Here is a 112,910-nt window from a genome sequence, read left to right as displayed (position 1 = left end):
AAACAAAATCTGATTTTTTTGTCAGTGTACACTATAAAATAATGAGTAATGCCTCTATTAAAAAAGCAAAAGCCCTGTTAAAAAAATCGCCGCAAATTTAGGCTTATAGGCCTGCAGTTATAGACAACTGTTTTTAAATTTACCCTGAACCTTTGGCACAGAATGGGGCCAACCTTTTTTTTCGAATCTGTCGATCAATGATGCAAGCAGGGCAGACTTGAAAAACAACAAGCTTGCAGTGAGGTTCGAACTCACGACCTCCGGCCAAGCCGGGACCTTCGCTCTACAAACTGAGCTATAAAGTCTTATAAAAAATTAGAAACGGATTTGGAAAACACTTCGGCTGTTTTAGCAGGCCGCCAACGTTTTTTTAACTTTTGCCTAAGACAAATGCGGCAATGAATGAAACACCAATATTCTACCGGTGTGTTTTAGCAGATGACACGAGTTGGTGGATCATTCCTATGCTAATCCTTGTTGCTGCGTTTTTGATCATCTGCGTATGCGTTTATTTGGTCTGGCGAGGGATATAAAGCTCACATAAAGACGAAAGAGACTTTGTCCCGATTGCAAAAATACAACATGCCGCAAGTATGATTTCCAAATCAGTTTCTTCCTGCAATTTGGTGACGAAAGTATTGTCTAATATGGTTTTGTGAAAAAATGTTGTGCGATTTCATTTTGTCAGACTGTATTAAAACAACACTGATATACCAAGTGTACGATTTCGCTCAAAGCCTGCACTGATTGTTAAATAACGTGTTGTTGTGGTTATTGGATATAGCATTTTACTTTTTTGTTAACCTGTTTTTTTTTGGAGAGGTCAGCCACAATGTTTGTTGTTATTTTGTTGATTTGGTACAATGTTAAGCATATTAAGCAAAGGTTACCGTTATTTATAAAGGGTATGCGCCTCTCTGCTTCGCAACTTAATGCTTGTTGCAACTTAATGCAGCTTTTTAAGACAAAACTGCCAATAATTATTATGACCTTTCATTTGCCGAAATGCATGTAAACGTTTTTATCTTAACCTGTAGTGGTAAATGATTTAACTTATTTCGTGTAGGCCTACAGTTTCGTGATGAACTAAGAATAACAAAACGTTACAAGTTTGACATATTTAAAAAATACCCAAAATCGTTGAATAGAGTGGACGAGCTGATACTATTAGCTGTATGGAATAGATATTTAGTGTCGAAATTAAGAATTAGTAATATATTAGCTTTCATTATACCTCCTAATTCATGCACAAGAAATCGAGAATGCTGGTCTGCTGAATAAAGTACCCAAATGTTTTCCAATTTAATACATTTCTTTAAAAGAATAAATGGTCTTATAATATTTTTGTACAATACTTAGGAACCGATAGTTGGTCATTATTCTTGTTATTATCTGCTTAATATGTCAGTTTTAAGCAATTCTTTTTACGATTTATATCTCGTTTCACATTTCGGTGGGGACCGTCAAAAGGTTACAGGGGAACAATGGAAGAATAATACAATTTTAAGTAAATATTCATTTACGAGAGTATTTAGCTGATGGATTACTAGCAATTTAAACCAGAACTAGGAAAACATGGCATTTCTGTTTAACACGGCATTCTGTTTGCAAAATGTGCCACAAAATGTGCATGTCTAAATTTGCGTGTTTTTAATCCAGAATATGTACTCGGCAAAATGAATATGCACGTGGCAAAATAAGCACTATAAAATATGGGTGCATTTTGTCAGAATGTGCAGCTGGCAAAATGAGCAAATTAAAATAGCAGTACATATCCCATTCCCGTTTCTGTTTCAGAGTTGAGGAACATGGCTACATAGTAGTAACAATTGTGTCGTTGTCCAGCACAGAAGCTAGCGATAATGTGTTTGTCATTTCTTCAATGCTGGAACCTGCCATGCCACGTGTTATACATAAACAACAGCAGGCGACCAGCAGGAGAACCAAAACGCTGAAAAGAGAAGCGACCACTGGTATTGTATCATCGCTTGACGATTTGACGTCATGGTCAACAAACAAGGGCGTCGTCGTTTTTTCTCGTTGGTAAAGTTCATCTGTAACGTTGGTAAAATATGAAGTGTTCGATTTAGCACCGCGCGTTTTTGGCACCGACTGGATTAGTTTTAGAACACACTGTAAACATTTCAAGAAAATAAATAGTGTTTAGAGTTCAAAATAGCACGTCCCGAAATGTACCACAAAACAATATCACACAAGACGCGAATATTTGAGCCAGGGGAATCTGAAGTTGTCAACGCATACTAAAAATAAATCGTGATGATATTGGAGCGTCATAAGTAATAATTAGTGGATAATTTGGAATTTATGGTATTGCATATTTTTACCCCGTTGGTTTTCACATAAAACCTGACTTTTATCGCTATGACGTAATGGAAATTTACCGTTATTTTGTCGCTCGTAAGAAACGTAACCAAAACATTCCCAGCAAAACGCGCCGTTATGTAATGAAACACATTTCCGCTGCCCTAAAAAATGTTTTTCGTGCTATGACACGCAACCTGTTTCCGTCATGCGAAGTGTAAATATATTTATGTGTTGGCGTTTCGATATACCAGTTGGTCGCCAGTTAAATACAGAAAGGTTGTGTTGCTTGCCGGCTTCTGGCTTGTTTGCTAAACACCAGCCAAAAAACACTGTGTGGATTTGTAATCAGACTCAGACAATACCCATTGTAGAAGTTGGTGATAAATTGAGGTAAAAGAACATTTAATTGAGACTCATTAATCAAAAACCACTTTCAACAATATCATGCAACAAACCTTAAAGCTTACAACTTGGTTACCATATTTAAAATCTTAGTCTCTGCTCAAAGTGTTTGTTGATATGAGTGGCTTACGATTATTCCCAGTGCTGTAATGACTTAAGTCAGTAAGTGCACCTTTTTTAGTCACTGTTTTCAAATGACTTGACTTGACTTAAGCATTTTGTGCAAATGACTGCTCATATTAGAACGAGTTTACCAGCTTTAATAGTTTAAAATAATGTTTTATTTTTATGCCAAGGACTTGACTTGAAATTGACTTGCTCTGATAATGACTTGACTGGGACTTGACTTGTTATTTATTTAAAAAGACTTGGATTTGAGGTATTTTACGAATGACTTGGACTTAAGTCATTTTAAACTGACTGCTTTACATCACTGTTGTTACTCCATGTGAATGTTGGCGGCTATAGAAATGCAAATTTCTTGCACTATTTGCTAAGCAATAGTGATAAATTTGACAAAGAAATCGTACTTACTTGGATTTGGTTTGACGCACTTATAGCTGATATTCAAGTACTTTTTCTGGTCACGACAGTGATGGATTACAAATAGGTGATCATCGGACGCCGTCAAGTTGCAAGTGTGGCGTCCTTGACAGATCTTTCTCACTTTGTCCAAAAGCCAGCCACCACTCTCGCACTTATCTCCCGACATTACGTTGCAGCGCCTTTGGAGGAGCAAGGTTCAATAAAGTATACATTCACGGGAAAACACGATAAGACCCGTAAAGCAATCACATCTAAGAAAGAATTATCTATAGCAGGGGTGTCCAACTCAAACATGCCGGCGTGCCAATTTTTATCCTATAACTTCTTTCCGTGCCAAAGTTTAGTAATATGATTCTTTCTAATAATAAAAGCGTGTTTTTACAAATAATAAAAACGTGTAGTGCGCATTACTGCATATCAATGTCGTCGGTGAGCTGACTGTTTGTTTCTTCACACCAAACTTTATAGCTATGTGAATGCTAGCCTCCACTACAATATAATGTTATAATAGTATTAGAAGTAATTGTTAGTTGTCGTGATTGCAGCGATTGTTTTATATTGTGAATAAACAATGGCAATTTACTGTATAAAAAAGTAGGTATTTTTTTTACAATTGGCTGAATAGCAAATTAAGTAATTTAGGGGGGCTTGCGTGCCATTTTTTATTTGGTCACGTGCCGCTTGTTGGACACCCCTGATCTATAGTAGCATTGTATTCAAAATAGGATTACCAATACTTAATATTATATTCCGATGCCGATACCGGTATTCGTTTTTTCTGTGTATCTCAATTCGATCCGATGCCAGATTACGGCAAAACTACGAACAAATAAGCAAAACTATGATATTGAAACGATAAAAAATATTTTTTTCAGGATATTATGCCAACATTTCTATTAGTGCTGAGAAGTTTAGCTGCTTTTAGTTAAAATTGTTGGTAGATTTACATTTTTTTCAAAAAAAATTAAAAAATCACCCGATTTGTAAAATTTTCGCAACCATTGTTGCAATTCCAATATCAATTTGGTATCGGATCGGCACCGATAACACCCTAGTATCGGACCAGTATCAATACTACCAGTTGGCATCGGTTATCGGCTTCGATCCGACACTATCGGACATCCCTAATTCAGACGAATAACATAAAACAAAATACGCGGTAATTTAACGTTTAGGTGTTATTCCAGCGATATAATCAGGGGCGGGCAATGTACGGCCCGTGTGTTTACGTAAAGCGAGTACATTTCTATTCTGTTTAATTGCGCCGTGATATTTTAATGTCACGAAATAGTCCACGGTTTGTTTTATGCTATAACCTTGTGCAAAAAGCTCTCATGCACAACATATCTTTGGCCTATTTATTGATGAAAAAAACTACTGTCCGTAAAGCGCCGCGTTTTCGAAACAAATCAAGCTTTCGTTAAATTCTTCGATTTTAAACGGTATTCAAACAATGGGGTATTAGTCTCATTTGGTCTTTTTTCAACCATCACGGTATTTTTTTTAGCAAATTGCTTTTGCTTGCCTCACAACTTCAGTCTTTCCGTATACGGCAGTCAATACGCGTATAACGTTAGATTGGCATCCTATAGTTGCACTTTCGTTCTCGCAGATCATTCTTGTTGCTGAAGTTGTGTTAACGCCTGAAAAGAACAACTGCTCTATAATTCGGAAACAAAATCGTGCCTTGTATGTGAAAGCGGTATAGAACTACAGCAACTTTGTTCGGCAAAAGGACCCGAATAACGTTCAGGTCTGTTTCTAGCAACTCTTGATATAGTGTATTTGGGATAATCTGCCCCGAAAAACACCAATTTCGTTTCTGGAATTCTTTTAGAAAGACGTAAAGCTAGAACGGTTGAACTGATTATCAACAAACCCCGTTTTAAGACAAAAGAAATTTTTTTAGCAGGTTATTTTAATTATTTCAGAGCAAACTTACCTGAAAAAATATTACACTCGATTCTTCCCAATAAAATTGCAAGTATTATGCACATCTGAGTTTTCTCCAACCGAGCTCTCATGTCTTTTGCCGCCGTTCGAAATTTTAGGAAACTACAAATGTTTCTTTGAGTACAAATTATATTACATTTATTTTAGTGCATCACTATTTCGTAAAATTATAACAACAAAAAACAATCCACTGAAACACATTCTTTCTGTCTTTAACAGCGGTATAGCTTTAGAAATACTCCACAATATTGATAAATTTTGTATAGACCTTTTGACCTGAAAACAATTGACTTTTATAGTTTTAACCTCAAGTTTTGTTGCGCCTGAACCTTAAACTGGCTGCGCCTTTTGCGTCCTAAAGGATTTTCGAAATACTAAATGACAGTGTTGTAAACAAGTCATTTTGAAATGACTTAAGTCCCAGTCAAGTCATTCGTAAAATAACTTACAAGTCAAGTCTTTTTGAATAAATAACAAGTCAGGTCCCAGTCCAAGTCATCGGTTGCCCAAGTCAAGTCCCAGTCAAGTCATATTTAGAGCAAGTCAACTTTAAGTCCAGCCCTTAAAATTTAAATTATTAAAACCGGCAAACTCCTCCGATTATTATGAGCAACTCAAGTCAAAAATAACATAAAAGCAGCATATAACAAGCAAATTCTTTCATGTGCAAAATTGGCCTAAATAACCCAAGTCCAAATGAATTAAGTCAAGTCAAGTCATTTGCCCAAAAGACTTAAGTCAAGTCAAGTTATTTAAAAACAGTGACTTAAGTGCAATTAAGTCAAGTCATTGACTTAAGTCATTACAACACTGCTAAATGATTTGGCAAACAAGACCAGTCGGTTGGTCCGACGATCAACTAATGAATGCAAATAGGTTGTTTAGAGATCTGCCTTAGTTTCAGTATTCACAGTTAAATCAGTCGGACAAAGGTCACAGAAGTTGGAATACGCCACTGCTGTTATTATCGCCATAGGTTCGAACTGGTTTATGTCGAACGAACGCAGTTTTGTTTGGGTAAAGCGAGTGCATTTATATTCTGTTTAAATGCGCCGTGATATTTTAAGGTCACGAAATAGTCCACGGTTTGTTTTATGCTAACCTTGTACAAAAAGCTCGCATGTACAAAATGTATTTGGCCTATTTATAGTTTGATGAAAAAATGATTGTCCATGAAGCGCCACGTTTTCGAAACAAATCAAACTTTCGTTAAATTATTCGATTTAAAACAATTTTTATCTTAAAAATACAATTGTACAAATAACGTTAAAGTGCCCCCTACCCTTATTTTAGCCTGATCTTTAACCCCAATGAAAAGTCCGAAATGTGTGGGGTACAGAATCAACATATGTTAAACACATCCACATTTTCGACAATTTTTTTTTTTTTAAGCGAAACGTTTTGCTTGTTGTTTTTTTTATTTAAATTGTAACACACAAGGCTTACGCTCTTTGTGCATTGAATCTGTCAATTTCAATTTTATAGCGGATTTCAATTTCATCTTAAAGGTAGCTTACGTTAGACACGCTGTTGAATGCAGTCATGAATATTCTGTAAGTTTTTTTCTTATTTCCGTACGGAATGTCACCCGTGAATTTTCGTTTCACGTGAAGGTATGAAGAAAGGCCCATCGACGGACTGTGGAACTGGTAAACGGAATAGCGTAACCAATTTAAAAATATATATATTAAAAAGTAACATGTATGCTAATAATATGGTCATCACTTTTACTTGCCATCCCAATGTAGCATTGCGGTGTACTCAAAACAAAAGATTCTCTGCATTCTGGTTGTGGTCTTGAAATTGCACTGCTCTTACCCTAATCTGGCTTGCCAAAAGTTCGCCACACGTTCTTGATTAATCATGTGTAATGGCACAAGGTAGAAGCAGGGCTGTGCAGACGGTTTGTTTTTCGGGAATCGGACTCGGGTTTATTTTTTTGGCCTGAGTTGGACCCGGGAGTCCTACTCTGGTTATTTTTAGCCGACTCTCTGCAGCCCTGATTTTAACCATCGAAAAATTGACCAAGACATCTGATCGGCACGTTAAAAACAGTTAAAGGTACATAAAAACGTGATTATGTTGTGCGCCGCAACGCGAGTCGCATTAAAAACTTGCAGGAGCTGTTTGTTGTGCAGGCTTGGTTTGAAAAAATGTCATTTTGACAAGAATTTCTTTTCTATAAACATTTCGTAAGCCCTGCGGGTAACGGATATCGTATTGTCACGTTTCCGCAATATGCCGCGACGAGGCATTTTAATACCGGATGGACCATGCTGGTGTTTTTAGGTCAGCTTAGGCAACGTAAATTCGTATTTTACGACATTTCTACTTTGCGAGTGTTGTCAGCAGGACATCTCGTTTATGCCTTGCTTGTGAAAAGCACACGTTAAGTTGGCCTTGAGAAGTCTTGTGGTTTTAGCAATGGTAGGATTACTCAGGGAGTGCAAGTTTTTAAAAACAATGTAACTTGCAAGTTTGGCTGCAAAGTGTCATGACTTGACCTCGATTTTTTAAATTACAAAATCTGTTCTTCAACATATTTAATAAATAAACAGCAGGATGGGTTTTATTATACCATAGATTTTCCTCTTTTGCATACATGTATATTGTTAAGTGATGACAATGCAAAGTTCTGTCGTTGACATTTAAAGTGTGATTTCTTCAGAAAACTTAACATGAAATATTTTATAATTGTAACTTGATTTTGCTGAAGGAGATTTATTCCAAGAAACAGTCCTTCTTAGTACTTTAAAACAACTCGGCAGCGACGCGAGTTATTTTTAAAAACTGGCTGGATCTGCACTTTTTACCGCCGTTTCAAATATTCCGAATTAGTTTGCAACTGTAAAGCAACAGCTCAAAACGTAACAAGTATGGGCTTGCTGTGACGATGAGTTATATGCGTCTGACAATTTCTTATTAGGTTACGTCAATATAATTGGTATGGTAATTTGGAGACATTAGAAAAAAATTGGGGCCGCACATTCTGCGTCAAGTATAAATTCCCATATTTACTTATATCGTAGGTTGCTGTTCCAAACGGAATCACTAGTATTTTGGCTTGCCCAAGTCATACCAATGATGCTAATATATAATATGATTTAAACCAGAGGTCCCTAACCGCCAGTCAGCTGACCGGTCCGCTTTAAATTTTCGCCAGCCCGCCGAAAAATGTATTTTGTTTGTGCAGTTATAGAAACTATAATTTTTATCAACCTAAACTGCGAAATTTTTGCGTTAATCGCCTTTGGAAAAGTCTTTTCAGCACAAAAACGAGCCGTAACTGACTAAAAGTTTTACTTCCTGCGTTGCACAAAAAGAAAGCGTTAACGTTAATATGTTATGTTAAATTTTGCCTTCTATCAAAAAGTTCTACAACACACTAATTCATTTTTTGGATCTGCAGCGTCAGTTTCAATTACCTTCAACATCGCTTTCTGGCAAAAATGCACTAACGAAGCAAAACTTGTACCCTCCTTTGTATATTAGGATCCAAACTCTAGTCAAGTTAGCTATTTTTGTGCAAATGTCTTACTGTTGTCACTACAGAGACTTGTTGCGTGCAGCGGAGAGCATCAGAGAACGCGTAGTTTTAACCAAGCTTGTCACAAGCAGCGTTGTCAGTCGGGCCTGCGGAAGACGTGTGTTCTTCAAGGATGAAACCTCCCAATGGACTGGGTCGTTCAAGGTGCGTGGGGTATGGAACGTAGTAGAGAACTTGCGAAAAGAACACCGCCTGGCCAGTTGTTTGATTGCAGCCAGCACGGGAAACCACGGCAAGGCACTGGCTTACGTAGCGCGCAATCTCGGCCTGTATTGTCGCGTCACCATGCCCGAATCCTGTTCAAAGCGTAAGAAATCACACATATCCGACGCCGGCGCCCTAGTGTCGACATTTGACGGAAGTTATGAACACATGCGGCGGCAAATAGCAAGAGCATGCGCTTCAACGCCCAACTCGCACTTCGTGTCTTCTTCTACGCCGTTACTGATTGCAGGCCAGGGAACAGTGGGCGTAGAAATCATGCAGCAGCTACCCACCGCAAATTGCGTCATAGTTCCGGTGGGAAGCGGGGGTCTTCTGGCCGGGGTGGCCCTGGCAGTGAAAGCGGTGAATCCCCACGTGTTGGTGTACGGAGTTGAGTCGGAGGTATCATGCTCGTGCTACAGATCGAAGAAAAGCGGTCGACTTTTTTCCTACGAGGAAATGCCGGACTCGGTGGCCGACGGGATCAGAACCAACCTCTCAGCGAACGCGTGGCCGATTGTTAGGGATCTGGTCGATGACGTTATCCTGGTGACCGAGGAGGAAATTCGCAGCGCTTGCAGTCTTTACCTGAAGTACGAGGGTCGGAGGATCGAACCCTCCGCGGGCGCGGTGGTAGCGGCTTTGCTAGGACAATCGCTCTGGAGCGCCATTGGCATGAATTCTGAAGTTAAGGATGTCGTGGCTGTGTTGACTGGAGGTAATGCTGACGATGGCTAACTGCTGCTGTTTTTAGCTGCACGTATTTCGGCGAAGAATCTAGTGTTTGACGTAGCGCTTATGACTTGAGTGTCAAGATTAGCTTTTCACGGTAAGGGTGCTATGGCTCTTATATCTTTATACGTGCAATTAAGATTAACTAAATATAGATTTAATTTTTTCGTGGGAATATTTGCAGTTGCTTTTTTCAATGATTATTTATAGCCATGTTAGATTTACCTTATTCCTTTATGATATTATTCAGCTGGTGTTTTTAAAATATGCTTTTATAGTGTTACAAGCACCTAGGCCCGCGTTTAAAGTAGCCTATACGTGTGTTTGACTTTTTAATTGCTTTATGTATGCATTTCATTGAAGGTAAAAATATACACGAAAAAGCTTTTTGTCGTCGAAAAGTTTTAAATGGCGAAACATACCACTATCGTTCTAGTTTCTTTTAAACTCTGCATAAGTTTGCTAATGTAAAAAATCATGTTTTAAATACATGGCTTAACTTAAACTTTAATAAACAAACGCTCAAAATGCGTCGATATTTAATTTTTTTTAAAGGCGGTCGCATGAGGCCAGCGTGAGATCCACGATGTAATATCATATCATTTCTCAATTAATTGCTTATGCTTTAAATCAGTGCGAACTTGCTTGTGAATTGCGTGAACATACATGATTGTTGAAATATCGAGAGAAAACATTCTTTAGCATAAAACCACCGGAACCTCTGAGTTAGTCCACTGCTGTTCGAACACACATATTCCTCTTTATTCATAAATCGGACCTCAAAAATATTGCACTCGGCTTTACAACAGTCGTCACATGACACATTTTCGGCAAGTACTGTGTATTGGCCTAACTGCAACAACATAAAGTTTTTAAGGTTCAAAATTAGACCTTTTTGGTTAAGCTTGAACAAAAGTATACTTTCTTTTTGTTGACACAGACTTGTTTAGCAAACTTTAGATGAGAAAAGTTTAAATATGATTAAACGCGAAAAAATAATATAGGAATAAAATGTAATAGATTTTAGTTAACTAATAAATCATGACTATACTATAAAGTTGCAGACCACAAAACGCGGTAATATTATATAATAATCAATACACTATATAAGCTATACGGTTTGCAAAATTATTTGAATGTTGTCTTTAACGTATTAAATCACGAAATTTTTCCTGTGAGAAGCACAGGAAAAAAATAAACAGGTTCGACCTCAATCTTATTTTAAATAGTTTCCAAATAAAACACATCAAATGTGTGATTTGAGGGGGAATTAGAGATAACGAGATTTTTTTTTATTTTATTAAAGTTGAACACAGTTTTGTTCAAATCCAAACAAAGCTATATTTTCGAATTTGTTCAAACCAAGAAAAAGTTACATTTTCGAAAGTTTATTCACTTTAACGAATATTTTTTCCGAGAATATACTTCCAGCGGTGTTCACAGTATCAACAATGTGGTGTATCACTAATATTTTGACCAAAATCTCTCTCAAATAAAAGAACGACTAATATGCTCTTCTAAACGAATGGACGTTTACTGAACGTTACAAAAGTTAAACGGCTTCTCCCTGGAGTTTTCAACTGTTTCTTATTGTGCTGCCGATGGTGTCCAAGTCCAAAATCGAAGTCAGGGTGGTTGTTCTGGTTCCTAGATTTCTGTCATCCTCATTCTCCAAACTCTGCACTCTCCGGACCAGAAACACGCAGCCCCCGATGAACACGAACCCACCCAAAATGCTGACGATCGGAACCATCCACTCGCGGGTACCGTCTGACAAAAAAACGCACAGGGTATGTTAAGACAGTGGTCAGCAACGGTCCATGGACCCCAGTTTAAGAACCCCTGGTATAGACCTATACTTGTGGCGGCCTGTAATTTGAACTTTTCGTAGTGCTATTATTTTAGGTCTTAATATATGACGTAACTTTGTTGTCTTATTAAATTCTTCAGAACTTCTTGCAGCAAAACAAGCTAAAGGTTCTCACTGAATGAAAGTTGAAATAAATAGTACTCATAATTTTACATTTCTTGTTTTATAAGGCCATGCCGTGATAAAATGTCATTTTTAAGCCGGTCCGCGGTGCAAATCAGATTCTGTGTTACGCGAACAAGGTTTGTTAAACGAGCTAACTAATTATGGAAAGGCTATGGCATACATGAGCGGATCTATAAGGTAGGGAGTACTACGAGGCCATGCTTACACCCAAACTGTAATTTTTGCCTATTTTTACTACGTAAATGCAAAAAAAATGTCGCGCTCACTGCTTATCTGAATTACGTTTTCAGTAGGGTTTAATCAATTTATTAAAAGCCAAAAATTTAGTATTAAAATGACACTTTGGGCAACTTAAGCAATATAAAGTTAATGTTTTGCTTTCTGTAAATCAATAAAATCTCGGTATTGTAGGTTTCGTATTGAAAGTAACAACTGTTCAACCTAAAACTTTAACAAAATAAACAAACTGCAATATACTTTAGACTTTCTTGTCCCAGTCAAAATCAGTCACTATATAGGTTCTAGTTTATAAAAGAGAAATATATTTCGCCAATCTCGGCGTCATCAGTCTCTTATTCAAATAGAAGGAATAAGAGACTGATGACGCCGTGATTGGCGAAATATATTTATCTTTGAAAAACAACTATAGCCTGCACTAAGGTGCGAACTCACGACCTCCGGTCATAGCCGAACCGCCGCTCTACCATCCAAGCTACACAGGCTTAGAGAGGAGTGAGTCGAGAAACACCTGTTTAGTAGTTTCACGATAACTTCTTTATGACGTCACGTTTAAACACAATTTTGTGTCGTCACGTTATGACGTAACTTTGAGACGTCATTTGTGATTTTTTGGTCTCCCCCACCCAAGCAAAACTCCCCGATACGCGCCTGGTATAATATACGATATGCACACTCCATTCTTTTGTAACCAACAGGGCCCGAAATACTAAATCTACCCTTTGTAAGTCACTTACTTGGCTTCACGCAGGTGTAGGTGACGTTCAGGTACTTGTTCATCAGCAATACACAGGGGTCGTAAAACTCATCATCGGACGCCTTAAGCCAGCAAAAGTGGTGCCCCTGGCAGGCTTTCTTCACTTTGTCGAAAACTCTTCGATCACTGACACAGGCAACATCCGACGACGATTTGCATTCCCTTATAAGTTCAAAGTTGAACGTTCAAGCTGGGAGCATTTACTAAGCCTCTTTAAACCTCAAACTTATAACTAGGGTTGTAAAAGTCAGCAAAGCCGTTTTTTGGTGATGTAGAAAGTTGCGAAACTTAAAACAATTGGTGAACTACTCTGTTATAAACTCTCTTTAGAAAGTTAAAGCTATTAAAAGTCATATTTCATGTTTTATGTCATAAAATGTGACATTTTTTTACGCCGACGTCATGGGCGCCCCCCAAAGCAGGGGTTCTTAAACTGGGGTCCATGGACCCCAGTTGAGGGTTACGTGAACTAGTTTTAGGAGGTCCTAATTAAACTATTGGTGTATATTTAAGCAATCAATGTTTTAGCGAAAAGAGTAGGCGATTTAAAAAAAAACACGTTTTTGTACTGAATATATTGACTTCGTTTTATTGTACATTTTTCGGACCGGAAGCAGCAAATTTTAGTCTATTTGTATTATGACGTAAATTTATGACGTCATCTATAAAAATTACTTGCCTATCGTGGTCTATGCGAAGCAAAAAAACGTTTAGGGATCCGCGGTAAAAAAAGTTTAAGAACCCCTGACCTAAAGCATATTTGTAAAACTTTGTGAATTGTAAAGACAATGAGAGCAACGGTATTTGTAAAAGATACAAACCGCTAGGCGATTTTCGGCTGCATATTAACGGGTTCTGTGTCGATAATTAATATTTACTTTGTTGTTTCTGATAGGAAATACCTTTCAGAGGACTTTCTCACCAAACCCCTGAAACAGCTACAATAAATCAACTAACAATTATCAAATACCTAACAAATATAGTAAGTTACTCGTTTTGAAAATTGAAATAAATAGCTCATTGTATAAGAAAATGATGAATGGAAAGACTTATTTTCAAGTCGTTTGACGAGTTAAGTAATTTGTTCGAAAGATTTAAGTCAAGTCAAGTTATTTTACCAAAGCGACTTAAGTCAAAGAATTGAAAAACAGTGATTTAAGTGCACTTGAGGCAAGTCATTGACTTAAATCAGGTGTAGCCAACTTATGTTTGATTGCAATCGACTGAAATATTTTTAGAGACTCGCGATCGACTAGTTCGGTAAAAAAAAGTCACAAGAATACCTATCAAAAACTTTTTTGCGTTAATGGCATTCCAAGCCAGCGATGGAGGTTATTTTTTGTTACGCCAAAAAACGTCTAGTATTAGGCTTGTTCAGCCAACAATTGGTAAATTTAATGTTCTGTTTGTGTGCGACATCTACTGTAATGACGTAAGACATGTTCGTACCCCTGGCATAAATTATTACAATACTGAGCGCTTTAATGAAACATGAACACACATATCTGTGTTTACAACTGAAATCGAATACTGAGCGCTGATGATAGACTTACTCTAGTGTTTCAGTCAATCCATAGTTGGCGTCCAGCACGTAGACCAAGTCGGGTTCGCACAACAATTGTTCAATGGCATCTTCGCATATGATTTTCGTCTCCGCCAACGCAACGAACCCTAAAGCAACAGGGGTTTTACGTAACAGTTATCTTTTACATTGTAGCCATATACGCACACTGGGAAAAAGAAAGTAAACATGCCAATGCGATGAGCAAGTATGACTTAGCGACAGACAGTGGCAGTGATAATTTGACAACAAATCTAGGCTAGCACTAGAGTTTTAAAAAAACAACTGGGAAAATCCCATCCGGGAATGCAACAATTTTGGCGTTACTGCTTACAAGGTGTTTCCCGACTGAATGCAGGCAAAAATTACCACCAAAATTGTTTTGTTTTTTTAATCGTGCTATGAAAATGTATAGAGGTTTTTTACCTTCAAATTTGACGAATAAAATTACAAACACCAGGACAGATTTTGGCGTTTCCATTTTGGTCACAACCGGTACGTAAAGTTTCTTTAAAACTGAAAACGCTAAAATAACAACTGTTAAAAGACCAAAGTGTTTAACAACAACCTATCTGGTTCAAAACAGAGTTGGATTGTGATTATGTATTAATGCTAGTTTAGGAATAAACACTGCTGTTTTTCGTTCATTCACTTTTCTGAAGTATGTTGCAGGTGAACTTAATCCTTCATAGTATACCTATACTCCCTATATAAATAGAATTTGCTTATACTGCTAAACGAGTATATATAGGACATTAGAGTTAACCCAGTGTTATATTTTGCTGGTTTGTCGACCTTTCGTCCCACCGAAAAATTTCACAAACCTAAAGATCGGGCGCTGTTTCGATAAAAATGCCTTATATAATCCAACAGGCAACGCTAACTGATTTTAGTCTTGCACTCACAAATGTGGACCCTCATTGTGTATTATAAACCTGACACATGGATGCAAATGTTTTGTTCATGCAGGATTGTACACAGGAATGTTGTTGTTTTGTCTGCAGGTTTCACTGTCATTGGCGCAGACCGAATGCCATTGTATACAGTTCGAAGTGGTTCGTTTTTTAATGTTTCCAATCCGGTCTAGACCATGACGTTAAAAAGAGTTTGTTTGCACTAGCCTACACGAGCCTGGATTGGAAAAAAACAGTTATTATTTTTTGCCAAAATCATCTTTAAATAGTTAAATTTAGTTCAAGTGTAAAATAGTTAAATTTAGTTCAAGTGTGAAGAAGACCTATGCAGAAGTTAGGCCCATTGTTTCAACGTTCCAATACAACAGTTGACATTATTGACGTCATAAGGGCATAAGGAATACAAAATTAAAAACATCACTGAGGCATGGAAAGCTGAGTAAACGTTTTCATTAACTATGATTTAAGCATCAGTGGCAGATTAAGGATCATTGTTTGGGGGCACACGAACAAGAGTTCGGGAATGAAATCACAAAGTTACGTCAAAACGTGACTTGACGTGTTACGTCATGCCGTAACGTATTAATGTTTTGCAGAAACGTGGCGCATTTTTTATATTAAAAATACGGAAAACCCACGCGTGCACCTTAGAAACAAAGCTTCATGTACGAACTTATACCAAATTGCATACTAAGGATTAATTGTTGAACAAACATTAACGAATGCAAACATTAAAAACTACAAAATGTTCTGTTTTTTTACCGTTTCGTAAAATTTGAAAAAAACTCAAGTTTTAATGTATTTATATTCTACTATTTTTCAAAGGATATTTGTGTTTTGGTTTACGCATATCCATTGTTTGCAGCACCCAAGGGTAAAGATCTTCATGCTGGTGAAACAGGGGTATTTTCAAATGTGTTTTGCTAACTAAGCTCACTCTGCCGTGGTGTGGGTTCCGGACAGTCTAATACGAAAGTTCTTTTTTTTTTTAACGCAGACCCCATAAATATGTTTGGCTTCAATGTACCAGGGTCAATGTGATTTTTTTAAAAGCTGACGTCTTAGCACACGACAAAGCCCTTAACACACGACAAACTACATGTTAATGTCTCCAAATTAATATAATTTGTAATGAATAGTGCGTATTTCAGTCTAAAATACTTGCGTGTATGTCTATTGGTAAAACAAATACTCTCTTTTCCGAAATTACAAAAAGTTTCGCGGCACACTTGACAATCTCTCGAGGCACACTAGTGTGCCGCGGCACACAGTTTGGGAATCACTGCCTTAAAAACTTTCTGGCGTTTTCGGTCCATGCAATGTGAAACAGAAATGGAGTTTTAAATACATAGTGCTAATTTTTTTCATTAAACTCTTTTATTTTGAAAAATTCATTACATTCCAAATAATGAACTAAATTTTAATTAGGTCTTCGTGGACCCCCTTAAAGTAGTCCACGGACCAAAGGGGTCCATGAGCCCCAGTTAAAGAAACTTTGGTCTTATATCAGGGTTCGGCAACCTATGGCTCTTTATGTGACGCCATATGGCTCATTTGATGAACGAATCTTGCTTGCAGAAAAATCTAAGCTATCATTTTCCAACATGATCTAAAATAAAACTTCACGCGGCCACGACCGCTTTCCTTACTTTATTTTTCCTTTTTTAACACACATAATGGCAAATTTTCGGTGTTTCGCTCGCATCTTTAAGTGCTGGGGTACAAGGCCGTTTACTCATTAATTCAACTAACATCTGACATACAAAAGATAATGTAATCGGAGAAACACAGCCATGCAAACGCACAATAGTTTCTGAAAACAAACAGATGCATTGATCCGGTGCAGTATAGCAGCTCCAGGCGCCTTCTTCACTCGGCTTTCGTTCTCTTTTCTCCCACAGAAGGTCTGAACGCTTTCCAGTGAACGACGATTGCAAAGTTGGTAAGAAGAGCGACCAGCAGAACCCAGCCAACCGTCTCGCGCAGCGTGAAGTGGTTCACAGTGGATTTCGGGATTTCGCTGTAGAGAAAAGGCACAGTTTGGATCTAGTTTTGCCAAATAGTCTTTTTTAAGTTTAGACAAGCTGTGTAGTTATTTATGCTTAGGGCGATTATTTTTTGCCAATTTTTTTGGCTCAAATGATTGTACAAAGTTGAGCGCAAAATACTTTTGTCGGGTCCTTGCTTAGTGGTTGTCGTTTCGTTGTTTGCTTATGAAACATTTTAAATGATATAAGAAGCTCGATATATTTGCAAGCTGCAAGAAAATCTGTAGGCGTTTTAAGTCTTAGTTTTTAAAAACATAACAAAAAGCATCAGAAACACTTGTATCAAGTAGATTTCAAGTAGAACTGTACCGAGTCCTAATGTACCCCAAATTGGTCCGAGTATATCCGTACCGAATCGGTAGAACCCAAACTCTACGTCTACCTGCCCCGAGCATAAGTAAACCCCTACCACGTCAAAGTGTTGTTATACAGAAAAAAATTGTGATGCATCGAAATCTACGTCGCATGATGATGCAGTAAATATTGCGCCCCCTGATGATACAGCAAAATCTACTTCGTCTGATGATTCTAGTGCCTCGGATTAAGTTTCTTGTTGATATTATAACAATTGTGTGTAAAACTGTAAATAAATTTCATTGATTTACTAGCATGTTTAGTGTGACTTGTCGTGTGTGTATTAAGAAAGATATGGGGTAAATATCAGGTACGATACAGGCATGATCTGATGTGATACAAGCATGATATCATATATGATTCATGCACGACAATCTAACTTGGGCCGATGTTACATTTCCTTACATACCCTAGGATAATTACAATGGGGAAGATAAGGCGTGATTATCTTATCATCATACATGGCACGGTGATAAGTCTAGTAAGATCGAACATAATATTTCTGATTGGGTTCCTACCGAGTTCAAGCGAACTCATATCAAGTTTGACGAGTCAAAGTAACACCGAAATGAATACGAGTACCGCCTATCAATTTCGCGTTAATCGTATTAAGACCTAAGTTCGAGTGAACTCGTAGTAAGTTCGAGTTTACCCACACCGAGTCAAAGTGTAAATGAATTCGAGTCAACTCACAACAAATTAAATGTAGCTCGTTTCTATTTCGGGTATGCATTGTTGTAAGTGCACTTAAGTAACTGTTTTAAAATTACTTTACTTAACTTAAGAGTTTTGGGCATAATGCCTTGACTAGACTTAAGTCTTTTGAACAAATGATTCGGTCTGAAATAAAGTGTTTTCAATAAGCAATTTCTGGTAACATTGGGTTATTTATCTTAATGTTCGCACAAAAAAACAATTTGCGTGCTATATGTTGTGTTTTCGTTGTTTTCTAGTTGAGTTATTGCTTATAATCGGACGAGTTTACCTACTTTAATAGTTTAACGTTAATTTCTTATGACAACAGCATAAATTGGAATTGACTTGTTCTAATAATAATGACTTGGCTGGGACTTGACTTGTTATTTATTCCATAAAACTTGACTTGGACTTAAGCTATATTAACAAATAACTTGACTTGGAGTTAAGTCATTTTAAAGTGACTTCTTCACAACACTGCGGGTACATACACGTGGATTTGTACCGTACTCAGTACGAGTATGTTTTTACCTATAACGTATAAGATGATTTCGTTCTATCACGAACCTACCCGATTGCAATTTTCATCCGAGTTACTTCGATGCTTTGTTGAAGAGCCCAGCTTTGGGCGTACAAGGATGATGCACCAAAAACGTGCATTAGCTGGTGAGAATTTCCGACGATATCGAACACACCTGATAACAATACATTGCTGTGTTTAGCTCTTACACTCACCCGGGTAAAGCAACGGTGTATATCTGCAAAATAAATTTTCCCATGTGACAATTTTAATATCGAAATTAAGATAAGGGGTTTCATTAAAACTTGTCGATGTTGGCTATGATGTTACCATCACTAACACTAAGATTTCCCTAATATAGTGGTTCCAACTTTTTTGTTGTCCCGATTTCCTTTCCAGTTATGAAAACTTTCCTAGCAATTTTAGTGTATTACACATAACAACAAACCATATTATAATCATCTGCTATTTGGCAAAATGTACACATTTCTTGAGAATCTATACAGATAAAATTTGACAGGAATCTCCTAATTAACGCCCAAAGCATTTACGAGTAACTAAACTTACGGCTTAAGGTTTATTAGCATTTCATTTTATTCCAAAATAAGAAACTCTATTATATACCTATGGGGTAACTATATATATATTTGACTTCCCGTAAACTCTCAAATGAACTCCACTACAAACAATAAGAAGTATTTCAGTTTAAAACTCACGTGACCTTCATATAGATTAAAAAAGTATTATTGCGTTGTATTTCATGAATATTTTCATATTATCTCATTTTTACTGAATTCTTCAAGAGACAAATCATTTGGTTACGTAGAATTTATTTATGTATAAGTGCTGTTGCGTTTATTTGATTTGTGCTGTTGCGTTTATATGATTTAGAATTAGATTATATCATAAGGAAACATATTGTTCAACTGTGGATTGCTCTTTCTGCTGCTCAATGTTGGGTTCTACCGTTTGTTTTTTCTTGTGATTTTTCTCTTAATAAATAGAGAACCCTATAAAGTTAGGCACCACTGCTCTACAGTAATGGTTTGAAATCGAAAACAGGAAACCTCGTTTTATCCTAGGGTTAAACAGAATACAGTTTAATAAAAGAGCTCTAGAAAACACAATAAAAGTTTGCTATTGACCTGGAAAAAGTCTTTCTGGTATGCGAAGTGAATAGAAGGCACAGGCTAACCCAAAGGCTGCAAATGCATACAAAATGTGACCAGTCAAATCATGACCGATGAAGTGACTTAGATGATCAGGCTGAGATTGAACATTGAAACTGTACCTGGAAAACAAAATAAAATTGTTAGCAGCATTCTAATTGAAAAGAAAATTGTATTTTTACCTATTGTGTTGTCTCTACACGGCAAAATTAAAGTTTATAAGTTATGTATATTCAGCAGGGCTGTGGAGTCGGTTTAGGGATTGTGGACTCGAGTAGTCTTAGGTAGTCTTACTTGTGTCGCAATCCCGAGTCCGACTCCACAACCAGTGGTGGGATTAAATTTTTTTGTCAGCCGGTTCTATTACAAAAGTCACATTTTTAGCCGGTTCTGTTAGAAAAAGTCATATTTTTCGGCAAATAATAAAAGTAGTTGCAAGAACGGGATGCAACTCCAGGTTCCAGCGTATTTAACCGGCTGAATCCCATCACTGCTAACAGTCGCACTAAAAAGAAGTAGTCGTCTTCGCATAACAAGTTGTAGGCTACTTATGACGCAATAATTCAATTTTCAGACAAAAATCACAAAAAGAAAACTATTACAATTATAAAAATATTACAATGATGACTGTTTCTCAAAATCGGTGTATCAGATAAGATGGAAAAATATTTTTGGCAGTAACCTGTAATGCTAACCGGTTCGCTGATCTTATAAAATTTCGTGAGACGGTTCTGTAGAACCGGTGCGAACCGGCTGTCCGAAACTGTTAAGGCCGCAAACTGTTAATTGCAAAGCTGGAGTAGTATATGGTTAAATAGTTTCGAACTTTCATATGTGATACTCCTATAAAAAATGCTGAATATCCACTTTATTTTAGTTGCATAAATGGGTGAAAATTAGGTTGTAGATACGGAGCCAGACTAGGAATTAGACAAAATGCACATTTGACCAGAAGTTGTAACCGACTCCCCAACCCTGGTATTCAGTATCGAAAATGTTTTCTTTAGCAACACCTATTTCTTTCTACCAAAGCGATGGAATAAAATTGTTTATTTGTGTATTAATTTGATAAAGTAATGTTCAAATTTGTCGCAGTTCACTTAACGCATATTAACATCAACGCCATTAAACTATATAGACTCTATATACTCTATAATCAGCAAAAAAGGCATATTGGATTTACTCACCTTAGAATGCACGGAGAGAATCCGACCACACATCCAATCACATGGCTTACAGTGTTGCAAATCCTCCCTAACGTGTAGTTTATGGTTGAGCTCACTAGGGACAACCAGTACGAAAGAACCCAGTAAACGCCAAACGTCTGGAGTGATATTTCGGACAGAGGCCCTGACAAGACACGAAAAACTTAATTTTTAATGCCGAGGCAGTCTCATTAGTCATTAAGACAATGCTTGTAAACAAGTCACATCGTTGTTAAAAAACGTAGCAATATATATATTTTCTAAGCAAGGATCGTTTATTTGTTACAGCTTTAAAACACGAAAAAACGAATCAATAGGATTTTATAATTATATAAGATATAAGCAGCAATGTTAACTCGCTTTCATTTAACATACACGCAGTGATGAAATTAAAATAGTTTTATAACCGGAACTATGAAAAGAATTTAACTGAAACGCATAAAATTCTTAAGGATGACGTCACAAAGTTGTGCCATAACGGCATGTCAAAAAACAAGTAAGTCATGTACAAATATGCAACTAAACGGCACAAACATAATTTGAGGACATGGCTTCGTAAAAAAGAACGTATGTGCGGATATGCCTAATTATGTTACAGAAACGTCTTTACCGCAGCAAATATTTTACCAGCACGCAGTTCCGGAGCGTTGCGGCTTGCTTTCACCACTGCATACAAAGCAACACTATAGAGCACATACACTCCGTACAACAGTGTTGAAAACAAGTCATTTTTAAATGACTTAAGTTCCAGTCAAGTCCTTTGCAAAAATACCAAGTCAAGTCCGAGTCCAAGTCAGGTCCCAGTCAAGTCAATTTAAAATCATGTCATTGACATCAAAGTAAACATGTAAACTATTAAAATTGGTAAACTCGTCTGATCATAATATTTGAGCAACGATTTAACCATCAAATAACACAAACGCAATGTACAGCAAGGAAGTGGTTTAATGTGCAAAACTTGAGATAAATGGTAATGAAAAACACTTAGTTTAATTCCAAGGTGTTTGACAAAAAGGCTTAAATTCATGGCCAGGTCATTATTCCTAAAGATTTAAGTCAAGACAAGTCAAGTCAGGTCATTGGAAAACAGTGATTTCTGTCGTATACTTACAGTCCCAGTAGTGCGCCATGGGGCAGAGGTAGCTTTCGAAGGCTCCCCTCAGCGCGAAGCTGAACACGTAGATGGTGGCGACGTCGAACGAGAAGCAAGCGTGGCAAGTTACTCCAGAGTGGGAACAGAACATGTGAGCTACAGAACTGGCCAACAACATGATGCAACAAGCTGATACACAAACACAACTTAACGCTCTGGAGAACAATCGGTTAAAAATAACACAAGTCAACTGCCCAGTCCAAATCAATAAAATAAACCCGAGGGCAAATAAAATAAACCCGAGTCCTAGTCCGGCTTAATGTGCGATTTCGTCATTTAGTCCGACTCCGACTCTACAGCAAGTATTTCACCAATTTACGTAACAAAATTAAGGTGGACTTTCAGCATACGCCTCACAAGAGTGTCAATATAATTCATTTGCTAACAATACACGGTTGGAAAATAACCTCCATTTGCCATCCACCTTTACAATTTAGAGTTTACAGGCGGCCATATCAGTTTAAAACGTTGGTGCTGCGCACGTCGGACTCGGGACTCGGGACTCAGGTAGTTTTACATGGTCTCACTCAAGTCCCGAGTGCCGAGTCCGGAGGCTGGCTATATGTGCGATTTTGTCGTTTACTCGGACTCCGACTCTATAGCAAGGATTTCACTCATTTACGTAAATAAATTAAGGTTTATAATCAGCAATCCCCTCATGGTTTGAAAATAACCTCCATTGGCCATCCACCTTTACAATTAACAGTTTACAGGACATCAGTTTTAAAATTTGGTACTGGGCATATGTCGGACTCGGGACTCGGGTATTACGTGGTCTCACTCCCGTCCCTAGTCCGGCTCGGACTCCGCAGCTCTTGGAGCAATACAGGCGAGCGTTGCTTACCAATGCCATGAGCAAAGAATGGATAAGTGAAGGTTTCCAACGTTCCGTCGTGTGTGAAGTATAAGTGGCAGTACTTGTAGACGAAGTGGACAAACGGAAGAAAGTGTGTCCAGAATTGTAGAGTTTCATTTGTAGAGTGAAACACGCTAAAAAACAAAATTTTGTTAATATTTTGTTAAAGAAAGGTTTTTAATCGAAAAGGTAACGCCATATTATTTTCAGAAACCTGACGAGTATAATAGTTTAAACTTTAAACTGATGACTTGACTTTCGTACCACGATGTTATTGTCTTTCTAAATCAGGGGTTCTTAAACCGGGGTCCATAAACCCCTTGGTGGTCCGCGAACCAGTTTTAGGGTGACCATGAAGGCCTACTTAAAATATTAGTGTATGTTTAAGAAGTAATCTTTTTTTAAAGAAAACCGTTAGATTAAAAATGAGACGGTTTTGCACTGAATCCTATTTAGACTCCATTTCACTTTCACATTTTGGACCAAAATCAGCAGATTTATAAAGTCTCTTTGTACTGTGACGTCAATTTTGGATTTTTTTTACCGACCGTGGTCCACGCTAGGTTAAAAAAAAGTTTAGGGGTCCGCGGTAAAAAAAGTTTAAGAACCCCTGTTTACAATTGAGCTATTGGTCTAAAATGTTGCAGGTAAAACTATTAGTTGTTTTGTTAGTTATTTCTTCGTTGAGTTGCTACCCATAACATTGGACGAGTTTATCAATATTAATAGTTTGTCATTTAATTTTTATTTCAATGATTTGACTTGGACTAAAGTTCAAAACAATTTGTTCCCCACACTGGGCTTATGCATTTGAATTAAATGCATTTTTTAAATGTATTTATACTTTTTACGCGTAAATAAGATTAGCTTGCTAATTGCTAAAGTTTATTTTGTGTGATCTTTTAAACACCTTTCACAGTTTTATTATATTAAAAAAGGTTTATAGCAGTAATAAGATGTGCTTATGTAAAAAAACGCTTCCATACGGACACAGGTTGTAGTTTGCAGGACTTTCTTCCGGATTGGCTACGTGTAACATTGCAAAACTAAGGGTTGTTCAGTATAAAGAAAACTAAACATGTTACAAAACACTTTAAAAACAAAGGTGTCCTGCTACCTTGCTATGTAGTAGGAGAACGGTTGGTTGGGCGGTCGGTAACCCTTAACAATAAAACGCCGGCGCAGGGGCTCGTCCACCGCTGAATGGCTGATCAAAGGCTTTTGCGAATACCAAGCAACATCTTTCTTTGGCTTATTTTGGCTACAAAAAGAAAGGTGATCAAAAAACATTATGATTATTAGTATTGCAATGACTTGATTTAAGCGCAATAACGTCAATGCTTGTACATTACTTGACTTAAGGGGAAAATGACTTGACTTGACTAGTCGTTTGGACGAATGACTTGAGTAAAATTTAAGTCTTTTGGACGAATGACTTGAGTAAAATGAAGTGTTTACATTATTATTTTTTTTTTATTAAAATTGAATTATTTATCCTAATTTTGCACATAAAACAATTTGCTTGGGGTATTTGGGTTTTTGTTGTTTTTTCATTGGACGGGAATGTGTGATTTTCATGACAAAGACCCGAATTAAAATTAAATTGAATTGCTCCTATTATGACTTGACTGGAACTTGACTTGTTATTTATTCATAAAAAGACTTGACTTGGACTTAATGACTTGAATGGGACTCAAGCCATTTAAAAGGACTTGTTTAAATATCAACTATAGTCTTAAAATTGACTCTAAGCTATAACAACGTTCGGGTAAGGCCCACAACTCTTTTCAATCGTGTGTGCATCAATTGTGAATGTTAGTCGGAACGGTTTCGGAACAGGGTTTCGATAAAAATTGCTGGTCAACATAATTTTTGCAGTTACGCCGTATTGGCAATACAGTGTTCTTTGTTCCTGGTCATGTCCATTTTTCAACAGGACATTACGACCTTTTCTTTAAGGTATTTAAACTAATATTTCAGTCGCATATTTGTGCACTAAGCCTTTAAAGAGACGCCGCTACCAAAACAAAAACAAAAAACTGGCAGGAAGGGTTAAAAAACGAGAAATGAATCGGTCGTTACATTGCTTCCTTGTCGTTCAATTAGACTCGAATTTCCTTGTCTTGTCAATAACCACAACGATCACAACAAAACATAAACAATATACCTGATAAGTTAATAACAAGTAAAAAAGTGCTAAATAATCTTCTTTTTATTTGTTAATTATTTTTAGATTTTGTGTTGACCCAATCCAATTCAATGCAGTTCCTAGGCCATTCAAAAGTATTGCACATTATGTAAACAAACTTATATTAAATAATAATGCGGTTTGCAAAAACATTTTCTCTTTAAATCAGAATTTTCTAAAACACCAACTTTAACTATTTTAATTTAAAGCATACTTCATAACAGGATATGCTTGCAAACAACTTTTTTGTTAGTTTTGTTTGTACTGTACATAACGTGCAACATGTTGACAGCCCTAATCAAACAAACTTTTAAACCTTTAGCATTAAGTTGTCATTGATTACCCCATTTGTATACAGGTTTTAATTTTACGTAGTTAGCATTACTCTATCTGTTTGTTTAACAAGACTCATGACTTTTTTAGCGATTGACAACTTACAATATTAATTCTACATCTAAAAATGTAAGGGGACTGTTTATCAAAAATTACGTTACAATTTTGACAAGCTCTCTTACAACTTAATCGGGTAACGGATTAAACTTAGGAATCTCAATTTTACATTAGGTAAGTTTGGAAAAAAACCAAAGTAACGTCACAATAAAATATTTACATCGCCCATACAAGGCTAAATATATGTACCTGTCGATCAGACCATTTACTGCTCTTGCGTTTTCTATTTTGTTATCTTGTAATGGCATTCCGTCATCAAACAAAAAACGACTGTTATTCTTTAAGTCTTAAAAATACAGAGATAATTCAATGTATCTTACAGCCGTTTCCTAGATATTGGACTAAAAAAAGATTTGCAAGATGGCTAAAAGAGTTCTATGGCAAACTTTTTTTGTAAGATATACAGATTGACTAACAGCACAGCTTAAAGGGTGACAAAATGTTAGTAGAGCACAGGAAGCAGACTTTATGACGTAAAAAACATATTGAGAGGAAGCCGCAGTTTTACGAAAATGTTTTTTACGAATATTCCCTAAAAAGCAACATATTTTAAATGAAAATCTTTCGAAAAATAGCATAAAAATGTTGTCCAGGATTTTTCTTACGTTAAGTGTAAGTCGTTGTCACAGGCATCACATTTTCATTGCTCTAATTCTGAAACCGAAAATACTTTAGCTATTGACGACAATGTGATTAGAAAAACTCAGTCATATAAATTTAGTTGCTGAGGATCAGATTTGACTTTCAAACTCAAGCAAAACGTTTATTAAACCCGATAGCCAGTGCACTGCAACGAATGACGCCTAAACTTTAGATTGCAAGTGGTGCTTGTCTCCATCCGACGAATGGCCTACAGAGCACATCGCGCGGTTCTACGCAAAGCAAAGTAAGGGTATTTTTAATATGACTCAAGCCGCACTAAATTTGCCCAGAAGACTTAAGTCAAAAATTCAACGTCAAGTAATCTAAAAACAGTCACTTAAGTGCAAATAAGTCGGGTCATTGACTATAGTCTTTACATTAACGTGACAAACCTAACAATCTCACACATGCGTCCTTGTTGTTTTTGCTCGAGATAATTTGGTAAAACAAAGCAGCGGTGTTGAAATCAACTTTGAACACCGAATAACACAAAAGTTAAATTGGCGCTTTTTACAGGGGTGAAAGTAGAATTTTCTTGCCGAAACGATGACAATTTGTCGTACCATAAGGCATGAAAAAATGTCCAAGATGACGTCACAAAATTACGGCTTACCAGAACGTGTTAAACAAGTTATTCTAATGATTTTGGAGTTCTCGTTCAATGTCGTGTACACATATACAACCCAAATCTTGGTGTAAATACATTCAAGGAATTGGCGCGATCGCCTGGTAAAAAAATATTTTTGTGATACGGTGTAGCTGCAAAAAAGATTTTACCGAAAGGCTGTTCCAGAATGTTCGGGCTTACTCTTACCACTTGCTACAAAATTTTCATTCCCAAGAATATATAGCCGCCATATAAAACACAGAGAGCAGACATCAGTACGTTAGGCTGAAAACTGAACAAAACGATAATTTCGATAGAAGGAATCGACAAGTGGTTTGATAAGAACTTTTGATAACTAACTTTAGGACACTCAGACAAGGGTGCTTACTTCTTACAAGTCATAATACTTTGCTTGTGAAGATTCCTTGGTAGAACGACGACAGCGAATTCCTGGGGTCGCGGGTTCGAATCTTACCGCAAATGAGGCCTTTCAAACGGTAATTTCTTATACTTACATAAGTATTTAAAAAACGGCTGTTTTCTGTTGGTCTTTCCGTGGAAGCGTCCTAGTGTATAATGTTAAAGTTTCTCAAAATTAATATACCTACCTTATTGGGTTTATGCGACGCACCGCAAGCTAAGGTTTAAGGCAAATGCAGACATTTTTTGTCGTTATTTTAAAGTTCTATAAACTTCTTAGCCTTTCCATTATTTTAGTAACTTTTGTAAAAACTGGAATAACATTTTTGTATCTACATTAGATTTAAAATGCACTAAATTATCCGCAGTTTTAAGTATAACTTTACGATCGGCTACCAAACTATAAATAAAACTAATCAAAGTCAAGATCGTCAAATTACCAAATTCCTTTAATACCATAGCGTTTAGGCCCAAATGTAAAACGATAACTAACTTTGTAAGCCTCAGAAATAGGTGCTTACTTCTTACACGTCATAATACTTTGCTTGTGAAGATTGCTTGGTAGAACTACGACAGCGAATTCCTGAGGTCGCGGGTTCGAATCTTAGCGCAAATGAGGCCTTTCGAGCGGTAAATTCTTATACTTACATAAGTGTTTAAAAACGGCTGGTTTTTGTTGGTCTTTCCGCGAAAGTATCCTAGTGTATAATGTTAAAGTTTCTCAAAATTAATATACCTACCTTATTTTAAAACATGAGTTTATACGTCGCAGCACAAGCTATGGTTTTAGGCCATTGCAGACATTTTTGTCGATAAATGTAGGTTCTACAACCTTTATAGCATTTCCACTATTTTAGTAACTTTTGTAAAAACTGGGATAACATTCTAGTATGCACATTTCATCAGGTTTAAGATGCACTAAATTACAGTAAGATGTAGGTTGGCCGCTTATTGTCATTTTCAAATGACTTAAGTCCCAGTCAAGTCATTTGTAAAATAAGATAAATCTCTAAGTCATGCATATGTAAAATAACCTAAGTCCAAATCAAGTATTTTCGAATAAATAGCAAGTCAAGTCCTAATTTAAAGCAAGTCAATTTCAAGGTAAGTCCTTGTCATAAAAATACATGTTAAGCTATTAAAATTCGGTAAACTCGTCCGATTACAAGCAATACCGTAAGTAAAAAAGTCAACTAGAGGGCGAGTAAATTGTTTTATTTAAAAAAAATAGCATAAATAATCCAATTTTTAAAAAACATGCTTAATGAAAACACTCAATTTTAACAAAAGTCGTTTGTCTAAAAGACTTAAGTCAATTTTGCCCAAATGACTTAAGCCAAGTCAAGTCCTTTGAAAACAGTGACTAAAGTGCACTTAAGTCAAGTCATTTAAGTCAACACTTTTAAATTATCCGCAGTTTTAACTGATCTTACAAACAAAGATTTATAAGTAATGCAAACCAAAGCAAAAATCGTCAAATTACCATATCTTCTATATTTTCACGTTTGGCCAGCCGCCCACGTTCCTTTACCGTTTAACGTCAACACGTCGGTTACGTAACAGAGCACGTTTCCTGCGTCTGACGCTTTTAAGTCATGTGTTTTGTGTCGCAAGCATGATGTTTTGCGCTATTAATCACTGCTCGTAACTAGATGATGTGAACCTCACTGGGTGCGGACATCGATTTCAAGTTATCAAGCAACTTCGCTGTGGTGCGAATTCTTAGCCGCACTCCTGTGAGATATATTGGCCTCCGGTTCTGAACAGGGATACTCTTTTAAAGATTGTAATGTTGCTAGAAGGAGATCAATCCCGGACTGCTTGTAGTTCAAGAGCGGAGAGGTACGTATTTGTTTTAAAGCTTGGTATTATTACTGTATTTTAAATGTTTACTTTAAGCTTTTTTAACGAACTTCCGTGCTGAAAACCTTAAGACAAAATAATCTATAGCGGTTGTGTAATGGCGAAAGTAATTAAAATAATATTTGCGCAAGGATGTTTAGTAGTTGTGTTTATATTCATTAAAATAAAACTAACCAATTTCGGTACTATATGATTAATATAACAAATAAAAACCTATAGAGTCGTGCATAGTAAAATGCTATAAAATTAAAAAAATTAAAACCAATGGTTTGACGCACTGATGGTCGCATGAGCACTTGCCGAAACATTTGCAAAAAGTTATTTGGGCCACTCTTTTTCTATTGAAGATAATGGGGAAAAAGTCTAGCAAATAGTATTTTCGCATACTTTTATTAGTATTTGTATTTGTATTCATAAAAATTACAACTAACCAATGTAGTATATGATTAATATGGGAAATAAAGACATATAGTGTCGAGCATAGTGAAATGTTTGCTAAAAGACAAGAACCATAGACAAACATTGGACCAGTTTCAATATACAAGTAGAAGTCGCATTTAAAACCAATGGTGAAAAAGTCTAGTTGTCCAATTAATTAGTAATAAAGTAAGGCGACCAATTTACTAATTAAACGTCATCATTGTAATATTCCATTTCAGCCACGATTGTAAAACACAAATGACGAAACAAGTCTTGTCACGTTTTGGCTATTTCCCGGAAACAATCGGAAATTTTGTCTTGTATTGCGCATGTAAACAGAGCTGAAGAACATAGAATCAACATGGCATAAATTGAAAATGGCATATTTGTTCGTTCCTACGTTAAAAAAAAAATTATCAATAAGAGTGCGATAATGACGTGTCGGAGTTACCAAAGTTTTTTGACACACCGAAAAGTGTCAAAGGGTTACGTTGTGCTTTAGGTAAAATCACAAAAATAGAAAAATTGCCAAAAAAAGTTACAAAAAGAAAAAATAATAAAGAAAATTGCCACAAAAATATAAATTCAATGTACCAGCATAACCCTTTTTTGTTTTTTTTAATTTATTTCAGGAAAAACATATAGGCTTCTTAGAGTTTGTAGTATAGATTTGGCTTTTTTGTCTTTTTTTAGTTAAGTCTGACTTTTTCATTTTGGCCATCTGGTAACCCTGATCAGGAACCAACGGTTCGCAGCAGTCTGTTGGTTGCCAACCAGTCCTTGTTTATGTTTAGCGGCGTATTTCGCTGAACACGAGTCACATCCGCTGCTGATTTTGCTGCGTCGTAATACAGTCGTCGTTGTTGTTGTGTTGATATTGCTGTTTTTGACGTAATGGTCACTCATCGAACGGTGACTATACAACCACGGTAGCTTTAGCCTAAAGCTACTGAGACGCGAACATTTCCTCACTCGTCCTTTGGTATTTATTCCTCCTAACGAAACAAAACGTTATTCGAAAAATTGCGCATTTTGGGGAGCGTACCAACCAAAGGCAACGAAAGTATGGCAATCGCACATTTATAATGCTTTCTAACTATTTGCCTCTTATGTTTTGTTTTTTCAATGGTTATCTGTTTTATGCTTTTCAAAGATTCCACAATAAAATACAACGAAAAAATAAAGCCAACGAAAAAAAGCTTTCGTTTTTTGCTGTTTTTAGCGCGAAAAATATTGTACACTAGCGTCTAATTAAATAAAAAAACATCTGCCAACGTACACAATTGAGAGGCCGAGGAAAGGAAATACCATTCAGCCATCCTTTAAAAACACTGTTTTAACGCTGTATTGGCTGTCACGAAATATAATTACAACGAAAAATACTGTATTTATTTAATGTTAGGTTTAACGTAAAAATTTTTGTTGAAATGTAAATAAATTTTAATTTATCACTTGCCCAGTAACCGAAACGGCAGTGTTGTACTGACTTAAGCCAATGACTTGAATTAAGCACACTAAAGTCACTGTTTTCAAATGACTTGATTTAACTTCGGAAAAAAGTCTTTCGGAAAAATTACTTGACTCGTCCTAATTCTTATGGACAAATGACTTGGGTTGAAATCAAGTGTTTTTCTTTTAGTATTTTATTGCTTTTCTTATTTTTTAGTTTAGTTATTGTTCAAAATCGTACGAGTTTAAAAATTTTAATAGTGTAAAGTTTTATTTTTATGGCAAGGACGGGACTTGAAGTTGACTTACTCTAATTATGACTTGACTGGGACTTAGTCACTTTAAAATGACTTGTTTACAACACTGCGAAACGGTCAGAAACTTTCGGTAGGCAAGAAAGGTTGCCATTCCTATGGACTTTTTACCTTATTTTTACCGATATTTTGTTTATTACAGCCGGAAAAAGCCAGAGAAAAAGACGTCTTGGTTCTCGCCAAAACCGATGGTTCGACCAACGGAGGTTAACATACGCTTGTACCAACCTTTCATCGTATATGGCTACCGACCTCCCAACCAACCGTTATCCTATTACGTTGCAAGGTGACAAATGTGCTTTTGATTATGTTTGTGGGTAATCGTTCGTGGAAAAATTGTTCGTTTAAGTCAATTTAATATGCGCAATGATAGTTCCATGTTGCAACGTTCTACATTACGGTAAAGAACGTAAGCGTTATAAATTGACCAATCATTTGTCAAATTTTGGATAAAAAGAGAAAGGGGATTCTGGACTTTTGCCCATAAAACTAAAACGTAAAATTTCTCGGTGTTTTGAAAGTCCAATTTAAAATTTCGATACTTCTGCATTCCGACAACTGGGTAAGTATTGTCAGAAAATAACGTACAAAACGGTAATTAACTGTGTTGAAATGACTAACGTCAAGGTTGACTTAAGTACACTTGAAGCAATGTTTTCGAAGGACTTGATTAATCGTTTTGGTAATATGACTATTATTTTTAAGTTAATTTACTGATCATACGTCCCAGTCAAGTCTTACAAAAAATACCAAGTCAAGTGCCAGTCCAAGTCATCAGTTGCCCAAGTCAAGTCCCAATCGAGTTGTTTTCAGATCAAATCACTAATATAGAATAATAAAGCAATAAACCATTAATATTGATATACTCTTTCGATTATGAACAATAATTCAACTAGAAAACACCAAATAATCCATTTAGCAATCTAATCGTTTTTCGTGCACAACTTGAGATAAATTTCTCAATTTTAGAATCAAATGTTGAATGAAAAAGAATAAAATGTTGAATTCAAACGACTTAAGTCAAGTCAAGTAATTTGTCCAAAAGACTTAAGCCAAGTCAAATCACTTTACCAAATCGACTTAAGTCAAGTCAAGTCATTAGAAAACAGTGACTTAAGTTCATTTAAGTCAAGACATTGACTTAAGTCATTACAACGCTGCTGGTAATTATCCGGTTATAAGTGTGATCGTACCCATTGTTCGGCATTAAAGGCTTCCTTTTACTGCAAACAAATTCGTGTGAAACGATTTGATTGACGCGGTTGATTTTTCAGCGTGTTTCATCCGACCAACGAAACACTGCATTTCTGGACGCACTTTTTGCCGCTGGTTCACTTCGTCTACAAGTATTTTCACTTGTACACATCGCACGTCGGGCCGCTAGAAACATTCACCTACCCATTTTTCGCCCATGGCATCGGTAAGCGCTATTTTTTTCTCTTCAACAAAACACAATTTTTTTTGTTTGTTTTTTTGGTTATATATGTTTTTTATTTCAAAATTTTTTTAATTGTTTTTAGCATTTTTTATATCGGTACATTTTGATGGCGTAATTTGATTGTCAAACCAAATCAAAATACAAAAAACTGTTTATACTATTCGGTGAAAGTCGCCGTTTATACTATTTCGAAACACCAAAATTCACCTGTATACGAATTACCTACACATTTCCAATGACAGTTGACAACGTCAGGCTGGCTGTGGATTTTTCCAAGTTGTGTTACGCCATTTGGTGATTACAATTATATGACCTCGAAGGCCTGTGGTGCACTTGCTGTCAGTTGATTTGATCAGGTGATAAATACACACATATCTCACTGACACACAGCAATGTATAAGAAAAGGATGAGTCACGCACTGCATTTATGACACACGACTAGACGTATCAGAAAGGCCACTAGACGCATTGGTGTGGCAATGCGTAATACAACAACAATAGGCAAAAGAGCAACCGTTGGGTTGCCCAGTGCGTCAACAGATTCACTTGTTTGTTGTTTCACGATTTTCTGATCGGAGCATTTCGCAGGACACTTGTTGGCCTTGAAAACTAAAACCAATTAAAATAACTGAACGTTGACACCTTATCAACACCGCTGTACCTGTTAAACACCTGAAGGTGTCAAATACTATAGAAACTCAGACTGATTACAATTGTGTCCCACCTTTTATAAGTGATGCTTCCATTGCTTCGCAGCCACATTAACTGAAGATGATACAAGAAGATGTCGATCTTCTTGATTTTTTGACTTTACAATTCATTATCAAGCGTATTACAGATCCGTGCATAGTGTACCCAATTAGGAAAACTAAGTAAAAAATGTTTCAAATTAGAAAGGGTTTTCTTAAACGCTCTTTAGACCCTTGATGTAACGGCAGTTTTCCAACAACTGCCCTTAATAGCTGTACTGTATTGTTCTAACGATATCAGTTTCGCCCACACTTTTTTATCATAGATGCACCAACAACTCTATAGCTTGCCTCAAAGAAGCATGATGAGTTTTAGCCCCAACGTCACGAATTTGTGTCAATGTTTTTGCCAAATTGCTTGTTAGTTTTGCATATTTCTAATGTTTTGCCGTACCTTAAATATTTTCCTTAAATATCAATGTTCTGGGCCAATGAATATTTTTTCTTTGTGAACGGTATACTTGCCAAAGCGGCTGTTTTATTAACGTTAAAGAAATTATTGTTACTGTCTGAACGCTAGTATTTCTGCAGGTTGTTTTTTTTGTACCAGCGTAAGTTTTTAAAATAATGTTTGTCTGGAATTTCATTTTTTCCTGTGCGATAGTATTTCTACCATAGCTAGTCAACTTGCCTCCGAATAAATATTTGTTGGATGTACTGCCAATACAGCCTCAGTGGCTTTACTGTTTCTCAGTACCTGTAACTATATTTTCAATCCAGCTTGCTGCATCGTGTTCTTCGCCAGTTCTGTGGCTCACATGTTCTGTTCCCACTCTGGAGTAACTTGCCATGCTTGCTTTGCTTTCGACGTCGCCACCATCTACGTGTTCAGCTTCGCACTGAGGGGAGCCTTCGAAAGCTACCTCTGCCCCATGGCGCACTACTGGGACTGTAAGTGTACGGAGTGTATGCGGCCTAGTGTTGCCTTGTGTTTATGTAGGAAGCTAATGCGCGGAGAGTCAAGGCGGTCACTACATTTATTTTTGGCTGTTTTCATAGGATGTTTGCTTTCTTGTATATTTTAAAAGTCTGATGGCTTCGGTAGTTAATTTTAAGTTTGAAACGGCATTTTTATGTATTTGTCATGTTTCGCAGATAATTTATTCTAAACATTTTTTGCAACGATGAATAGTCAATGATGACAACCGCTTTGTCGAAAAGCCTTAATTTAGCCATATATGCAAGAGTTTTTAGTAGATTACTTTCGGGACATTTCATTTAAGTAACATTACACTTTACAAAAATATGTTGACTTTAATTACCTTCACGCAGTTCAACAGAAAACACGTTGGCATTACCGCCCACTTGCAAATACTGCAAAAGACATTGTTGTAATGACTTAAGTCATTGACTTGACTTAAGTGCACTTAAGTAACTGTTTTCAAATAACTTAAAAGTCTCGTGACCAAAATGACTTGACTTGACTTGGACTTAAGTCATTTTGTCAAATAACTTGGGATTAAATTAAGCGTTTTTTAGTAAAATTTATCTCAAGTTTTGTACATAAAACACTTTTATTGCCGTATTTTGCGTATGTGTCCTTTTTTAGTTCAATTGTTGCTCATGAGTTTACCAATTTTAATAGTTTAACAGTTTACTTTTACGTCAATGACATATGACTTGAAATTGACTTCCTCTCACAAAGACTTGACTCGGGCAACCGATGACTTGGACTGGGACTTGACTTGATATTTATTCAAAAAAGACTTGACTTGGACTTAAGTTATTTTATAAATGACTTGACTGGGACTTAAATCATTTCAAAATGACTTGTTTACAACACTGGTAAAAGGTACGAAAATGCAAACTTATTTTTATCCTTTCTAGGGCCTCTATCCGAAATGACACTCACCAAGTTCGGCGTGTACTGGGTTCTTTCGTTCTGGTTTTCGCTGCTCAGCCACACAATTAACCACACGCTCGGTAGGGTTTTCACAATTGTGAGTCAACTTCTTGGCGGGCTCTTCGGCTTTTCTCCATGCGTTATAAGGTGAGTAGGGATGTCCAATAATATCTGACGGTACGCGTTACTAAGTGGTCGTATCGCTGCATACCCGATACTTATGTGGTATTGGTATGGTACCAGAGTTGGGTAAATTACATTAATTCAGTTCAATTGTAATTACAATTACAATCACTCTCTTAAATGTTCCAATTACATTGCAATTACAATTACATTAAGAACTGTAATTAATTACATCATTAAAAGGCATTGAAACTTCAATTTTCTCAATATCAATGTATTGAGCCAAAATTTTAGCAAATTACAATTACGTAGAACGAAAATGTCTTAATTACATTAAAATTACTATTACATTAAAACCTGTAATTAATTACATCAATTACAATTACAAATTACAATTGATCCAACTCTGATTGGTACTAACTCAATAACGAATTCTAGCCCTAAGCGCAGTTCATCTAACCCAGTGGTTCTCAATTTTTTTTTCATCGCGTACCACCTCGAGGTTCTATGATCTTGTTGCGTACCAACAAATTAACGAAAAACTCAGCTTTACTCAAAATGTATATAGGATTATTAACAGGGGCGGATTAGCTAATTAGTTAGCCCGGAAATTTCGAAACAAATGTGGCCCACTAGGCTCGAAAAAGTGTCTTTTTTTAACTTTGCATGATACCGGTAGTCAAGTTTTGTGATTCTTTGTTGTTTTGCTATGTCCTGGAAAGAAATAATTCCTATCATTACTGAAGCATAAAATATCTAACTATACAATCATCGATGAATGTATAGTTTATTACTGTAGAAAAAACGTTTAACCTTTTGGTAAAACTGTTATTTTAATTAAAACATACTGCGTACCACCCAAAATGACTTCGCGTACCACTAGTGGTACGCGTACCACAGGTTGAGAACCACTGATCTAACCAAATGCAGTTTTTATAGCTTTTGTTTTTATAGTTTAGTTCGAAAGGTAGTACATTTCTGGTGTTTCCCCGTGCAAGATAGAATAGTTAATATTAGGGGACTTGCGGGACTAAAATACAAAACAGGAAAAATGACGCGAAAGGTTCCCCTAATTTGTGATCCAACTTAGGGAGTCTATTTTTTAATCAGGGGTTCTTAAACTGTTTTTACCGCGGACCTCTACATTTTATTTTGCTTCCATGGACCACGTTAGACATTTTTTTAAAATTACGTAATAAATTGACGTCACAATACAAATAGACATTAAAAATCTGCAGTTTTCGGTCCAAGAAATGCGAAAGTAAAATGGAGTCTAAATACATTCAGTGCAAAAACGTTTTATTTTAAATTAAGCTCTTTCCTTTCAAAAATTGAATACTTCTTAAATATACACTAATATTTTAATTTTGCCTCCATTGTCCCTAAAACGAGTTTAAGAACCCCTGTTTAAAAGGTAAATGTGTTAAACCATATATTGGGCTACCAAAGGTAACTGAACGCTAAAGCCAATTTGGCCTATTAACCTAGAAAAAAATACATTTGAACATTTTTATCTGATCTATTTTGCCTATATTTGAACGTTGTTCGTCAGTTGTTATTGGTTTGGATCGTGGCACTTTTCTCAGAATATCGGTTATCGGTGTCAGAATAAAGTGCTAAATATTGGAAATCCATAACGGCGAGTAATGCTAAGACAAGGCATTGGAAGAACGATGAAGCTAAAGTAGTTTGTTATCTGATTAGTACGAGGTATAAAACATTTATACTTCAATGAAACGTGAACACATATGTGTGTTAATAACTGAGATCTATAGCCCTTCTGAAGCTGCTTTTTGACCAACGATTACGGGTCACGTATGATTAGTACACCGAAAGCCATTCCAGCTCACCGAATCTATTGATCTATAATGCAAGCAGGGCAGACTAGATAAAGAACTAGCCTGCAGTGAGGTTCGAACTCACGACCTCCGGTCAAGCCGGGACCGTCGCTCTGCCAACTGAGCTATGCAGGCTCAGAGAGGAGCGAGTCGAGAAACAACCATACGCCAATGCTTGCTCAATCTGTTAGTACAAGCAATTCAATTGAAGGGGATCCACAGTCCCATATCATTTATTCAATGAAACATGCACACCTATGAGTGTTACTGAGATCTAGCCCTTCAGAAGTTGCTTTTTTGACCAACGATTACGGCATTTATACTTATTATAGTTTCAATAAGTGTTTTATATCCCAAAATAAGTTTCAAGGTGCAAGGTGCTGCTAAGCGAGTTTTGGCTGTTTGTCCTTTGTTGCTATTTGTCAGCTTTTAGCAATGTCATGATTTCAAATTGCGACGTGTTGTGGAAAATTTATAAAAAAAATATAAAAAAATAAAAAATTATAAAACAAACTTTTATTTCAAAATTGGAATAGTCATTCAAAAAACAAATATAATCAGATTTTTCTTAAATTTAAAAGACTAAACTTGGTATTATTTTTTTTTCAGGTATCTTTTTGGTGCTCAATCTAAGCCGGATCATCTAAGTCACTTTATAGGCCATGATGTTTCAGGTTACGCTATATTTGCCATCATTGCCATTGGATTAGCATGCGCCATATACTCCCTACGCTTACCGGAGAGATTTTTCCCAGGTATTTACTCAAAATACAAGAAATACATACTTGAATAATAAGCGCAGTTCTTATCTGGCGTTGCGTGTCTATTAAATTCTCAGAAAACAGGCCTTTTTATTTGCCACTCTACATTTGTGTAAGGGCAGCTTTGGTCTACAGCAGTGGTGCTCAAACCTTTTAAAATACTTTTTAGTTTAACTGAATGCATTTTATAGGGCTTTCCGTGTATTCTAATTCTGATTATAACATCGAGAGTTTATTGATCTTATTTAAATTACACCAAAAACTAGATTAACGAATAAAAGCTATAACGCTTTGTATCCTTCTTAATACACACTTAGACTAATGCCAATTGCAAACAATTGCTAGGTGGTGTTTCATCACAACACAAAGGGATTCATCGCCACGTTCTTGTTAAAAATACTTACTATTATATTTTATTCAAATTTACATTTTTCCAAAATTAAAAAAAAAAACTTTTATAAAATTTTCATATAAAAGCAACATTTTTAGAAGAAAACAATTTCGTTTTTATACTAAAAAAAAATAAGTTCTTCTGGTATATATTTGTTTCTCCAACGTTTCGGCTAACCATTCAGAATGCGTTCATCAGAGAATGACAGCCTGCGTGGCCAACAAGACGCAAAAGGTTTTCTGAATAGTTAACAAAAACGTTGGACAACTTTGAATTCGAATAACAGCTTTCTCTTTGCGCAAAATAAACCCTTCAGTTTCACACTTAGACTAGTGCCAATTACAAACAATTCCTAGGTCCGCCCCTAAATTAACAGTTGCTAATATATTCTGGTTCAAAGGAACGTTTTAACAGCTAAAAAAACATCTGTTCTACTGCAAAACACAAATATCTTCGATTGGCAAATTAGTGTCGAAACAAAATACCAAACAGAGTTGCACTTTACTTCTATGAGTGACAAATCAGACAAGAAACTATGTTCGGTCTATCACAGCCATACGTCATTATCTAGACGAGTTTTATTAAAGTTACAAAGTATAACTAAAAAAAAATTAAAAATTAGGACTGAAAAAGATGGAAAGCTTTGCTTTAGACATAGACGTTCTCTGTTCGTAAACAGCCTAAATCCCCGATTTGTTGTTTTGAATACGCCATAAAATAATATTCAAACTTTTTTTGTTGCAAATTGGAACCAGGTGATTGCTTTCCAGGTGTGTTTGACATAGTGGGAAGCTCCCATCAACTGATGCACATTCTAACCGCCTCCTCGATGTACGCGCAAAGCTGGGCGCTTCAGCATAGCTTGGAATTAACTCGAGAAAAAATCGCAACCGGGTAAGTTTTAATGATGACGTGAGGTTATTCGAGGGAAGCTGAACGAGTTTTGATTTAAAAACTTTTGAACTCAAGATTTCCGATAATATCGGATCTGAACCGCTACCCAATGCCAACTGTAGGTATCGGTAATCGTCCGATACTAGGCTGGTATCGGTGCCGATCCGCTGACAAACTAAAATAGCAATGATATGCGATCCAACGAAGTATTTTTATTTATTTTTTGTAATTTTATTGCGTAATGGTATAAGTTTTGACTCCCTAGAACAGGTTTTCTTAACCAGGAAACTGTTCCAAGGGGGTGTAGGGGTGCTGAATTAGACACAGAAAATGGACTACTGTAATTAGTTTCTTTGCTCAGTTAAATGTTTAATCTAATTTAAAGTGACTAGGGGAAAAACAACGTGGACATATTATGTGGATTAAGTCGAGCCTGGGCATCGTTCTAAGTCGGCAGAAATTTCAGGTATTCTTTTTTTCGGAAACTTCTGGCTTAATAGCGTGTACGCATTAAAAAGAATTAATTGCTTGTACGCATAAGAAAGAGTTAATTAACAATCGTAAAAATAAAGAAGATGGGAAATGGCTTACCTAAGTACATATACGTCTTAGACGAGTGTATCTGTTTAATATTGGCTAAAAATTCCATGTATTGCCAAAAGCATAACTTTTCTGTGAAATAAATTACTAAATACATTTATAACTAATACTGATTGAGTAACTACGCTGCTGTCGAAATGAAAAATGACAGGTATTTGACAAAACCTCAATCCCAAACTGTAACTTTTCGCTACAGCGAAATCCCAGAATCCGCTGTGAACCACTTCACGCTGGGCGACACGGTTGGATGGGTTCTGCTGGTCGCTCTTCTCACCAACTTGGCAATCGTCGTTCACTGGAAAGCGGTCGGACCTTCTGTGGGAGAGAAGAGAAAGAAAGTCGAGTGAAGAAGGCGGTTCGATGGCAATGCAGCTGCCTCACTGCACCGGATCAAGGCATCTGTTATTATCAGAAACTATTGTGCAATAACACGGCTGAGATTGTAATATTGCATGATCGTGTGGGTAATAACTTGACAGAATGCCTTTGGATAGCAGTATAAGTTTGCGCAACTATGCACTTGAATATGTTATAACTGTTCCACACAAATGTCTCATAGTCATAACCTTTTCCATTTTAAGTTAATTTTACCTATTTTCAACTGTTTCGAAAGTTGCCGGTATAAGCGCATTACCATTTGGTTGTCCGGCTGGCTCTTCTACGTTAAGGACCCGTGTGAATTTATAAAACAAAGATAGTTCAACAGCATCACAAGTGTTTTTAAACCTTTCTGACTTTGTGATATCCAAAGTTTCTGGCGCTTTGTAAATTACATTTTAAAATCGATCCAGCACATCTAATGTTAATACTAGATTGAGAAAAAACTGAATACAGTAACGAAAAAGATGCTGTATTTTTCCACGACTAAATTGTATTAAGGCCTTTCTTAAAACACATCCACAACATAACATTTTTGCACCCATTAATATACATAGTACATCTAGATTATTCATTAAAATTTCTTTACGGTATTTTTTCTCCACTTAATGCAAATATTTTTTTAAGTCGCTGCCTCATAGTAACTGAATTCCTCGATTTAACCTCAAACGACCTGTTCCAGTCCAATGTTGTTGCTTTACCAAGCGTTTTATCACGCTGAATTATCATCGCCGATTTTGTGCCTCATATTTTTATCGAAGTGTACAATCCTGTGTGTTTATCGAAGTGTACAATCCTGTGTGTTTATAGTTCTATTTTTGCGTGTGTGGTTCACTATGGCCTCCGTCTTATGGATAACCACTGTATATTTTAGGTGAAATTACCTGTACTATAAGTAAAATTAACTGTACTAAGTGAAATATTGTTTGCTGTGTCAGGCAAAAACTAGGCAATTACATCAATAAAAATACTTCCCATGCATCAGTATGTTTTATTTAAGACATTTCAGGTGAACATGTTTGATGTTTATTCAACTTTTTATGTAATTATATTTTGCTTTAAAAAATGTTGTTTAAGAATTAACGCGACAGGCTGGGTTTTAAAGATGCTATGGGGACACCAAGCCGTTAAAAAATACAATATTGTATAAAAACACATTTAAAATGTAAGCGGCAAAATTATTAATAAGAAAAACGAAAACTGTGAGTTCAATCTATAAATATCGGCCCAAGAGCGTATACAATGTTATAAAAATAAACTGAAGACTTTATATGCCTGCAAAAGAAACATGTGGCCTGTCCCACACATCTCAGCCGTTTAAGCCACGTACTAATTCCCTATTACTTAGCATAAGTGTTGGCGGACTCCATTAGTAGGAACAGTGTTTCCGAAACGGTCCCCCAAATTTCTCCAGCGGTTTCCCAAATTTAGGACTTGCAACTTTTTGGTGTTTGGTATTTAAATGAAACACCTGCGGTCTCTTAAAACTACTTAGCGGTCACCCAAACCAAACCTTAAAAAAAAACCTGGGTAGGAATAATAATACGTTGTTACGAAACTATACCAATAAGTTAAAATCAAATGTAATTTATTTATAGACACACATGCAATTTTATTTTAGCGTTGAATGCATCAACGCCATACTTTGTTATATAGTTTTAAATTGTTTTTTTTTCTTTTTTCATATAGGCATCTATATAGTTGCTTCACAAGTCTTCACAACTCGTATTTGCCAGTATACCATAATGCCTATTTGGATAACTTAGCACAGCCTCCAAAAATAAGAGTGAGCCATAATTAAGGGTTGTATCTATAATGTAAAAAAACAAAATTCGTGGCCAACTGCTACATGCAAAAAAGTGTATGATTACTGAATCGCTAAACATGTTATTTTATCGCTGCTCAGCAACAAAACTTACATCACAAATTAGCTATCATTAAAGTAAACTTACTAAATCGAGTGATGTCCACGATTTCCAAAGATCGGTGTCTTTGGTGACCATCTTGGTGATGTTACTACTGATTAATTCACAAACTAAGCGTAAAGAGCACATATTGTTGGGCCTCCTGCATACATTTTCAGGTGGGACAAGTGCGGACTTCGACAGCTAGAAAATTCTAGTTTTTTTATTGAATTAATTAGAGTAAAATGTGGCTAATTCTTATTCTAATTAAGTTAACAATTGCTTGTATTATTTAATTCTAGTTAAACACTAATTCGGGATTTACCAAAAATGCTACTTTGTCCAACGACATTTTTAATTTCCTAGTCGAAACAATGAATTTGAACTTTCTTACTTTTCAGTCTTAATGACTTAATTGTAGTTGATTTTACAGCATGGAAAACATACGCTAATCAGCCTACGCTAAAACGATAAAATATGCACAGAAATCGTTGCCATTTACATTGTTATGAGAATAAATTGCGGCTTAAACATAAAATAGCTTTGTTTTACCGGTAGCCTACGGCGTACTTGCAAAGCTTATTTTACCAAAACGCTTTTCCTCCAGCAATTATTTTACGGAAACATCGTTCCGGATAACTTTCACAACTGGGTTTACAGTTTGTTGGCGGAAACGTAACTATTCCACCACTTCTGTCAATTTACACTTAACGCTGCTTATCTTCACTTACTTGTTGACATAGTAAACATCTAAACAACCCAACCAGCAATTTAAAGTTTAGTGTTAGGTTTAGGGTGCAAAGGTCACATTGATGGTTTTATGAGTTTTACTTGTATGAAGTTCGCTTTGATGCATACACACGTCTTGCCTCCTTCAAACTTAAAGAAACCAGTGAACTGGTGTTTCGTACAAGTAGGATCGTATATGAATTAACGAAAAGCACGAAAAGCAAGAGCAGCTTTATTTCCTCTTTACTTAATGTCGCTGTGTTTGTTAAGTATTACAAACGAAGCGCTTCTTATAGATAGAGCATCGTTGCTACATTTATTGCAATTCTCAAATCACTCACAATCTAAAGATAAGTGGACAATAAATCAGTAGTTATATAAAAACATGGGAACGATTACCATAGGTACTTAAATGAAAGTTAGGTTTTCGTGCATTTCTGCTATAACTTTTGAGTAACATTCCTAATGAGTTTAAATTTAGTGCCAGCTTTCAGGGCTTTTGTAACCAATGGGGAAAGGTTTGAGAACCCCTTAATAATATGTCACGATTCACATATTCTTTTATGTTTGTTAATTTCATAGTTTGAGCAGGGGTTGTTTAACCTGAGCCGCTCAACGTAATATAGCAAAAAGGTGTTTTTTCTAAATCAGGTTAAATTTAAAGTCTAGCAGTCATGAATTGAAGACACGCTTTGCACAACTTGCTGAAGTTTTTTTTAATATAATTAAAAACAAAACAGTCGTACTGTAATCGACGATTCAGCAATTAACATACGAATATACCGCCCTTGACACCTGGGCATCGTAAAGTGTTACAAAATACAAGATTAGTACTTTAGTCTGTTTCTCACTACTATGCAGAATCAGTTTATTAAGAATTTCGTCCCTTGAAGCTGTCCATGCTGCCAACCACCCCGAAAGCAATTCCCATGTAAAGGCCCGCTTTGGTCGGCATGAGTCTGTGGAAAATAACAAGTTTGAATTGTTTCCAAAACATAGTCTCAGTTCAAATGAAATTAAATATCTATAAATTAATCTAACTTCATATTTAGACTATTAAGTGAAAAAAGATGCAAAGCATAAAACAGTGTGGTAATGACTCAAGTCAATGACTTGACATAAGTGCACTTAAGGCGACGTAAGTCGTCTAGGTAAAATGACTTTGAAAGGCAAAGTAGGTATACACAAAAAACTTGTCAGGTAACAAAAATAAGTATTAAAAAAATGTCTCCTAATAATAATTTACCAGCTAATGCAGGGCATTTTTAAAGAATTGTCGTTTAAACAAAATCTAACCAAACCCTAAAGGCATATCTATCCCACACAACCACCATTCGCATTATTGTATATTTGAGTAGTATTACATGCTATACAAAGGAACGCATTTATATTCTATACTGGAGTCTCTTATACACAAAGACATAGAACCGCTACAATTAACGCCAAGAGTTTTCTGATATACGAACAGATAAGTCATGAACTTTGACTGTGGGTTAAACAATTACTATTGCTTTGTTAAAATGTGACACTCTGGTCCACCCTTTGCTAACAACTAAAAAACATAGTTTAACTTCCAACTTTAGACACACGATTGCCCTTTTCGGTAAATTTACAATAACAGCTTCAAACCGTTCTTACCCTTTCAGGTAGTACAGAATATACATGATTCTGGGCATAAGGTGTAACGCTTTTTCGCGGAGAACGGCATCCACTATTTGATTCACGGCGTCGTCGACGGGAATAATCGGCATGAACCTAAAAAAATCTGGAATAAAATCTTTATACAAGCTTTTCCTACCTGCCTATAAATTCACTATTCCAAGCTAGGTATATATGACCTAATTGATTTTGACTTGCAGTGCACAGCCCACCAAAATGCAAGTTTAAGAATGTCCGTATAGTTTTTCGTTTTAAAACTTTGCGATTGTATATGGTTAAAGTTGACTTGCGTAAGAGAAAAAAAGTAATCTTTTTAATAACGTTTTTTCTTGCAATATGTAAAATCAAGTGATTGAAAAAACTAAAATTCATACGTTAGGTCGCCTACTGCATCTGCACATCATTGTGGTGTTTTAACATAATTAAAAAACAAAAATTTCGTCACCATGCAACACCAACCGATTTAAATAACCCTTCTTGTGTAAATGAGGTTTTAAAACAGCATTTTAATGTCTGCTTCCTAAACGCCAGTTTTCAAAAATTGGTTACACCAGAGAAGCGAATTTTATAACTTTCTTTTGTCAACTGATCAGTTATAGGGCGATTATTTTTTGTCTTGTCAAAATTTTGTCCATTTTTATTATACTATTTCTAGTTTAATTATCCTATTTCCTATCTGGATAATATTACAAACATTTTAGCCAACAATTTACTAACATAAATTTTTCATATGTTAGATAAAACAAATCCGCCCTTACTGATCAGCGATGAAAAGGTACTTACGGCGTGCTGACCCCGTCAAACATCCCGGTGTCGATGTAATAGGGGCAAACAAGTGTCGTTTTGACTCCTGTAGCTTTCAGATGGTGCAGCTCCATGTAAAGTGCTTCTGTTAAGCCCACAGCTCCAAATTTACTGCAACGTATTGTAAAAATTTTAGATGGCTAACATATAACGTATTTCTTGGAAATCGTAACCCGACGATCCTATATGCTTGTGATGTAATTTTATAAGCTTGAAAACTGAGGAATTTGCCATTGTGCTTGGCGACCTTTCTTTCACTAAACGCAATAAGTTATGAACCTGAATACCAAAGCCAAAGTAAGATGATATCATATTTATTAAGCTAAACAACTGTGATGAAATGATGATGCAAGTACGTTTTAAAACGTTTTACTAATGCTGATGTCGATATACTCGATCTGTTCGGCTCTTCAGATCCTTGCATAATGTACCCAGCAATTATAGTTATCAGGATGCGGAAAAACGTTGAAATTGGTATATAAGCATTATTTTCTGAATTGTCTATACTTCATAGTAAGATAGTAATACTAAAATGTTGGAAAAAATGTACATAATTTGGCAAGAATAACCTAACACATAAGTTTGCATCCGTAACCTTTTACGGTGTCAACATGTCCAAGATATTCAAGTAGATTACCCTGAAATAAATTATTTAACAGGCCAACTTTCTTAGAGCAAAGGCTCGCGTGGTGAGAAATGCGGAACAGCACACAGCTAACGGTTCTTTAAGATTGCTTGCAATTCAATTTCATGCCAGTATAGTACTACAACAATATGGATGGCAAAATGGCGTGAGTTAGCTAGGTTCTTTGAAGGGAATAACTTGACGTTTTCAGGAGGGTCGCGGATAAGCAAAACTTGGTGGACTAGATAAAATGCTAAACAATATTTGCAACCTCTAACATATACAAAGCGAACAATTCTTAGTGGCAAACTCGACATAAGAAAAATTGTTATGAGGTGCGGATGAAATTGGTGCATATTATTATTTTTCATTATGTGTAAGACAGTAAGCCTAATCAAATAATATGCGTTACAGGTACAGTAATATAGTTGTTTAATGGTTCATTGCATCTTAAGCTATCTATTTTATATCGGTTAAGGTTCACGCTTTTAATACACAAAGCCTCTCATTGTTGTTTTACAAATAGGGAAAACTAAACGTTGCAAACTTACTAAGTTTGTTTCGTGCGGATGAAAAATTTCCCAAATGAAAAAGTGCGAACGGTTCATTTAAAGTTGAAAAGCACTGGGTTAGAGGGTGCGTTATATCCACAACCATGCATAGTAGGGCCTTCGTTTATAAATTTGCTTTTAGCAGCAAATATGTTTCCTAGCCCCACCTTGCGGCGTAGTCGCACTGCCCAGGAACGCCAAACAACCCGGCGCCGCTCGATATTGTGACCACGTGTCCGCTGTTGTGGTCGATCATGTGAGGCAGGAAGGCTTTCAACGTCTGTAAATGGAAAGATGGCATGCGCATGTTATAAAAATAAGAGGGTCGGCTTGAATTTAATACGACCGGGATAACCTGTAGGTTGATACAAGCATAGTGTTTACAGAGTTTTGGGTTTGAGAGCAGTTGTTTCCAATCGGGGTGAAGCCGCGCCTTGGGCTGCTATTTCTTATCCTGAGAGACATTTGGGAATCTTTAACAATCTGATATTTGCCAAAATATTTAACCTCTACACTAAAACTTCTTTTGTGTATACGATTATTAGAGTTAAAAAATCACGCTTCGCGGTGCAAAATGTGGTACAATGTCATAAAACGCATTAGTAAGACAACATAACAAAATGTTTGCTAATCGTCAGGATGGTTTTATCTAGATAGCGACCGATATCTTTTTTTGACCGATACCGACAAGCGATTTTTATGCTTTGATAATCGATAGCCGATATCGACAAGGGATTATTGGAAATATCTGAGATACAGTATAATTGGACAGTTACAACAAATACCTTTTAGTTTGTCTACCTATTCAGTTCTGCAACTCCTATTTCGCATAATAATGCCGAATACAGTAAACCAAACAACATACATAAAATCAGACAGCCAGCGAAATAAAAACAATTTTTTTTTAGTTTTTTTTAAAAACATTTTTTTCGGCGGGGTACATTAGAAAAATTGTTTTTAAGGGAAACACTATACAGTATTTTTAGAATAATATTAGCCAAAATTTACCAATACTGATATATCAGAAGGGGTGAAATGTCTATCTCTAGATCAAACGTTCAAGTTTTCCTTATAAGCCAAACTTAGAAGTTTGTAGCGAGTTAGGTTGTACGTCCTTCGCTTACCCAGAAATGCGCCAACGTGTTGACTTCCATAGTTTTGTTAATAAGCTCATCTCTGCTGTCCAACAGAGACTTTCCCGTCACGATTCCGGCGTTGTTAATCAGGATGTCCACACTTCCTACGTCATCTTGAACCTGTGACGTCACAAAAATAACACTAAATCCTTATATTATTATGAAAATTAAATTGTTGTCATTGCCAAAAAGCAGCTTCAGAAGGGCTAGTTCACAGTCCTTAACATGCATATGTGTGTGCATCTTTCATTTTTGCCATTGTATATTTAATCGATTGTGCACATTGTGTAAATGAATGTTTCAGTTGCTGAAAACGGACTTTCCATTCCTTCAATTGAGGTTGTATGTACGAACAGGATGCAGCAGGTAATTGTGCTATGGTGGTCCCCCGACCAGCTCCCACTAAACCTGCGTTTCACTCAGTCGGTTGAGCGACCGCCCCTGTTAGGTCGTATAGGTCGTGAGTTCGAACCTTACCGCAGGCCAGGTGTTATTAGCCTAGAACAGCGGTTCTCAACCAGTGGGTCATGGAAACTTTCAGACGAATTTAAAAAAAAGCTAGATTTATTAAAGAATTCATTTTCGTTTGTCACTATACTTAATTTTACAGTAAAAATGGCTTAGGGAGGAATCGAAAAGGAATGTAAACTTATTGTTTAGAAACAAGTACCTCACTAACGCACGGTTGAATAAATAATCTGTTTTGATATATGCTTCGCTATTTTTTGTTATAAACCTTTTTTATAGTTTGTTCTTTTATGAAAATTTATTGGACCACAGATTTTTTGTGCAACGAGAACGGGCCACGAAAAAAAAGGTTGAGAACCACTGGCCTAGAAAATCCTAATTTATTGTTTCTGAAGCACTTATATTCTCAAGTTTCGAATAAAAGGTAGTTTTTTTAATTGCGTCATGTTGTGACGTTGATTAACCTGATGACATCATTTTTAATTTTTGTGTTCTCTGATGTTAAATTTTAAATGTGTGGTGAATGGTGATAAACTATTATTAGCTTTCAGATAAAAGCCAGCGGGAAATGCGGATCATTTTACGACCGTTAAAAGAATGCGGATAATAAAAATACCGTTTTTATAAAATATAGTTTTATTTTCAGCTTAAACATGCTATACTGCTATCAAAAATATTATGGAAAATTTGTCTAAAAACTAATATTATTTTTAAACGAGATTTATTTCGAATCATATGCAATAAAACAACTGTTAAAAGTCTTTTGGGTGTCTTGTTTTTAACAAACACAAATATCTTGGAAGAATCTAAAAAAATTTGACAATTGGCATTCAACTTTGACCGAACCGCACTATGGAATTGAAACACAATGAGAAACCTTTTTGATTTAAACGGCTATATTTTGAAATACGAGCGCTGCAGAAAAAATCTGGCACAAAACAGCGGAGATGTTAAATAAAGCATGACTTGGCTAGGCAAGCTTTGCCAACAGCATTGACCATCGCCCCAGTAAAATTCCGCGAACTTGCTAAGACCTGGTGATAAAGTCGCAGTAAAATCGAACGGGCCATTGAGTGCTCAACAAACGATAAGCCTTGTCGCGCCGTCGACTTAGTGTTTGCATTGTACTTAAAGTTTAAAATGCGGCGGTATGAAGGTACGACTGTGCGACTGACACTGTAAAGGCAAACACGGACCTTCGACTTGCGTTATTGGCAATAAAGCGATTTTAAAGTGGCATTACAGAGTACAGCCGAATTTTCATTTGTCTGCACAAATGGCTAAATGTTCTTGGCCGATTTCATCGAAAAGTGTGGATGTAAGTGTCCGGTGGTTTAAGCCTGTACAATTAGGTTGAAGCAACAATTACAAACATAGGGTTTTGTTAAAAATTGAAACAATTAATGCCCCAAACTATATAATCTCAGAATCATAGAATGCGCCAACAATTTACATATGATGCTTTCATTTACTTCTCAGTCACATTAACTGAAGATGATACACGTCTTAAACAAAATGACGTCAATCTACTCGACCTTTTTGGCTTTGCAATTCATTATCAAGCTACGTTACGATCCGTACATAGTATGGCTGTTTGTTTTGACACCAAGTTGCAGATGTTGCGCTAATCAAGGCATAACAACACCTGGGGGAAAACAATATTGCAGGTGGCGAAATGCTTGCTTGTAGCTTAGCGTAGTACCGTACATGGAATTTGGGCAACTGCGCTGCTGATAGTCGAAAAATGATTCTATCAATTCAATCACAAATATTTTACGTTCTTAGTTTAGTTTTTCGCCTGAAATTAACGATTGCAAACTAAGCAATTTCGGGTGTGAACGACGCACGTGTTGGCTTTTGGCAGTGTTGTAAACAAGTCATTTTGAAATGACTTAAGTCCCAGTCAAGTCATTTGAAAAATAAATTAAGTCCAAGTCAAGTCTTTTGCAAAAATAACAAGTTCCAGTCCAAGTCATCAGTTGGGCAAGTCAAGTCCCAGTCCAAGTCATCGGTTGCCCAAGTCAAGTCACTATGAGAACAAGTCAATTTCAAGTCAAGTCATTATTAGAGCCAGTTAACCAACCAACATAAAAGTAAACTGATAAACTATTAAAATTGGTAAACTCGTCCGGATATGAGCAACAATTTAACTAAAAAAATAACACAAACGCAATATAAAGCAACAAAAGTGTTTATTGTGCAAAACTTAAGATCAATTTTAATAAACAAACACTTAATTTAATTCCAAGTTATTTGACTCAATGACTTAAGTCCAAGTCAAGTTTTTTGTCCAAAAGACTAAAGTCAAGTCAAGTCATTTTGGTCAAATGACTTAAGTCAAGTCAAGTCTTTTAAAAGCAGTTACTTAAGTGCACTTAAGTCAAGTCAATGACTTAAGTCATTACAGCACTGGCTTTTGGTCTTAAAGTTTCGCTTTGGCTGGACGTTATTTGGCTGTTTCTGGTTAGTTTTTTCCCTATTTATGACGTAATTACAAATACTATCATCACAAATCACTGGGGCAATTCTTTTTTGACTTGTCGTTCGCTAAAATTTGTTAAACCTTTTTCAAGTCAAATTAGATTAAAAATGCACATAAATCGTTTACTAATTTGAAACGCCAAAGACCCTAATGTGGTACTTTATACAACAATATGTAGTTTAAATCAAGCTATTTCTAATAGTGCCAAAAAAATAAATATTTAGGTCAAATGTTTTCAAAATTTTAATGTCTTAGGTCACGACTTCTTCATTTTAGGTCAAAAAAATAAACGTCCTGCAAATCACTTATTTTCTTTGCAGTCCCTAAAACAAGTCCCAGAAAAGCCGACTAAAGTTGTAGTATAATGCTTTCTTACCCTCTCAGCGACTTCGTAGACTTCCGTGCGCTCGCTGAGGTCGCATCTGTAGGGTTTCCACTGGGAGTCCATCTTCAGCTCCTGCATCAGTTCCCCGGTGCGCGTAAGTCCACTGGAAGAGATGTCCCAGCCCACCACGGTGCACCCGAGACGCGCGAACTCAACGCTTAACTTCTGGCCTGCAAAGAAGGGCGTTTAGACTTTTACTTTTACTTATGCCGATTTAGGTATCCAATTAGTTTTATAAACAAGTCATGTTAAAAGGACTTATTCCCAGTCAAGTCATTTCACAAAAATTAAGTCGAGTCAAAGTCAAAGTATTTATTAGAACAAGTCAACTCCAAGTCAAATCACTGGTATAAAAATAAAACAATAAACTTTTAAAATTGCTAAACTCGTCCGTTTATGAGAAATAACTCAGCCCAAACATTCCGGCCTGCAAGGAAGTTTATGCTTAATGCGTTATAAGCGAATCAGTGAGATTTTTCTGGCCTGCAAGGAAGGGCGTTTAGAGTTTTACTTTTACTTGCCAATTTGCGTATCGAACCAGTGTTCTAAACAGGTCATTTTGAATATACTTATGTCTCTGTTAAGTCAGTTGTGAAATGACAGAAGTCCAAGTCAAGTCTTATTAAAAAAAAACAAATCGAATCTCATTCAAAGTCGTTATTCTGAGCTACTTCAAGTCAAATCACTGATAAAAAGAAAACAGTAAACAATTTTGGAGCATAATGGTTGGAGGTTGTAGTAAGACGTAATAAGAATATCAAAGCCCATACAGAAGTAGGTAGCATTTTGTTGAAATGAATAAAGAGTTATTCGAAACGTTCATAATAATACCTACTTAAGTAAGCAATTAAAATTAGTAAACTCGTCCGACTATGAGTGATAACCAAAACATGGCAAAAATATAAAATTACAAAGCACAGTTTGCCACGTTTTAATAAAAAAACATTTATTTTAAGGTTACGTAAAAAAGGTACGTCGTTTTTGACAATTATAACTTGCATTCAAACCATTTATCGAATTTTAGGAAGGAATCGTATCACAAACAACAAGTGAAAGCGTACCACAGAGACCAAAACGTCACACAATTAAGTAAAAAAATGTTTTTTTACACAGTTCCTCGTGTGCACTTGATTAAAGTCACCGATTCAATAAAACTGAACTGACCCAGTCCACTTCCAGCTCCGGTGACCAAAACTACTTTCCCGCTGACATCTTTGCGACTGGGCGGCACGAAAAACCGAAAGATGGCCTCCAGCCAGTAATAGAAGGCCCACCACACACCGCTGAGAAATGTCATCAAGCTAAGTTGAGCCATTTTTTATTGTTTAAAGTTGTATACGTTGCACCTGAAATGAAACAAATTGTTGATAGCCGAGGAAATCAACAGAAAAGTCGAGCACTAGGCTCCAGTTAAGTTGGTCAGCATTCGGAGACCAATAACATTTCTTGCCGAAGCTGTGTTAACCGCAAAGAGCGACATCATGCACATCAAAACAAATACAAAACGACCATGTTTTCCTTGCACTCACACACATACCTTTGCCAGCTAAACTTATTCTGAATGTTACAGAGCAACTAAAGTACGTAAGAACAACATTTACTCACTAACGATTAACCATCAGTAGCCTACCTTGTAAAAAACAGCAGAGGCGCCAAAGTCTAACTTGACGCTAAAGAAAGTAAAAAGGGAACCCAGTTATGACCAGTGGCTGAACCCAGTTACGACCAGTGGCTGAACCAGGGGCGAAAGTATATTTTACCTAATTTTTACTATGTTTATACAAAAAAATATCGCGCTTTGTTTCAAATATGGACTTCTGTCCATATTTAACATGTTTTTGTCCGCTTTAAGAATATTTATGCATCCCAAAGACGCCAAGCACACTATTGCCTGTTGCACCGTGTTAATATATTAACTTTACAAAGTGCGAGTTTTGTTTAATTAAAGTATGAATGCTTTTATTTTGAGCAACTTGCGAATCTCGACGATTTACCTAATGCGTCATGTAGCCTTTTCAGTTGAACGTTTTGCCAATTTAAAACAAATAAACCATTTTTTCTTTCCGAAAGCACATCTACAAACCGCGAATGATCAAAAGTAAATCGACCCAAAAAATAAACAAAACAGAACAAAACAATACCATGTAAATAGTTGATTTACCAACTATTCGTGTTGGTCGCCCATGTAGGGTTATTTTGTTAAAACCTTATCAAAGCATAGAGCGATAATTTGATCGTGCGGCGTTCTTCACTGAAGCACGTCGGCCTGACACGTTTATTCGTGTCAGCGTATTTCGGAATGTTTATTAGGCGACATGACAAGCAAACCAGCACATATAAAGGAAATCTTAAAACCAACCATTTTCCAATGAATATGTGGGTTGGAATATCTCGGTAAGGAAAAAATTACCACGACTAAAATGTAGAAAAAAGTGTTTTCTATTAATTTCAGGCCCCTTCGTTAAAAGAACCGTTTCCCGTTGTCCATTTCTTTAGTTGGTCTTTATTTCTAAAATATATACTAAAATTTGGAGAGCTACAATTGACTTAATGCCAAGTACCTTGGAAATTAACGTTTTCAAAACAAGATTTCTGCGATTGACGATTGTCTGAAAACAAATTGGTTAGCGATAATTTAATGCCTTTCTTATTCACCAAATAAAACATAAACATCTCTAAAGAAAAAATTAGTTAATCTTCTCATCCACTGGTACAACGTACAAAGCACTGGTAAAATATACGTGTTTCTATTGCTTTGGCTTTCTGAAAAAATAGCATACGTTTTATTTCAACATATGTTATTTCTCATGTAAGGCATGCACGCTGGTTATCCGACAAACACGGTTCTTATTTTCCGAGTACAAGCACAACATACTACCACGCATTGCTGGTTATATGTCGTTATGTCGGTTCTATTAGCTGACTAGCAGAGGCGCCTGCAGAAAATTTTCCAGAGGGTAAATATTAATATTTTCACTTAATTTAACTTCAGTACCTATAATATTACGATTTTATATCAGTAGGAATGTATATACAAATCAATATTATTCCACAACGTACCTTTATAAGTAATACATATTAGACTTAATAATTATCCCATTTTTGAAATTCCAGAGGAGGCAAGCGCACTCCGGAAAACGTCTGCGTTCTGGGCTAGCTTACTAAATCGTTTATTATAATTAATATTTGACCCATAGTATTGAACCTAAGGCGTCTTTTCCCTTTGGTTTTTGCATGTGACAGTTTTTCATTAACTTCATAAGGCTATGCTAGTAAGTGTAACTGGTATTGACGACGCATTGTTTTAGATCTTCGTCACAAATGATTGTCGCATTTGAAGTTTTTACGCGAGTAATTTCACACAATGACATTTTCTTTCGGATTTTCTTTCGCGCGATCACGTCTATGCCCAGCCAAGCGTGGCATATGACCGAAAGTAACCCGGTGCGTTTCGCAATAATCGCTAAAGTTTGCGAATCGGAAAAGTGGGTGTGCGAAAAGCGAGGGTAAACAAACATACACGAATTTCATCATTCATAACAGGAGTATTACGCAATTATTGTTTCGCACTCTTTAACTAGTTTTAGTAAGTTTAAAACTCTAATCGAAATCATATAACCAGAAAAACTATTGTTTATCAACATAGTCGGCCAATTTCCCATAAACGTAGGTTTAAAAAATTGGCAAATAAGCTCAAACAGGGCACTGCGAGTAACAACATAATGTTTCCGCCAATAATTCTAACGCGTGTGTTGCCTAAATGTTCAGCAACAGTTTACCCGGGCAAGTTTCAACTGAGCGCAGTTTTCTCTTTGGCAGTGGAAACAAGCTGAAAGTGCCTTACAAAACAAATATCTTGAACATGCAGAAACTTCTTAAAGAGCTGCCTTCACCCAGCGCTAAATACCTTCAGCTGGTGCGATCGCCTCTGTTTTCATGCTTAGCGACGACGACTGTGCTTTTGTGTTCTACTGTACGCTTTATGATCGCGCAATTGTGTGTGCTGTGTGCACTGGTTTCACGTTACCGATTACTCGGTATGTGCTGCGCAAACAAATGTGCTAAGACGCACAAAATTATTCGCGATATTGGTCCACCTTTGTGTTTACTTTTTACTTGATTACAATAATTTCATGCGGGTGGTCGAACAGTTATTTTGACCATAAAAATGCCTTTGGGATATTATTTATTTGGGCGAAAGTCACGCTTTGAGAATCATCGTATATGTGTTAGTATTCTATGCTACATTGTAAGCGACAAAAGTGGACCTTCTGACCAAGTTAGAAACTATGAGCGTTAAGTCAGATAAAGCAGGTATATACGTATGCCAAACTTCTGAACAGGGCCGGGTAAAAAAATTGTTTAAGGGGCTCATGAAAATATTTTCAAGGATGACGTCACAAAGTTACGTGAAAACGTGAAGTCACAAGTTACGTTATAATATTCAGTGTGAAAAATGCCTTGGTATGGGCGCTTTTTGACGTAAAAACTCGAGCAGTGCGTTTGTATGGTTGAAGCTAAAGAGATAACTCAAGTTGGAGAGGTAATACTTAAAGATACAGCAATATTGCAAAGACGTAATAACTTTCGAAAAAAGAGCGGAGAAAAATGCTTTATCTGGATCAAGATTACAGTAATAAAATTATGGAAACATTGAAATGATCAAACCGCTTCGCCTTTAGTCACAAATAAAATTGTAACCAATATATTTTTTGGTAAACGCGATTAATTTTTTAGCCTATCTTTACGTCTGCAAAATTGTATTTGGATCGACGCCGCTCAATTGTTTGCCACCGAGTCCACCGTATACTATCGCGCGATGTTTAAACAGTGTATTTTAGATTTATTTTGCCTACTTCATACTTCAGATTTAGAAAGTTCCATGTAATTACGTACGGAGGCTTTTGTCTGAAATGCTTGCCTTTAAAGTTAAACGCGACTACGTAAATTATTACAACGCTTCAAGTAGGATATAAAATATCATACTTAATTAGTTTCGGTGGGACTCGAGTAAAGTCCACGTAAAACTACCCGAGTTCCGAGCATAGTTGCCATTTTTTTCGCAGGGTAAACATCTAGAATTACAATAAGTTTAAACTAGAAACATCTCAATTTTTTATAGGGAAATCAAAAAAATTAATCTAAAGAATTTTTGAAATTATTCAATCCATTTGGACAAAAACATTAACATTTAAAGCGTAATGCCGTATAAAATTGCATAAAGGTTCTTGCTTAAAGCTTTAGATCTAAGATTTTCTATTTTATAAAACATTTTACTGAACATGACCAGTTACTGAAATTTTGATTTTATACATACCTCGTCATTTATTTTTCAATTCGCAAAAAATTTAAACTTTTTAGATTACTGAAATATTTGTCCTGGATTGCGAATCTGTCACTAATTTAGATTAGATAATATTTTTTTACAATAATAAAAAAAAAAACATCTAACATCTAGATTGTATAATCCCACATCTACAATCAAATCAAAACATCTAAATCTAGATTAAAATAATCTAGAATGGCAACTATGGTTCATGCGCAGTAACAAATTTAAAAACTGATATGGCCGCCAACTGGAAATTGTAAAGACGAAATAGCATATGGTTGATATATTCCAACCAGAATTGTGCCCTGAGCAGTGTTTTTTTAAGGTGTTTTGGGGGACCGAAACGGTCCCCCAAATTTATCCAGCGGTTCCCCAAATTTTTGACTTGCAATTTTTTGGTATTTAAATGAAACACTTGCGGTCTCTTAAAACTACTTAGCGGTCACCCAAAGCAAACCTAAAAAAAACCCTGGCCCTGAGTATAGTGTTACAACTCGATCACTATGGTCAGAGTTGTAGCCTATATAATTTGAACAAAGCACGTATAGTGTGTACGTATCTCTTTAGAATAAAATAATTTATTTACAGTTTTGTCTATCTTAAACTATACGTTTTTGGTTTTATAATGACCAAATTTTAGACAGTGCCTTGGAAAAAATTACAAGTAAAAAAGTATTTTTACACCACGGCACACCTAGTGTCGCGGCACACCAAATACTTTAAAGGTATTCGCACGATTAACGTCTCTGTTATAGGCAATTAAACATCAGTGTCGTACATTTTAATAGACTAGGAATGTGAATATCAAATTGAGTATAAAACAGTTAAAGACTCCTAACTGTATAATAACTGAAATCTAGACAAGTTTCACAGAAATTTGCAAAGGGTCTTTTGTTCCGAAACCGCATTCTGAGACCGACATTTTTATTTTATGAATTTTAGTACCGGTAGATGAAATAGCAATTTATTACCATAGTAATAAAAACTATAATATAGCTCATTTCAGTTCATTTCATGTTCAACTTGGTACTGGGTATGCTTACAAAGTGACGTCACAATCTGTCTTAAACAATAAACGTTATTAGTTTTATTTTACACTTTTTGTTAAATTAACGGAGCAGTTATCTGACAAGCCTCGCGAATGGAAAATTTACAATTTTAACAAATTTATTTCGATGAAAAGGTAATTTGTAGAATTCATTTTATATTTTGTAGCCATTTTTGTAATAAATAATTAATTTTTATACCAAAAATGTGTCTATTTTTATTGTACAAAATATATTTGTAATGCATACTAGCATCAAATTTCGCTTAACATAGCACAAAGTTAAGGACCTGATTTTAAGCGCTATTAAAAAGGAAGGCTGTGTTCAGACTTGGACAACTAGATTTATTTTAGCTATTTAAATTTGGATTAAAATTAGAGCATTTTAGTTTTTCTAAATTAGATTAGAACTAGAATTAGAGCACATAAGCAATTCACAAATAAGATTATAATTAAAATTAGCTGCATTTTGCTCTAATTTGTTGACTAAGAAAACTAGAATTATCTAGTTGTCCAAGTCTGCATGCGTAATATTACGCTTTGCAATAATATTTTGATATATGTTATTCTGTAGATTGCAAGTAATCTGGATGACAAGTCCATGGTTACATGACTTCTTCGGAATGTTTAAACTTTAAAACCCACCTGAAATTAGATTGCTTTTGAACGTGGATATTTCTATACAGGTAAAATTCAAGTAATGTTTACATTGGATTACTTCTTTCAAAGTGTTTTACGCGAAACTACAAAGGCTTGCGAGTGAAGACAAGTTATAATTCATGAAACAAAAGCAGTAAAATTCATAATACAAAATTCCATTCGTTTTATTTTCTTAAAATCTTTTAAATAAAAAGTTTTTTTTTTATTGCCCTATAGAAAATTTATTGATGACTAGGCCTACCAGTTACCTTTTGGGCGATTTACGGCATCAAAGTTTAGACCACTGCAGCGATTAAAACCTTTACGATTTTTTTCCTTTTCCAAGGATTGACGAGAAAGAAGAAGCGGGCAAAGCCCGTTGCTGGGCTATCCTCCTTGCCTTCTTATGTCCATTCAGCAGATGTTTACGACGCAAGAATGCAACCGCAAGACAAGACCAAAAGCGATCCTCGCGCAAAGTAAAACGCCCTTCGAAATCAGCAAACGTATCAACGCAGACGGCAAATTGCAGCAGCGACATTTCAACTCAGACAAATGAGAACGCTACCGCGGTTTCGTCCACACAAACTTACGGCAGATTTGGGCAAAAGAAACGCGCCTCCGCTTACAATTTTCAAACGGCTGGCGACGCCGACGAATCAAGTAAACCGGAAAAAGTCGGGTGGGATTCATCCTTTCGTTCTTCTAAAACACTGAAACCGCCTCCTTCCATATTCAAAGTAGAAGAGGATTTCGCCTCGATATTACTGAAACAGGCTTCTCCGAGAGTCTCTATAAAAAAGCCTTACTTAAAAGCTGTGAAACCGCCTCCTTTGAGACATCATGAAGGAGAATTTTCATCTTCAAAACAACTTAGACCAACTACTCCACGAGTTCCAGCAAAACAGGCTCCACCGGTAGAACCAGTAAAAGAAGCTATTCCGGAAACACTGAAACAGATTTTCCCTAACGCTCCATTGAAAGAGTCTTCCTCAAAAACAATCCATCAAACTTTTCCGAAAGTCCCAGAGAATGAAGTTTTGACTAATATATCTAAACCGACTTCGCCAAGCATCTCAGTAAAAGATTCGTCCTGCAAAATAGTGAAAACAACAGCTCAAAGAGTCCCAAAAAAGGAGGTTTACTCAACATTACCGAAACCGACTTCTCAAATAGGCCATGCAAAACAAGCTTCTCCTAAAACAGTTAGGCAGACTTGTCCGAAAGTTTCAATGAATAAACTAGCTTCCTCCAAACCGATACCAAATGGACCAAAAGTCCCATTTAGAACGGATTCTCCATCAGAAATATTAAAAGCGAATCTTCGCAAAGTCCCAGTAAACGAGGCATCCTCTAAAACAGCCAAAACAACATCTCGAAGAGTTCCACCAAAATCAGTTTCTTCCCGTAAAAAATTGAAATCGAATCCTGTCGGCACAGTAAAAACTGCTCCCTTTGCTTCCAAACTACCTAAATCTCCTCCTTCGAGACTTGAAGTTAAAAATAGGCCTACATCTTCCTCCAAACTACTAAAATCGACCACTCCCAGGGTCCCAATGAAACAATTTTCTTCCTCTTCCAAACTTACAAAATCGACTCCTTCCAAATTTCTTGCCAGAAAGTCTTACGCCTCCAAAATTTTGAAACCCACCAAATCCAGGGTAGCAGTAAGAAAGGCTATTTCTTCCAACATAAACAAAAAGAACACTGAAACTAACTCTTTCCAATGTCGGACTGAGTTGGATATCCTGAGGCCTTCTCTTCGCAGTAGACTCAATATAATCCTTCCCGACAGCACTCTTCAATGGTCGCCATCACAAATGGCTGCAGATTTCATCCAGGGTCAGATATCTGTGTTATTAAGACTATATGCGAATACAAGAAAGTGAAATAGTGCGTGTATATCATGTATAGATTAACACAAAACCTCAACATTATTATTTTAGGGGGAATTTATACATTCAGCCGAGTTGCATTTTGCAGTAGCCAATATTTGCCAACCAAAAAAAAGCCGTGCGGCCTATCTAATTAATCCGCCGCTTATATTAACAAAAATGAGAAAATTATGCCTGTCTTGCAAACTTATCTGTTAAAATATATAACCCTTAAATTAATTTAAACTTGCGTTTGTGTTCATTTACAGAAAATTAAAAAACGTGATTGGTTCTGGCGCTGTTCTGTTTCCTTGACTTATGTAAAGTTATGTAAAACAGTCACTTTATAATGTCATACCCAAAGCATTGTGACACTGAACGCATTGAATTGTAAATCGTAATAGTTTTAGAAATCGGAGTTGCAGCTGCGCTAACTCTGGCTGTAAGATAAAAACTTGGTCATTAATTCTGCCATATTTAATATTTAAATTGGAAATCATAGTTGCTCTGATGCCAATGACTTTTGATTTGATTTACAATTGCAATATATAATGTTAGTTCGTTTTCTATAGGTTTTGCAGTGTTGATTAATTGCTAATTATGTTATATAATAACTGTAAGTTATTGGTACAAAGGCATTTTAATTAATGTACATTTTTGTTCGGTTTGTATAAAATTAGTCAGTTCAAACCCGACCAACTGTACAAAAAGGTGTTTTAAATTATGGCCGTGCCACCAAGGTGGCTAAACTGCCCTAGAAAAGGGGGGTTAGTCGCAGAGAAGTTCCTTCCTTTTAAAACGCCCTTGGATTCAACATACGATGCAAAAGTACCAGAAGAATGCAGGTATTTAAGTAATAGCAAATCTCATTGTTTGCAGAAAGTCAATTGCTGTTAAATCCAATAGTTATGAAGTGCGTTTAGTAAGTATTGTGCATTTCAAAATCATTTGACAGTTCAAGTTTAATATGAGCTAAGCCATAGTAATATAAATACAATCCAGGCTGCATTCTGTTGGAACCGGCATGTACACACCTGATATGTTTTCTAAAGAAATAAATAAATTTTGGTAGGATTTCCAACCTAAGGTATGCAAAAAACCTAACTGCACACCCAAAACTTTTGGTTCTGCACACCCATGATCTTGGCTTAAAGTGCTATGAAATCCAGACTGGAATACAGTTACATTTTGTTTATAATATCCTAAAATACACTTATGTTCTTTAAATTTTAGCTTTATGTTGACTGTTTTCACTCTACATTTATACAAAAAATAAATTATTGCTATAAATGTATGACAATAAGCAGTTTTCCACGGTTACATTTTTGTGCAGATTCAATCCAGAAATGTTGTTCATGTACCTTGCCGGTCTCAAGGTCAAACTCTCGCTTATAATTGACCTTACGTACACTACAAGGTTTGTTTTTGTAGAATTAAGGGTTTTTGACTAGCAATGTTTTATTTCATGGTGGCATGGTTTGCATTAAGAATAAAAATGCAAAAAAAATCACTTTTAAATTGACAAAGTATGATTTGTTGTAACCACAATGTTCTTTATTATTTTAAGCATTAGACCAATTATCACATCCATAACTATTTGTCCTAAGGGCTGTTTATAATTAATTTTTCTATTATAAAATTATTATCGAACAAACAATAAGCCTTTTAAAAGAGCCTCCTTCTACTCCGACGTTTTTTGTTCTTTCAAAACTTTGCAAATGGGTAGTTATATAAATGTTATCTTTGTAGATTTTACAATGTAAGAGAATTCACCAACAAAGGAATTTTGCACCAAAAGATCCAATGTCGTGGGTAAGGCCAATTTCAGCGACCACAAGATGTGTAATGCAAAAATGTAATTATTTTGTGTGATTCGCAGACATGGTGAGTGTCCTGACGAACACACGACAAAGCTGTTTGTCGACCTATGTGACCGAGTGATCAGAAAGGACCCACTTTCTGTTATCGGCATCCATTGCACCCACGGCTACAACAGAACTGGCTTTCTGATATGTGCATACCTTGTTGAAAAATTAGATTGGAGGTAAAAAGCTGTGATTTTTTTCCTAGTTAGTTCCGCCATGCATAGATCTTAATCCAGTGGTTCTCAATGGGGGTTCTGTTTTTAACACATAAGGGTGCCAAGAGATATATCAATTTTTTAGGATTCCAATTCTTGCTCTATTGGTAAGCTTCTTGATACAATTTTTTTTATGTACGATAAAGTGCCAAAAATTATAAAGGTTTTATCAACATTGTTGCGCAGTTAATGTGCTAGTTCAATCTTGTTTATTGTACCACTCAGCAAAAAATATAATAAAGGGTGCTGCGAACTATTTATAATTTATGTAGGGTGCCGCAAGCCAAAAAAGGTTACAACACACTCTCTTATCCAAAAAACTCACTGGTAAATTTGTTTCTAGTATTGAAGCAGCGTACTCCGCATTTTCGGCTGCGCGACCTCCAGGAATAATTAAGGGCCATTACATTGAAGAGCTGTTTGCTCGTTACGGCGCAAGAGAGGATGCTCCCCCTGCACCCCCGCTTCCTATGTGGCATTCCGAATCAGACGACTCACAAGGTAAATAACAACAAACCAATTGCTAGCAGCTGAACCACTTTTTTCTGTTGTATAACTTTGATGTGCCTTCTGGATTCATCTGACAATTTCAATCTGTATACATTTATACAGCATGTCAGCCCAAACACGTGAAAACTTAAAATTTTTGGCATATTTGCGCATAAGTTCACTCTCGAAGAACGGGTGTTTATAAGTTAGGTTGTTTTATGACGTCACGATATGACGCAACTTATGACGTCACCCCTTTAATTTGAGAGATTTTGTGGCCCATCAAAATTTTTAAAGTGGCAATGTGGACCAATCTGCTAAAAGGTTGGACATCCCTGATGTAGCCCTTCTGAAGTCACACTGTCTACTGAAACCTTCAAACTTAAGACTAGTATTACACCAGGTAAATAATTAAATACAAAAACAAGTCTACAAAATGTTTGTGTTGTATGTATGAAAATAAGACAAATGACATTTAGTCACTTAGAGTTGAGTTAACTAGCAAGTTAGGCAAGATTTATTTTACAATACAATTTTTTAATCCACAGGCGTAGACGATGATGGGGCCGCGATATCAGAACCAAACGAATTTCATGTAAACGTAAGTAAGCCAAAGAAAGCTCATGGTCCGAACCTTTATCTTACTACCTTTTATTTTGACGTGTTTAGGTAAAGAAAAAGCCTTTCATCGAAGATGCCGAGGCCCCTGGGGTTGAACAGGTTTCCACGCAGCCGACTCTCCGACAAGTGCAGCAGCTTACCCAGTCAATGTGCGGATGGAGAAAGTAGGTTGAAAAACAAACTATGTCATTTATCTGAGTGTTAAACCAATATAAAAGCTACTGGCTTTGGAACACAATACACCGTTTTTTAGTGATTTCAATAAAAATATTAAAGCCATTATATTCAATAAAATCGCAATTTCCCAGTCACTGTGAATATTGATTATTTCATTGAAACTACTGGCTTTGATTCTTGAAATTTCTAAAACTGCCAAAAAAATCCCTGAATTGTAAAAAAAAATTAAAACAATTTGTGTAAGTTTGCTGTTTTTGTCCACTTGAACATTTGTTTACAAAAATTGAAACCAAACTGTTTAAAAGTGTGTTTTTGCCTCCTTACCTTAAACACTCAGAACTGTTTGCGATCGATTTTTGACACCTTCACTATTTCCATCGGGAACCTTTTTAACTGCAAATGCTTCTGACTACAAATGTTTTTTCTACAGGAAAGGATTCCCTGGTGCCCAGCCTGTCTCCATGACCATTTCCAACCTGAAGTTTGTCAGGGACAAGTCCTACATGGTGAGTTGGAAGGCTGATGGGGCCAGGTACCTCATGTTGATCAATGGCAAAGACCAGGTCTACATGCTGGACAGAGATAACGCCGTTTTTAAGGTAAAGTCACAACTAATTATATGGTTAAGATGTCACCATGTATGCTTTAAATGCTATTAATGTAGCATAGAAACTATTGTGCCGTTTTTAAGTAATGTTTAAAAATAGCATTTTATGCAGTAACTTAATATATCGTAATATTCGTATAAAAACAACTACAACAAGAAGTAGGATATTGTATAAATACTAGGATACTTGCCAAGTATTTTTTTTCTAATTTATAGTAAAATCCGGTTATATCGTTTGGTATGTAACCGCTATTTCTATAAAGAAAACTTCTTATTTTAAAATCGTTTTCTTTGACAATCTGACAGTACAACAACAAGTCTATCATCATTACAGATTCCAAACCTTGACTTTCCGAGGCGAAAAAATCTCAACGACTCGCTCAAGGAGACGTTAGTAGACGGCGAAATGATCGTGGACGTTGTCAACGGTGAGAAAGTGCCGCGATATCTCATCTACGACATCGTAAAGTTTGCAGTAAGTCGAAACAACAACGACATATAGTTTATAGCAATGTTGTATATAAGGATATTTTCGAGCGGATCGAATCCACGTTAATTCATTTGTAAAGTAACAAGTCAATTTTATCGGTCCAAGTCACTAGTTACAAAACAACTTCAATCAAGTCATTGACATCAAAATAAAATGATTCGAACTGTTTTATGCGCTAAAATTAAGGTAAACAACTCAATTAGCCAAAATGATAGTTAATCAAAATACTTCTGTCTAAACAACTTAGGCCGAAGTCATTTAAAAACTGTAAGTTATGTGTTAACTTTTGTTATTAAAACGCTGTTGAATAGGGCCAGACCCGATTGTATTCCAGTGCATTATCGCAAAAATGTCTTTGGCGTAAAAATTGCCTTAAACCACGCCAGTGACTGAATTGGCATAAAATATCGTCGTTTTACAATAAAAATAGCATTTCTATCCTTTAATTTACTGAATTTCAGGGAAAAATAGGCGAAAATCTTTGGCGGCCACAAATTATGGAATGCAGTCGGACAGTCGGTGGTCCAGATATACTTTATCCTAACGATTTTCCGCAGGGCCAACCGGTCGGCGACTGCCACTTCGAGCGACGTCTCGAATGCATTGACAAGGAAATCATCGGTCCAAGGCATGAAAAGATGAGACAAGGAATGATCGACAAACGCAGGGAACCCTTCAGCATCAGGAAGAAGGCGTTCTGGGACATCTCACAGGCTCGAGAACTGTTGGATGGCAAGTAGGTATGTTTGTAATTGTTAATCTAACCGGCATTAAGGTTTAAATACGCTTCAAGACACTTTCAAAATAGAATGTGGTAATGCTAGAAACATCTTGTGCTTTAAAACAGCGGTGAAGAGTTAAGCCTAGTGAATATATTATTATTTCGTCCCGCGAAAGCTAAAAAACGTTCATCAATAGTTTAACAATCGATTTTGGTAAAATGCAAATAAAAGAAAAATTTTGATGAAATGTTGAGCTAAACAGCAATACATAAAAAGCTTTAATGTATGCTTTTTAATGTCCCATCAGTTTATTTCCGAGTTAATAAAATTCTGCCCAAAACACTATAACCGGTCTTTTCTAATGATTCTTTCTTTTCAAATAAGTGTCTCATTATGGCCCCAACAAATGGGTCCTTGTAAATAGTCTGACTACACACAATGAACGTGGTCTATGTTTGTCGTCCCTTAGATTCACGAGTATGGTCTCACACGAAGTTGATGGACTCATCTTTCAACCCGCATCCGCACATCCCATCGACGTAGGCTTATGCTAATTATCTTATCGATCGTTAAAAGTACATATGCACGCGGACAGGATTTTGTATGCTACGTTTTGTAAATGCCGCATTTTTTTGCTGGATCGCTTACAAAGTTATCCATCGGCACTTCAATTCAATGCAATTTTATCAGTTATGCCTTCCTAATAAATTCGATGGTTACAGTGTTTTACCAAAAAGTTTAGACAATTTAAAATCCGTTCTTAACTAACTAAATGCAATTTTTACCGGTTGATCTATAAACAATGTTCTGGTTTCCAATAAATGCTGTGTTTAACAAACGCAAGCAGTTTTAACCAACCAGATTTAGTTCAAAACCAACTTAATGCAGTTTTGACCGATTCAGTAAAATAAGCGAACAATGGTTTTCGATTAAATGGAAACTAAACCAATTTTTACCAAACGAAACTAGTTCGTGGCAATTTCAAACGACTTTTGCCAACCTTGGAAGATTTCTCAGAAGTACAGTCCAGTAAAACATGCACACACCTATGTGTGTTAACAACTGTGATCTAGCCCTTCTGAAGCTGCTTTTTGATAAACGATTACGGCTTAAGTATCATTAGCACACCGAAAGCATCATTGATCGACAGATTCGGTGAGTCTGCGATGGCTTTCAGTGCAAGTACAATCCAGCTTCGAAAACAAGAACTACAATCCAGTAAACGAAGCAAGTTATTGACAATTTTAAGCGATTTTTTGCCAACCTTGACCTATTTTTTACAAGCCCAGTACAGTTTCATAGCAATTTTAACGCAACAAACGCCAAGGCAGACGTACAATCAAGTAAACGTAGCAAATTATTGGCAACTCCAATCAATCTTCTGCCAACCTTAACCTATTTCTTAAAAGTTTAATCCAGTTACATAACAATCTAACGCAACAAATGCCATGCAGACGTACAAGCCAGGCCGCAACGACGAGATACTGAAGTGGAAGCCAGCAACCCACAACAGCGTCGACTTCCGAATGAAGTTGCAGTCAGAGAAGGGAGTCGGTCTCGTTCCAACGACAGTCGGATTCCTCTACGTTGGCCAACTCGACCAGCCCTTTGCCAAGATGAAGGTAAGTGTTGGAACCTTTTTTTTGTCGTCATATCCCTGCCTTTGTAATTAAAAATGTCGACTTTTTTTAAACGAGAATTATAGTTAATGTTTTCCGTCGCCTCTAATACATTTTTTAGATTTTTGAACAAATATTTTAATAAAGTAAAATTTCATGAGCTTGTTACTCTGTTTCTCGACCTTTTTAGTTTATTTGCATTTCAGTTTGCCTTATGAATAGTAAAAAATGATTTAAAAAAACGAGTACTTAAACTTGGCTAATTATATTCGAAATGAAAAGTGCTAATGGCAAATTGATATAGCAATAATATATATTTTGCTTGAAAGCCAATAAGGTGGAGTAAATCGACATGATTTAGATGAATACGTTTCGATAAATACTCGTTTCATCTTTAGTTAATGTCTTTTAAGCGGACATTAACTTTAGATGATATAGATTTGCTCGATTTTTTTACTTTGACATTCATTATCTATTCCAGATCCGTGCATAGTATACCTAAATATATATTTCCTTATAAAGTTTGAAGCTGTAAGGTACAATACTTGCTATTATGGTAAAAGTAACTTCAACTCTATCAACGACATGACCTCTAATCTATCCATATAAATAAAAAGCAATCCCTACCCTGTCAATGGTCAATTTTTGCAGGTGACGAAGGAACTGAAGGAGTACAACAACAAGATCATCGAGTGCACTTTCGACAACGGATCGTGGAAGTTCATGAGGGAAAGAACCGACAAAAGCTTTCCAAACTCCTACAACACTGCCATGTGTGAGTTTGCAGCGCATATCCAACTGCGTATAGTTTTTACCTATAGGCCAGTGGTTCTCATTCTTTTTCTTTTTTTGCGACCCTTTTGTTTGCCCGACTTACAACGCACCAAGCGATTAAAGTTTCACTCATTTTGACAAATTTTTTTCTTGGTTGGTCCATGTGTGACTGCCCATTCACGAGTTTTAATGCGTATATTTTTTAACTAGGCCAGGGGTCATCAAAACTGCGATCCAGATCCGACTCGCCTGGTTTATTAATACAGGCCGCAGTCATGGTTTCTTAATTGAGATAAATTGAAATGTGGTCGCATGCAATTCAAAAATAAGTTTCGATGACATTTCAAACTGTACAAGTTTTTGTTACGTATAGTTATTTACTTTTTCTTCGTTATAAGTTCGACAAAAAATTTATATCCGGCCTGCGATCGTAAATCCGAAAATTAATTTGAGCCTTCATGAAAAATAGTGTGTCTCCTGACCTAGACACTGTTTAAAAGTACCCATAAAGTTTAAAATGCACCGATTAAGAGTTAAAAAAAAAACAATGCTTATTAAGTTTAATAATGGTGAAAAAACATTAAGTTAAAAGATGTTAATACTTAATACATAACTCCGGTAGGGCATTTTTTGTAAACTAAAGCACCAGTTCAAATTTGATTTCTGATTGCATTTATTGTGCTTTTTTGCATCTATTGTCGAACATAAATGAAATACATAAAAAGGCGAATGCCATTTTGCAGCAATGAGCTTCGATATACGGGATGTCGATATGTTGATATATTTCTAAGTCGCACTAGCTAGAAGTTGTTATAAAGGATGATAGTTTTATTTTTATTTTACAGCTGTTTGTGGTAGCATCCAGCACCCGGTCACTAAGGAAATGCTTTTCCAAGCGATCGATCAAAGACTGAGGTCGCAGAATACAGGTGACTATAGCTTCAAAGAAAATGCAATAACTTTGGACGCAAATAAAAATATAGTTAGTTTTCAGTGGCTTAACCCTTACGTAGAAGTATATATTTTTGTTGTAAAATATTAAAGTATAATGCTAACGTCTAAGTAGGTCTTGTGGAAATACGCTCAAATATAAATTGTATGCTTGCAATCCAATCCTTGCGCTTTGTTACGTCATAGTCGGACAGCCCCCTCCCCCGCAACAACAATCGAACCTGCCCCCTCGAAAGCGAAAACGAAACGGGGAGTTTCTGATGCCGCCCCCGGTCGGGACGCCCCCTAAGAAGATATGAGAAGCGAAAGAAACAACACTTGGTCACAAGCTCTACATTTCGATGGCGACAACGAACTTCCAGGACTTTACCTTCTTCACAGCTGTGACTTGATGCGTTCTCTGTAGTCTTCTTGCCTCCATTTTGTTCCGTTCCGTTGTTTTTTAACTGCGCCGTGAGGACAGTTTGTTTTATTATGGATTGAATCCTAATGTTGGCCGCCGCTGTTTATTTCTGAAAATCGATATTTTACAAAACGACTTTTAGGGTTTTTTGTGGGCTATTTTGTCAAAAAAAAATCTTTACCAAATACCTTAAGAACAGCTCGTCTTGATTTTCAACATGCGTTTATTGTATTCGGTTCCGGTGGCACTTTCGTGATTGAACGGTTGTTCAACAAGCTGCCACCACTCTATAACTCGTGCTCTACGAACTTTCCTGTATTTTACGCGACGTATGCGCTATATTTTTTTCAATACAAGGTTACCTTAATTTTGTGTTACGTTTCTTTCGCAAATAAGTGAGCTATTTTTAATGCCTAGATTTTTAAGAAGGCTAGATCAAACCAGGTTACCAAAGATTATGGGGTAAGACAAACCTCATCCATGTGACAAAAAAGAAAACGTCGAATGTAAAGTTGTTGTTCTATCGCTGATTGCGGAAATAAAGGCCTGCTCAACGTTCTAAACCTAAACATTGCTAGGAAATCAACTATTCAGCACGGCGGTATTCTCAGCACTTCAACAATCAAACATGTATACACTGAAACAAATATGAATAAAAGTAGCCTATCTTTCGAATATTAAGATATAGCATTTAGCCAACAGAATAAATTGATTTTTGAAATATAAAATCAAATTTACTGTTGACATAAATAACCTTTGAAAACCTCCTTTAAAAAAACAGTTTGTTTGGTAAACTCCTAGTACTATTTCTTTGAAGGCTAGACTTCGTAGTTTATACGCATCATGCGAGGTGTTAAGTGTTAACAAACTTGTTAAAGGACTTAAGATTGAAAGACAAAAGTTTGGTGTCAAAACTGCGACAATAGACCAGGGAGTCGAACCGTTTGACTTTTCCGGTTCAAGTTCGGTTCGGGTTCAAGGATTTGTTTGGAATCCGGTTCAGTTCCGGTTTCGGTTCGGAGGAATTTAAAAGTTCCGGTTCAACCATCGTTATTTCAAAACCGGTTCATAAAGTTCCGGTTCAGATATATAATTTGCGTTAAATCTCAAAATGTGGGTCGATAAATGTTGAGAATAATCTTTGAAAAGTCATCTAATCCAAGTTACGTGACTTATTAAAAAAACAGTAACACATTATTGAAATATCCAAAAAATCAACGATTTTTTCACTCAATATTCATATTTTTTTCATAAAACTTTAACATGGCGTAACTTGACTCTGTAAAATAGAAGTTGTGACGTCATACAGGAGCGAACCGCTTTTATTTACAGGTTCGGGTTCGGTTAAGGTTCAGGTACTTTCAAATTATTCGGTTCAGTTCCGGTTCGGCTCCTTAAAATCTTATAAAATCCGGTTCAGGTTCGGTTACGGTTCGAAAAAAATTGACCCAAAACCGGTTCATAAAGTTCCGGTTCGGTTCCGATTCGACTCCCTGCAATAGACCATTGCGGATATGAAAAACTGGTACCAAAACAAGTAATCACTAAAAAGAAGAATTGTTTTACGATATTAGTTGGCAAACTTGAATATGTAAAAAACATATAAATTTAATATTTTTAGGATAGCTTTTTACTAAAAAATCTTTAATTTATTATTGTTATACCAATAACTAATATTATTACTATACATAACTAAAAAAATCGATGAAACAAGAGCTAGAAAAATCAAAATACAAGTAAGTTAAGAGTGTTTGCTATTTGGGGGAATTTCTATCGATCAGCGAACCGCTACAAACAAAACGTGTGTGGGTAGTCTACAAGCAGCCTCTCTCTTTTCTATACTCCAACTCCAAGATGAGGTACATTGCGAGAAATTATCAATCTTAATCGTATTTATTACGAGTTAAAACTAACGTAGAATCGCTTTACGTTAATTATAGTATATCACAGTACTTTATCTCCTATAATAGGACTTCGTTTAGACTCCTGACTTCACTTTAACTTCGTTTCAGGACCGAGTTGTGCCAATTCAGTGGCCTGAAGATTTATCCTGGCCATGGCAAGCGTATGGCCAGGATCGACGGCAAAACTTTTTACCTGCTCAATGGAAAGTGCCAGGCTTTGTTTCTCGCCAAGAAGAACCCAAGGAAAATCGCTTGGACCGTATTGTACAGGCGAAAGCATAAGAAGGGAGTCCAGGTATTTTATGAGCTTATTTTGTGTAGCTAATTTTGGCGCTGGTCTATAATCCTACCACAGCGACAATTATTAAATCAACGCACATTATTTAGGTTGGGGTGGGTAAGGTATTATTATATTGGCGCTGGTCTAGAATCCTACCACAATTATTAAATCTACGCACATTATTTGAGTTAGGGTTGGCGTTTGGGTGAGGGTGGGTGAAGTATTATTATATTCATTATTTAATAATAATACTTGACCCACCCTTACCCAAAACGCTAACCCGCACCCTAACTCAAATAATGTGCGTTGTGGTAGGATTCTAGACCAGTGCCCTAAATTAATAATAGTTAAAATCCTGTTTTTTATATTGCTAATTTCTAGATGCTTTAAAAATTGCACAACCAAAGGTCAAAAATTGCAACCTGGTTGCAAAAATAAGAACAAAATCTGGCGCTCTTGGCATATGGTACATAAAACCAATACAAGAAAAATAAATATTATTTTAGCATTGTGGATCTTGGATCAAAGTGCCATTGTAGACTTCGGGGAACACCAATCTGCATTCTGTGTCAGGTGCACACCTGATATTTTTTAAGCATTTTGTCGTAGCACTTAAATATCAGACAATGTTTTAGTTTTTGGAGGATTTTAAAACTCAGTGGTACAAATGAATCTATACACACCAAAGGTGTTTTAAAGTTAACGTAGGATCAAGATTGTGTTGTATAACTCAGTTTGTGTGCACATGCCATAGAATGCAGACCACAACCGGATTGGAAACTTTGGATATTGCACGAGAATACATTTATGCAGCTTAAATCTGCATTTCATGGCACTTCATGCCGAAATATTGAGGTTGCAGATGTTCAATTAAGGTTTGCACACAGTTCTGGAATCTAGCAAGACTCAACCTTTATAGTTATATAGTAGTAGGACGGACTTCCTATTTCCAAATTAGCTTGTCATTGTTCAGTTGTTTTTTCCTAAATTCAGGAAGAAGTAGCGAAGAAGCGTTCCCGCAAGAATGTCAAGCACCAGCGCGCCATTCAGGGCGCTTCCTGGGGTGAGATTCTTGCCAAGAGGAACCAAAAACCTGAAGTGCGTAAGGCCCAAAGGGAGCAGGCCATTCGGTGAGCAACTTGCTATATAACTGTAGATCTTATTTGTTGCTGGCCACCCTGTTGCTTTTAACAATTAAAACACTGGGACTGAAATGGGAAATGGTTGGGTAAAAAAGGTAACCGCCCTCCTGTTGCTTTTAACAAATAAACACTAGACCTGAAATGCGAAGTGCTTGGGTAAAGTAAAAGTGACTATTTAAGATAATGTTAATCTACTCAACCTTTTTGGCTTTTTAATTCATTATCAAGTTACAGTACAGATTTGTGTTTTTTCATGTTTCTAGAAATCGTTTACGGGTACAAAAAAATGTTTGCTTTTCTTATCTTAAAAACTGAAGAAAAAGTTTGCTTTGTAGTAAAAATATTTCTGGAACTTTTAGTTATCACGACAATTGCACAAATGTATTGAAAAAAATTATTTTATATACCTGGGTTTTACTTAAATGTTTGGATTATTGTTCGTATACAGCTACATGATTGACTTGCAAAAGCAATGCATTTAAATTCAATTTTTCCCCGCAGTGCCGCCAAAGAGAAAAAACGCGCTACGGAATCAACTAAGCGAGCATCGAAGGCTTCAGTGAAAACGGCTCCACAGAAGACCAAGTCGACCAAGCACGTTCGCGCCGCTGCGCCACGCGTCGGAGGAAAACGATAAATAAAATCGCCGTTCGACTACTTTCAGACCACTTTGTTTGTTTTGGTTATTTGTTTGAGCACGGTTAAGGTTTTTAGGTGAAAGGTTATTCAATCCAGTGAAAGTTTTGCCAAAATAGTTATTATAGTAGTTACAGCAGTAGTTCCCAACCTTTGATGGCTTAGACCAGTGGGCCATAAGAACATTTTAGGTTGGCCACAGACCAATTTAAAAAAGCTAGATTTATATATTTAATTTTACAGGAAAATTGGCTTGGGGAGGAATTGAGAAGGAATGTAAATGAACGGAAATTTATTGTTCAGAAGCAAGTTCCTCACTAATACACGGTTGAATAAATAATCCGTTTTGACATATGCCCCACTATTTTTTGTTATAAACATTTTTTATAGTTTGTTCTTTCATTAAAATTATTGGGCCATAGAACTTTTGTGCAACGAAAATGGGCCACGAGAGAAAAACGTTCGAGAACCACTGGCTTAGGCACATGCTTCCCTAAAAATATTAATAAAATTGTGAAAACCTTACTATGAACTGGAACAACACCATCAGCTGCTCCATACATATAATCGTGATTTCATTTATTATACTTTAATAGCGCAAAAATAATTAAAGAGACTTGCCAACAGAGCAAAAAAACAATACTTCAATACCTCTTGGCGCAATTGAGCATTAGAAATGGCACCCGGTTTATTACCACTGACTTAGACGAGAAAGAACAGCTGATCCAATACATAGACATCGGTAGAAATGATCATTAAGTCAGGGAGAAACCTTGCATGCATATACAGTGAGTAGACGTGAGATTTTTGGCATAGATGTTCATTTTGGCGTGTTTTTTTTTCAGGACTGAATTTTAATTTTTGTGTACTTTCACCTCCAAACTGAAATTTCAACCTTAAAAAAAAAAATAAGCTCTTGGTGGACTCAAAAAAACGAGAATTTTAATCTAAAAATATATATTGCCATTGATAGGAAGATGACATCATACTTAAAATATGTTAATTGTTATTTATTACTGTAGCCTTTATCCGTAACGACATCCCACAATCGCTAAACTACTTCCGAATTTAGCCTATTTTAATAATTTTTTATGTATTGATAAGCGGTTTCGATTTCCAGATTCTTTCTCCCTGACACATGTGCTTTAATAAGTCAATACTGTGTAGGTTAACATTAACGCCTAATTCGTCCATTTTTAATCATCACGCTGGAAAAGCTAATATCCAATGACCACGTTTTACACACGGTAATAGTATTTTAAAGCGGTTAGTGACTATAGCGAATTGGCGGGATATACAATTGAACCTCATTTTTATACAGGCTTCACCACGACTAACAGTTGTACCAGGTTACACAAACAGGTCCGCTGAGAGTCGTTTAGCTTTTAAACGCTAAATTTTAAAGTCAAAGATAGAAGAAAAATATTACCCCGACCTGGAAGTTAAAGTTACCAAGTGGTATTACAACCTCAAAGAGACAGTACTCATTAAGGGTCGTGGTGTTAAGTAACTGCTTGTCGATCAAAAACTAAATCGTAGATCGGTAAAATTTTTATTATTGCACCATTCAAACCACATCAAGAAAATCTTACAACGCAAAAACTGGAGTTCATTAATAAGGTCTGCGGACCAAAAAAGTATCTGATGTTCTTTAATGTATTATTTCAAGTTTTTACAGTTTGCTTTCTTTTTCTAACACCTTTTAGTGACAGTACCCCAGTTTCGCTATTACAAACGCTCCCACAAAAAAACAAATATGAATTACTGTTAAATTAGGGCAAAATAACCCCGGCTTTTTTTTTTCTAAAAACGACAAACACCAATAACACCATTGCTTAAGGTTGCGTGACTGCCCAAGTCGCATTTATGTGGCAATAAAGAAACTGCAGCAACACTTATTTTTCTATACGAACCAAGGATGTCGTTTTCGTGGCTTTCCGTTTATCGTAGCCAAGTCGAGCAAAAAAAAGACAACCGTCCGTCACAGCGCCATGTATATCCCGGTATGGACGCTTAATAAGGTAGTAATGGAAGGGTTAAAATGCCCAAAGTTTTGCATCGCATTTGCGATGGTAGAACATTAAACAAGAACCGATAAGCACAATAGCGTAAAAGTTAGAGCGCAAGTATATCAAACATGCCTGGTCCCAAGATAAAACCCGCCCTTCACTTTATACACAACGTTATTGTAGCGAGAAATAAAACGCTGAGCAATAGTCTAGTTTTCGCAAACACCACATTGCACTGCGGTGCGAACGTACACACACGCTCACAATACGTAGTATCGCTTTACGTTCGAGTTAAAATTTACCTTATGCGAAATTTAGATCAAGAAGTAGATATATAGATGATAGTAGATTTGATTCAGTCAGGTCATTCTACATGCGCTTCTAACAGCAATTATGCTCATCCGGTTACAGAAGTGAAACAGTTCAACACCCAGTTAAGATGTCTCTAAGCAAGTGACCTTTATGACGCCAATCTTATTAACTTATTTAAAGGAGATTGATATTTCTTTACTCTCTCCCCCCCCCCCCCCCCCCCCCCCAAAGCTAATATAAAATTCATAAAACATTAAACAGTTTGGGGGTTAGGGTTGGGGTTAGCGTTTGGTAGCGTAACAAGTTTATGAGATCCGGCCTGTGGAAAATCTATCCCTTGACTTAAAGACGATTTTAACCCGACGTAAAGCAATCCAAGTTAGCAGGATCGGCCGAAGTGCAACAGAAAAACCAGCAATTCTTGTGTTTTCAAATACTGGACACAAACACGCTGCCGACTGCGACGTAAAGATACAGTATATGAACGTGGGTGACATTGGCAAAGAAGCATAACTAAACAGCAGTTTTTCGTAGGCCCAGTCAGCAGTGTTGTAGTAAGTTAAGTCAATGACTTGAGTTGAGTGCACTTAAGTCACTGTTTTAGAATAACTTGGCTTTGCCTTGATTTGGGTTGAAATCAAATGTTTTCATTAAATATTTTACTATAAAATTGATCTATTTATCTCAAGTTTTTAAAACGTTTTTGTTATTTTAATGGAGTTATTGCTCATAATCGGACAAATTTACCACTTTTATTAGTTTAACGTTTTATTGTTATGTCAATGACTTGACTTGAAGTTGACTGGCTCTAATAACGACTTGACTTGGGCAACTGGTGACTTGAGTTGTTATTTTTGCAAAATACATGACTTGGACTTTAGTTATTTTGCAAATGACTTGACTGGGACTTAAGTCATTTCAAAATTACTTCACTGCCCGTCAGTTTAAGAAAAATGATTCCGTCGCCAACACAAAGCATCCCCGAAACGCACAACGCCGAACATTTTTCCATTCTCACAAGAAATGAGCATCGCGGGCCACAATTCCAAGTGACAAAAATACCCTAAAGGTCGTTTAGCCAGTCGATGCGACGCCTCAGAACCCGGGCTGCGTCTTTGGGCTTGAGCAGAAACACGCCCATGTCGCTGAGCACTTGTACCGGGTTCGTTTTCTGCCCGCTGGTTTCCTTGGCAACCGGCTCCTGCTCCCGTCCCTCCTGCTCCTCCGCTCCGAGAACTTCTTGGAGGAGGAGCGCGCTCCCCGGCTGGAGGTTGATGAGGACACACGACTCCTTCACTCTGTGAACGCATCGAGATTTTGCGATTTCGACTTGCACGGTTATCGGCAAATGCCAGTGTTGTAATGACTCAATTCAATAAATTTACTTATTAAGTCACTTGAGTTACTTTTTTTAATTGACTTGACTGAAGTCCTAGACTATACTTGACTATAGACTTAAGATTTTTGGACAAATTTCCATTTGTCCTTATGTGACTTGGACATAAGTCATTGTGGCGAATGACTTGGGTTATTTATCCTATTTTTTGCACTTTAACAGTTTGTTTGCTATACGTTTTGTTTTTGGTATTTTTTAGGTATTTTATTGCTCATTATTATAGAACGAATTTACCAGTTTAAACAGTTTACCGTTTTGACTGTTAGCTAAGTCATTACCAAGGGACTTGTTTACAACAGTGGTCTCCAACCTTTTTAATAAGCGATCCCAATCTTTTTTTTTGTAAGCTCTTTTTAAAGTACTCAGTCACGTTTACTATAAGGACGTCACTGAAAAGAAAACAAAATGAATAAATCGTACTGAAACAGCAGAAATATGTTCAGTTATGGCGACCCCACTTGGGAGTCGCGACCCACAGGTTGGAGACCACTGGTTCACAACACTGGTAAATGATAGTGTTGTAGTGACTCACGTCAACATACTGACTTAAGTGGACTTGAATCCCTGTTATTAAATTGCTTGGTATAAAATAACTTGACTTGAGGTTTTCGGTAAAATCCATGACTTGAACTTAAGTCATTGTGTCGAATGACTTGGGTTATTTATCTTTATTTTTGAACGTAAAACAATTTGCTTGCTATATGTTACAAGTAGCAATGTCTTGCCTGGTTGTTATAAATCAATACCTGTTGTTTTCAAGACACGACTAAACTCGCCTAACATATAATAGCAGGTTCGCACTTCAAAACTGAAAAAAAAAATCTTTATTCTTTTGTATTTTCTCTTTTATTTACTTATTAAAAACTTAAACGGAAGCGTAAAAACGGTTTAAACATATATTATATATATTTAAACTATTTACTACTAACTTCCGCAAATTGATTTCAAATGGAAAAAAATAATTTCTCTGTTTGGGTTTTCAATCTAGAAATCATTATTTAATCTACAAATCAACTGGGCGAACCAATGTACCTCTTGAAATAGTTTTCCGGTTTGTTGGTGTAGGCGCGAAACAGTGGAAAGAGGTTCCTCTGCATGTCGAAGTTGAACTGTGAAGCGCCCCCAGCGTTGAAGCGGTTTTTCATTACAACCTGCAAACGCACATCAGTTTAACGCGTTAAGTTAGAACAGGGGTGTCTAACTGGCCGCAACTTTTTTAAAGGAAATACTTTTTTTCGGCAAGTGCTACAATTGTTTTGTACGTTTAATGCGCAACTTAAGCAGTCTCAGTTTTAGATTAACACGCCGAAACGTCATGTACTACCACCAATTAACTGCCGAGAGATGAAGCCTAAATATTTATTATAAACTTGGCCAGTTTGCCTGTTTAAAGTCAAGAATATCCGTCTTAACCATGTGTGTCTAACTTGTGGATTTCGGAGCCCATGTCGCCCTTTACAGGCACAAATGCGGCCCTAAGCGATATTTTTCATACGTTTGCCCCTACGATCACGTTTGTGTATTAAATGGGTGGATTTGCTGCTTTTTGACACAATTTTCCTGTTAAGAAACCACACAATATCCAAAAAGTGTTGGCCTTCAGTAAGACTTGAGTTTGACACCCCTGAGTTAAAATCAACCGAGTTGATAAACGCGTAGTTTAGTGAGTGGTATGGTGCTGTAAACATGTTTCAAATTTTCAAAGGAAACTCCTCGCCAAAGCAGGAAAAATATATGCTCCTGGGCGAATTTTGGGGCTTATGAAAGATGGAACTGGGCGACATGGTTCTTTTTTGACAGAAAAGTTTATCACTGCCTGTTATTGAGTTTTGCAAGTAAAATTGCACATCGTCCTTTCCAAGCTACTTCGCTTAGGCCCGTACTAAAAAAAAGACTCAAGACGCGGCTAAAAGATTCATGTCAAAAATCTAAATAACAATACTCGATCTCGATCAAGTAATGAAATAAAATACTCCACTTTACCGAGGAACGAGTAAAAAGTATTTAATATTCACCCTAAAAAAGCGAGTAAAGCATTCTACAGTCAGACTTCGAACTCGCCACTTATAAAAGCGGTGTTTGATGGAACTAACATAATAAAATAATAACTATATGCCCATACTAACATAATAAAGTAATATCTATGCCAAAAATACGAAATAAACCAACCGACCGGGAGCCAAATAAAAACTACCCGCTCCAACCAGATAGCAAGTCTCTTATAAGCTCACCTCTTTGAAGAGGTGGTCGTCGATGTACTCCGCGATCCCGTGCCACACCCGGTTAAAAAGGGTTCGACAAAGACTCTCCTCGAACAGGAATAGTCGGTCCTGAACCACTTCTAGCATGGAACAAGCCGAACGCGACACCAACATCGAAACCTGGTCGCCGGGAGGTGGCATCGAAGGCCAGCTGGGTGGAGCAGTAAAGGTCGGGGGTTTAAAATCAACGCAAAGTGAGAGGCGGTATCGAAATCAGTGTTGTAAACATGTCATTTTCAAATAAGTTAGGCCGCAGTTTTTTTTCAAATAAGTTAGGCCGCAGTTTTTTTTCAAATAAGTTAGGCCGCAGTTTTTTTTCAAATAAGTTAGGCCGCAGTTTTTTTTCAAATAAGTTAGGCCGCAGTTTTTTTTCAAATAAGTTAGGCCGCAGTTTTTTTTCAAATAAGTTAGGCCGCAGTTTTTTTTCAAATAAGTTAGGCCGCAGTTTTTTTTCAAATAAGTTAGGCCGCAGTTTTTTTTCAAATAAGTTAGGCCGCAGTTTTTTTTCAAATAAGTTAGGCCGCTATTTGCCAAGCAACTTAAGTTCAAGTGAAGTTAGCTGGGTGGAGGCGGAAAAGGTCGGTGGTTTGGAAATAAGTGAGAGGCGGTATCGAATTCAGTGTTGTAAACATGTCATTTTGAACTGACTGAAGTCAGTCAGGTAATTTGAAAGTAACTCAAGTCTAGGTCATATTTAGTCAAATTCCACGTCATGTCATTCTCATAAAAATTACACGTTCCTGGCCAAATTATTAGCAACACCCCAACTAAAAATACCAAAAAAAACAGAAATATACAACACGCAAATTGTTTAACACTTAATTTCACCCAAGTCATTTGTCAAAAGACTAAGTCAAGTCAAGACATTTTGGCCAACAAACTGAAGTTAAGTAATTTGAAAACAGTGACTTAAGTCAAGTCATTGAATTAATTTATTACAACACAGTGTAAACAAGACACTTTTTAAGTGAAGTCAAGTCATTTTGACTAAATAACTCAAGTTAAGTAACTTGAAAACAGTGACTTAAGTCAAGTCATTGAATTAGTTTATTACAAGACAGTGTAAACAAGACATTTTTTAATTCTTGCAGTCAAGTGATTTGCCAAGCAATCAAGTCCAAGCTAATGAAGAACAGGTAAACTCCTAGTCTAGTGGTTCCCAAACTGTGGGCCATGGCCCAGGAGTGGGTCACAAGACTATTTTTAGTGGGCCATAAAGCTACTCGAAAATAATGCAACTAAACATGTTTTTTACTAATTGTAAGCATATCTAAAACCATTTCCATTTTGGGCATTTTTTTAACTATATATAATGTCACGTCATGTGTGGTTTTTACACGGCCCATATTAAAAGTAAAGATTTTCAAACGGAGAGTCCATTTCCGTTATAAATGCTTTGAACAATAACGGAAAAATCTCCCTAAGACATTTGCAAAACAAAGATTTTTTTCAGAACTACTACAATGTATTTTTCAGAACTACTAGAATGGTTTCAAGCAAAACTCTTTTTTCGAATCTAGACGCGTGTCAAAAAAGCGAAAACCATTCACATCGAAGCACCAGCCCAAAAAGAAACTCGCACTCACTCGTCGAACGCGTAGACGTGACTCTTGAGACCGAACTCGGTGGCAACAACTTGAACAAAGTCGTTGACTCCCTCGGAGCAAATTCGCTCGTAAAGTCGGATCGTCCCTTCGAAAACCGTGTCGTCCGTACTCGCCTCTGGTACTGGCTGATCCTGCTTGCAATATAAGTAGTTTGGAGTGCAACTTTCTGTATAGTTTGAATGCGAGTCTCTAAATGTCGACTGAGATATTAATTTTAGCCTAAAGATTGTTAAATTACATTTTACACATTTTTGTAATTGTGATGCAATGGTTTTCAACCGGGGTGCCGCGGCACCCTAGGGTGCCACTTCTAATGCCAAAGGGTGCCCAGAGATATTTAAGAATATTTAAGAACCTGTTTTTTTTTTGAACTTTTATAACTTTTTGTAATGGGATGCCTAAAAACGTTGGGGTTTAAAAATACCTTTGTCTATAGAAAGTGATACCTAAAAAATTCCACGGAGCAATTTTTTAGGCAGTTAGAAGTGCAACTTTCTGTATAGTTGAATGTGAGTCTCTAAATGCCGACTGAGATATTGATTTAAGTCTAAAAGACGATGAGGTTTAAAAATCCTTTCCTCATAGTCCCACTTGAGTTTGTTTAGGCTATGTATTAACGAACATTGATTTAAACTCACTGTAAACTAGCTTTATTCATTTAATGTAACTCCTAATATTATAGTATTGGTTAGGACAATCATCTTTAAACTTCCGTTTACTTTCACGTTTAAAGGTTTTCACTTACCGTTCCACTTTGTTGATCCTGCGAGGCAATAGAGATCTGCGTATCGAGCTGATCCTTGTAGTACTTCAGTTGCAGGAAAAACTGAAATCACAATAGTCGTTATATGAGATCTTGGTAAAAATGGCGACCCCTAATTTTAAGTTGTAGGTCATTGGGTACAGTACACTAAACGTTTCAAGGCTACATTTGCCACCACTTCAAATGCCCAATAACACTGAATCGTGTGCGAGGCAGCAGTGCTTCTTCTTAAAACGTTTTTTTTTTCGCAACACCCTTTAAAAAGTTTGTTTTATTTGCCACGCATCCAGCTATATGAATTTCATTAAGTTTTATTTTACTTATTTGCGAATAGAAAAAATGTAACTGCATAGTGCACATTATACAAAACTACAGCGAAATAAGTCTAAATAACAAAGATGTGACATATAGTCTTTCACAGGAGTATGACGTGTAGGCAAAAGTTAAACTTTCAAACAAAAAACATTGATTATTACAAAAGCAAAATGCATCATGCTGATAATGGCCAATACCTCGCCTTAAATAGCACACTATGAGGTTTTCTCGCGTGTTGCAAAATGAACGCAAACCCCGAGTTTTTGATGTATTATAAATAACTAATTAATCAAATGATACAATTTTCTAAAAATTATAACTGCTTTAAACCGACTTCGCAGCCCTGCTTTACAGTAAACCAGTTAGGAGATCCTGTTTTAGGTCCCTTACCACGTTATCTGCCCACTCTTGAAGCACAAGCGTGATGTAATAAGCTGCGTTGAGAATCGTAAACCTGACTTCATCGAACTGATTTCTTCCGATGCTGCGAATCATCTGAGAAAAATAGGTTGAAACTGTAAAACATTAGAGCTACCTTCCAACAAAGGTAATTTTAAAGACAAGGTTTCGAGGTCGTGAGTTCGAAGCCAACCACACGCTAGTTGTTTTTTCCTGGCCTTGGTTCCATAATAATTCTAGGTTAATCCACAAATGCAGTCAGCCACTCTCAAGGCTCCCGGTGTACTAAAATCTGCTTTCCGTTTTCGTCCGTCAAGACGACTTTAGAAGTGCTACATCGCAGTTGTACACATAATATGAATGATTTCATAGGCAGGCAAGATAATAATTTATACCAAACCGTAACCGACCTATACATTCCGCGGCACAAAAAACACGTTTTCTAACACTATAGTTGCAAAATAAGTAAGTAAACCAGGTAAATACGGGACTATAAAAAACAATACCGTGCTTCTAAATGAATTTTTTCTCAAGGGATGTTTAAAGTAGACTACCAGGGGATTCTAGAATATTTAATTTCGAATCTAGAATAACGAATCCAGAATATTGAATCCCTAATATATTTTTTAAAATTAGTAAATTGCTAGTTTATTGTGTTTTTTTTGTCTTTTCATATTATATATCCTATGGTGACAAAATTAATTGGAAAAACAGTTTTCTAACAAATTTATAAATATTGGTAATAAAAAATAATCTTCCAAAAGTCTAAAATAAATAATAATCTTCCAAAAAAACCATGCAGTCAGTACAATGCAACACAATGAACTCTTCAGCCATTCTGACTTGGATTCGAATCTAAGGATTCGATATTCTACTTTGAACAATTCACTTTCCTATAAATTTGGATAATACGCTGCAGCCAAATAGGGCCACTAAAAACTAGCCGCAGTTTGACCAGTTGTGAACAAATATAAGAAGTTAATATCACGCAAAGAGAGTCGAACCTGCGTGAGTCGGATCCTGAAGTCGTCAAGCAGCAAAAGTTGTAAGTCGAGAAAGCGCAACTGACCAGCGTTGTTCGGCAAGCTCTTGTACCTGAAAGGCAAAGTTAACGGCCATAAAAGCTACGGTTGACGAATGGTTTAAACGGCCCACATCAATGTTCCAGGTTCCGTTTTTAGTGCGCCTCTTTGCTAATGATAAAATATAAAAACTAAGTCGCCCACCAACCTGTTGGTAATGGTGAACAGACCAACCTGTCGGTAATGGTGAGCAACAGAGAGATGAAAGCCTCAGCGCATTGCGGAGTCTTCATCTCGTCTGAGTCGTCGTTCTCCTCAAACTTGGTTTTCCAAGCGTCGTCTTCCGAAAGCAGCGAGTCCAATCGTTCAAGGGCGCCTGAAAGCAAGTAGCACTTGAATGTTCACAGGCTTGTTGCGAACAGTCAACACAGATTTGAATACCTGAAGCAGCAAATACTGAATGCGTTGACATAACTTAAGTGCACTTAAGTCACTGTTTTCAAGTGACTTGACTTGACTTAAGTCTTTTGACCAAATTACTTGACTTGGACTTAAGTCATTGAGACAAATGACTTGGGTGGAAATTCAGTGTTTTCATTCAACAATTTATGATAATATTGAGCTATTTATCTCTAGTTTTGCACGGAAAACAAAACTTCACTGGAACTTAAGTTATTTCACAAATGACTTGACTGGAACTTAAGTCATTATAAAATGACTTGTATACAAACTGTCATGTACTAATAAGTCCAAGGTGCTTATGGCGTCGCGCTTTTAAAAGTTGCTTACGTTAAATGGGTCTTACTCTTAGATATTAAATATAAATTGAAAACAACGTCAGTTTTAGCGGACGACAAAAAACGCAGGATAGCGTTCAGAACACAAACCTCCTTCTGCGACGCATTCGACATATAGGATTTCCCAAACACTTATAAAAAAATCAAGTACATTACAATACTTAAGAAAATTTAAAGATTTTCAAATATCTAAAATTGAATCACTTGACATGTTTGGATACAACCCCACAACATAAACGTATAATTGCCATGGTTAGCAGTAGAACGATAAAAAATGTTCATAAAATTGTTTTACAACAGCACTTTCTAAGCAAATACCTTGAGCTTAAGCTACACATAAAATGAACTCAAAGACGGTTTAAAATCGTTTCAACACATAAATAAATGGCAAGACTTTGGATCATAATGGCTGGAGGTTGTAGTAAGATGAAGTGGAATACCAAAAGCCCATACACAAGTAGGATTCATTCTGAACGTTTCGAACAACTCTTTATTTATATTTAATATTTGTTGAAATTGCTACAACATCAACCATTATCTTAACATTTATTTAAAACCTTCAAAGGATACCTACTTCTGTATAGGCTTTAAATCTCTTACTACGTCTTACTTTTTTTATAGATTTAAAGATTTTGTGGCAACCATTAACGCATCTACTTACACCTAGTTCTTTACTTACACATCTTTTCGATGTTGAGCCACTTAATGAGGCACTGTGGTTGCGTGAGGATGTTCAGGGGACTGGTGACGTTCAACATCGACTCGGGGATCGAGTAAGCTGTCGCAAGCTCGCGGTGGAAAAGCAACACCTAGGTACAACGACACCGCATTAAGATGATAACATGCATCTGTGTAAAGCAGTGGCTTTCAAACTTTTTTAGCATGCGGCATGAAATTTGCTGTACTACGAAAAAAAAAGCAGCTTCGAAGGGCTAGATCTCAGCTATTAACACACATTTGTGTGAGTGTTTCATACTACGAAAAAATGACATTTATAAAACCAACAGCTCTGTATAGTAAGTGTATATAATTTATTAGTAATTAATAATTATATTAAAAAGAATAAACATACCATTGGCGAACAAAAAACTTTTTAACCAGAGATTGCATTAATGTGCTAGGTAGGCTAACCGTGCTAGAAAATATTAATGCTTTTTAGGCTGATATTTTGGTGATATTGTTACCAGCAAATCGTTTTGGTGATATTGTAATCAAGTTTGTCATAAGTGGAGAAACAAAATTTTATGGACGGCGCTACTGCATAAAGTATATCAATGTCGGACATTCTAAATCCGATTATGAAATTATAAGAAGATATTTTTAATGAAAGATATACACACATATGTGTTTTTATAGCTTGCCTTGCTTGCATCATTGATCGACAGGCAGTTAGGATATTTTAAATCTAGTAAATCTCGGTATTCGTATTTTTTCATTATATCAGATAAATTTCCAAACAATCTGTTTTAATGGAAAGTAAACACAACACAAAATGACAAACCTCATCCACAGTATGCATGAAAAGTTCGTCCATGTAAATCACTTCGTTCATATCGTTCGTCAGCTTCTCATTTACCAACTCCAGCAATCCTCTTGTAAACATCACCTTTTATAATAAAATACAAGTATCGCTGGTATAATAAATTTGATTTTCTTTGTTGCCAGTCAAATAAACAGACAAACACAAAACTTTTTATAAAAGGGTGGTGTATCTTTATGGAATCGAAATAATTGGCAGCAAGTTTCTGCTTGTTGCGTATATAAACATTAAACAAGTAAAACTCAAGTTTAAAATGAGACTTTTGTTAAAAGGAATATACATTTTGCCTAAAACAGCATCTTTAAGATAAAGATGAAGGTGAAATACATGTTTTATGAAAGAGTCTGATCCTGTACTTGTGTTTTGTTTGACATACATATACATTTTATCGTTTCACTAAACACTAATGATATTAAACTTAGACATCTTACCAAGGCATCAACATGTTGATATTGGTTGCTGTCCAATATTTCTTGCATCGTGTGTTCCAAAAAACCTGCATGGTTGCCTACCCAATTTAATACCTGCACAAAAAACGACAAAAAAATTAAAAAAATGAATACACAATGTTAGCTGCACCAAACAGGTTACAAAGCAGTCAGGCAAAATTAACAAGAAAATGAAGGAAAAGAATATGCCTAAAATCACCTGCGACAAATACCACTCCGGCTTTTGAATCGAGTTGGTTGGTTTGTCACCAACAAAATGATACTTGAAGCGCTTTCGGAGTGGTTTTAGCAAAAGCTTAAAAGGTAGCAGAATGTATTCAGAATCTTCGTCAACTGTCAAAGTTTCATTGCAATGTTCTAAAAATGTAAAAAATTGATTGTTGCAGGTTTTTGGTAAGTTTGTCTTGATTCGAAAATAAATGCAGTATTATATTTGACTACTCTTTGAATCAAGGAATGACAAGAATTTATTTAAAACTAAATATATATCAGTAAAAATTAATTTAGTTTAACTGCTTACTAGTATTAAAATAAGCATCAATTCTTTATGGCAAACAATCATCGCAATATTGCATCTATTTATATAAAATCTAATTTGCCCACCATTGTTTTACTAGTAACACCAGTTGAACTACAAAAGCACCACCATTTAATTGCAAAATACAAAATTACCACAACCAATATACATAAAAAAGTGTTTTTTACCATTTAATTTGTCCTCAGATACAGGCTCATGGTTATCTTCATTTGCTGAACTTAATTTGTTTTGGCCATCATTACTTCTTAGATGCAGTCTTTACATTTTGTGATAAGAAACAAATACAACCGATAATTGTATAAAAGTATATTTAAGCTTTACCAACACTGAGAAATGTTGTCTATAAACGTCCCATTTAGAATCCTTACCATAATTAAATTTAACATAGTAAGAAATGCTAACAATTATCATTAAAAATATATATTTACAGGATGTAAATGTGTTTAAACCTTGAAATCATTATCTGTTGCACGCCATAATCTGATTAAGTAATTTTCAGAAATATTTTCTATTGTACCATTAGACTTAGAGGGATTAAACCAGTTAGTATAAAACTATTGTGGTCTTTTTATCATGCAGCTTACTATATGTGGCCCGCTGGCCATTTGTTTAATATTGTGGCACCGGAGGCTTCCACTGCGCTACAAAATTTTGGTGTTTCCATATTTGTAATAAAACTTTACACATAAAAATTTAGTAAAAGGCGTTTTAAGTCTGGTGCAAAAAAGCCAAACAGTGTTTTTACATGTTATTGTCAAACAAAAAATACATCTTTGTCATTATGAAACAAAGGTAAAGAATACGGTAGTTCAATGCAAAGAAGGCAACTGATCACAACTTCAAGGCCAGAAGCAGGGTCAGGGGTCGCAAAAGGACTCGGCGCAGACTTTTCCAGGGTATTGCTGTCGGCCCTCAGGATCTTTTTTGGCCCAGGCCCAGAAACAAACGGCCAGGATATTTGCTTGAGGACAACATCAAGGTCACTGCACAAAAATGTTAAGTTAAAAGAACAGTAAGAAAATGGTAATAAAGAATCATGACCCTGTTTCATGTCTATATTTTATGTGTCTATAGTTCAATTGAAATCAAACTGTAAAATAAATTCTTGTATTTGGGGACACTATGCACGGATCTGTAATGTAGCTTGATAATAAATTGCAAAGCCAAAAAGGTTGAGTAAATCGACAGCATCTTGATTAAGACGACGTTTCGATACGAGTACCTGTTTAACACCTGAAGGTGCTAAATAATGGCCCAACTTTTGAAACTCAGACCGATAACAATTGCGTCCCATCTCTTATAGGTGATGGTTAATGTGCTGCTCAGTCACATCAACTGAAGATGATACAAGCTCGTATTGAAACGTCTTAATCAAGATGATGTTGATTTACTCGACCTTTATGGCTTTGCAATTTATTATCAAATTCTTGTATGTTTTCTCAAAAATATTCCAAATTTAAAAACATAATTAATTTATTGAATGATAATTCTTGACTTAAATATTTTGAGAAACGTTCACTAATTTGAAAAACTTTTATATATATTTATGTGATTACTCTATGTTTCGATGTTAATAAACTGAGCAAAAACGGAATGCTCTGTTGTGCATACAATTTAGTTTCTGCACAGTTCAATATATTATACAATTCAAGCAAAAAAAAATAAAATTAGGAAAATCAGCCCGATGTATTACCTGCTTAGCCTGTCTTGCAATATTGTGTGCCAAAACATGATCGTTTTGGTTACAAAGCTTGTCAAGTTGTCACACTTGGTTTCTTGCTTTAAAAGGTCAGAGCTAATGGTACAAAGTTGCCTGAACGTTTGGCAGGCTTCTTTTAAGCTGTCACTCAATATCAGTTGCTGAATGCTGGAGCTAAACACATAAAAAAAACAATGTGTAAATGTAATGTAACAATAGAAAATAAAGTTTCGGTGACGTTCCCAAGAGTAGAAGACAAGGGATGATTAAAATTAGATTGGTAAAGATGAAACTAACGTGAAAACTGACCTAACTATAGATGTGTTGTTTACATTCCATTTAACAAATAGCACACCAAATAACTCATTTTGATGCGACCCCCAGGTTCAAAACCACCGCATTAACACAAGTAAAACAAAACAATACCTTGTTTCCTCCACCTTGGCGATCCATCTCAGGTAAGAATTACACTTGTTGACCACAGTTAGCTCACGAATGGCCGTCTCATACTTGTCGGCACCATCTTGCGTTTCGTTGAGATATTGAGTCACCTCACCTTCGACCTGGTGCTTTGTTTGCTGCAATTCTTCGGCCACTTCCAGCTTACTCCGTGTGCTGTCAATGCTAACCTCTATCTTTGTGGGTTCATCATTGGCGACAAAGGACAACTGTTAAAATGAAGCAAAGTTTTTTTGAAATTTTTTGTAACACACATTCAAGCTTTATCCGCTAAAAAATTAAATTTAATAAAGCACACTTAAAAAGAGAAACTCAATCTGATAAAAATTTTAATTTGGTTATATAGCCAAGTCAATCTGGAATTCACACAAACCAAGACATCTTAGGCACTGACAATTTGTCACTATATACCTGCACTTCTATTTATTCAGAAATAATAACTTGTATATTTTTGTGTAAAAAGGACCTCTGATATGATACCTAATAACATCTAAACTATGGTCAAATTAGTAAAAAACTATGGATTTTTTAATTACAAAGAAATTACGAAACTTTTTCCCCTTGACTGTTAATTCAATTCAGAGAAATTTAATTTCCAAGGTAAAAAAAAATTAAAAAATTAAAAACTACAGTGAAATGTGGCTAAAAATGGCTATATACAAGTTTGTCTAGATCAGCACCAATTTCACCTGTACAAGTATTAAATATTTGATACTGCCATATTGCTGGTAGTGGCTTTGGTTCGATAAGACAACCCTATGGCACATCATGAGAAAAGTTTGGATAATTGGTTGTTACAAGGTATTACCTGTTTTTCTAGATCTTTCTTTCTCTTCAGCACATCGGAGTAAATGCTCTCAATTTTTGTAAGGGACTTCAAATCACTGCCGAACTTGTCGCTGACAAATTTCTTCACTGCCGCGTCATATGCAGTCATTTTGTTGGACAGAGACACTTACCACCTATTGTTACAATACTACATGACAAATCCTAAACATTAAAAAAAGTACAATATTTAAGCTTTGGCTTCTAACTTTAAAGCTTACAATATTTAAGAATGTTCTGTTGAATTTTCCGATAGTAACGTTATGCTGTAAGGTTTAATTCAGACTATTATGAAACAGGTTCAACAAAGCACTTTAACGACTTAAAAAATCATAATTTTAGAATATTTGTACTGTAGAAAGCAGCAATGGGTTATCTGACGATAATTAATTATCAAAGTCTTGTACCAGAAGTGCTTTGCTGCTCGGCGAAAACAAGAATAACAAAGTCTTTTATGGTTTCCCTTCACTAAACTGCCCTCGAACAGTGTGCTGACATTTTTTCTGGACATTTAAAAAGTTTCGGGTCTGGGTGGCCTTGTATCCAGTTTAAAATCTGGAACGTTTATTTTTTCAAAAGCCTCTGTTCCAATGGTGTATGTGACTGGAGGAGGTCCTTTCAGAATCTTTTTGCGCTCCTTTTCCCTTTTTTTCCTTGCAACTTTAATTTGACGGAGTTCAGCTTTACGCGTAGCCTTTTCTCTGTTCATGGCCATGAAATCTTTCCAAGACTCCGACATTGACTTTTGCTCCCCGTCTTCATTTACAACAAACTCCTAAAAACATGTTAATTCCAGTGTGTTTCTTCGGGTAAGTTTCACACGTCACTCTGAGTTAAAAAACGAATTTTTATTTTTATAATTTTTAATTTTTATTGCTTGCTATTTTGCATAAATTCAACTGATCGACAAAATAGTAAAACTTGTGGGAAAAAGCATACTAAAATAACCATAATCTATATCAGTGCTCCGCAACCTTTTTGTCATTTGCGGCATACCAACAGGGTTTAAATTTCGCGGCAGCACACCAACAAAAATATACCCTAAACGACGATAAACACATGGTCTAATATCCAAAGCAGTCAATGGATCATAGATTGTGTATGGAATTGTGATGTATTGTATTCCCTTATTATTTAATATCAGGCATTTACAGTCATAAAACAATCTGCACAAAGTCGCGGTTACCCCTCACAGTGGCTGATCAGACCCCTCATGATTAGAGCTAAATGCTTCTAAAGAGCATTAAGAAAATAAAACTTTGTATTCCGTACCTAAATGTTAGAATAGTCTTCTGGAACACTGACCAAGATAAAACTATACAGCATAAACCGAGGCAGATAATAAAAACAAAAAGGCCTATTATTTTACATGGAAGTTGCTTTGGTTTTGAATATAAAATTTGTGGAATTTCCGCTTCTGTACAAAGGTTGGAAACCATTGATGTATTGTTTAGACTCACAAACGACCAAATTATTTCAAAATTATTTGAAAATTAGAACCTTTTAAAATTGAAGGTAAGGTTTCAAAACAAGTTTTCACTAGAAGGAAAATAAGTGTACCAGAATTGCTGCATACAATTAAAATGTCTGTAATTTTAGACAATGCCTTACGCTGCAAAACGCGCAAGTAAAAAAGTTTTACACAATGGCACACCTAGCACGGGATAAAAATGTTTACATTTAGTCTGATTAATTCCGACTCAACTATTTTTTAGTAATTCAAACAAAACCACCCGGCTGTACTTAAGCATTAGCATAGACAATATCAAATTATTCGTGTAAATCAGTGGTTGGCAAACTGTGGGCCGCAGAGCCATTTTTATTGGGACGCAAGTTACTTTTAAATATTTTTTCATGTGGACGTGATAGCCGTACAATCATCGCACTTTATTTTAAAAGGTGGTGTTATAGAAATTTTGAAAATTGGCTCAGCTTGGAAAGGCTAACATGCCAAATGTGGTTCTGAGAGCCTGTCAAACTATATTTTTTGCTAACTTTAACTATATGTAATTCAAAAAAATTTCCGCTTCGCGCCTATATTCTTCATTTTGTACTATGTTTTACATTATACTATAGCAGTGTTTTTGACATTAAGGCGCCGTGTAATACTTAACCTTAAAATAAAATAAAGTATCCTGAATCAGCCACTGTTTTCGTAGCGGTTGTAAGTAGTGGGCTTTAATAGCTCTGAAAAGAGTACTTTGGGCGGCGACAAAAAAGTTTGCCGACCACTGGTGCAAAACTTTTGAATTATAGATCTCAGTGATTTTGTTTTTAAGGTGTTTTAATTTCTCCAAGCAGTTTCCCAAATTTTTGCAACTTTTTGGTATTTAAATGAAACACTTGCGGTCTCTTAAAACTACTTAGCGGTCAACCAAACCAAACCTTAAAAAAAAACCTGATAGGTCTTATTATATGTTCCTGATACATGTAGTCAGATTGCCAACGATTCAACTCATATTTGAAAATTCTAATAGCACCACTTGGCTATATTTAGGCGTTAGCTCAGCAAACATCCTAACACACACATACATGTCACTTACAGGAATGTTAAACCTTTTCTTTGATCCTTCAAGCGTAAGCATGTAAGTCGTTGCCAGTGTGAAAACACTATTGGTGAGCATATAAAAGCTAATCACTGCAGGCCAATGACCGATAAACAAGGGAAGTAGGACAATAGGAGCAAAAGGTGCATACTTCATCACGCTAAAAACAAAAAACATATAAATAAGCGTTTATCACATAAATGGACTTGTTCGCATCAAATAGATAGGGCGAGGATCATATGCGCCGAACTTTCAAAATGCCAGGGCGTTTAAAAGAAAGAAATCCAGGGTGTCAAAAAACGCTCTGCACACCCAGTGGCGTATCCAGGGGGGGGTTTTGGGGTTCGGACCCCCCCTTTTCGGAAGTGACATTAACGTTTATTGTTCGTTTTGTCAGGGTTTACCTCACCGTCCGAAGCTGCGTGTTTTTTTCAGTGTAATTGGGTCACACGTCTTGCTAATGCGAAACCAAAATCAAAGGCAAAACGCCTTTTTCGTTTCTTGTTTGGTCGACCGTAAACGCAGGATATTTTTTTGTCTTTTGCCTTTCGTTATTCGTTCGGGTTGGCTGATGAACAAGTGGATGTTCGACAATTAATAACAGTCAATCAAGCGGTTGCTGTAATTAATCGGGCCCGCTGCCTCTTTAACAAACTACACACGAGTCCATTTTAAATACTTTTTGAGTATTTTAACTACGTAAGTGCGAAAAATTTTAATGTTCTTTTTACATCCGGTTTTTACGTTTTGATGCTGTCTATTGAACTAGATTAGCGCTTCTCTACTGTTGCGCCGTGGAAGGCTGCCAAGTGCCTCGCGGCCAAACGGAAAACGTATTCAAAAATATTGGACATATTTTTTTCAACATTTCTTTTATTTTTATTTTCGGCAATGTAATAAAAACTTGCAAGAAATTTTAAACAATGCCATTTTCCCCCAAAAAAAAATCGCGCTTGCTTCGCTCGCCAGGTGTGTACTCAGTTATAAAGGTTAAAAACATTAAACTAGATTCACTGTTGAGGTGGCGTTTTTGCAGATGTTGCGCTAATGAAATAGCACCGGGGAAAAGCGATCTTCGTTTAGTATTGCAGGTGGCGAAAGACGTGCTTTTAATTTAGCGTAGTCCCGTAAATGGATTTACCAAAATCGATCACATATATTTCACGGACTTGTTTTCGTTTTTCTCCTGAAGTTAACGATTGTACACCAAGCGGTTTTGCAGCTGGCGCCTGGCAGGAGTGTCAACGATGTACGTGTGACGTTGTATTTTGCGTCTAAAAGTTTGCTTTTGCTGGACGTTAATTGGCTGTTTCTGATGATTTTTTATTATTTATGACGTCATTACAATCGCTGTTTTATGACGTCATATCTGTCAATATTTTATGACGTCATTTACGTCAGACGGAAAAACGGGGAATTCCCGAAGTTGAAAATTCGGGACCCCCCCCCTTTTTGAATTTCTGGATACGCCCATGTGCACACCCACTTTCGCCTATGGCGAGGATAATATTTAAATATAAATGAACACATGCAAATATAGCATTGTTAAAGAGATAATCAGTGCATCACCTTAAGGTTTTTTAACCATACACTGTAGGTCCGAATTGCACTTTCATATTTTAACGTTTTTATATACAATTTGGGTATTGACTATTATACTCATTTTCAACAAGGAATGATTGAATCGATGTATTGTAGTTTACCATAAAACCTAAAAAACACTTACGCTTGGAGTGCTGGAGAACCTGCAGATGCCATCCCAGCTTTACTCTGAATGTACATTGTAAAACCCATGATAGCCCCACTAGCGACTGGTAGAATGTACAGGGGGTCGCTGGCACACAGGGAATCGAGCCACAAACAATGAGCGGCCTGCAGTGAAGGTACAGGAACATTGGTCATATGGCGCATTGCCATCATCATTGATATGAAGAGAACCGGCATCGGCAGGTTTAGGAGAACGGCTGAAGACAAACAAAATGTTAGGCCATCGGTTTGCTAAACATCGCATATTTGATAAGATGTAATAAAAAATTTAGTTGTTTCTACGCACTTCTTGTAGGCCCAGTTCCAGTATCCTTTAAGTGTTTCTGAAATTTATTGTTTGCAACGGCCTTTCGAATCTTGTTTCCAGAAGATTCAGCTTCCTGTATTTGTGTCATTATCTCCTATAGTAAAAAGTAAATACATATTTTCGTCAACATATAAACTTTTGGTACTGACAAATCGATCACGGTTATTTCCCCATTTTTACGTGGGCTTTGCTGAGAAGGTTTTTAAAACCCAGAGAACTGCAAAGTTTAATAAGCCAACCATTTTTTTTTGTTTCAACATTTACCAGGTCACAACAAGGGTAAACAACAAGCTACTTGCGTGTTTTTGACAAAACTCTCAGACCCAGAAAGATATACTAAATGTTAATTTTCTATTTTTTTTAAATAATCTGAGTTTAAAAAAAATACACAATATTTATTGATGTTAAGCCAAAACTTTCAATTAAAAGGCTACATCACATATGTAGCACATAAAATAAATTTGAATAGTGCTCGAAATAACAGCAATGATGGTCTAATTTAATTAAAATTGGACAATGTAGAGTTTATGAATCACACTGTGCAAATTGCCATAGTATGCATAGCACATCTGGGCTGAAAAAAGAGTGGAAGGTAAAAACATAGTTAGGGACATGGCCTGGTGGTCAAAAAAAAAATGAACCCCTGAAAAATCTCTTAGCCACAACAAAAAAAATTTGATAAAACAGCCTCATTTGGGCAGTGGCCCACACTTTGCCAACCACTGCACTGGAAGTAATTCACCAAATAAAAGTCAACAATACCACAAACAGAATTCAAAAATAGATTACCTGTTGTCTGGGAGCATTATTCTTGGTTATAATGTTGTGTCTTCGGGAAGCAATAAACAAAGGCATCATTAAAAGACGAAGCGATAGGGTCATAGCAGCAACTGAGATCCACCATGGACAGCCGGTATTAACATTAATAAACTCATAGAGGCTTTCAATTATCTGCGGCGGTGTCCATCCAGTAGCAAGACCCATCTCTACAAACGGAGGGTCCGTTACCATAGAACTCAGTTCCATATTTGTGGTAACATGGACAGAGGTTTCAACCTCTGCTAGGCACCGGGATGCAGTGTGCATACTTGCAATGGCGGGCAGTCGACTTTGCCAGTTCAGCACATGCTTTGATGGGCTTTGTAAAGTGTGAAGACAACTACAATGTCGTGTACTTGATGAAAGCGACCTTGCTATTGTCAGACGCGCAGTGTTTATCAGCCGAAGGTGCAACATCTTTGCAATTAGGCGTGCAACTGTAATTTAATACTTCACAAGCTACATAACATAATTTTCTCTGGAATGGTAAAATCAAGAATCGAGTTACAGAGGTCAGTCAGACAAAGTCAACACTAAAGAATTTTCAGTTAATAATAAATAAAAGTCATTCAAACTGGACAAACATGAAAAGAAAGGTTTTCAACCGAAAATAAATGCCAATAGTAACCGACTGTGTTTAACATTGTATCACATTGAAAAAAATCAAAACTAATCAAAGCTAACCAAAACATTCAGTTGACAAGAATTTAAGTGCACACAGTGCTTTTTCTTTAAAAAAAGAGAAAAAGGGCAATTAGTAACAACTGTGAAAACCGGACAATACTAGGAGAAACACATGTTGATCAGCATTACCAGTATGTGGAAAACATAGCAAATTACACTGAATCATTATTTATGTATTAGCAAACCCAGTATCCCATTTCAACTTAAGACCACCAATTTTAAATTTATTAGGCCAGTGGTTTAAAGGGCCAATATTTTTGGCACACAAGAAGCAACACAATAGATTCATCACAAAATAAAACACAATCAAATCGAAGAACCAAAGCATGATAATCACTAATAAATGACTGTCTGTAATCATTGTGGTATTCAGTCCAATGTGAAAATGTTGACTGACAGACAAATATTGTACTGTGTTATTGGCAAAAAAAATTCATAGACATTAATAAACAATTATCTCTGTTTTTGAAAAGCCTGTGCACTTTGATGTATTTGTGACCAAACATCAATGGTTCAAACACTGTAAAATATTAAACTGGATTCTATAGCTCAATGTTTTCTGTGCATCACACAATAAAACTTTTGTATTGTGTCAGGCCTGCACAGGAGCCACTGTTTAATGCAGGGGTTCCTAAACTGTGGTCCATTGGCCACTTGGGGGCCCGTGAAATAATTTATGGAGGTCCATGAAGGCCAAATTGAAATATTAGTGTATATTTAAAAAGTTATTGTTTTTTGTATTTAGACTCCATTTTACTTATATCATCAAGCATATTTCTGAAAGTCTATTTGTATTGTGACGTCAATTTATGACGTCATTTTTTAAAATATCTTGCATACCAGGGTCCACGCAAAGCAAAAAAAATTAGGGGTTTGCGGTAAAAAAAGTTTAAGAGCCCCTGGTTAAATGCAACAGTCAACCGACTGAAAGTGACAAGTCTTGATTTCATATAACAGAGCAAGCTTAACAGAGCTAGGTTACATCCTTCTTATCTCCATCGCTTTAATTAGGGGTCAGCTGGTAAAAAAAAGTTGAAAAACCCCTGGTTTTAAATGCAACAGTCAACTGACTGAAAGTGACGAGTCTTGATTTCTAATCACAGGGCCAAGCTTTACAGAGCTAGGTTCCGTCCTTCTTATCTCCATCGCTTTCCTCTAATTCTTCTTCTGTGTCTTCGTCGCTTCCAACATCAGCGGTGTCGCTCTTGGCGTGAAGTAGGACATACTCCCGAGAGCTAAAGCCAAACTTGAGGACGTCCTGTTCGCGCAACTCCACATACCTTTAGTACAGAGCGACCATTTAGTTTTACTGGCGTCACTGTTAAAATAAGGCTTATCCACAAACCTTTGGGCTTCGATTCTTTCGTTGTTGAGGTAAGTGCCATTGGAAGCACCGAGGTCAATGATGTACGGCTTCACCCGTCTTCTTAGTACACCATTCACATCTTCATCAACAGATCTAAAATATAAGGCAAAAACATAAGCTGATAAACTTTAAGAAATAAGGAATCTTCTGCAGACAATAAAATGTAAAAAAACGATTCTTGCTTTCGTGTAAGATGATGTTAAGATCGTTTATAAAAACAGGTATGAAACTTATGATAATTTTTTTTTAATTTTACATAAATACATATTTCACCTTATAGGCAATATACACGTATACATGTTTGCTTTTGGTACAGCAACTGATGATGCCTATTCATAAGGTGAAATATATATTTCTGTAAAATTTTAAGAAATGTATGTTTTAATTAGTAGTAAATTGGCAGGGATGTTGTTTCTTAAGCTCAAGGGTGACAAGAGATATTTAGGATTATTTGCAATGTTAGATTGTGCTTGTTGTAAGCTTCTTGAACTATTGTTTGTGTACGATTTGAGTGTAATAAAGCACAAAATATTTTTATATTGTGCACAAAAGACACATAAACTTAAAAATATGATTAAGGTTAGCGGAGAAAGCTTGTAATGGTTCCACAATGTTTTCATATATTCTGTTGGGTGCAGTAAGCAAAAAATATTTGACAACAATTTTTAGCGGAAGTATGAGTATAAAAAAGCTTTATGTAAGGAAAATAGACTTGTGCCATACACTGTATCCAATTATTAATGAATTGTTTAAAACAGGTATAATTTTTTGTTTGTTAAAGGATTAATAAATTGAAATCATTGCATCACATTTAATATTCTTGTCTTCACCTGAATTGAAAGACTGCATGTTGTTTGGAGCAGGAAGGGTGATCAACGGGAATATCAACAATTCGACGCAAGCGACCTATTAAATAGGCACTCTGGCGATGTAAATGTAGAACCTTGAAAATAAAAAACAACATACCTTTTTTACCGAATTTTTAGCTTTTAATTAGTGTATAATCATGTGAGGCATAAGGAATATATATATAGTAAGACAACAAGCACTTTTGGCATGGCAGTAAGACTTCTAGTACAGTAGGTCATCACATTGATTTTACTTCTAAACAACTACAACAAACCAATCGTGACGTTGTAACAGGCTTGTTGTGACTAGAATACTATTATATTTTCAGCAGTTCTTCAAATAACAAGCAAGAATACATTAGATAACTACAAGCAAACCTACTTTTAAAGCTTCTGTTCCCTTAAATGGGTAAAGTCTCCACTTTTTCTTTGGAACTCTTGCCTCAGGGGGCTCGCGGTACTTGATAACCACTCCACGAAACGTGTTTTTGTCTTCGGTAAGAGCACCGGACAGGCCAAGATTGGGTTTCTCCTTCTCTACAGGCTCTTCTTCGTCTAAATTTCATAAAAAATTCAATATATAGTTTTATATAAGTTATTTATATGTATACACAACTCAGGAGTCAACTCTACAAGAGTGGTTATAAACCTTTTCAGGCAGCATAACGCCTAGCAGGGCTGCAGAGTCGGGTGGCACTCAGAATTTAGAACTAGACAGAGTCAGTTTGTTTTGCTGGAGTCAGACTTGGGACTCAAGTAAGACTATGTAAAACAACCCTAGTCCAGAGTGATCGTGCACATTAACAAATTTGACACTGATAAGGCAAAAAATTGTAAATTGTAAGGATGGAATAGCATGTGGTAGAATATATGCCAACCATGTATAAGTAGTATATGAAACCCCTATGAGTAAATAGCTAAATATTTACCTTCTTTTAGTTACAAAAATGCCTAGTGCCGTTACTGCTTACAAAAGAAACCATTTAGCTTTAATTTACTTGTGTTTATCATAGTAAAAAAATAAACTAACAAAACCCTACTTCTAGTGCCACCTGCAAATTTTATATTATAAGATGATTTTCATGTCAAAGAGAAAAAAAACAAATTCTAGTAGCAGCAATAATATTACATTTAAGTTTATTTTATAAAATCTTCATAAGGTCTGATAGCTGTCCCGTATCACTATACTATGTGAATTACAGGTTACAGCCATTGCTCTACAGTTATAGGCTTCTTCTTAAAAATTATTTAGTTTAATAACAGGGATACATAAAACCTTAAAATTATTGTAAATTAAATTTTAAGAATATAAGAAATTTAGAACTCTGGAATGCTAACAGCAAATATAAAAGTGTTGAAGAGCAAGTGACATGATTTTACTTTCAAAGGCCTCCTTCTCTTCTCCAGTTTCTTGTCTCCGGTTTCTTTCTTCTACTCTTCTTTCGTCGTTTTGTTGCCTCTCCTGATTAACGTCCATTCTGCGTCCACGTCCTGCAAATTTTATTTTAAAAACGTCAAAGAAAACATAAAAAACTCTCTTGGATCTATTTTATTAAAAAAAAAGTAAAAGAAAAATATTGATCACATTTGTTTCTAATAAAAAAGAAGAAATTGGAGCCAAAGTTATTCTGACATTAAAAGCAATTTACTCCATGAATGATAAAAAAAATAATACTTATATACAAACGTCTAAATGAAAACAAATAAAAAAAGTTTTAATATCATATTGTACATCACAAAATCACTGACCTTCTCTATCTCTTGACACTGGTTCTTGCTTTACTCGCACATGAGAATGATGGTGATTTCTTGATGGGTCTTCTAAAAATACAACCACAAATAAATATCAACACATAATTACAATTTTGGGGGATAATGGTTGGAGGTTGTAGTGAGACGTAGCAGGAAAACCACAGCCCATACGAAAGTAGGTATAATTTTGAATGTTTCAATATATCTATTCATTTTTAACAAAGTCTTTCGTTTTTTTTTTCATTTACAACATACTATAATTAAAATTTTTTGGAAAAAATTAATCTGAAGTGGGTGCAGTTCATAAACCATCGGCCACCTAAGAGGTAACATATGAAGTTTAATAGAATAAATTTACCTTCTCTACGCCTTCTTAGCTGATCTTGACGCCGATCGAAATCTTCTTCACGTTTTATCGCCACATCTTTTCTCCTGCGCTCATGACGTTCTTCAGGACTTGCGGTAGGCTTCTCTTTTTTACTTTTACCGCGATGCTCGTTTTCTTCAAGTCTTCTGTGCGAGTCATACTTCCTGTCGTAGTCTCTGCGGTTCTCGTGATTGTTTTCATGCCTATTGTCTCTTCTATCACCTTTGTCAGCAGAATGGTGATGCCTCCCATTGTCTTTGCGAGCATCTGACCTGTGGTCATTGTGGTCACTTTTTTTATCGTGGTGGTTATCACTTTTTGTGCTTTCAACTTTATCATTTCTGTGAGATTTTTTCGATTTGGTGTCAGAACCATTGTCAGAGCTCTCAGATCTTTGACGAGATCTTTTGTTTTCTTTATCTTTAGGCTGTTTCTTGTCTTTTTTGTATTGTTTGTTTTCACTTTTTTTATTAGGGGGGTCAGGACTTGAATCTGTCCTGTGCTTTTTATCTGGTTGTTCATTAATCTTGTCCTTTTTTCTCCTTCTTTTAGGACTTGAATCAGACAGCTCTTCACCTTTATCTTTTCGTCGCACTTTTTCTTTTTTTCTTCGAACTTCCTGACTTGATCCAGATTGGTTACTGCTAACCGAGTGTTTTCGAGATCGCCTTTCCTTTAGAGGACTTTTTTCTGCTACTTTTTCTTTAAATTGTTCTTTGTGTTTCGACTTCTTTAGTCGAATTTCAGGGCTTGGTGTGCTGTTTTCACTGCTGGAATAAGATCTTTTCTTGGATTTCTTTTTTTCCCTTGAAGGACTTTTTTCTTGCCTCTTCTCTTTTTTGTGTTTTTTCGATGAAACTTTAACTGGCGACTCTTCTCTCTTATGTTTGCCAGATTTAGGCATTTTAAACCACACAGAAATACTAAAACGTTTTATAGTTTAATTCAGTACCTACACTTAACTTAGCCTCTATAACAAAGGTTTGACATAAGCATATTTTGTAACACATATTACAGTATGGCAGAACATCATAAAGAAAAATAGCAAAAAACAACATGGTGAAAAACCAAACTATATTCATCAATTAATTGTATCAAAATTGTTTGCCACAAAAACATGTCATTTTTAAATGCGACACTTATTTCTTAACTATAAGTTGGCAGTACATAAAAGCAATTCAAGATATTGATATTAATAATTAAATGTAAACATATGTTCTTTACATTTAAGTTTGAAGTAATTTTCACAAGGTCAGTACAATATTGTTTTTAAACATGGGTAACAAAGAAAGGAAACTCAAGTCGACGCCTTGCTGCTGCCACTGACAAGCTGTTGGTTTATCAGAAAAACAAATCGAAGCAGTGCAATTTCAACCACAGAGTCATGGTGCAGTCTAGCCCGGCTCCCCTTTAGAATGACTTTGCCGTCAACATAAAGGGGTCGCTTGCCTTCGTTGGTGATGACAAAGTCACCATTGTTCTTCATCCTGATCGTGCCCTGCTGTCTGGATATTTTATGTGCTGGACCTTCCAGAGACATGTCAATGTCAACAGTGAGCCCATCAGTGGAACGTCCGAATGTGATCTCCCGAGATCTCATAAGGTAGCGGACGAGTCGCCCGCGAAGCACTGCGACTGTGTGCTGGTCCATTTCTTGTTTAGGAATTCCAGTAACGCTGCTGACAAGGACCTCCCATCTCGGGATTTCTTCCTCCAGCTTCTTGATCTCTCGCTTCTGGTTGCGGTCGACGATCTTCAGTTCCTGCTCCACCACAGCGTCCTTGGCCTGCGCGATCTCCCCGTCGTCCATCATTTCCTCCGCATCTGAAAAGTTGAGGATGTGGTCGCCCTGGGGAAGTGGCTGAACGGTCTGATCTTTAACGAGGTGGTACTTCTTCATTAGCTCCCAGTGCTTCTTGAGAGCAGCCGGAGTTCTGGCATGGTGAAACACGGCAGGGTTATCATCTAGTTCTGCCTGGAATGTATCAATTGTAGGCTGCGACGAGGTAGGAATCTTCGACAAGGCTGCCTCCTCTTCTTTGCTGAAGAGCGCCATAGAATGAGTGGACTGGGCCACTTCTCTTGGCAATGCTTTCATGGCCTGACGCGCAAGACCAGAAATGACAGGGTCATAGAGCAGAGCGTACCAGCGCTCCTGAATAGCTTCTAGAGTAAAGTAACAAGAAAACTTCACCGCTTGGTGAACCTGCGACAAATCGGGAACTTGCATTACGGCATCAATCAGCAAGAGATCGTCAGTTGGTTTCCATCGGCCCATATCCTTAACGGCAGCGAACGCCTGCCGCATCTTTTTCATCTTCTTTCTACGGGCGCTCTTCTTTTCGATTGAGCTTCCGCTGATGCCTGACGAAAGTTTGCGGATCAGCTCCTGGCTGTTTCTATGGCTACGACGCTCAAACGAGTCGTCACGAATGACGGGAACTTCAGCAGAAACATGAGCGACCTCTCCCTCTTCTGGGCCATCAAAACTTCTCCGCAATGTTGACTTTAGCGGCAGGCTGCTTTCAACAACCTCATCATCAAACTTTTTTCTCTTTATTGATCTTGAAGAATGCCGACGATGCATAACAATTTGCAAATTATATTTTGCCAAATTACAAAAATGGTTTTAATAACTAAATAAAAATATGGAGTTTAAAATTTGGGGACTGATCTAGAATCCTGCCAAAAATTGTGTTTTTGAGTTTTGAACTTACAAATGCAAGAACACTCACACTACAATTATACAATTCATAATTTTATGTTAATCTTTTTTTTTAATGTATGACACGATTTGTTTTATGTAATATGTTTTGTGAAATGTCACAAGATGTATTCTTCATTACCAATTTCTGGATTAAAATGCGGGACGGTCTAAGTCCCTAGCAAAAAAACCCAAACTCGCACGATAACCCAAATAATGTTAGCAATAGGAACCACCGGACGAAAATGTGGTAGGATTAAACTTGGGCTTATATAAACTGCCAATGTGACTATATCCCAATGCGACTCTAGTAAGTCATGATTCGTGATCACTATTTTACATATTTGTGCACAACAGATACCGACATTCTCAGGAAACAAATAAAAACCAAAAACAAAGGTTTTATTATACAATTTTGGTTGAGAGCATTGTACTATCATAGAAAACGAAATATTGTAAATTATTTTAGCATTCTATGTGAAATAATTCGCAGGTTGGCATTTTAATTTGCCGATTTTATCTTTGTATATTTTATTTGTTGCATTTGTATAAAACATCCAAATAAAGGACAGGAATCGAAGACAAACTTTATTTTAGCAAACGTGCGTTTTAGTCACAATGCTGAAAAATATATGTTTTTGTTATCTAAAGTGTAACCTCGTTAGCTTTTTGCAAATCATTATAATGCGTGACATACCCTTTTAAAGTATCGTTATCTCAACTTTTCTGTTTAGTGTCCTTTAAATTGCACGTTCTTTAGACAAACTAGAAAACAACGTAAATTATATGGTACATATGCTTGTAGTATCGGTTGTGGTAACGAAATAGATTATATGAAAAATCAAGCAACGAAATGCACATTAAGGAATTTGCGACGTGGACGTAGTTTACCTACTAAACTACAGGTATACTTGTAAACAGCTAAAACTGCTATGCTTTTATTGACTGTCGCAATTTTGGTTTTATAATTTTGTATAATACGGTCGTATCTCCTAACACATGCTAACGATGGGTAACGAAATAAGAAAATGTGTTGGATATGGTAAACAACATTTTTGGCAGAACACTCCACCATTACTACCTCTTAAATCAACTTGAATAATTTTGGTATTTTTTCTATTTTGGGACATTCCCGAAATTTGATTACGTCTGATTCGATTTGTTAGCTAGGGTGAAGCGAAGGGAATAATAGGTTAATTGTTGTGAATATAAAAACGCCATTGGTTGATATTTTTTTATCACGTCAAGGCTGTTACCCTGTTTGTTAAGTAGATTAGATAAGCCATACAGCAATTGTTTTCTGCTTAACGCATCAGTGTGACAACCCACTGTGTTTTTAGCTGACCAGGTAACCTTGAAACTACCAATCGCCGACTTGTTTTTCACAAAAGAAAGACCGTCAAAAGCGGTTAGTTTCGACGCACGTAGCCACGCCATAATGAACCCTCAAAACCACTGCGAATGCGTCGGTTCGATAACAGAGCCGCGGTAACTCAAGACCGTCGTGTGAATCATAAGCCAAGAACAAACAGAACCGTTTGCTATTGGTGTTGGGCGAATATTTGCAGCCACCACACGTTTGCCCTTCCCGGGGGTGCGCAAGTTCACAGCCCTGAGAGGACAACAAACCGGGAAACAACGCCCTTTTGTGTTGGCAAAGTCGTTAGCTGTCGGGTATATTTACAGCCGAAAGGCCCGTGTTTGCTGAACTTGGCGTTCAATTGGTTTTAGTAAAGAATTCCGCAAAAAAGGCGTTAGAATAAATGTTTGGCGAGGCTGGTTAATGGCTCTTGATTGTTAAAGTCAGATAAAAACAACTTTAAGTATAGCTGCACTATTTTGATACTTGCTATAACTGGAATTTTTTTATTTTACTAAACTTTGAAACTAACCGCCAGGCAGTGGCAATTTTAATAACAAATAGTATATAGTTTGTAATACAACTATACATATCAGGCCTATCCACAGGCTATGTGGGATATAGTTGTTAGTAGACTGATATAAAGCAAGGTATTCAGTGCCATGGCAAATGCCATTTTGAAGGTGAATTATTTTATTGCATACTTTTTTGTGTGTATCCATAAAATCAAAAAAACATTAAATAATATGGTATGACTACTGAACATAAAAATTAAAAATGCGTTTGGGTTATTTGATGCAGATTCCCTATATATATTATATATACATATTATAATGACACATGGTTTATATTAGGGTTTGGCAAACTTTAGTACTTTAATTAAGAAGTCACAACATGAGACTATGAAAAACACCACTAAACACTGTTTTTAATAAGGTACAACCTCTATAATATTGGATTGGGTTACTCTTTAAACAACTTTTTATATACATATATATATTTGGACATTTGTTATTTTATGTATGGAAGTATATACATCGAATGACAAGTGAAATTTGTTCTCAGGAATCATTTTATTTGTTTTAAAATTTCTCACTATAACAAATAACACAGCTGTGCGCTGTTCAGTTTAAGCTAAAAAATGAAGAGATGTTTCAAGAAGTCTCCACAATAACCGACCTTCACAACACAAGCGACCAAGCTGAAGTGGAACTAGTGTCTTTGGTGCAGGATCAAATACCGCAGTACACATTGAGAGCCGACGCCGGGCACGACTACAGCCAGGAGGACTGGCTTCAGGTGCCCGTTTTGCCCCAGGATTTTAATGTAGATTTAACGGCGACCCAGTGCAACGAGGTTTTCAAGCTTTTGCTACTGAGTGGTAACCGTCACAGCCAAATGACGGAGACCTACAACGACATTCGCGCGGTGACCAGCTTGCTTGAAGAGAGAGAACGCGACCTGGAGTTGGCGGCCAGAATCGGGCAGACGCTCCTGATCAAAAACAAGGCCATAGTCGAGCAGAAAGACACTCTGGAGGAACAGTTGACTAAAGCCATGGAAGAAGCTTCACAACTTAAGCACGAGATCACCCAAAAGGAAAATTTGCTCCACATGTACACAAATGACGACTCGTCAGCGACGCCATCGCCAAGCAAAGAGTATCGTTTAATCGGCAAGCCCGGGCCGATGGCACAAGTCGACTTGTTGCATGAGAAAATCAAGCAGCTCGAACTTGACAATGAAAACCTGAAACAGGAGCAGACCAGTTTGCAAGCAGAAGCGCAGAACCTTGATGACAAGGAGAATTGTCTCATTATAAACACAGTCAGTCAGTTGGGCTCCCTGCACACAGAGCTGAGAAACGCAAATGAGCAAATCACAACCATCACTGATGAGTTAACCAGGAGAAATGAAGAAGCAACGCGCCAGCAGGACGAAATTGACGGCCTGCTAATGCACATATTGCAACTTCAGAAAAAGTACAACAGCCTGACGTCAGAACATGAAGATTTGCAGCATGACCTTACATATGCCAGCATTTCTCAGAAGGAACTGTCTGAAGCTGTCTTCAACCTGGAGTACAAGTATAAAGAGGTCTTGAGCATCTTGGACGAAACCCGCCAAGAATCTCGCCGTGTGCACTCGAGCAGCATGTTAAGTGACGACGGAATAGAAATGGCATATGACCGGATACCGTTTGCCAACTCGATAGCTGCAGAGCTGGAAGTTAGCGACGCCGACATTTCAATTCCATCGCCAAATTTAGATGAAACAAGGCCCAGACCGTCTCGGCCGATTTTCGACCAGAAAATTGTACAAACTGTGAAAGTGGCAAACAAACGTCCTGGTGCATTAATCCGACATGAAGAGCCCATTGAGGAAATAGTTCCAGAACAAGTTCCTGCAGTTAAATCTAAAACTGCTGTTCGGGCAAATAGACTTCAAAAAGTTACTTTGAAGAGAATGGGTAAACCTGGAAAGCCAGGTACCAACGATCTGGACGAAGCAATAAGAAAATTGTCTCGCATCAAATTTTGGTCGAAACAACAACAACCCCATTCTGTAATAGAGCCCTTTCATTTTTCAACAACAAAAAAATCGATCAGAAAGTGTAAATCCGCTCCCAGGTTACGCATTGTAAAGCCCATCGAAGGCTCAATCACCTTACAGCAGTGGAAGAATCTAGCTGAAAACAAGCTGCCACTGTTTAGCCTCAGTGAGGATTATTTAAGTCCAGCTGGCATTGTTGTGCGGAGTTATCAATCGACGGACACCGCAATTCGAGGAGAAAATATCCCAACGCCTTCTACAGATGAAACTGACGATGATGAAGACTCGTTTAATGACACAGGAATCTTATTCAGTGCTGGTAGTTCAACTGACAGCCCAGCACTTGCTTTGCATGATAAAACCACTCTACATGAAGAAGTCAATTTAACAGGCGCTTCTAAAGTAACAGCCACACCCTGCAAAGCACGTTCCGGGATTGTTAAGTTCTCTTCCACGCCCATACCTTGCCCAGCTACCAACTCCACCAGACAAGCAAATCACCAGAGCGACTGGGGTTACCTGCATGGGGTCAGCACCCCGCCACTACCAACCCTCTATTCAACCACACCCAGCACCGGCAGTGCCCCAAGTTGTTCCACGGCAAATCCACCGGGAATTCGTGTCGGAAGCAGTGGCACCCCATCGTCAAGGGTAAAACTTGAGCTGTGTGTGGTGAAACCAAGCAAGTCCAAGAGCTGCTCCGAAGGATTTTAATTCCAACAGGTTTCATACACACAAGCATGTATTTAATTTTCGCTTTGCAGTGTTCCCTCGAATTGCAGTGTTAGATGTAAGAAGATCCAAAAAAACTAATGAGAGTAGTCGTAGCTACTTGTTGTCGTAATATGCCTGACGAAATTTGTAACAATCATTGTCTGTTCTGTTTATCTGTCTTTGCTTTTGCTTTAGTTCCACTTTACTTCTTATTTATTTTGCTTTTCATGCTTGTTAAAAAGGTACGTTTATGCCATAAATGTAGTATTCAGTAGCAACACCTATAAATTCTGTATTTTGATAATCTCGACATTTTTTTACTTTTTCTAGCCATAGTAATAGCAAGTAACCCTTTATTACAATGTTTACCTATTAATTAGCAAATAAGCCCTTTAAAGCTGTTGTTTGTCTGTTTTTTTAATTCAGCAACATAATAGACTGAAGGTAATAAACAGTAGAAATATGCATCCCTGTTTCTGTTTTTATTGTTACAGTTTCAATTAAAACACTTGTTGTACATCGTTCTATTTTACAATATATTGAAATAGAAATGCTTGACAAAAAGCTACAATCAGCAAAAAACACAACCACATGTAAAATGCATAGAATGTGTGATGTGGCTTTGATTAATTTCACACATAGTCGTTTTTTGTTTTCTCCACAAACTGTCGTTCTTTAAAAAAAAAACGGTGGCATTATTAATACCTGAAAGTCAGTATTGAAGTTGTGATGCAGAAATTGTAATTTTATGTGCTTTGAACTTTTTTTTATGAAAAGATGCTAGCTTTGTTTCTTTAAACTTTAAAATGGTTGCTCAAATGACATGGGTTCGCAAAAAATGTTGCAGTTATCATTTTATTTTAACAGTTGTCATTTTCGGAAGTTCGTTGTCTTGCAGTTTAATAATTCCGTAATTGTGGCAATAAATGTCGATATGGCCAGCTTTTATTGAATCTTTAAAGTCATTTCTTAACTCGTTTTTAGCCACAATACAACACGCTGAACTTAAGTTGACTGACGGCTCTGAAAAATGTGCGTTGCCTGAGAAAAAGTTCGGTTTCTGTTTTGAACTGCTTGCCTATTTCGCACCGAAACCTTCTTTAAAAACACTTTTACTTGACTTTGAAGACTGCTCTTTCTCTCAAGCTGCCTTCTTATTTATGGCAGTGAAACATGTGTGAACTCGTTTGCTTTTTTGCGTTTTAGTTCTTTCAAACAAGCGTTGTTTATTTAATGCGCTATATTTTTTACATATTTATGTTTTGTTGTGCATGTGCACGCGATTACCATAGCTTCTATTCACGTGTTTGTCGTTGCCCGTTAATAAACCCAAATTTTCTGTTGGATAACGCTTCATGGCAATCGTAAAAACAAAATATCAAAAGCAACCTGGTTGAAAGTCATTTCCGCAAAGTTTACTTTCGAAGAAATTCCCAACCAGATATTAAATTTTACGTTTTTTTCTCTAATTAAAAGAAAGCTTCGGCAAATTCGGATTAAAAAAAATATATCAACTAAAATAGTGTTTTAATCCATATAATTGAACCGTTCTAGTTTTGGCAATGTAAGAAAACATGCTTCTTCGGTGATATACAAAAGAGCTTTTCAGATAGTATATTTCTTTAATAAAAAATGATACACCATTTCATTGGTATCGACGCTGCATACTTTTATCGAAAAAGTACTTCAGACCGACATTATCACACATGACAAAAAGTTGTGGACACCTGTTGCGTTAAGTTTTTTGAAACGTCATGTATTTTTTAATGTTTTTATTAGAGCTGATTTAGAACGTTAGGTGATTTACGAATCGCTCTACTTTTAAAGGTTTAACTGCGGCCGTTTCTGACTTTATTAAATTTGAGGTCTCCAGTGGCTGGGTTTAATTGAGGTTAGTTACCTCGCAGATAAAACAATCAAATAACAACTTTTAATAGAACTACCATAAAATGTCAAGTTTTTATTTCAACAAATAGTTAATAAAACAAAACGCAACGATAAGCAACTAATTGTGTGCTTGATTTTTCAATAAAGTATCGCTGCTGGTTTGCGTTTTATTTCAAACGATCGATATTACATTAAATTGGCGTCAGATATTCTAAGTCTCACTCACTGCAGTTGTACGATATCCTGGTAACCCTAATTTAAAAAAAATGTATTACCGCTAGAGGGCACGCTTGGCCCAAAATAGTTGGCGTTGAAGTTTCGCGGCCTGTTTACATTACAACTGCGGCGCAACTTTTAGCACTATTTATGGGGCCTTGGTTTTGTGTCAAACGTGACTCGCGAGGCCTGTAGTCGTGTCAGCACATCGTAACTTGCCGTTAGGAGCCAACAAACAGCAACGTTGTGTGTCGGGGAAGATTTAAAACCCGAACTTGCGGCGCCCATCAATAATTAATTTCGTCGTGTCTTGTCAGGAAATAAGATCCCGGCCGGCGTTTCACCGTCAACAGGTTAAACGTCAATTCGTGCCAACAATGACAAACCGTATCTCGTCTGAAAATCTATATTGCTAACAATGATGTAAAACAAAAAGTGGAGTAATGCAGGGCAGACTAAAGTACAAATACATCACTGACGACACAACTTCATTAAAGATTACTCAATCTCGGGTGAATTTAAACCCTTTCTTTTGGTAGGTTAGCTGGTTACAAAATACGGTACATCAAATGTTGGGATAAAATATGCTAGAATTAGTGTCATCATGGTGATTTATATTCAAATGCTTTCATTGACTGAGGATTTTTTTTATGATTCTAAAACATTTTTCCGTCTGGGGTAGCCTACAATTTGATTTTTAAACAATTATAAATAATAGGATATGTTTTATACCCGCCGATATAACCTGAACCAGTATAGTAAGCAAGATATGTAGCCTACAAAAGATTTAACAGCTATATTTTACAAAAAAATCTATTCAAATCATTTAAACTTAATTTCCACCGAAGCGGTTTGCCTATATACCTTAAGTCCAATCCAAATTATTTCAACAAAATCAACTTATTCCAACACACCGACTCAAGTCTATTGAAGTCAAGTCGTTGACTAATGTCATAACAACACAGAAATATTAAAGAGAGAAATTGAAGCAACCCGAAAGCTTTAATAAGGAAAAATGCAAACACGGTCGAATCGACGAGATTCGATGGCCAACTAGGTGTGGCTGCTGTGATTTTAGTCGCTCATTTTGGGCGACTCTGGCATCGATTTATTTCACAACACGCCGTCGTCTTAATATTGGCGAACAAACATTAGCTGCGTTGGGGTGTTTGCGTTAAGAACCGCGGATAACGCCCCGCAAAAACAGATGTCCAGAAGCCGGTAGGGGGATTATTGGAGAGGATAAAAATAAACAATGTGTGCAGCCGTGGGACCGCGGCTACCTTTTTCATATAAATAGCGATTCGGCTAAGACTGGCAATTTCGGTACCTTTCAATTTGAATGGTTTATATACTTGTAATTTCCGCGGCGAAACATTTCTGTGGAACGCCATTCGCAAAATTCCATCCAGTTTCTTCAAAGGGTTCGATTTTGGCCAACCATGAATATAACTAAAAAAGTCTTAATATTAAAAGTCCAACTCCTTCTAAAGACGGCAAGTTAAAAAAATTAAAGTGAGCTACAACTTTCCACGACCCAATTCTCAACTTTGCGTGTGAGATAACGCCGGACTTTTCACCATGGTGGTTTAAAATTCGATATTGTACAACGCAATTATACTCTTGCCGGGTGTGAGTTGTTGAACATGGGGTATCACTACAACTTTACCAGTGTTTTTGTATCAGCTAGACCAGGGGTGAACAATTTTTTTTGGAAAAAGGCCGTCAGAGAAACAGAAAATGTCTTGCCGGACGTGTCAAAAAAGGGAATTTGAAAAAATGTGTGATTCATTTTAAAAGAATCTTTAAAACATGTCCTTCTTTTGACAAGCTGGTAATAGTAGGAATATGTGAAGATTCTTAACGAGAGTAGTGTATTCAATAAAAAAATTTGAAATCAATAAAAAAATGTTAAGGATTATTGTTCTTTCAAAACAGTTTTATTTAGAAATGAATTATATTGCTTGACGGTTCGAAGTTAGTCCAAATCTGCGCTATAGACTGTAGCCACACGAATTATATTGGTGGACTGTGACGTAACAATCGGTTGGTCGCAGCCATGCTACGCCTCGAACTAATCCGAGAATGCCCTGTGATAGTTGTCAGTAAAATATGTTACTTAAGTGGGATGAACAACGGCTAAAGATTTTTAGCACTGTAATATTGACGTATTAATCCGCTCTAATTCCCTTTTAACCTGCCACCGAAATACCTTTAATTTAGGATGTTTGGCATTATCAGAAAGAAACTGGTAACCCAAACCAGGTCGTAGTAGTGTTAGTTGTTCAATACAAGGATAGGGTCTTTGTCAATCTCACAACTCCAAATGTAACTGAAACATTCACTTACGCAATACACAATGTATTTTTAGTGATTAAGCTCGACTAAAGTCGTAATGACCAACAATAACGGCACGCATAATATACTACCTTTCCGAAGTCATCCGCGGTGTTAATAAAGCTAACCCAATCCCCTATTAAAGCTAACAAGTTATAGTCGTAGTGTGCCCCTTAGAAATGTCCGGAATTTCTACAGTATTGTGTTGAATTTGGTTGAAATAATATTGTTATCGGATGTCGGAAGCATTAATGCATTTTGGTAATGGTATATAAGCCTAATAAGCTCTTCCTGATTTTTTGTAATGACCTACATTATTTGCACATCATTAGTGCACTGCAGGAATTCGATGGGGACAAGTGACATCAGTCGATCTGAGAAACAACATAATTTCGGTCCTTCGAAAACTCCCGTTATACTGGGTATCTGTTTCGGAATAAGGTACAAAATGTTAGCTAAGACTTAGCCTTAAATTATCATGGGTGTCCCAATAAAACGCTGTTCGTCGTCAGTGCAATCACGGATTGTCAAAGGATAAATTTGACTTATGTTTTTTGAGTAGGATTTTGTTTGTTATTGTTGGGATCCTTTCACACCGCGAAACAGGTAGGCCTACGCTACGTTCTCAAAAAAAATTTAGAAGACTAAATTACTAAAGAGTTTCAATAATCAATAGCTGTGGTAATTCTCTAACATCGAAGTTAAAGTGACCCTTTATCGGGTGCTTGGCGTTAAGACAAACAACGCTGGCCAAAGGGGTAAATTTGCACAAGGTCAACATGATCAAGGCCTTGGTGAAAAAGGTGAAACAGCTCCTCATAAAAACATCGAGCAGCGGGTTACCCGTTCGAACACAAACAAGGTATCCAGCGCTCCCGGAAACACAGGTTCGCGCGTAACACCCTCGCGCATTTGCCAGAGCTAACGAAATCGCACGGACGGTAGCAGCGAAGTTGGGCGGTGGCGTTATGATCCGACAGCGCTGCTGCTATTACAGTCGGGCGTACAGCACCGGTGCGAAAATAAACAGCCCGTGCTCGACTCGCCCGCTCACCTGTTAACGAGACGACACGCGCCCCTTTATTGCCGCACAGGGGGCGTTCGCACCTGGCTAACTAGGCCGATAACAATGGGCGCGGATGACGCATCGCGATAGAGTGGCGAGATAAAAAATGGCGGCCCGCTTTCGTTCTTGGGGCGCTTGGCGATTTTCGAGCAGCGGCG

The 112,910-nt window shown here is 36.5% G+C and overlaps 10 protein-coding genes and 1 pseudogene across 10 annotated transcripts; 5 read left to right on the top strand and 6 right to left on the bottom strand.

Moving 5' to 3' along the window:
• The first annotated feature begins 8,755 nt into the window (after window positions 1-8,755).
• LOC146138699 (serine racemase pseudogene) lies at window positions 8,756-9,715 on the top strand (annotated as a pseudogene).
• Window positions 9,716-10,644: 929 nt separating this feature from the next.
• Window positions 10,645-14,819, bottom strand: LOC146138698 (protein eva-1 homolog C-like). Its single transcript, XM_083394263.1, has 4 exons — window positions 14,687-14,819; window positions 14,253-14,370; window positions 12,680-12,861; window positions 10,645-11,479 (listed from the first exon to the last, which is right to left on the bottom strand). The coding sequence occupies exons 1-4, from the start codon at window positions 14,739-14,741 to the stop codon at window positions 11,286-11,288; spliced, it is 549 nt and encodes a 182-aa protein (XP_083250389.1). The 5' UTR covers window positions 14,742-14,819; the 3' UTR covers window positions 10,645-11,285.
• A 14,353-nt stretch (window positions 14,820-29,172) lies between these two features.
• Window positions 29,173-41,389, top strand: LOC146138697 (membrane progestin receptor gamma-like). The gene is made up of 8 exons (XM_083394222.1): window positions 29,173-29,324; window positions 31,671-31,814; window positions 32,803-32,948; window positions 34,436-34,606; window positions 35,543-35,705; window positions 38,129-38,274; window positions 39,442-39,565; window positions 40,362-41,389. The coding sequence occupies exons 1-8, from the start codon at window positions 29,272-29,274 to the stop codon at window positions 40,510-40,512; spliced, it is 1,098 nt and encodes a 365-aa protein (XP_083250348.1). The 5' UTR covers window positions 29,173-29,271; the 3' UTR covers window positions 40,513-41,389.
• Window positions 41,390-43,891: 2,502 nt separating this feature from the next.
• On the bottom strand, window positions 43,892-52,626 carry LOC146138696 (epidermal retinol dehydrogenase 2-like). The gene is made up of 7 exons (XM_083393925.1): window positions 52,451-52,626; window positions 51,278-51,456; window positions 47,940-48,071; window positions 46,983-47,095; window positions 45,619-45,750; window positions 44,815-44,931; window positions 43,892-44,135 (listed from the first exon to the last, which is right to left on the bottom strand). The coding sequence occupies exons 1-7, from the start codon at window positions 52,599-52,601 to the stop codon at window positions 44,048-44,050; spliced, it is 912 nt and encodes a 303-aa protein (XP_083250051.1). The 5' UTR covers window positions 52,602-52,626; the 3' UTR covers window positions 43,892-44,047.
• An 8,130-nt stretch (window positions 52,627-60,756) lies between these two features.
• LOC146138695 (mRNA-capping enzyme-like) lies at window positions 60,757-69,467 on the top strand. Its single transcript, XM_083393392.1, has 15 exons — window positions 60,757-61,018; window positions 61,507-61,590; window positions 61,923-61,985; window positions 62,053-62,217; window positions 62,597-62,754; window positions 63,291-63,343; window positions 63,412-63,527; window positions 63,971-64,139; window positions 64,482-64,622; window positions 65,195-65,373; window positions 65,829-65,898; window positions 66,814-66,981; window positions 67,630-67,753; window positions 68,598-68,681; window positions 68,890-69,467. The coding sequence occupies exons 1-15, from the start codon at window positions 60,897-60,899 to the stop codon at window positions 69,000-69,002; spliced, it is 1,809 nt and encodes a 602-aa protein (XP_083249518.1). The 5' UTR covers window positions 60,757-60,896; the 3' UTR covers window positions 69,003-69,467.
• Window positions 69,468-70,908: 1,441 nt separating this feature from the next.
• Window positions 70,909-73,100, top strand: LOC146138694 (large ribosomal subunit protein eL24-like). The gene is made up of 4 exons (XM_083393480.1): window positions 70,909-70,965; window positions 71,119-71,305; window positions 72,284-72,420; window positions 72,934-73,100. The coding sequence occupies exons 1-4, from the start codon at window positions 70,961-70,963 to the stop codon at window positions 73,067-73,069; spliced, it is 465 nt and encodes a 154-aa protein (XP_083249606.1). The 5' UTR covers window positions 70,909-70,960; the 3' UTR covers window positions 73,070-73,100.
• Window positions 73,101-74,041: 941 nt separating this feature from the next.
• LOC146138693 (RAD50-interacting protein 1-like) lies at window positions 74,042-89,584 on the bottom strand. Its single transcript, XM_083394862.1, has 17 exons — window positions 89,443-89,584; window positions 88,602-88,843; window positions 88,170-88,349; window positions 87,280-87,459; window positions 86,644-86,732; window positions 86,138-86,295; window positions 85,921-86,013; window positions 85,451-85,555; window positions 84,629-84,758; window positions 83,387-83,528; window positions 83,135-83,225; window positions 82,122-82,226; window positions 81,399-81,479; window positions 80,633-80,784; window positions 79,017-79,197; window positions 77,818-77,936; window positions 74,042-76,687 (listed from the first exon to the last, which is right to left on the bottom strand). Exons 1-17 carry the CDS (start codon window positions 89,569-89,571, stop codon window positions 76,453-76,455), a joined length of 2,412 nt encoding a protein of 803 aa, XP_083250988.1. The 5' UTR covers window positions 89,572-89,584; the 3' UTR covers window positions 74,042-76,452.
• Window positions 89,585-89,624: 40 nt separating this feature from the next.
• On the bottom strand, window positions 89,625-96,631 carry LOC146138692 (mitochondrial inner membrane protein OXA1L-like). The gene is made up of 5 exons (XM_083394864.1): window positions 94,869-96,631; window positions 94,059-94,173; window positions 93,732-93,969; window positions 92,003-92,165; window positions 89,625-90,234 (listed from the first exon to the last, which is right to left on the bottom strand). Exons 1-5 carry the CDS (start codon window positions 95,313-95,315, stop codon window positions 89,971-89,973), a joined length of 1,227 nt encoding a protein of 408 aa, XP_083250990.1. The 5' UTR covers window positions 95,316-96,631; the 3' UTR covers window positions 89,625-89,970.
• A 46-nt stretch (window positions 96,632-96,677) lies between these two features.
• Window positions 96,678-100,878, bottom strand: LOC146138691 (uncharacterized). Its single transcript, XM_083394863.1, has 7 exons — window positions 99,907-100,878; window positions 99,546-99,617; window positions 99,177-99,287; window positions 98,179-98,351; window positions 97,779-97,891; window positions 96,928-97,041; window positions 96,678-96,862 (listed from the first exon to the last, which is right to left on the bottom strand). The coding sequence occupies exons 1-7, from the start codon at window positions 100,817-100,819 to the stop codon at window positions 96,703-96,705; spliced, it is 1,656 nt and encodes a 551-aa protein (XP_083250989.1). The 5' UTR covers window positions 100,820-100,878; the 3' UTR covers window positions 96,678-96,702.
• A 138-nt stretch (window positions 100,879-101,016) lies between these two features.
• LOC146138690 (microspherule protein 1-like) lies at window positions 101,017-102,543 on the bottom strand. The gene has a single exon (XM_083393627.1). The coding sequence runs from the start codon at window positions 102,500-102,502 to the stop codon at window positions 101,213-101,215; it is 1,290 nt and encodes a 429-aa protein (XP_083249753.1). The 5' UTR covers window positions 102,503-102,543; the 3' UTR covers window positions 101,017-101,212.
• A 2,517-nt stretch (window positions 102,544-105,060) lies between these two features.
• Window positions 105,061-107,900, top strand: LOC146138689 (trafficking kinesin-binding protein 1-like). Its single transcript, XM_083393550.1, has one exon. It carries the CDS (start codon window positions 105,129-105,131, stop codon window positions 107,244-107,246), a length of 2,118 nt encoding a protein of 705 aa, XP_083249676.1. The 5' UTR covers window positions 105,061-105,128; the 3' UTR covers window positions 107,247-107,900.
• The last annotated feature ends 5,010 nt before the right edge of the window (window positions 107,901-112,910 follow it).

This window comes from Ascidiella aspersa, chromosome 7, assembly GCF_963924565.1.
Source record: "Ascidiella aspersa chromosome 7, kaAscAspe10.2, whole genome shotgun sequence".
In the NCBI taxonomy this organism is placed as follows: Eukaryota; Metazoa; Chordata; class Ascidiacea; order Phlebobranchia; family Ascidiidae; genus Ascidiella; species Ascidiella aspersa.
The sequence above is the reverse complement of the archived record's forward strand: the minus strand, read 5'-3'. Positions and strand labels throughout refer to the sequence as shown.

Coding starts and splice junctions, on each gene's coding strand:
- LOC146138695 (XM_083393392.1), top strand. CDS start 60,897: ATGGCCGTGCCACCAAGGTGGCTAAACTGCCCTAGAAAAGGGGGGTTA. Junction 61,019..61,506: donor AAAGTACCAGAAGAATGCAG/GTATTTAAGTAA, acceptor ATTTTTGTGCAG/ATTCAATCCAGAAATGTTGT. Junction 63,528..63,970: donor TCAATGTGCGGATGGAGAAA/GTAGGTTGAAAA, acceptor TTTTTTCTACAG/GAAAGGATTCCCTGGTGCCC.
- LOC146138696 (XM_083393925.1), bottom strand. CDS start 52,601: ATGGCTCAACTTAGCTTGATGACATTTCTCAGCGGTGTGTGGTGGGCC. Junction 47,096..47,939: donor ACACGTTGGCGCATTTCTGG/GTAAGCGAAGGA, acceptor TTCCATTTACAG/ACGTTGAAAGCCTTCCTGCC. Junction 44,932..45,618: donor TTTGACGGGGTCAGCACGCC/GTAAGTACCTTT, acceptor AGATTTTTTTAG/GTTCATGCCGATTATTCCCG.
- LOC146138698 (XM_083394263.1), bottom strand. CDS start 14,741: ATGGAAACGCCAAAATCTGTCCTGGTGTTTGTAATTTTATTCGTCAAA. Junction 12,862..14,252: donor GGATTGACTGAAACACTAGA/GTAAGTCTATCA, acceptor TGAACTTATAAG/GGAATGCAAATCGTCGTCGG. Junction 11,480..12,679: donor CTACACCTGCGTGAAGCCAA/GTAAGTGACTTA, acceptor TTTTTTTGTCAG/ACGGTACCCGCGAGTGGATG.
- LOC146138689 (XM_083393550.1), top strand. CDS start 105,129: ATGTTTCAAGAAGTCTCCACAATAACCGACCTTCACAACACAAGCGAC.
- LOC146138691 (XM_083394863.1), bottom strand. CDS start 100,819: ATGCCTAAATCTGGCAAACATAAGAGAGAAGAGTCGCCAGTTAAAGTT. Junction 99,618..99,906: donor GCTAAGAAGGCGTAGAGAAG/GTAAATTTATTC, acceptor TTGTATTTTTAG/AAGACCCATCAAGAAATCAC. Junction 96,863..96,927: donor GAAAGAATCGAAGCCCAAAG/GTTTGTGGATAA, acceptor TCTGTACTAAAG/GTATGTGGAGTTGCGCGAAC.
- LOC146138693 (XM_083394862.1), bottom strand. CDS start 89,571: ATGACTGCATATGACGCGGCAGTGAAGAAATTTGTCAGCGACAAGTTC. Junction 88,350..88,601: donor GCCAAGGTGGAGGAAACAAG/GTATTGTTTTGT, acceptor TTATGTGTTTAG/CTCCAGCATTCAGCAACTGA. Junction 79,198..80,632: donor CACGTCTACGCGTTCGACGA/GTGAGTGCGAGT, acceptor TGCTCCACCCAG/CTGGCCTTCGATGCCACCTC.
- LOC146138692 (XM_083394864.1), bottom strand. CDS start 95,315: ATGTTGCACCTTCGGCTGATAAACACTGCGCGTCTGACAATAGCAAGG. Junction 93,970..94,058: donor TGGAACTGGGCCTACAAGAA/GTGCGTAGAAAC, acceptor GTTTGTCTTCAG/CCGTTCTCCTAAACCTGCCG. Junction 92,166..93,731: donor GGTTCTCCAGCACTCCAAGC/GTAAGTGTTTTT, acceptor TTTTGTTTTTAG/CGTGATGAAGTATGCACCTT.
- LOC146138697 (XM_083394222.1), top strand. CDS start 29,272: ATGTTGCTAGAAGGAGATCAATCCCGGACTGCTTGTAGTTCAAGAGCG. Junction 31,815..32,802: donor TTATCCTATTACGTTGCAAG/GTGACAAATGTG, acceptor TTGATTTTTCAG/CGTGTTTCATCCGACCAACG. Junction 38,275..39,441: donor ACCGGAGAGATTTTTCCCAG/GTATTTACTCAA, acceptor ATTGCTTTCCAG/GTGTGTTTGACATAGTGGGA.
- LOC146138694 (XM_083393480.1), top strand. Junction 71,306..72,283: donor AGCATAAGAAGGGAGTCCAG/GTATTTTATGAG, acceptor TCCTAAATTCAG/GAAGAAGTAGCGAAGAAGCG. Junction 72,421..72,933: donor CAAAGGGAGCAGGCCATTCG/GTGAGCAACTTG, acceptor TTTTCCCCGCAG/TGCCGCCAAAGAGAAAAAAC.
- LOC146138690 (XM_083393627.1), bottom strand. CDS start 102,502: ATGCATCGTCGGCATTCTTCAAGATCAATAAAGAGAAAAAAGTTTGAT.